The following is a 125,455-nucleotide window of genomic DNA, read 5'->3' as shown; positions in this document are numbered from 1 at the left end:
TAGATGTGAGCTTGGTTGCGTAGATGTCCTCCTTTAGCTTTAATTTGCTTAGTGGTTGGTTTGAAGCGTCAGCGAAGATCATAGACTTTGTTTTGATTTCACTATTTCGAACCACAATTCGACTTCCACATGTTCGACCCAAAATTCGACCTCACTCTTTGTGAAGCTTCAGTGATCAAGTGTGTTGCAGTTAGAGGTGTTTTAAAATGACCCAATAATTCGATATTTACCTAATCTCGTAATGAACTCGATTTGACCTGACATAAAAAATAGATAAACAATTATGTAAAAATTAACATGAATACAAGACTCGAATTGAAATCGATTTGCATGACCCGAATGAATACCTCTGATTGTAGCCTTGTTAGCTTGAAGTATACAAATCTTGGATACTAATCCTCAAGTAGTGGGAGTATTTAGGAATTGAAGGTTTAGGCAAAGAGGACAGTAGTCTTGGAATATTCCAATAAATGATAAGATCTCTTTAGCACATTTTACAAGATAACTTGAAAACAAACAAGCAAGGATTTTGTATTCAAGAATATTATTATTAAAAGCACAGATCTACATAAACATTTTTCTAATTGATGGCATTTTATTTTATTTTTTTATAATAAACAGATGGCACCTATGCTATTGGGTATTAAAAGAAATTTGTTGTGGTGATATTATATTCCATATGTCTTCTCTTTCTACATCTCCAGAGATCTTTTCCTCTTGTTTATCAATTTATACAATGAATCCTGGACCCATTTTTACTGGTCATGATTCTTACTCCTTTTGTCTAAAGTAGAAAAAGAAATGTTTAACGTGAATTATTTTTTGTTAAACTTAGGAAGTATATAAACATGCATCAGAAAATTATTAATTTTTCTAAACTAGAGCTACTTTATTTTTTTATACGCTACCTTCGGAGTTCGGAGTTGTGAATTGTGAGCTTTATCATATTTTATATACTTTGAAACATTTAAAGGGGTATTTGGCAATGAGACTTTAAGATGAAATTTTGAAGATAAAAAAGTCTCATTTTTTGTTTAGCATGTAAGAGATTTGGAAGAAGAAGATAAAAATAAAAGTCTCAACCATAATACCCACCCTCTCCCAAGACATTTTTCTTGGGTACTTTAATCTCTTTTAGTCTCATTCCCTATTTCCCTTCTCTTTAGACAAATAAGGACTTGGACCTTCTTTTGAGAAAAAGTCTCATTCCCTTCCTCAAATCCCACATGCCAAACCCTCTAAGTGTAGTTTCTTGCAACAACAGTCGTAAACTGCATGCTTGAAACTAATACTACGTTTAGATAGCAAATTAGAAAAAAAAGAAAGGAAGGGAAAGCAAAGAGAAGGAAAGAGAAAGGAAGACACGTTAAAGACATTGTATAGGAAGGAAGGAAGGAAAGGAGAAAGAAAGGAGAGATTTAAATGTTAACAAAAATAAAGGGATTAATACTTTCAAATTTCTTCCCACCAAATCTCCTCTCTCTATTTTTGTTATTCAAATAAGGAAATTTCTATCCTTCTAAATCCTTTTCTTTTTTTTTCCCTCTATTTCCCTCAATTTAAACAAAGCCTAAGTGATACAGGACATTTTCACACCACCTTATATCTAAGCTACACATTATCTTTGAATATGATTTCATGAGTTATCCCGCTGTATCATTTAATTTGCCTATTTTTAATTTTAATTTATCTCAATCAGTTTGAATCATTTTACTTTTTATATTTTCTTTTATTTTTGAATACTTCATTATTTTAACCATTATACCCATTACTCAATTTCTTGGTCTCTATATCAAAACCAAATGAGGTTAAATAATTGACATAGAAGAATAAGTATGTTTACAATCACAAAGAAAATATGATTTCTACTTTGTTTATAATTTTTATATATATTGATGAGTCCCTTAAAAGTAATATTCTAGTTTGCTATTTTTTTAAAATATTACATCCTTAAAACATGAGAAATCACTATTAACAAATACTATACTTTTTAACAAAAAGTTTACTTTATGCAAGCCCTTAAATTACATCCTCAAAACAAGAAACTAAACAAAAACTAGAAACTTCTATAAAAAAATAAAAAATAATAAAAAAATAAAAAAAATATCATACAAAATTAAAAAAAAAAAAAAAAAAAAAAAAAAAACTTGAGTAGTCCAATTAATTTAAGGGCTTAAAGTAATTGGCGCCATAAAATATTACATAAGGGGCTCACTTTCTATGTCGTATTGCATAGTGGTGACTCTATAAAGCAACCCCAATACTAGAAGCACTACACCAAATAATTGAAGGTGACTTCACCAAATTATAGAAAAAGGCTCTGTAGTGTGTGTATTGTGTACCCACAGGCTGCAGCTGAATGCAACAGAGAGGAAGATCTTTCAACTGTAGATCAAAATCTTTCTCTCGTTCTCGCCTCGCCATTGAAGGTTGTTAGACCTTCATTTCTACGCTAAGTTTCATACCACTTATCAACTTCTAAATGGGTTCTCAAACCACTTCTGCTGATCTTGAGGTATGCCACTACTTTCCATTTGTTCTATCTGACGTAACATAATTCGTTAACTGATTCGCCTTTTGAATTCATGATTCGCTTAAGTTTGCCCAAAAATAGTCCAAAATCGAACATAATTTGGCAGGGGTGAATCTGAGTTCAACATGTTCGACTGCACATGTCCTGAAACATTATGGGCCTTAATATTAAATTATATAATATATGTTAACTATTTAAAGATACAAATTTAATAAAAAATATTATAATTTTTAAAATTGTATAAGGACTTTACATTACTTTCTTATTGATTTAATGTATCCACTATCGATGTTTACAATTGCAATGCTGCATACTTTAGTATGTGTTTTTAGCATCATCCTGAACTTTAGGGTGTGTCTATCCTATTTTTTATCGAATAAATAATTAACAACTAACAAATAATTTTATTAAATATATTAATAACAATGGACTTAATTAACTACTTTTTAACGGTTAGTAAATTAGTAAGTACTTTAAGATGGTCAAACCAGTCAACAACTATTCATCAAACATTCTTGGCTGATCATTAGCTATTCCATGACCCAGTAACCGGCCTGTTGATGAGAACTTAGCTTGATTAGGCCAAGTTTCGATAGATGATTATACTTGATTATTCTATTCCTATCTAAAAATAAACTCGATCATATTATAATTTGGAATTTGTGTTTATGACGTTGTTAAATACAAAAGCTAGTACGTTTGAAAAAATATAAATAAATTGTGTAAAAAGAAAGATGATGTGAAGTTGAAAGCATAATTGGTTTATGGGAATTTCATAGAAATAATATATAAATAAAATGGAAAAATTCATTGTTTTACTCTTTTGTTGTCTTTAGTTTGTCCACCTTAAAATTTTCTGTTTTAGGAGACAGAAATTTAAACAATATTTTAGAGATGATCAAGATTAAATATATTTATATGAGATTTTATTAGATTTATTTTTTTTTATTATACAATACATATAGTTTTTTATATTTTGTATTTAGAAATATTAATGTTTAAAATTTACTTTAAAAAAGGTGTAAAAAATAAAATGTACTAAGGAAAAAAAACAGTGGAAAAAAAAGTAGGGGTATTAAAGAAAGTATAACTACAATTTTGTCTCTTTCCTAGAGAGAAAATTATATAATAAAACTTGTATTTATCTGTCATATACTCATATGTGTATTCCATCAGTATCAAACTGTTATGTCATTGTATCAACGTGTCCTTCAATATGTATATTTTTTGTTATGGCATTCTTAACTTTTTGTGGTGAGTTCATTCAATAAGCTAAAGGGATCATATATTCATATATTAAGTATTAGAAAGAATATCCAAAAAAAAAAAAAAAGGTTTTGGAAAGATGAAAAATGAATGTAGTTTGACAGTCCAAAATATTCCCTTAAATCTTTGGTCCTGAAACAGAACCTAATTCTTCCTAGCTGATATGAAGCACAATTGTGAAACACTTCTTTTTTAAAAAATTTGACATATTTTCATAATTATGTTATCATGTCTACTATTTCCCCACAACTATAATAAATTTATTATTGAACTTGTACACAACAAGACTCGTAAGAGATGATAGTTAACTGCACACAAACCAATTGGTATTAGGAGTAGTATCCCATCAACTTCTTTAATTTTTCGATGTGGGATCACATGTGCGTTATTTTCCAACATCCCCATCGTTAAATTCAAGTATAGGCATTAAAAACTGTTCCATCATTCATACATTGTAACTTTTTTTCCGATGATAGATCTTTTCTAGAAGAGTATGTGACTACTAATTTTATACGAGGGAGTTAATCGTTTGTCGTGTGGTAAAGTAAAGTTCACCTTAAATATATCTAGTTCTTTGATTTAAATTGAACAAGATTTTAGTTCAAAATTTTATTGTAGCAGCTAAAAGTATCTTAAAGACAACACTATTTGTATACTTCTACATGTTGATCATATGCTGTAATAATCTCAACTATGTTGTTCATGATTCATATTATGTTTGTTTTGCTAACCGAGCAAATATGTTATATGACTTACATCCAATTTTTTGCCTCGGTGTTTTTCAATCGAGTCATATTAATCATGTATATACTCGTCTTGAATATGTTTAGGTCCTTTCTTTGCTTCCATCTTATGAAGGAAAGACGGTACTAGCTATAGGCGAGGGCATTGTTCATCTTACCGGTGAATTAGCCAAGAAGGCTGGCGAGGTTTTAGCTGTCGAATTTACTGGAAGCATAACAAATGAGGTAAAAATTAGTTGAATAGTGATTCAAGCCGTTAAATGTGTATTTGTTAAGCATTCTAATGTCCTTTATGCTGGTTGCAGACCGAAAACAATGTGAAGTTCATTTCGGTTGATGTATCATCTCCCAGTCTAGACATTTCACCGGGAACCATCGATCTGATTTTCGCTAATTCATTGTTTGCGCATCTCTCTGACAATGAGGTAATCTCATTTTTTGTTTTCCTTTTCACATTATGATAAGTGGCGGTGTTTATTTTATCATTGAAAAACGAGTTTCGGAATATATAACTCAATAAGCGGGCTTCATTTAGGTTGAAAAAATGGTTCAAAGCATTGCGAAATGGTTGAAACCAGGGGGCTTCATATGCTTCGTCGAAACTTGTTTGAATAACACCGCAAATCAGGGCCAAAACAACTTGATCCACTGTTGTGATCCTAAGTACTACTCGAAGGTTTGCCTTTCACTTACTACGTTATCTATGTTTCGATATTTTCTATTTTCACCAATTGTTCTAAATCTTATTTTGGTTTCTGCAGGTGTTTAAAGAATGTCGCGTGAAAGATGAATCTGGGAACTCTTATGAGCTCTCCGTAGTTGGTGGCAAATGCCACGAAAACAAGGTCTTGGATGTTTCTTCACGTGTTTTCTTAGCATTCCTATTGTTCTTGTTATATGTTTTTGTTTGATTTTTGCTCTTGATAGCTGACGATCATTTTGTCAATATGATCGTGTAATTATCACCTCTTGCTGACAATTGATCTTGGGTTTTCTCAGATTTGCTGGAAATGGCAGAAAGTTGGTTCCGAGGAAGACAAAGGGTTCCAACAGTTTCTAGATACTGTCCAATACAAAGCTAGAGGCATTCTCCGTTATGAGCGTATCTTTGGGTCTGGTTTTGTGAGCACTGGAGGGATTGGTATGCCTTAGCCCTTAATCTATGTTACTCGGATTCTTTATTTTGCTTCACGTGCCCGTATCTGAACCTTGATACTCGCGCACTGGTATGGCACTTAGACACTTCATTTTAGGCGTAAAATTGAATATTTAGATGTATCCAACACTAGGACACGTACCAGTATTCTATAGTACCGGAGTCCAAGTAACATAGGCCTTAATTACAAGATGATGTTTATCCTATTGATTGCTGTAAACACTAATTTACTCTCATCTCTAATGATTTTGAGCAGAAACAACAAGAGAATTTGTGTCGAAACTTGACCTGAAGCCTGGACAGAAGGTTCTAGATGTGGGTTGTGGCATAGGTGGAGGCAACTTTTACATGGCCGAGAAGTACAATGTTGAGGTTGTGGGAATTGATCTATCCATCAATATGATCTCCATTGCTCTCGAGCGTGCTGTTGGGCTCAATCATGCTGTCGAATTTGCAGTCGCTGACTGTACTACCGTAACTTATCCAGACAACTCTTTCGATGTGATCTACAGCCGTGATACCATTCTCCACATTCAGGTGATTTAAGTTAGTCTTCACTGGATTCTGTTTATTTCTAATGTTCTAGCAGGGGTGAGAATTCAGTCCCAGTATGCCTAGGCTATAGCCTGGATCATTTGATTAAAAAACCCTATTAATATTGAGTTATGTAACATAGAAGAATGATAACCGAGTATGCCTAGGCTATAGCCCGGATCATCATACATGCAGAGATGACTGTTCGGCCCATCCTGTACCGGGTACTTGGATTCGCCATTGACGGCTGGTTTATATTTTGTTTTCGCAGGATAAACCTGCATTATTCAGATCATTTTACAAATGGTTGAAACCAGGAGGCAAAGTTCTAATTACTGATTACTGCAGAAGTGCTGGTACACCCTCCCCTGAATTTGCAGCTTATATTAAGCAGAGGGGATATGATCTTCATGATGTGCAGGCATATGGCCAGGCAAGTTTAAACCAACTTCATATCGTTTTTCGTTTTCAAAATTCGTGTTCTTTATTTCGATAAAGACAAAGATTTATAGTTCTTAGGTTTCAGTTTATAATGCATCATCATCATTATACCCAATATCCCGCTCGAGAGCAAGGTCTGGGTGAGGGAAGGTGACGGACAATCCATACTCGTATTCCCTTCACAAGGAGGACTAGAGGAAAACCGTCAATTTTACCCCAAACAAAAGAAGCCCTGCATAAGAGGATTTCAGATTATAATGCACTACATTAAAATGACTCATTAGTATTTGGTTGCTACCAAGGGTCAATCGAAAACAACCTCTTTGTTATCACTAACAAGGTCAGGTTGCATGCATTCGACCCCAATCTCGGCCAAGGTGGGAGCCACTTAATGACATTGAGCATTGAAAAATTGAAAATAATCTCTCTTTTTTCAGATGCTAAGAGATGCTGGATTTGATGAAGTTATTGCAGAAGATAGGACTGATCAGGTTCATATAGTCACCCATTTTCCTATATTTATTCACTCTTAAATTGTTTTATGTATTCCTTCTAATGGATTTATGTTTATCTGTTTAGTTCCTGAAAGTTCTAGAAAAGGAACTAGCTGCAGTCGAGAAAGAAAAGGAAAGATTCATTGCAGACTTCTCGGAGGTTAGTGTTCATTTTGTTCATTGCTGCAACTCGAATTCTCGATCCTTTTTAATGTTTAAGTTCTGATGTCTTAACCGAGCTTGCGCTAATTCTGTCTCGTGATGGTACATAATATTCAGGAGGACTACAATGACATAGTTGGTGGTTGGAAGTCGAAGTTGGTGAGGAGTTCATCGGGTGAGCAGCGATGGGGCTTGTTCATAGCCGAGAAAGCGACAAAAAACTGATACATCATAGAATGTATGTTTAGTTATGACACTTATCAGTCAGCTTGATAGAGATTGAAGGCTATTGAATTCATTCTCTTGTTTGGTTTTCCTTTCTCATATTAATCAATAAAGTGGAAAATTTTCAAAGAAACTAAAATCTCTCTTGTAGAATGATTGCCTATGTATGCTCTATGTTTGTTACTCTCTATGTCTACTCCAAAAAAAAATGGAGGTTACAACAAGATCAGTATAATGCACCCGACAATGGTCGGACTCAAATTTAAAAACGGATTACCACTTTGACTTGGCTCAACCCACTTATAATTTTGAAGATTCAAGCCCAAAAAAGCTCAGCTTTTTAGGTTTGCAAAAACCCGTATCAATCAATACTAAATTTTTTAAAATAATTTGCTATGTGAAAGAAATAATATATGATTCCTCAAATTTTTTAAAAAGTAATTACTTTATACAAATCATTAAATATTACTTGAACAATTAGACTTGACGACTTGACATTTATCTGACATTGTAACCGAACTCGGTTTTGACCTGACTTCAAAAATGGATTTACAATTATATGAAAACCAGCATGGATACACGACTCGGGTTTGAACTAACTAGTAACACCTGATCCAAGATCGACCCTATCGTGAAATTAAACACATCTAATCTAAATGTGCATAAAGTTCAAAAACTCCTAATCAATCACTGTGATTTGTAAATCACCACAAACAGATAATAATAATAATAATAATAATAATAATAATAATAATAATAAACAAAACAAAAAAAGATAAACTAAAACAAAAAAACTCTCACCCTATCAATCCAATCACATAAGGATGATTTATTAACCTCACAAATAACTATTATTTATTAAGACTTTCTCCATAAAGTTAAGCTCTAAAATTGTAAAGTTACAGAATAGTATCTGTCTGCACAGTTTTTGGGTGACACATACCACTCCATAACTCAGTAAAATCATTCAGTCAATGAAAAACACCAAACAAGCAGACTAAAAGACTGGTAAATTAAGTTGGCCAACTGCTTATAACTCAATAAGATCCAACTACTCCAATTACAAAGCTTTACCTTTGGACACTCAAAACCTATAATCAGATTCTTCCTGATCAATGGCAGCATTTTTCTAGTTTTGAAAACATTTACCTAATTAGTGAAAACTTAAAGAAATGGGCATAATTGTATGCTTGGTAAGAAACAACCCCCCAAACACTATATTATCAACATGCTATAAAAACCCAATTGTCACATATTAACTATAAACATAAAGAACATAAATGGAGTTGTCTTATAAAATGATTTTAGCTCTTTTTTTAGCTTCACGCTTAGTCGAGATGGCGGTTTTGGCCACGACAACAAACGAGAACGAATTAGTGACGTTCGTGTTTGGTGATTCTTTGACTGAAGTTGGCAATAACAATTACTTACAGTATTCACTTGCCAAGTCTAATTATCCTTGGTATGGTATTGATTTTCTGGGAGGGAAATCAACCGGAAGGTTTACTAATGGAAGAACTATCGGCGATATAATATGTAATTTTTCCTTATTTTCGAGTTTTTTTCATTATTTTTCTTCATATTTAGTTGATTAAATCGCGAGTTTTGCTGATTAACAGCTGCGAAACTTGGGATTCAGTCTCCTCCACCGTACCTGTCTTTGTCTCCAAATGATGATAAGTTGCTCGAAGGTGTAAATTATGCATCAGGAGGTGCTGGAATTCTTAATGATACGGGACTTTATTTCGTAAGTCTGGTTTAGTTTGATCGAGATTTTAGTTGCACTCAATAACGATTGTTAATAACGCTGTGAACTTAATGTTTTGTTTAGTTACAACGACTGTCGTTTGACGATCAAATTAATAGTTTTGGGAACACAACACTAGCTATTAAGGCAAAGGTTGGGAAAGAAGCTGCTAATGAGCTTCTAAATAAAGCTGTTTACTTTGTTGGCATAGGTATGTTATGTACTATGAACACTACAATTACTGGTACATACATTTTCATTCGTTTGAAATGAGCATTTGAACCAAAATTGACAATATAAGATTTGTAAATGTTGCAGGAAGTAACGATTATGTTAACAATTACTTGCAGCCCTTTATGGTAGCAGGACAGGAGTATTCGCACGATGAATTCGTGGACGTTTTAACGGTCACGTTAGAGCAACAACTTGTGGTATTAGCTCACTCACTCAACTATACTCGAAAATTTGAATCATTTAAGCAAAAAAAAATATTAAAAAAATCTTACAGTTGAGGTTTAGAGTTATTCGCTGTTACTAACGGCGAACAAAGAACTAAACTTTCTTTTAACTAGTTCTCTTTATTCGCTGTTAAAAACAACAAACAAAAATTTTACCTGATCAAAACAGGGTCAAACCTTTGTTCGTTGTTGATTAACAGCAAACAAAAGTTTGACCTTGTTTGACCAAGTTTCCTTTATTAGCTGTTACTACAGAAACCTGGTTAAAAAAATTTAAATCTTTATTTGCTGTTACTAACAAATATGACTTTTGTTTACTTAGTAACAACAAGCAACCTCTAACCTAAGCTATGGAAAATTCATGGTTATTTTGAAATAAAAGTTTATCCCATACTTATTTTAAGAAATTTTTATTTTATTTTTTGCTTAAATTATTCAAATTTTCACTATCTTCGTCTCTCTAATTACTACTAACGTTTATAATATTGGGTTTCGATCAGAAGCTCCACCAACTGGGCGCACGCAAGGTGATCTTCCATGGTCTTGGTCCTCTAGGTTGCATACCATCTCAAAGAGTGAAATCTAGGAAAGGGATGTGCTTAACCGAAGTAAACAAATGGGCACAACAATTCAACTTTAAAGTCCAAAAATTGGTCCTCAATTTAAACAATCGCCTCACTGATGCAAATTTCGTATTTGCTGATACCTACCAACATGTTCTTGATCTCATCACAAACCCACAATCATTCGGTAAGCATTGCCAACTCTTTTCTTCTCTTTTTATTTGTCCACTTCATTCTCAATAAAATCAAATGTTGTTTCAGGTTTCAAAGTATCCAACACATCGTGCTGTAACGTTGATACATCAATAGGAGGACTATGCTTGCCAAATGCAAAAGTGTGTAAAAACAGAAAGGATTATGTCTTCTGGGATGCTTTTCATCCATCAGATGCAGCTAATGCTGTATTAGCTGAAAAGCTCTTCACCAGTCTATTTCCTAATGCTACTACCAATACAAAAAAGCCTTCTATCAGGAAGGCACTCCGACATCCATGATCATTAGTTATTAGTATTGGGGTAATGTAACATTGAACAATCAAATGATATACCAGTTTTACAGAGACGTGACATTTATTAATCTCTGATATAATCATATTATCGGAGTGTGTCAAACTCAATAAGACAACAAATAACTCATCAAATCCATTAATATCAATTGAAGTAATATCTTTCATCCATCAATATGAATTCACCCATGTTATACACCAAAAAAAATTCTTATGACATAAATAGAAACCTCGGCATTATTATTCACGCTTTTCATTTGATGATTGAATTTTTTTTTCCAAACCTCATCAAATCACACATCAATAAATATGAACATTTTATGTTTTAATTTTAACTTTTGATGTATGGTTGGAGTTCTTATAGAAGAATAGATTTTCTTTCAATGAAATCCAAAGACCAAAATCAATAGGAGTAAATAATATTTAGAAAAAGTTGGTTAACATTGCTCTCAGACTAAGGCCAAAGTTTTTCCACAGATAGCATTTCATCGAAGAACAACAGCCTACTAAAGAAACTTTAAGACGAAGAAATTAACATAAATTTGCTTTCCTCTATGCTCTAACACTGCAAAAGACTTTTAAGAATCTCTTACAAAGTTTAGAGAAAAGAATCATAAAGCAATAGTTATGTGATTTCTAGGGCTCAAATTATCCAGATCGGTTATCATCCATCAAATACTTTGCATCCTACGGTGTGGTTAAAGCAAAAAACAATCATCATCGAGCAAAATATCAATAAAAAACCAAGAATCAAACTGAAAATAGATGAATTGATAAAAGAAAATGTTGAACCTACGAGAAAGTGCAAAAATAAACCCATGGAAATACAAAGGGAATAGCACGTCCAGAGGTACCAAAAACAAAATTAATGTAGCATCTCTTTGTAATTACTCTGTCAATCGAGAAAGAAAACAGAGAAATTCATAGTCGGATGCGATTTAAGCAGATTGTATCGATTGAAGAAAAAAAAATTACAGATCTAAATAAATGGTTTGTGAGTTGTTATTATGGAAGAATGAAGAGGCGCATAATGGAGAAAGAGGGGATGAAATCTGGAATTTATAAGAGAAACCCTAAACCGTTTGGTTGGGTCGCGGAAGGGAGATCCATTCCTCTTATCGCCTATAGGCGGTTAGGCCCATCAAGTAAATTTACAAAATACAAGTACCATTTCTCTTTGAGAAACTTGTATAAAAAAGTATTTTCTTATGAGACGACCTTATAATAAGGAGTTTATATACTTATAATTGTATTTATTGGTGTTAGACTATTCAATTTATGTTTGAAGAGTGTTTCATGGTAAGATCGTCTCACATAACAATTTATATTTTTTTGTCACGTCTCTCAGTAATACAACACCAAATACAAAGAGATTGTATTATAATATTTTATACTAGTTGCCCTGTAAGCGCGTCTCATAGTGAGACCCACATGAAATAGTTTTTATTCTTTTTTTAATTGTTTTAAATTACTTGCTAGATTAAATATGTAATAACTGAGTTTAAAAACATAAATATATGAGATCGAATGAGAAAATGTATTTATAGATGAGATTTAAGATTGTTATAGTAACGATTAGCAGGAAAGAATTATGTTCATAGGACAAACCTAAAAAAATTGAATGCAAATTACTACATGGAAGGAGGAAATATTGTTAATTTGTTAAACACTAGTTTAATGCATCAACATTATGCTTTCATTTTATTAAATTATATTAAATATATTAAATTATTTTCTCATTTGAAATTCTTTATTACTTGCACTTTTTCCTCTTTAGTTATATCCTTTCCCTTTTATAGAGTTTATTTCATTAAAAAAGAGTCGATAATTATTAATGTCAAATTTTTTTATGTTAAAATGAGTAGGATTTAGTAGGAAGAAAAATTAAATTAAAAAATGAGATAAAAAATAAGTAGATGATAAAAATAAGTGATTAAAATGGAAACAAAATATAAGTTTTTCAGTAGATTAGGATTTGTTCTCCAAAAAGAGTAGGACTTATGGGTGTGTTTGGTTTAGTTAATTTTTTATTACTATTATTTTAATTTTTGAATTTTTAGTTAAGCAAATATCTAAAAAATTCATAATTAACTTTAAAGGAAAGACAAAAAGGTTTTTATAAGTAATTTATCATTGATTTTTTTCTTTTAATTTATGAGTTTTTAATATTTTTTTCTTCTAAACAAACACGGCTAACAACTACCTTCTTATAGCGGCTGTTGTCTTAAATAGTCGACTTAAACTATATTTGAGTTATTTATCTCAAAGTAAAGTTTATTAATATTAATATTTTATCATTTTTAATTATGTATAATTAGAAATATTTAAAATTAAATTACTACATACGATATAATGTAAAAACTAAATGAGACAATGAATGTGAATAGGAGAGTGTATATTTTTATTTTTTTAGCAATAATATTCGGTCTACAAATCAAATGAAAAGTGTTGAATTGACTAAATTTTAAATTTTGTTATAAGACTAAATTTTACTTTTCCAGAATAATGAATGCTTAAATTAGGTTTATAATCGTTAGTTAATTGATGAATTAGGATTGATTTTGTAAATTAAGTTTTACTTAAAATATTAGTTAAAAATAAATTTACGATCTTGAATAATTTTTATTGAATATAGTTAATTTTGATTATAAATCAATTTATTTGAGATTATTTTGAGTTTATTAATCTCTTTTTGGTTTGGTTACACTTTTATATAGCACAATCTTTTTGAAATTTGAGGAGTTATTTGATAAGTTTATGTATTAATATTGTGTGCTATTGATTTTAGATGTAATTCACAGTATGCTCCTTTACTCACTTAACTTGATACACCAATTTAATACAACTACCTTGCAACAAATTTTATAAATAATAAATTTTAAATATTAAATATGAAAATTTTAAAGGAGTTGATACAAATGATCATAATTTCATTAATGTTGTATTAATGTTGTAATTTATTCATTTACCACAATAAATCTAAAATTTATTAAGAAATTAAGTTAAATGGAAAATATAAATGAGTTTTAATTTATAGTTTAACCAAATAAATAAATATTTTACTCAATATGTTTGATTAAAATTAACTTTGAGATAGATTCAACATATACTTAATTAATCATCCCATTTCAAAATTTAAAAAACCTTAATTATTATTATTATTAAAAAACAATTTTTAATTTATGAATGATTAGAATGAGTCATTGATCACTCATGCATTAATTATAAAGTAATGGTATATCTATAGTATTAAATTAGAAAGTAGTTGAAGTAAAAAACTAATTTGTATCATGATGTTCAAAGATAATTCTGGTGTATTGATAATTAAATAGTCATATGTTCGACTCCTCTATAGCCCAAGTTTCTTAGAATTTTAATTTTCTAATCGGGTTGCATATCCAATCCCAAGTGCTAAGCTAGGTCCGCTAGTAAAAGAAAAAACGAAAGGAAGTGTTTAAGATAATGTGCATTACTTTAAAAGAACTTTAAAAGGCTTATCCAAGATAGTTTTTGCAAATGACATGGATGTTTATTTATAGACAAGCCCTTTTAGCTCATAACTTTTAAAATTCTTTACATTATTTAGAATCTAAAAAGTCCTATATTATTTAGAACATTATATAATATTCCTGAGCCATCTTTTTCTAAAATGTTCTACAGATTTCTATAATATTACTTTAGTATACACAAGATTTTACTAGTATGTTCTGGAACCTCCTTTAACATTCTAGTTATATCCTGCATTTATATAATATTTCTAGAGTGTTCAAGTCACTACTAGAATATTCTAGACATTTTCACAATTTTCAAGAATGTTTTAGTTTCTTCTAGAACATTCTAGATGTTTCTAGACATTTTCGAAGTATTTTAGTCTCTTCTAGAATATTACGGACTAATCTTCCTGATATTTTGAGTTTAAAAGGTTTACTCGTGACACGCTGCTCTTGAAGGTGTGTCAGTTGGTCCTCTAGTTGACTTGGCTATTCAAATTGATTATAGGTATGTTTTCTGAATAGTTTAATTTTTAGCCGAGTTGCTTTAAAATAGGTTCTATATATGAGTGAGACCATTGCCAAAAGAAAAATGCAAAATCAATAAGAAAAACTAAAATAAAAAGCGGTGAAAAATAAGCGGAGTATTAGACAAATTAAGGTGCATCCTCAACACTTAGTTGCTAGAAATGATCATGAATTACAATCCCGTAGGAAAGAACCAAAATGAACAAAATTCCAAATGTTAAGATTAGGAAATGAACCAATTTATCTACCTATAGTAGGAAAGAACCAAACACAAACCGGTTCTAGTTTATCGAAAGATATAAGGATGTTTAATGTCTACATTAGCAACCTCTCGAGTTTTTAACAAACCGTGTAGTATGGTCGTATGGCGTTAGCGCTTTGAATTGCTATCGGATACATCATCATTTCTTCTACTTGTATCAAACAACACCAAATACGTCTCCATCTTGCTCTTGTTATGTACCCTTTCTTTTCCGTTTTTTATCACCAACAAATGCTCTCACAATTAATAACAAAACACCCAAGAACAAAACAACCCCGAGTAGCGCCACCAAAATCCCGAAGAAGTTGAGTTCGTCTGATTGAGGAGAATTTTGCAGTTCTGAAGAGTCACTGCTTTCATTGGCATTATATTCGTTTCTATGTATCGTTTCTTTGTTTCCTACCTCATCAAGTGTGACCAATATGTTGGGATCGGGACAATTTCTTCGTTTATGATGCAGATAAAGAGCTTCATTCAAAGTTCTTGCACATTCTATGCTTAGCAAATCCCTATTGTATGCGTCCTCATCGGTTCTATCAAGAGTTATAGGATCGGGAGGGTCAGGAAACTTAGCCCAGCAAGTGCGTACCAAGTCAGTATTTTTCCAATTACCCTTGTCGAATCTCCAGTTTCCGACCTTAAAGTCTAGACCATAGTGGAAAACCCTGTAATTTATGCCGAGTTGAGGACCATATCCCGGATACATCATTAATGAGCCATCTATTCTATGCCGTAAATTTAACTGCAAAATAGACAGGACAAGCGCAAAGGGATCAGGCACCAGCATAGTTTTCAAATACATTTGCCTTAAATGATCATAGAAGCAACAACACAACAACATTCTAGTACCCCAATGCCATTAATCCGCTCTCACCTAAGCTGGGTTTGGAGGGTTAGATGTATTACCCATTTACCCTTGTTATTGATAGCAAATAGGTTGTTTCCGATTGACCTTTAGTGGCGAACATCACCCGCAATTACATAAAGAAAAAGTGCACATAATTTAATGAACCCATTTTAATACAATCCATTATAATCTGAAACCAAAGAATTATACAGTCAATATAGAATCATGAAAAAGAAAACAGAAATCGGATAACCAGGAAGGAAAGTGTGACGAGAGTTTTGGGATCGAGAAAGTTCACACTTGTATGCAACAGTCAGCAAACACTACAGATTTGACACTATACCAACTCTTAATGTGCTCAAAAAAAGGCAGGTTCGGCCTAATAAGTCGAGACTTGAGACTACAAAAACAATGTTGCCCAAAAGAGAGATTAATACCTCTGCTGCCCCAAAACTGTAGCCGTACATCTCACTGATCCATCCAGATTGATATATGTCTCCAGTGATTTCGGTAGCATAATGTTCGGTATCAGCTCTTACCTCCTGGGTTTTAAGAAGCCAATAGAGAGACATCTTCCGAAGATCATCTATATGCATGATTATAACACCTCCAACCTTGTCACAAGCTTCGGGATTACGCGTATGGAGCTTTGCAAGTATATTGTCACAGCCAATCAAGTAACTGCAGAACCCAAATCGGAAATCATCTCATTTGCTTACACGAAATAATTTATACCGAAACGTAAAGAACGAAGCTCTAATCTCTTACTTATATGGAGCTGCAACAGGGCGGCCATGGGCAGCTTTGAATTCCCATGGCGTAACTGTGCCCCTCATGATCATATCGGCATCCAAAATTACAATATATTCGGCATCTATATGTGCATGATGAATCCAATGTACTATTCCAGCCGGTTTGTTGATTGCAGGGTACCTAGAAGGTATAAATAGGGTCAATTAAAGACCAACATCTTTGTAAAGAATGAACTAGACAAAGCCAATAGTATATCTATTGTAAGAGACTATAAGCGTTACAAAAAGCCGTTTTTACCTATCACCCGTCAAAGGATGTACGCTCATTGAAGGAACATAATGGGTTGGAGCTAAATCATACCCCTTGTAATGCTTTAGATCTTCTTCCGTACAACTGAGAAGCCGAGTGATATTGCCAGGCTGACCACTTAGACGAAAGCTATGCATAAGGCCAACAGTTTGCCAATCAAAATAAGAGTTGCATTCAGCGGAGAAGACGGTGTGGATTTTTGGGTATGGTTTGCTAATTTCACCAACTATTTCTTGCTTGTTATATACGTCTTTACTTAGCCAGTTAATGTGACCTGGAACTTTTGGTTGAGTAAGCTCTTTAAATGTCTTGCTCTTCAGGAAACTTATATATCTCGAAAGTTTTGGTTTAGGGCACCCTCTTGCAGTATGATGAAGAACCAAAGCTTCGTTTAGCATGTTCATGCACTCTATGCTCAGCATTAGACCTCTTCTAATGCCTGGATGAGTTTCCAATATCATCACCTGCGGTGAATTATGCAGTGTTGATAAAGTGAAAATTCTTGTTTTACTTATCCCAAAATGAATTAGGAGAAAAAAATTTTGTTTTTTAGACTTGAAATACGTTTTCCTATGAACGGGGGGCCACTGAAATTAGCCATGTCTCGGTATAGATATTTACTCGAGTAATAAAAGGTTTGGTCCTAATAGCTCCATCAATGGTTAGAAAAATTGTGAAGGAAAGAGCAAAAAACAATGTTAATAAACTATTGCTATGAAGCAGTGCAAAAATATGGTTTCGGTCAGGTTCACGGTAACAGTCGCAATACGGATGATATCACGGTCAATGCGGCTTATATTTTGGTCGCGACAAACTCAAAAACCTTTACAATACAGTCGGGATATGGTGATGCGGCCTTGTTTTTGCACTATGCTATGAAGTATAGAAGTGGTCTCCCCCTCTTCCTCTTCAACTCGGTGGAAATTTCTAAATTTAAATTCCAAACATTAGAAGGAAAGAAACTTCGATGATGATAAAGGGCCTGGTAAGATATCTTTAATAAAACAAAAGAATCCATACATCTATTGCTATAAATTATCAATAATACCTCTTCTGGATAAGGCGGTTTGGGAAAGAGGCGTCCACAGTCATAAACAATCCCATCTTCACGGTGATTAAATTTGGTGAAAGACCAGTTCCCGACTGTGAATGGCAAGCCATAATGCAAAAGAATGGGTTCAACACCCTCTCTAGGAACATAGCCCGGATAAATCATCAAGTCATCAGAAATTTTATGACGAAGTCCAACCTGAAATAGAAACAGCATAACGTAACCAGAAAAAATTTCAAGCGTTATAAGAACACATAGAAATATTTACGACTTACTTCTGCAGCACCAAACGAATAACCATACATTTCACTGATCCATCCCTTTCCATATACATCACCAGTAATGTTTGTAGCCCAGTGAGCCCTATCTTCACGCACTTCTTCAGTTTTCGAGAGCCAAAAAGGAGCCATGGCTCTGAGATCATCTATATGATAAACCAACAAACCCCCTACCTTGTCACATAGCTCGGGGTGCTTTGTATGCAATTCCGCCAGGATGTTGTCACATCCAATCAAATAACTGATGGAATATATATCATAACATCAGAGAAGTATTAATGTATGTATAAGCAGAAGCAAAAAAGCGTAGTTTAAAGAACAAAAAAAATAAAACTAGGAATATAGTGAGACGAGTTGCACAAGAAAAGGTCACATTTAAAATGGATGAAACAAATTAAAATGCATCAGTTCATGAAGAATATTAACACTGGTTCCATGGAAGCTACCACTCTATTTGATTGTGCTTGAAGTAAAACCTCTTTCAGTTGCCAAGTACGCTCTCATTCTCAAGCCACTATCCTGGTAAAAAAATTAATGTATTTATAATAGTTGATACGAACTATAAATGTTCGAAAATAACCCACATGTGATCCCATATCGGAAAATTAGAGAGGTTGACTAAGATATATACTTGAGCTACTCCTAATACCAATTGCTTTTAGGATGGAACCTCACCTCTTGTGTGGGTCTGGTGTACAAGCCAAATTTATCAAATGGCTTACATCAGTGGAAGTAACTATCCGCATAAACCACTTACCTCTATCCTAAATGAAATGTTAACAGCAAAAAGTGACAAGGCATATAACCAAGAGCAAAGACTCAACATAGAAGTTTGAAAATAACGATTGTCCATACTCGTAATATTGAGCAACAGGCCTGCCTTTCTCAGCACCTAGTTCCCAAGGAATTATTGGACCTCGGATGATCATGTCAGCATCTAAAATCACAACCCAGTCAACATTCTTGGCATCCTCGCTATACTTGAGCCAATGCACAATTCCAGCAGGCTTGTTAATTGCAGGATACCTAAGCGAATTAAATATACTCTCAGTTTAATCATCATGATTCCAATAAGTTACGGAAAAAACAACAAGAAAAACTGACGGAACGTAGCATATAGACAAAAACGGAAAATATTGATTGCATAGAAAAGCTTACATGTGCTTTATAATAAGCTCGTTAAATAAAACATTGAAAGGAAGATTATGCTAGGCAAGCAATCATTTTAAGACGAATAAGGGTAAGCAGTAACAAGCGTTCTTGTAATGTTCACACTTGCATGGTAACTTTTTGCATTAGCCATTAAACCATTTGTTTCCATTCTTGGCCTATGATTTTGCAGACTATGATTAGTATTGATCATAATTCATACCCAATAACCAATGCCAACATCCACACCAAAGCTCTCTACCCTCATCTTGATAGAAACCTTAGCCTTCAAGACAACATAACGAAAACTCAAAAATTCAATAATAATTAGTGACAACACGAGTCAAGCAGGACAAAGTCAAGTGGTAAAGAAAAGTTTTATATCAAGTATCCATCCTTTCTCGAGAATCATCCTCTATAGCAAATTAGAGTGCCGGAAAAACTATTAACACGACAATTGTAGAACTTGTAGCTTCATGAGCATGAGTAATCCTAAGTATGCTTCTATTCGACAACATTTTTCATATAAACATAGCATTTGATAAATTTGTTATCGGGCTTCTACACAACAAACCCAGATTAGAATAGAGTTGACTGCATAGATACCCGATGTTGTTCCATCTTAAAACCAATTGGTATTAGAGGAGTAGCCCATCAAGTATATATGTTAGTCAATCTCTAATTTTCCGATGTGGGATCACATGCGGTTATTTTCAACAACATCAACCAAATTAACAACAGCAACTAATGAAAACTATGAAAGTCAATGATGATTAGAAACAAGAGCTGAGGATGTTTTTTTTACCAGTCACCAGTTCCTGGGTGCCTGCTCATTGAAGGAACCTCCATAGTGGGAGCTAAGTCAAACCCTTTATAATGTTTCTTCTCTTCTTCTGTGCAGCTTAGAAGTCGAGTAATAGGCCCGGAATGGTTCGATTTCCGGTAACTATGCATAATCCCAACAGTTTGCCAATCAAAGTAATTGTTGCATTCTGTTGAGAACAATGTGTGGATTCTCCATGGAGCTTCCCTAACATTATACCCTTTTGCAAACACAAATGCTGAAATTAAACCCAAATATACAATCAAGATCACAATTTTCTCCATTATAGACCTAATACAGGTACTCCCAAATGTATATGATCTCTGTTTATCATGGTCTTCATTTGAAATAGTCAAATTCAATAGACATGCAAGTTAGTTGAGTTTTTTTTTTACAAAATTATTTGCTGGATTATTAATTTAAATTATTGGGTTTTCTGTAACAAGATTGGTAACTAAAATATGAATTATTAAAAAAAAAAATTAAGGGTTGAACAAGAGAGAATCTTTTTGTATATTCTTATTTTTATTTTAATTAATCTCTCAATAATTCTAAAGAAAAGAATCATAATTTATAAAGCAAATGATTCCTAGGCTGAAAAAATTCAATATCAGCTATACCCAACAGATAATATGCAACATTCAGTGAGGTTGAAGCAAGAAATAATCATCATAAAGCAAGAATTTTTTCTAAATATAGTTGCATATATTGGATTGAATGTTCAAAGATAACCCATGGAAATTAGTTCATAAAACAAAAGAAGGTACCTGAAGAGAAGATAAATGGGGCATCTCTTTGTAGAGTAGCTTCAGTGAACTGAGAAAACTCAGAAAAGAAAAGGATAGTAGCATGATTTGTTAATCAGTGATTAATTTTTAGTAGCAAAGTGTTTTATTCAAGAAAATAATTGTAATGGAAAATGGAGTGGTTGCACATATGAGCAAGTGAATCAGTGAAATGAAAAGTGACATGTGATGTTGTGTTTCAATATTTGATCCAAATGACAACTACTATAACATCAAGTCATGTTCAATTAACGGTTATTCGCAAATCATAATTTTCTATTCAATCATCATGCTTTATACACTACCAAAAAAAAAAAATAAAATAAAAATTAATAAAATAAATAAAACAAGAAAAAATGAATTAAAAATCTAAAAGTCTATCCTTATCAAGTTTTTCCACCATGTGAGAATGATTTGCTATAAATATTACAAATTACCGTTATTTACTTAGATTCATGCAAATAGTTGTCGAGTGAAGATGTTAATTTGACTAGTTAAAAGATTAAAACTATTATATTTAATTTGTTAGTTGCTAAATTTGTTGTATAGGCGAAATGATTTGAAAATTTTTGGTAAAAATTAGTAATTTACAAATTTTCAAATGACACGGTTTTTCAATGAAAGCGACTTTATTGAGATGACTTGTAACTTTAAAATAAAGTGATTATTTGTAACTTTAAACTGATCAATTATAATTTATAACCTTAATAAAAGAAGTATATGATAGTGAGGAGCGCCAACTAACTTTCATTTTTATTTTAATTTCTAAAGAAGAACTCATTTCTAAACTTGCAATTTCATTTTTTATTTTTTTTATTTTTCATCCATCATTTCGGATTTTCAAGATTTATTCTTTTTTAGATTTTTGTCGTAAAATTAATTACTATATTTACATTTTTAATTATAAAAGAAATTAAAAGTCAAATAAATCGAATAAAAAGTCAAAGCTAACATGTTGATCATGATAAAAGTCATAAAATATCTTAAAATGTATGTGTATAAAATGTAAAATTATTTTAAAAATAACTGAAATATGAGATATTGAAAATAACTCAAATGTGATATTTCATTTCAGTTTTTTTCTTAAAGCTTTTGTATTATTGATTCATGAATAGATAAGGTATTGTTTTTTGTGTTTATTTTCTTATTACTCCTTAATTCCTATCTAACTTATTAGCATTGTTTTTCCTCAATAATATCAAATTAATTATTAATGTTAAAATAAAAACATTAATAAAGAAAAAGATTTAGACTTATATGTTATGTTAGCCATATTTTATTCACATATTTTTTCCATTATTTGGCTCAATTAGTGTCAAACGACCTTGACAATCAGAAGATTTCACAAATTTACAACTTATTGCGTAGGTCTCAAATGTATATTTATTTATTTTTATTATAACTACAGTAAACATCCCTGTTACAAGCTCTCACGTACCTTTTTCGTCACTAAGGCGTGGTGGAGTAATCTTTTGACCACTTTCCCTACTTATCAATTTTATGAGAGCATATAAATAAGAAGCAAGATGTTCAATCATCCAACCTTCGTTTAGTTTATTTTTCTATTTGCTTAGTTTAGAAGCTTTATTTTACGAGCTCTTCCTTAATTTATTTTGTATATTTAACTCTTACTGCAAATATATATTCAAACACTTATTGCATAGGTAAAGTTTGTGATTTGGCTCATCAAAGATAGATTGGTATTCTTGTATTTTAGGATTAGATCAATACTTTATTAAACTATTTTATTTAACACCTAGACTGCAATTGGAGTTTTTATGAAATTTATCAATGAGATTGAGGGCGAAAATTAATTTTCATTAATAACCAATGCTTAAAAATCATTTTATCTCCATGAGAATAGGTAAATGTATGGGTTGAATTTGTTTAATCTGTACTCCAAGTCATAAAATGTGTTAAGCTGCGTCATAATAGATAATTAAACATGTTTAAGAACGTTATTATTGCTCGAGAGATAACATTAGTATTGATATTCAATCAATGTTTTTTACAAAGAGGGAGTATTTCATATAAATAATTTTTCAAGAAGTAAAAAAAATAAAAATTAAACGATAAAATAAATTAAGTAGGAGGTCCAAAAATACGTAAATGATCCAACTACTAGTACCTCACGAGTCACGGGTCCCTCAATAGTCCAATTCCTCTTCTTTCGCTCTTTCTCATCCATCCATCCATCTATCGGTTTATCCCCATTCTCAAACCCTAGATCCCCTTTTCTTCTCTTCTTGGCCGCCGCCACGAACTCTTTCACCGTCGTTCCTCTTTATCTAAATCAGTTTTTCGATTGATAATTCATTCTTTCTTTTTCGATCTATATAATTTTTTCTTATTCCTTTCGACTTTCCAAAAACTAATTTTCTTATTTTTTTTTTCTTTCTTCGCGCGCTTCCGATCTGGTTGCGGTATGTGTTTTTTCCCCTTTTTTGTGTTCTTTTGTTTTAATCTTCGATCTGTTCGATTCGATTTTCGTTTTAATCTCTTGAATTTTATGTTTGATTTGATTCGATGTCGATTTTGACTGAAATCTTGATTTTTACTGTTCCGATTTGTAACCCTAGGTTTTAGATCTGATTTCCCCTAATATGATTTCGATTTCATTTGTTTGAAAGTTTCGATCTTTGTGATTTTTCGATTGATTGTTTGATTGAAAGTCTTGCGTTTCGATCTGACGTCACATCACATACCCTTCGATAATTTTATTTATTTGTTATTTTTATTTTATAATTATTTTTTAATCATTTATGAGAAAGCATGTCTTTTTATAAAAATAATATGGAAACTTTAAACTTGCGCATTACTGTCACACTTAATTTATTGAGCCCCACTCAGCATAATTGTTTTAGGTAGAAGATTCTCCATTTGCATTTGAGTTTTGTGGTCTCTGGATATGTATGGTACTTCACTTTATGAACCAATACTGTTTAGAATCAAATGTAGACTGACAGCATTAACATTAATGAAATTGTTGTCGAATATAGATGTTGAAATCTATTACTCCTTTAGGATCAAACATCAGAGTCGCACTAACGCATGTTTGCCTGTGTTCGAATGGGACACCAAAATGAGCATTTGTCGGGTAGGCGGGGCAAGAGAAGGGGTAATTCCATTGGGTGATATGTCTTTGATGAATGCATATGAAATGGGAAATGATTATGTGTAGTTTAAAGTAATTGTTGTTTATTGACTTATGTTTTATGCTACAGTTCGTTTTCATTTGAGTTTCATGATCCTGTGTTTTTGATTGATGAGTTGGTCGTTGATTTTAAGTGCTCAAAGCAATGCTGTTCCTGTGACATATTAGGTGCATTCGTAATAAAACCTAAGTGATCGACCCTCTTGACCCTTGTCACAAGATTGTCTGGAGACAAAGTTTTGAGTGATAAGCTTAGCTGATTGCAATTTCAAGTGTCATACGTGTTATGAAAGATTAAGATATAATAAGGTCTTTGCATGAGAGGTGGAGGATATTTTTCTTTGCTTTCATGTGCCATCTATGCTGTAAGCCTTGTTTGATGAATAAGCAGTGCTCTTATCAGATATGGATAGTGTCCAACTTTTTCTCTATAAAATGAAGTTGTTTAAACCTTGGTTATGGATGAATGGAAAAATAACATTTTGTTGTATTTGGAATTTTTCATAATTTGGCATTATTGTTGCTCAAATTTTGTACGGAGCTAGCTTATAATCATAGCTGAACCAGTTAGCGAGTTTCTCTACATATAATGGTGCAATCTTTCATGAACTTTTTCATTCTTTACTTCTCTTGACTTGTGTTCAGCGCATAGCATTTCGTGCTGGCAATCCTTGATCCACATGTTAGCTATATTGTGCATTGAAGATTTTATATGCTTACTATGCTACCATCTGAAATGTATCAATCTGATTATTTTCATGTGTTGGCTGATTTATTTCTTTTTTTTTTCTAGCTGATCATGGCCTACAAACGACCCTTTGATGATGAAGTGGTTGATGATGGTTCCTCCAAGCATCAGAGACAGGATGGACCCATTGATGAAATTAATTTATGTAATGATAGTTTCTCTAGGCAAGGTGCCTCTGGGAAATCTTCTGATATAGGTAGGTGAATAATTGACTAGCTTTTTGCTTTGCAGTGGCAGGGAGTATATTTAAGCGGTGTTGAGTCTTTCCATTGAATCATCTTTACCTTTTTATTCTCTCTTTCTAGTGTGTATATTGTTAGAAATATGTGATGAATTCACCTGTGGCGCTGTCTGTTTGGTGCTCTGTAATCTGTATATATTCTATGTAAAACTCTTGCAATAAACAATCCTGGTTGATTATGATATTTATATCGAGGTCAGTTGCCTAGTTGGTGCTAGTATTAGGGAATAAACAGGCGATACTAATTTGAAAGTTTTAGGGATGTCCCACATTTAGACAATTGTTCCCTATGTGACCCGCCTTTGTAGTTTGCAGGCTTGTGTTTTCATTCTTTAGCTTGGCTTATACATTATTTGCATCAGGTGAGTCTAGCATTGGAAAATATGAACTGGACTCTCGTCAGGATCCTGAAAATAGCTGTTGTCCTGTACTACCAAGAAAGATGGTAGAAGATGTTGAAAGGGGTGTTCCTAGATCTTCTTCTGTATCTCATTGGGCCACCAGTAGTACAAGTGATGAAGATGAACTGCCTGAAGATGTGCGTCAGTTGCCTTATTACTCTGGGTATATCAGTTTTGACCATCTTATGAGGCCTGGAATAAATATTGATGATGTATATAACTTGTTGGATCATCCTCCCCGGAAGCGTGTTCCTGTTGGGCCTGATCACCAAGCGGAAATTCCTAGTTGGGGAACCGAGGTAAATGGAACGACTTTAGATGGCTTGGGATCAACGGAACTCGGTGGTTACTGTATCATGTCTATTTCAAAGACGGAGCCTCTGCCATACAATGGCGAGAAGTTTGGTGATGGCAGGACCGACTGTGATTGTCTAGATCAGGGGTCTGTGAGATGTGTCTGGCAGCACATTGCAGAAGCTAGAGATAAGCTCAGAAGGACCCTTGGCGAGGATATTTTCATGCAGCTGGGCTTTAATGACATGGGAGAAGTGGTGGCAGATAAGTGGAGTGAGGAGGAACAGCAGTTATTCCATGAGGCGGTTTACGCCAATCCAGTTTCATCAGGTACAAATTTTTGGAACGTTCTTTCAGCCGTATTCCCTTCTCGAACCAAGATGGAGATTGTCAGTTACTACTTCAATGTGTTCATGCTCAGAAAGCGAGCTAGACAGAATAGATGTGACTCGATGAACATAGATAGTGACAATGATGAATGGCAAGGAAGTGATGTTGATGGGGGCGATGGAGGGGTGTCAGATGAAGATGAAGATTCAGGTATTGAGTCCCCTATATGCCACGATGGTCTTGTCTTTCATCAAAATGGTTTGCATCTGCATGAAGATGAACATCAACCAGAGGATGATGCAGAACTTTCAGATGAAATCCGAGAATATGATGACAACAATGATGATGGAATTGTGCGAAAACCTGATCCTAATTCTACCTTTGAGCACCCTCGCAAGAAATCTGATGATGATGTCGAAAATGATGTCCAAGACGGATCATGCACATCATCAGATTCAGGAGCTAACGTAGAAGCATCACGTTTAAACCCCGACGGTTGTCAAGAATGGGGTCACTATATCATTGATTCCTCCGATGCTAAAGCCTGGGATGGGTATAATAGCGTGAGCTGCTCTAAACATGTAGATTTCTTGCCAACGTGCATGATTGAAGAGGTCTTTAGAGATGATCATTTTGACTCCGAGGGTAAGAAATGGCGAGGACCGAGGAACCTGTAATAATGATGGTGTTTTATAAGTCCAGCATTTTTATCCTGGCATTTGAGATTCAAGCACTCGAGAGTAATCGTGTGCCTACCGCTTATCTGCAAAAGGCGAGCATCTGTCTTACTTTGTTTGTAGAGCTCTAGAGGATCCAATTTTCCTGATGTAAATTCCCATTTGAGTGGAAGATGAAAGATCCAGCATAAAGTGTAAAAATAGTAACTTTTACTTAATCTTTATAGCGCACCTACATAAGCCGTGCGCATCTTTTTTTTTTTTTTAGCTTCTCTTGTCTTTTACAGCTTGTAAAAGCTTCTGGGTTTTACAACTTAATTTTGACCCCAGTTTTTTAATATGAAATAAACTTGTTCTAGTATGATTTCCTAGTATTTTCTGTCCTTCCAGCATCTTTGTTGTGTATGTCTTATTTTCAGTATTCGTTTAATAGCAATGTTTCAATCAAATAAACATCAATAGAGTATATTTTTTTGAATCTTTTATGATTTTCTTTTCTGGACTCGAATATTGACCCTAGACCCGTCAGACCCTATGAGTTTGGGTCTGAGTTTAAATTTTTCAGACACTATAGAACTAGGTCTGGATCCAATAATAAAATAGGGTTTGGATCTGAATTTGGCTGGACCCGACTCAAATTCGATCCATGCCCATTCTTAACTCTAGCTAGTTTATGAGCTATATTGTTACATTATCGAAAGCAATGTGTAATTTGTTGCTGCTAATGGTTGTGCACACAACCTCATTCTCCTGTCATATTCACACTGATGCATTGTGCAACTATTATGTCAAAACTTCTACGAAATCAAAACAAATTGTATACTAAAGATTGATTTTTAAACAACAAAAAGTTCATTATGACAATGAAAATAAAAGGAAATGCGAGAACTAAATCTTAAGAGCATCAAGCACCCTCTTTCCCTGAGGATAGGTCTCAGAGAATAGTTGTTTGTAAGTTTTCATGTTCACTTTCTTATAAAATTGGGGTTGGTTAGTACTAATCAGTTCTTTAATAGGCCCCACTTCTTTTTCAGGTTCAGCATTACAGAATGCAGCTGCTGAGAATCTCTCCCTTTCTGCATTTGTCACCACCTCGTGTATTACACTCTTGAATACACCATTGCCCATGACCTGCAACATCACATATTCAGATAAGAATCAAAGATCAAACAAGGTAGTTCAGCAAAACATTTAGACATGTTTTGAGTGAAGAGATTGTTGGAAATACTTCACACGTGAGAAAGATTCCACATCATTAAATATTAGATTGTAGACTTCACTCAGCATTTTTCATACAGGAGCCTATTCTTTTAAGCATTGTTTGGAGTCGAAGGACTCTTTGGCCGCATCCTCCTTCAGGAGTATGGGTTGCTGCCTTCGTTCCTTCCCCAGACCCTGATCATAGTTTTCTATGAGCGGGAAACAATGGGTATGATGATGATGATGACGACTTGCATATAATACTTGGTGAGTAATCCTCCTAATACCATATGGTTTTAGAAAAGAGTGAACCTCGTCAAGTGTGTATACAAGTCCACACTCATTACTCTTGGGCCTGTGGGCCTAAGCCAACAGGTGTTCCGTGAGTGTGTCCACACTAGTGGGCCCATGGAGTCATTATGTGACAAATTATCACTTCCTAACAAAGTTATACAATCTTATCCTTATATAACAAAAGGGTAGTGTTCGATTGACCTTTGAAAACAAAGGTCATCAGCATTTAAAAATACACGAGATTCATTTGGAGGTTTTTTTCACCGAGGGTCTTAACAGTCACAACCTTTTTACCTGATAAGGGTACAGTCTATCGTCTTTCAGCCTCCCCAAACCCCAATCTGGTTGTCAATATATTTACACACACAACTCGGGATATCATGCTCAAAACCCACCCGAACACCCTAATGTACACTTTGATCTGTAACTGGCTAAAGGTTCACAATTCAACCAAAATTTCCTCAAAACATATCAACGATTAGTTTACCTCTGCATAATCACCAGCATTAATGAAGAGAGCTCCAGGGATAACAGGAACCTTGAACCATTGATCATCTTTCTGAATATGTAAGCCCTCTGCCACATTTTTATCTGGTAAAAGTATTGTAATAGTTGATCTATCTGAATTTAGATGAACTCCATAAACTTGATCAGGCCGTGCACAACGTGGGTAGATTCCGAATCTTGTGTCTATGGATCCTCGTTCACCATGCTCCTTTATGACGCTATCATCCTTTAAATCCAGACAACGCGCCATGGCTTTCAGCATAACTAATAAGATTACTGTCAAATTCAATGAGAACTCATCCAGAACTTCTCTGCAAGCTCACAAGAACTCGTTTTTCTTAATAAAATCCACTAAATGCATATGAAAAACAATCACTATAAACCCATCAAAAATCAGTTCTAGTTAGCTCATATCAATTGAAATTTGTAATCAACTGATAGATAGATGTATATGCTAGGCCGTGACAATTCGTCACATAATCACCCCATGACCCCACTCATGTGGACCCACCAACATGGCACCCATGGGCTCAAACCCACAAACCCATTGACTTGCATATAAAACATGATGAGTTTCACTCTTTCCCAAAACCATACGGTATTAAGAGGATTACACATCAAGCATTATATACACTTCTATAATTCACTATTTTAGTGATGTGAGATCTTCACATGTGAAATAATTTCAACAGTATACTTTCAAATTTAATTACCTTGATGCCAGGCTTCACTTTGACTTCCGCTTGTGAGGGGTGGGGTTTTGGGTAGGATGTACGCACTACGCAACCTTACACTTGTGAAAATAATAGGTTGTTTACAAAATATTATTTGTATGTTTGCATTACTAAAAATTACACATGATTTGATGAGCCATTTTGCTCATTATGACCTGAAGCAAAGAAATATGGAACATCGGCCTATTAGGAATAACTAGGATGAATATGAATATGAGGCGAACACTAGAAATTGACAAAGATCAATTCAACAATAGAATCAACAACAATGCCAAAGCCTAAATCCCAAAAGATTGAGTCGGCTACATAAACGCCCATGTGAGATTTTTGGTACATGTTCATGGATGTGACTAAATTTTACTGAGCTGGTTGTCACTAACTTACCGCTTACCTACCTCTTTTATTCGGGCTTGGGACCTAGGGGAGGAGTTAGCTCAAACAATAGAATAAAAATCAGAATTCTAAAGGGTTGATAATTGATAATTTACCTAAACTTTTGAGGCCAAAGTTGGAGCTTTCTTTGATCTTCAGGATAAACAGTAAGAAAGAGTCTATCATTCCAATTCAGAGACTTATTCCCTGCAATAGTTGCAGCATTCCCATATCCATTAAAGAAATCTTCAGCTATTGAGCATTTTAGTCTCTACTCTAATGGAAGTCCAAAAAATTGTCTAGTAACCTCAATCAAATCATTCAGAAATGAAATTGTCATCCCATGATTTACAATCTATCAATAATAAGACAAATTACTTAATGATTTGTTTGATCATAAGTGTAATAAACATGTTGGAGTATATAAATATCCTAAGGCCTCAAGCCTACTATCATCGACTTAAGTTTTTGGTTGAGTTGATTTCTTGAAATAATATCAAAAGCCAACATTATAAGAGGTCACCTGTTCAAATCCTACCTCTTATTTAATTTTTTAAGATAAGAAAATATATAATCTCAGATAATTTTTTAAGATAAGAAAATATATAACCTCAGATATGGAGAGAATCTATGTTACATCCATACTTCAAGCTTAAAGAGACTCTCGTGTGAGGGGTATCTTGCGGACTCATGACAAAATAAGTAAAGAATCAAAGAAAAAAATAAAAAAAATAAAAACCTGGAAGCAACCCCAATCTTGTTAAGCAGAGTGAAGTTTGGTGAGTTCAATTTGAGCAGCAGTAGAAGGATCATAAACAGAAAGAGGAGAAAAATCAATGAATAAAGATTGATTCCATAAAGTTGGGGAAGCATCAATGGCAGGAAGTATAACTTAATTTTTAAGGATGTATTTTTCTGGGATTTCTCCTGTACTAATCTTGATGCTATATCTTCTTTCCTTGATTCATCCATTTCAACACTTATAGGGTTCTCAGTTTCTCACTTTCACTTGCTTAATCTTTTAGCTTTCTGTAGATCAAAGCTCTTATCCAATGGTTATACTACTATGTCAAATAATTTAATTATATGCGATTCCGTCGGTGTTCTATTTGCTTTTTGGACACTATTTATCTCTTACTCTTAATTTATATTTTATTATTAATCTATAAATTAAAATTCAGTCAAGTGAGATTTTATTTGATCAATTTAAAGATTATTCATATAAATTTTTCATAATTTTTAATTATGTATAATTAGAGATATTAAGAATTGAATAAGTTTATTGAATAAAGTGCATAAAACAAATGAGATGCTAATAGTAAATTGGAGGGACTAGGGAGTATATATATTTATGTAAATTTATTTCATCGAGACGAATCATATAACAGACGAATCAAACAACATCTCACTTGACTATTTTTTTAATTTATATATTAAAAACTAATCACATATTAAGAGTAACAAATGAATTGTACAATATTTCTAAGTGATTTTGAAACAGAGAAAGTAACAATTTCCACTGTTTTTTGATGACTACATACAATAGACTCTTTTGGCATTAAATATTCTCAAGTATTATAACAAAAAATTATAATAAGTTGATTTTATAAAAATATATATTAGAAAGAATTAAATAAAATTTCAGTTGACTATTTTTTTTATACATTGAAAAAAAATTGTAAAATAAAATTAAGCAATATATAAATTAATTATCGACATCCTTCAAGGGGCAACAACTTGGTAAAAAGAAATGTCCCATTTGCTTTTTGGACATTATTCATCTCTTACTCTTAATTTGTATTTTATTATTAATCTATAAGTTAAAACATAGTCAAGTGGGATCTTGTTTGATTCATCTCAATACAAGGATTATTTATATCAACTTTTCATAATTTTTAATTACGCACAATTAGAAATATTAAGAATTGAATAAGCGCATTGGATAGAGTGTATAAAATAAATAAAACATTAAGGGGTGTTTGGTATGAACTTTTTAATACTGAGTAAGGGATTCAATTACCATTACTCCACATATTTGTTTGGTATGATATTAGGTTAACCCAATCCTTTTCTTGAGGGTAATGGATACCCTTACTGTGTTACTATCCATTTATGTCAAGTAACAAATTTCTTTTCTATGATCAATTAAGTGTTTTTCTTATATTTTCATATCAAACAACATATAACTACAACCCATACCCTTACGCTTACTCCTCTTTATCATTTTCTTTTCCATTACATTTTATATTCCCATACCAAACACCCCCTAATATTGAATTGAAAGAAATATTAAAATATGGATCTACAATCACCAACTTGAAAAACGAAATTTAAAAATAGATAATTAGTGCCCAAAAGTTGCCACTCATCTTTTTGTCTGTTTCAGTAACTTTAACCCATTTTTATTTCAACTAGTCTTTTGAGAGACCGTCTCTTTGAGAGATGTCTATTATGCCCAGCCCATTAAAACTTAATATCTACTTACATTATTCTTAATGCCTACTTATATTATTCTTAATGCCTACTTATTGTATTCTTAATACCTATTCACAGTCTCTTAAATGCCTACTTACATCATTTTTAATGCCTACTTACAATATTTAAAAAATTATATATTGGGCCGACCCGATTAGAGATGGTCTCTCACAAGAATTTGTGTTTTTATTTTTAGTTATGACTAATTTTTTTTATCTCGCATTTTACCACTTTTTCCTATAAAATATTATTTTATTTTATTTTTTTAGTATTTAAATACTATCGCATATTTAGAGGCGTTCAACGGATCGGATCAAAATATTAACGGACCGGGCCATCGGTTTGAACCCGACCCCTTAAGACTTTTTTTAATCTTACGCTTGAAATTAGATATCTATAGCACAAATTTGATAGTAATGACTAATGAGCAGAGTATTTGAAATTAGAAAGCAAAAAACAGTAGCGCGTAAAAGCATTCTACATGTGCCTCCGGAATAACTAACACAAAAGTATTAATTAACGCCATTTTGGTTTAGGCGTTGTTTATGTTTTTATTCTGTCAACTTGTGTACATGATTATATGAGATTGTCTTATTAAAATAAAAAATTAAGAGTATATTTAATGATAATAGAGTATTTTATAATCTCTATTAGTTAAAAGTTAAAACGTGAAAATTAACATTCATTAATTTTGTATTCATGTCTAGTTTCATACTCCATTTAAATTTATTATTTCTATTTTGTTTTATTATCATATTTGGTGAGTAATTTGCCTATATAAAAGTAAAGTCATTGATGCACTAATCGGATACTTAAAGCTGTAACTCTACATAACTAAAAATTATACAAAATAAATATTAATAAATCGTATGTTTTAGACGAATCAATAAAATTCTATTTAACTATATTTTAGCGTATGGATTGAAAATAAAATACACATTAAGGGGTGTTTGGTATGAACTCTTTAATACCAAGTAAAGGATTTAATTATGAATTATCATTACTCCACATTTTTTGTTTGGTATAATATTAGGTTAACCTAATCCCTTTCTTGAGGGTAATGCATACCTTATTTTGTTACCTATAATTTATGTCAAGTAACAAATTCTCATACTATGATCAAGTAAATGTTTCCTTATATTTTTACGCCAAATAACATATAACTACAATCCATACTCTTACCTTTACTCGTCTTTATCATTTCTCTTTCCATTACATTATATATTCCAATATCAAATACCCCTAACGGCCCGTTTGGTTGATGGTGATGAAGTAATGGGAATGAAATGTTGTAATAGCAATAGTAATGAAGGAATGAATATTAGAATAGGTAATGAAGATTCTTTTGTTTGGTGTGCATGACTAAAGAATGGTAATGGAAGATAATATTCCATTGATTGCATTTGGTTGTTATTAATAAAAAATGGTAATGACTCTTAGTTTCATTATTGTATATTTGTATCTAAAAACATTATTGTATCTAAATTAGTCTATCTAATGATTCTTTTTTAATAATAATATTTTTTTGGATAAATACATACATTACCTTTTTTTCTTCATTATTTTTTTTCTTCAACTCGAAACAACATTACCTTATTTTATTACCACAGTAATACTTCATTACCACTACAGCCTAATACCAGGTTGTTTGATGGTAATAAAAATGGCCCTTTTTGGTAATTTCATTACCTTATTTTATTACCATCCATTACCATTGAAGGCATCCAAACAACCAAATTTTTTATTACTTAATTTTATTACCATCACCGCCCTCTAATACCATGTACCAAACGGGCCGTAAGAGTGATTGATGAATAATGTCCAAAAAACAAATAGAACATTTAAAAAGAAACGAAATGAATATATTTTAAATCTAGTATGTGGCAATTGAAATAAGGTAAATTTAATTAGTCTAAGTCCAGTGTGTTTAAACCCTTAGCTACGCGTACAATACATGTGTGTTTGCGATAATACCCAAATGGACGATTTCCTTTAGAGAAACTTATAATCATAACATTTTCATCACATTTAGAAGAAAAAAAAAACACTCCACATCAAAGTACAACATTTAGAAGAAGGGATAGTTTGAGTAAAGAAAGTTGATGATGCAGACAAAAAGTATGAAGAAATTAAGAATACAAATTAAACTAGATTTTGAGAACATCAATGACCCTTTTGCCTGTAGGGTATGTCTCAAAGAAGAGGTTTCTGTATGTTTGAGTGAACACTCTTTTATACAACTGTGGTTCATTGTTGCATATCAGTTCATTGACAGGTCCCACTTCACCATCTGGGTTTGGAAAATAAAATGCTGCCACTGTAAACCTTTCCTTCTTTGAATTTGGAATCACCCTGTGTATTACACTCTTGAATATCCCATTACTCATCAACTGCATTTTAAAGCCATCATTTAAGACTACAATCAGGTTAAGAACTCATCATAGACTAGATATACATATATTATTTACATGGAGTATAGATGTGTATGTGTTTAGACCCAGAGTCGACCCTAATTTGAGGGTCTCACTCTTTTTTTGGATCCTATAAATCTAGGATATGAGTCCTAAATTTTCAACTTCAAAGGATTTGAGTTTGGATTTGGGTCCTACAAAAAATAAGGTGTAAATCTCAGTTTGCTAGACCCTATTCGAAGCCTACTCATACCCCTTCTTACTAATTTTGAGACTTTGATAAATCAGCTTAAGCTTAAGAAAATATCTGAAGCTTTAAATATAATGCTATATAGTCGATCAACTCTAGATAAGGGTGAAAATTGAAAATATGATGAAGAAATTGCTAATATAACAAGTTGATTATCTTTTGTATTAAATTCTCAAATAAATAACCTTATTAGTCCGATGTATTGATTGCTCTATATTTATTTTTAACTATGACTTACGTTTCATTCTTAATTTTTATCTCCACGTACATTTAATTTATCTTTCTGGTCATCCACAAACATTTTCCACTTTCTCATATATATATATATATATATATATATATATATATATATATATATATATATACCGTTTTAATTTATAACACTTTTACACAATTTCTTTGATTTTTACCGAATTTATAATTGAGTTATTTCTTTGAAATAAAGGAATATAATTTCATATGGTTTACTTTATGATTTTTTTTTTCAATTTTGTTGCTCAAATATCCATTAAAAGTTTTGGTAAATCACTCTTAACCCAATGCCAAAAAACAACTTATAACTAACAATATTTTTTAACAAACGTCTTTCATAACAATTAAATTAACAACAGATAAACTTAAAAGTATTCAAAATAGACCTAATAATCCGAAATTTACTAGACCTTATAACCGAACCCGATTTGTAAAATGATTTACCATGATGTGAAAAACAATAGGGACGCAAAAACCGATTTTAACCGACCCGAAATACCTAATCCGAAATCAACCCAATGACCCGATTGAACACCTCACAACTCGGTCAATAACTCAAGTCAAAAATCATTCTTCAATCAGATCGTTGATCTTAAAAAGCATGCATGGTAGGAGTGATGAATGATTTACCTCTCCAAAAAATCATCAAGATTAACAAAAAGTGCACCAGGGATGACAGGAACCTTGAACCATTGATCATCTTTATTCTGTAAGAGATTTGTGAAATAAAATTTTGTAGCGTGAATATATGTAGATGAATTGCAAATGTTAATAGTGGTATATTTATACTCGTTTTTTTAGATTTCTCATTTATTTTTTTGGGTTGCTTTATTGTTGTTTTTATAAGGAATTTTTTTATTTATATTATATATTATATTTTAATTATGCTTATGATTTTTATATATTTTCCTCTAATTTTATTTTAATATTTTAAATTTGGTTATGATTTCCATGTGTTTGACCTAACTTTATTAAAATATGTTTTAATAATTGTCATTTTCTTTTTTTTTTCATTAATTTTATTTTAATATTTTTTAAAGTTCATAAAATTTATTATAAAATAATATATCTATCATCCATCTCATTTAAAAAAAAATATCTATTATCTAAAATTTCAATTTTTCTTAATTTATATTTATTTGTGACATTACAGAATTGAGTCGACAATTGCAATGTCACAAATAAACATATTTAACAAAAACAAACTGGCAAAATGAAGTAGATATTGTTTTTCAAATTAAACAAAATAAATATAGCAAATTCTCAAAAAGTCTAGCTACATATATAAGTATTTATAAGTCTGATTAATATGTATCATTTTACAGCAATAAAATAAAAAACATACTTAAAAGTTAAACTAATTTTTATTTGTATCTTTTATCTCTATTCATCTTTTCACCTTAATTTGTGAGTGTATTTTAATCATTTTGACATTTAATAAGTGTTTCAAAAATGGAAACATTTCTCCTTCCATTGATGCTTCTTCCAAGCTTTGGGATGATAGTAACTGTTCATAGTTGAAACTTGGAATTAGACTTTAAGATGAGATTGGAATTAAAGTTTTAAAAATAAATATATTATGTCTTTGGTTGAAGAATGATAAAAATAGATAAAAATTTAGAAAAAAATTTGATTATATATATAAAGTTGTCCTTAGTATATCTCTTTTACTTTTTAGTTTTTTTAATTTATTAATGGCAAAAATATATTTTTATAAATAAATGAAGTGTCAACTTAAATTACCATTCTCTCTCAATAGTTTGCATTTGATCCATATTATTCCTTTGACCTATATTACTTTCTATGATTACCTTTGGAATTTGTCAGAGGTTTAGAATTGTGGAGGAGAGAAGCAAGAGATGTTTTGTGATTGTAAAGTAAGAATGTCTGGTTGGTGAGAGAAATAAGGAACAAGATTCTTTAACAAGAAAGTAAGAAATTAATTTAGGATTACTAAATGCAGTTTTAACTTTTAAGCATGTTCCTTTTCCTATTACCAGGGTTTAGAGTAGCTGTTATAGCATCTGGTCGTTTCATGTTGTTTTTCACCGTTATTTAGTTAGCACTTACCGGCAGGGTATTTTCCTTTCATCAGTGACCTTTATTTGTAATGTTTTCTTACGCTGCCTTATTTGTATGATGCCTATCATCACCTTTCTGAATAAGAAATAACTTCCAAGCTATTATCTTTAGATATTGCTTTTTTGCGGTGACTGTAGCTTTTATATTTTCTTATGCCTGCTGTGACACTATATTTGCTGTTATTGTACAGGTTCTACTTGGTAGGTCTGATGTTTCTGGGTGGGGAGCTTTTCTTAAGGTGACATTTTTTACAGTTAACTTGAATTCATTTTCTTTTAGGTGGCACATATAAATTTTCTACTTGTTTTTCCAGAATGGTGTTGGAAAACATGAATACCTCGGAGAGTACACTGGGGAGTTAATCTCACATCGGGAAGCTGACAAACATGGCAAGATATATGATCGTGAAAATTCTTCTAATTGATTTGTTGATGTTATTTATTTTTTTTCTAATTGATGAGGTTATAAATCATGGGATGGCGAGCTCATTGTTGGAAAAGTTGCTGAATGCTTCGAAGCAATTTTTTGCACTTCCTCTGAAGAAAGACTAAAATGTTGCCCATCATCAACAAAAGAAATTGAAAACTACTTCAATGGATATGCAAATTACTCTCTTATTGTTGGGGATAACAAGTCTTTGACGTGGAATGATCGACTACTTGTTGCAGGTTATGTCTATTAAAAGGCGATGTGGGATAGCATGTATGAAACATTTCAATTCATGGGTGAATTGCAACACATCCGATCCCACATCCTAAAATGAAAGATGGGAAGCTCCTACTTTCTTATAAATAGTCTCATGTGAATTCCAATGGTTTTGCTTAAGTGTTCCCATTGGCTATCTTCTTACTTTAGAAGGTTGGGCTATATGGGCATAGTATAGAATAGTGTGTAGGCAGGTTTGGGTTTTTAGGGTCGGGTGAGGGGTTAGGATTAGGATAGAAGGCTTTAGAGCCATAAGGGAGGGGGACTAACTTAGGGTAGGATAGGATAGGGTAGGGGCTTAGAATAGAAGGTGTTTAGGTTAGGATAGTGCCTAGGGGAAGGTTAGGGTAGGATAGGATAGAGTCTTAAGGTAGGGTATGATAGGATAGGGGCTTGGAATAGGGTAGGGGTTTAGGGTAGGGTAGGATAGGATAGGGGTTTAGGTTAGGGTAGGATAGAATAGGGGTTTAGGGTAGGGTAGGATAGAATAGGAGTTTAGGGTAGGGTAGGATAGAATAGGGGTTTAAGGTGGGGTAGGATAGGGTAGGGGTTTAGGGTAGGATAAAATAGGGGTTTAGGGTGGGGTAGGATAGGGTAGGTTGTTTAGGGTGAGTAGGATAGGGTAGGGGTAGGATAGGGTAGGGGTTTAGGATGGGGTAGGATAGGGTAGGGGTTTAGGGTAGGATAGGGTAGGGGTTTAGGCTAGGGTAGGATAGAATAGGGGTTTAGGGTAGGGTAGGATAGGATAGGGGTTTAGGGTAGGATAGGATAGGGGTTTAGGGTGGGGTAGGATAGGGGTAATTGTAGGTTAGTGGGGTAGGATAGTAAAAATGTTACACACATGAATTGTGTTGGTCTAAATTGATGGTTTTGAAATTTTCTCGAGTTTTTGTTTCTTATGGTCTTTAATGTGATATTATATTTTATCGATCATTTCACTAAAATTTTTTCGTTATTTTCCCCTTCCTATAACATTAAATTCTTGAAATACTTTATATTTTGGAGTATCAAAACATGAGAAGTTGTGATAATTCTATGGAGTGAGCAAGGCAGAATGTAAACAACATCATAAGCTTGAGTGAGCAATCAAGTCGCTCAGGGGTGCCGAGCAAGCATATAAATCTCAATTCTTTCTAGAGACGTTTAAAACTGAATCCAACTTAACTCGACTTTAAAGTGAATTTAAAATAATATAAAAATCAATGTGAATACAAGAACCGATTTTAAAATAATTCAAATTGATCCAAAGATATATCTTCCTTAATATGTGTGAAAAACTCAAAGTGGAAGATTAAAAAAGAACGGAGAGAGTATCTAACTATTGTCTAACAAAATCAAAATGAGGGATTAATTCTTGTGGTAATTATTGATTAGGTGATAAATCATGGGATGACAAGTTCATTCTTGGATGAATTGCTAAATGTTTCCAAGCAATTTTTTGGGCTTCCTTTAGATGAGAAACTGAAATATTGCCCAATTCCATCGAAGGACATTACCAAATACTTCAATGGGTATGCAAATTCCTCCCTTATTGCAGGAGATGAAAAATCTTTGAACTGGAATGATAGATTATTTCTCATAGCTCATCCTCACAAATATCGTAAACTCCAATTTTGGCCTCAAAAACCACACAACTTCAGGTATATATATGACTTGCATAACTTTCTTGGTGTGTATTGTTGGGTTGTTTTTACAAATTAAAGATGATTTGCATATTTTATAGGTCATTGGAGATTTTTCTCCCACTGTTCTCATATATGGATTTGATATGGTATCTATTTGGCTTATGAAGTGTGAGCATTATCTTGTGTTTTCCGATTATATATGCTGACGTTCAAAATAAGTCAAGTCTAAACTTAAATATAATGTCAAAACTTAAATATAATGTCAGAGCCGAAGTTCGATTAAAAATTACATGATAGCTAGGTCCAAAAAGGATGATATTCTTAACCTAATTATTAATTACTTCCACGTAGGAATTTAACACGGTTTGCATGCGAGGAGGTTTTTATGGTATAAAACCTTATATTTTCTTAATCTACTAATCATTACACCTATATAGTTCCTCCGTTCCTTAAAGTTATCGTTTTTAATTGTTATTTTGCGTTGTTTTTATTATTATTGTTCATATGAGTAATCTATCTAATTATATCGTAAATTTTGGACAAAAATAATTTTACAAAAAATTAATATAAAAATATAATAAGAAATTACGGAAAGATAAAAATCTATCTATTTAATTGTTGACTTAAAATTTACTAGATTGAATTTATTTTTAAAGAATGAGTGAAATTAAAGTTATTATTGTACGTTTTCAAGTACTGAAGGCTAAACATAATTTATTTTTGTAAAGTAATACAATAGAGGTGTATCCAATGTCATTCAATAATGCCAACTGACAATATTTTACTTATATATAAAATGGTATACTTAAAAGATATTACAATATGCATGTGTTGGTTAAAATTTGTTATGTCAAATGCTGACCTAAGCTCAAACCTCTTTAAGTATAATTTTTTAATTATTATGAACATCATTTGATTTTATTTTAGTGTTAGCCCCAAAATATAGAGATTTATACTAATGTAATGTTATTGTCTAAAAATGAAATACTGGTAATCAATTATTGATGCAGAGAATTGGTAAAGGAATATAGTTTGAAGCTAAAAATGATGTTTGATGTTCTCTTAAAAGCGATGGCGAAGTCTATACGATTAGATGAAAATAGCTTCTTAAATCAAATGGATGGAGAAGTTATCGCAAAAGATTTGCAATGTATCCTCGCTGTTCATCTCCTGATCGTGTTTACGACATTCATTCACATACTGATGGATCAACTATTACAGCACTTTTACCTGATCGTGTTTAGGGTAGGTTAGGATAGGGGTTTAGGGTAGGTTAGGATAGGGGTTTAGGGTAGGGTAGGGTAGGATAGCTTCTTAATTGTGAATTGCAATTCTCAGGAAAGTAGAGATTTTACTTCTTTTTTTTACCAGTCATCCTTTATGGCTTAAAGTGCTTAGTCTTCAATGTATGACTGGATGAATGCTTTTTTCTTTATAAGTTTAGCCTATCTACATGACATCAATCGGATAAATGGAAGTTTTATGTTGCTCATCAGCCTTGTGGGAAGATCAGTCCACTATGCTCAGTACATAATCATCCACTAAAGTTTAAGGCCTGTCCTTAATTTAATGTCAAACATGTCTTCATTTTTGGCTTTCCTACATGGAAGTGTGTATTTTTGACTAGTGGAGAGAAAGATCAATATGAATGCTTATTGTGCAGAGAAATTCTTGCTCCATATGGTTGTGGGATGGACAATAGAGAGATTATATCTGTAATTTTTGACTTGTGGGGTTATCTCTCAGTTTAATTACCGAATTCATAAGCGGAGCCAGGGGTGCGGGGGTCGTCCACAGACCCTCTCATATTTTGAATTTCCCTTTTATGATAATGGGTATAAGGAACTTTCAGAATTTTGGCCCCTCGAACAACTATAGTTTAGTCCTTTTGTCCACCCTTACCTTAAGTTTTGGCTTCGCCACTGTTACTGATGCATTCCGCCTTTGTTTTGTATCTAGTCTTCATTTTGTATTCACTGGTATGCCAAAATTAATTGATACTTCCATGTGGTGGCAGGTTATTATGGTTGCTGGTGATCACCGAGTGGGCATATTTGCGAAGGAACGAATAAATGGTGGGGAAGAACTGTTCTACGACTACCGTTATGAGCCTGATCGAGCTCCAGCATGGGCTCGGAAACCTGAGGATGCTGTATCCAAAAAAGATGCCGCAGGACCTTCCAGCGGCCGTGCAAAGAAACTAGCTTAATTCCATCAGTTATGATTTGATTCAAAGAATTCATTTTGTCATTCTTTACAGGTCGAGCATATAATTTATATCGCCAGATAAAATCCTAACTACTGACGACCCTGTGAAGGGGAAAATTTTGAATTCATTTCAAATTCTAACTCAATTGTATTTATGCACATTGCGAAAAGGATGCTGAGTTCGCCTATTTATTTGAATATGTGATTCTTATTGAATCAAGTGAAACATATAGTGATTTACTGTATAGTTATGTATTGTTTGTTATATTATAGTATAAATGCATCTCATTTTTTTCCTGTGTCAATGGCTACTCTGTCAATTTATTGAGTTTTTAATGGCTTTTCTAATTCCACGTGTGAAGCAAGTGTTATTTGTTCTCTTGTTTTTAGGTTACAAAGAAAAATGGCAAATTTTAAAATTTTCATAGATTCGAGAATCTTCAATGGCTCTTTGATAATCTGTAAGAGATTTGTGAAATAAAATTTTGTAGCGTGAATATATGTAGATGAATTGCAAATGTTAATAATGGTATATTTATACTCCTTTTTTTAGATTTCTCATTTATTATTTTGGGTTGCTTTATTGTTGTTTTTATAAGGAATTTTTTTATTTATATTATATATTATATTTTAATTAAATATTTTAAAGGCCATCTGATACCATGACAAATTTAGGGTTTTTCCTAAGTCTTTCATATATTCAGGAAGAGTATACATGAACAATCAATTAATTGGGCCAAACTTAAACAAAGCCCATAATGCAAATTAAATTTAAATAAATGTAAACTGTTCAACATTTAAACTTGTTCTTTAAACCATTTTATTTAAAAGATTTTGGAATTAAATGAAAACTCTAAAAGATGCAGAGTATCATATCAAAGGATGAAGAAAAGGGACGATCACAGTCGTCACGTGAAAGACCTATACGAAATCGTGTAAAAGGCGGCTATCACGTGAAATCAAAAGGTATAATCGGATAATTATCATTAAGATTCAAATTCAAGAATAAAAACAATGATCAGAATTGAGATGATGTTGATCAGGTGAGTCTGATCGCTACTTTGATCTTATAATCAAATATTATAATAAATTGTGGTCTTAGACTTCTACAACACAAGATCCGCATAAAATTATGGAGAGTGACTGCACACCAAATGATTAAGTTTCATTCTAAAACAAATTGTTAATAAGAGGAATAGCTCATCAATATGTTAGTCAACCTCATTTTAATTATTTGATCTAAAATCACATACTCTCCTCATTTCAATAACTTTGTCTTATTTTATTTGGGCATAAAGTTAAAAAAAGTAGTGCTTCATATAAAATTTTACTTATTTTACTAAATTGTTAATAAAGAACAAAGTAAAGAAGGGTAATATTGTAAAAAAGACCTAATAAATAAGAAAATAAAACAAAACAAGTGGGATGGACAAATAAGAAAATGGACAAAGTCAATGAAGTGGACGGAGTTTTGATTTATTTTTCTAACAATTTATGGACATATTTAGTTGCAAAAAAAATCCCTGCTTTAATAAGTCTAGATCATTCATCATTTATTTTGATGTAATTGATAAGATATGCATGCATTTAGCACAAGTAATGCAATGCTAGCTGATCAGTTCTATATATATATATACATGTAATATGATGCAACATTGCAACCTAATTAAGGGAGCATCAATAATATTACTTGTTTCATATTAATAATCAATTTCAATCTTAAATTTTGTTGTAACATATGTATTTTCTTAGTATTTTAAAATTTTAAAATTTATCATAAAATAAATTAAATATTACTCCCTCCGATCTTATGAATTAGTCCCATTTGCTTGGGCACGGATATTAAGGATTGTGTGGGGTCCATTAAAAAGGGTAAATAGTAAAGGGTAAGTAGTGAAGGATAAGTAGTGAAGGGTAGTTGGGTAAGTAAGGTATATGGGGGTATATTCGTAATTACTTGTGTGAACTAAGGGTATTTAAGTAAAAAAGGATTGCAAAAATAGAAATGGGATTAATTCAAAGGTTTTGCCAAATAAGAAAATGAGACTAATTCATAAAAATCGGAGGGAGTATTAATTAAAATTTATTTAAAAAGATAATAAGTAATTTTGACAACCGTTAATACATTACCTTTACACAATTTTATTATAAACCAAATCAAACTCCCTTGTTTCATCATTTCATCATTTCAAATCAAAAAAAAAAAAACAAAAAAAAAAAGACTCCCTTTGTTTCATTAGAAAATTCAAGTGATATCATCTACACAATGTTGCAGGTTATGTCTATTAAAAGGCGATGTGGGATATCATGTTGCAGGATAGGATAGGGGTTTAGGCTAGGGTAGGATAGAATAAGGGTTTAGGGTAGGATAGGATAGGGGTTTAGGGTAGGGTAGGATAGAATAGGGGTTTAGGGTGGGGTAGGATAGGGTAGGGGTTTAGGGTGGGGTAGGATAGGATAGGGGTTTAGGGTAGGATAGGATAGGATAGGGGTTTAGGATAGGGTAGGATAGGGGTAGTTGTAGGTTAGTGGGGTAGGATAGTAAAAATGTTACACACATGAATTGTGTTGGTCTAAATTAATGGTTTTGAAATTTTCTCGAGTTTTTGTGTTAATTCTTATGGTCTTCAATGTGATATTATATTTTATCGATCATTTCACTAAAATTTTTTCGTTATTTTCCCCTTCCCATAAAATTAAATTCTTGAAATACTTTATATTTTGGAGTATCAAAACATGAGAAGTTGTGATAATTCTATGGAGTGAGCAAGGCGTAAACAACATCATAAACTTGAGTGAGCAATCAAGTCGCTCAGGGGTGCCGAGCAAGCATATAAATCTCAATTCTTTCTAGAGATGTTTAAAATTGAATCCAACTTAACTCGACTTTAAAGTGAATTTAAAATAATGTAAAAATCAATGTGAATACAAGAACCGATTTTAAAATAATTCAAATTGATCCAATGATGCAAATAAACACCCTCCTTTCTTCATTTATTTCATTAGTTGAGCTCCCTATCAACAATTTTAACAAATTCTCAAATGTTCCTTCACCTAATTTATTGACATTGTTTGTTTACTTAACCTTGAAAATATCCTTAGTTTAACATTTTTTGATGTATATAGTCCTTATATATTTTTCAATGACTTTATATAAATATAAAATTAGGTATTAAATAAGTTGATAACTTCTTAATGTGGCGGCCGACTCATGAGTCATGACTTTTGTGTTATGGAAAATGATTATCATTCACTCTGTCTATATTGGTGCTTTTGACTATTTATTTAACTTAGATTCGACTCAAACTTTTCTTAAACTTAATTTATGATCCAACCATGTTAAAAAAAAGGTAAAATATAAATGATTAAATACAATCCATCTATAAGTCATTAGGTACACTTTTAAAATCCTAAACCCATTAAAATCGATAGGTTTGAATTCAAATATGAAGTATAAGACTTTGGTTGTGGATTTGAACTTGAGTCTGAGTTTGAGTCACACGGTTTACACCAGACCAGAATTTATTATGGTTTTTCGGTCCGGTCTGGTCTAAAATTTTTAAAACCTAGATCGGATCGGAAACTGTAATTTAAAAAAAACATATTAGGCCATTTAGACCGTAGACTAAACCAAATACTTAGATACTTAAACCAAGGAAGAAGTCTACTGGATCCGCAAACAAGCGAAAGGGGAAATCTACTCAAAGTGAAAGTGCCTCGTCAAATGCTAGAAATGCATCCGATAGTAGTGATTCGGATGAGAAACTTTCTCAAGATAACACCAGCATTGGCCAGAATAAGAGCAAGTCTGGCGGGAAATCGGGTGCTCGGAAAAGTAGGAACAAGCGTGCTGCTGAAAAAATACTTGTTGCTATTCAGAAGAGGCATAAGAAAATGTTGGCTCAAGATGCTGATTCAGCTAGCGCTGGACCTACTTTGTCCAGAGATATCAAACTTCGTTCCCGGACACGGAAAGAAGATGAATTTGCAAGTTCATCTCCACATAAGAAAGGGAATTTGAGTACTAATGAAAGGTCAAAGAAAGGTTCCCTTGCCTTGTGCAGTTCCAAATCCATAAATTGTGGGGGTTCTAGTGATCCTCTAATTATGGCATCAAACAGTCAGTCTACTGGTATTTTGGATTATGTGTCAAGGAAAGAGGAACTTGTAGATGAAAGCCCAGGGAAACGGGAACTAAATAATGATAAATCTTGGAAGGCTCTTGAAAAAGCTCTTTATGAAAAGGGTTTAGAGATATTTGGCAAGAACAGGTAATTCTTATCTTCTGTTTTGTATATTTCTATTTTGGGGTTCTTAAGTATCAACTAGTTATGTGTTCATTGAGTTTTAAACTGCGTTTCAGGCTTTTCATTTTCAGAACTGCTTTAGTTGGGCCTAAATAGAAAAGCCATTGAGTGAATGGTTATGGTTTTCGAACTTCTAAACGTAAACTTTTAATCTGTGTGGAAAAATGAGTTCTTTTTGTAAAAATATTAATGCATGTTTATCGTCCACTAATGGAAGCTGATGCAGATACTAGGACCCAATGAACTTGGCTTTAATTTACGACTGAATACTCTTCAATTTTTAAAATTATAAAAATATATTCTTTTGTTGCCATAATGAAGCTGGGAAGGTCTTCATTTACTGGTTAAAGTCTGCTGTAACAGCAGAGAGGTAGCTTAGTCTTATTTAAGTTTCAGCTGGTAGGTTTTAAGTTTAAAAGATTGTTGTTTATTGGTTGATCTTCATTTGAGACTGCAATGGGAAGATTACCGTTATGAGATCATTGATCTTCAATGCTTATCTCGCTTTTTCCCTCGTGCAGTTGTTTGATCTCTAGAAACCTTTTAAATGGATTGAAAACATGTTCAGAGGTCTACCAGTACATGACTCTTTTGAATACTAAGCTATCCGGTCAAATTGGTGAAGATGGAACTAACCTTGACTGCTCTGAAGCTATGGTTAGTTGATGTTTTCTGTTTTTGTTACAATTGGAAGTATTTCTTGTAATATTTTATATTGTATCATTATTTTGGTGCATACTACAAATTTCAGGGCGATGAAGACAGGGGAAGATCAAGATATGTTCGGAGGAGAGGTAGAGTTCGTCGTTTGAAGTACACTTGGAAGTCTACTGGCTATCATTCAATTAGAAAAAGGATTTCAGAGAGGAAAGATCAGCCTTGTCGTCAATATAATCCTTGTGGGTGTGGGACTGCTTGTGGGAAGCAGTGTCCATGCCTTTTAAATGGCACATGCTGTGAAAAATACTGCGGGTTGGTTTCCAGCGTGCTTCATATTTTTTTTTGAGTTCATAGAAGTTTGAATTAGATCTGGTATAGGAAACTGTTCTTTCTTTCTGCCTTAAGGATACTATATAGAGTTACAAATTACTGAATTTTAAAAAATTGTTTTATATGTTCATATACATGCCAAATTTGACAACAGACCATGGAATAAAAGTGAGGCGGTTACATTACATAACAGCCGCTTTATAATGGATTTTTAGCTTACCGAACCGCAGAACCTTGTTATGTAACCTATCAGTTAAAATCATGGACTGAGGGCCATTATAAGCTTTTATTCTATACATTTGCCATTACTATCTTTTTTTTAAGTGTATTAGGTTCTAAAAGTTTTATTTTAAGCTTTAATTTTAATATATGTTGTAGAAAACTTGTTTTACTACGATAGAAGAGTTTTTTTAAAGTTAATCAGTCACGGTGCATTGTTCGCGAAAAAGTCGTAACACCGCGACGTGCTGCTTCGGCAACATCTTGATTTGTGACCGTTACTGCAATCTTGACAATGTCCACACTTATTTTATGTGCAACAGACTTATAATTCTAAACCTTTGTTTAATAAATGGAACTATTTCCCAAACTTGAATTATCATATTGATGGTTTTTTCATCAACTGTTACTTTGCTCCTTTCATATAGGTGTCCTAAGAGCTGCAAAAACAGATTCCGGGGCTGCCACTGTGCTAAAAGTCAGTGCAGAAGTCGTCAATGTCCTTGCTTTGCTGCCGATAGGGAATGTGATCCAGATGTCTGTCGTAATTGTTGGGTTAGGTAAGCATAATAAATTAAATCTACAGGTCCCTGCTGATAAAGTTGCATTAGATTTATCGTGATGAGTAGGAACAATATTGGAGTATCATGCGCAAAATCTGTGGTTTGTCATAAAATTATCTCAGCAAAATAATTTTGCTTTCTTTCACAAATCACAACTCATGAGATACTTCACTTGAAAATTTTAAAGAATAGTTTGGCTTGTTGTTTCTCAATTTTTTGTGCGATTCTTACATGTCTTGCAAATACTTGTGAATAGATGGTGAATCAACTTTTGGTAACCGATGACTTTGTATGATTTTCCCGTAGATGTTTAGCTATGTGCTAAGAAAGCTGGTTGCCCTTTTGTCTTAGACTTGGATGCCATTTGATGCATGCATTCACCACATAATTTTCTCTCTTCTTTTTTCTTCTTTATTTCTCTTCTAGGTTTTTTTGGGTGTTCTAATCAATTTATTTTATGGATTTTGGTTTCCTGTATACTTAAAGGCTAGCATTTTTTTATGTGCGAAGCAATATATGTTGTTAAGGGTCAACTGAAACAATTTCATATTTGGTCTTCCCGCTTAATTTTCCATATTTTCTTATCTGGTTTTGGGCCGCTGTATATGGCCCAAACCGCTTTCTCTCTCATCTTCCTTCCCTTATATGGTCTACTCATTCTCCTCTTTTTTCTATCTGCTAAGTCCTAACCATGGTCCCTCACTCCCTCTATCCAAATGAGACTATTTAAAAATTGAATGGAAGGAATGTAGCAAACTTGGGACAGAGGAGTAATAGAATTAAGGCCATGTACATTCAATTTCTTTTACTTTGTCTAGTGAGGAGCCATCAAGTAAAAATACTCTCTACTATTTGAATAATATTCTCATAATAATCTGAATTCTGAAGTTTAAATTATCTACTCAAAAAAGTTTTTTTTTGTTAAAAAATACCTTGGATTATTATGAAAATGTTACTCTAATAAATGTCTTGGAATTGTTATATGATTATAGAATCAATTTTATGTTTCACATGTCCTGTAAGTTACAGTGATTTACTCTAATTGTTGTGGTGGAAATGAAATTCTGCAAGTGTTGTTGACTAAAGAAATTGGCGAAGTGTACATACACATATTCTAATTGCAAAGCATGTATTAGCAAAGAATGGGAATTTACATTAACAGCAGCATTAGACCAAAAGGCACCCTAGTGCCAGGGCCTAGGATGCATTAGTTGAGTCCATGCTAACATTTATTGTCATTTTCACTTTAAATTGCAGTTGTGGTGATGGTACACTTGGTATCCCGAATCAAAGAGGTGACAATTATGGTTGTAGAAATATGAAGCTTTTGCTCAAGCAGCAGCAGCGGGTATATGAAACTTCACTTCCTACTCTTTATTAAGGCTTTTCTTTACTCGATTTACATCTTCATTAAGTTCTAATAAGTTTTTGAATTAACTTAACTAAAGCCAAGACTGAGGATAGGGTTTTTGATGGGTGAAATTATTGGAAAAGAGCTGTAAACAGAAAAGAATATATAAATTTAGAAGCAAGTGAATGGTTGAAATATTGAAAAGATGCCAGATTAGATATGGAATATTTGAAGCAAAAGGATATTAAGTTGCTCAATGTATTGTTCTTTAAACTTAGCTGTATTATATTATATGTATATGCCTTGTGATCTTAAAGTGATGGTAAATTATAAACTAAATTATCAGAAGTCATGTTCTAGACTTGTAGGACTAGCTTTTAATTTCTGGTAGCTTGAGCTTGGAGAAGTTACCTTGTCTAATAGTCTGCATTTGATCCATATTATTCCTTTGACCTATATTACTTTCTATGATTACCTTTGGAATTTGTCAGAGGTTTAGAATTGTGGAGGAGAGAAGCAAGAGATGTTTTGTGATTGTAAAGTAAGAATGTCTGGTTGGTGAGAGAAATAGGGAACAAGATTCTTTAACAAGAAAGTAAGAAATTAATTTAGGATTACTAAATGCAAGTGTGCAACAATTGGGGAAGGAAAGCGTCTTCATAATTATTTGTGGATACTGGATATCCATGGTTTCTGCCTGTTTGTAACTTTTAAGCATGTTCCTTTTCCTATTACCAGGGTTTAGAGTAGCTGTTATAGCATCTGGTCGTTTCATGTTGTTTTTCACCGTTATTTAGTTAGCACTTACCGGCAGGGTATTTTCCTTTCATCAGTGACCTTTATTTGTAATGTTTTCTTACGCTGCCTTATTTGTATGATGCCTATCATCACCTTTCTGAATAAGAAATAACTTCCAAGCTATTATCTTCAGATATTGCTTTTTTGCGGTGACTGTAGCTTTTATATTTTCTTATGCCCGCTGTGACACTATGTTTGCTGTTATTGTACAGGTTCTACTTGGTAGGTCTGATGTTTCTGGGTGGGGAGCTTTTCTTAAGGTGACATTTTTTACAGTTAACTTGAATTCATTTTCTTTTGGGTGGCACATATAAATTTTCTACTTGTTTTTCCAGAATGGTGTTGGAAAACATGAATACCTCGGAGAGTACACTGGGGAGTTAATCTCACATCGGGAAGCTGACAAACATGGCAAGATATATGATCGTGAAAATTCTTCTAATTGATTTGTTGATGTTATTTATTTTTTTTCTAATTGATGAGGTTATAAATCATGGGATGGCGAGCTCATTGTTGGAAAAGTTGCTGAATGCTTCGAAGCAATTTTTTGCACTTCCTCTGAAGAAAGACTAAAATGTTGCCCATCATCAACAAAAGAAATTGAAAACTACTTCAATGGATATGCAAATTACTCTCTTATTGCTGGGGATAACAAGTCTTTGACGTGGAATGATCGACTACTTGTTGCAGGTTATGTCTATTAAAAGGCGATGTGGGATAGCATGTATGAAACATTTCAATTCATGGGTGAATTGCAACACATCCGATCCCACATCCTAAAATGAAAGATGGGAAGCTCCTACTTTCTTATAAATAGTCTCATGTGAATTCCAATGGTTTTGCTTAAGTGTTTCCATTGGCTATCTTCTTACTTTAGAAGGTTGGGCTATATGGGCATAGTATAGAATAGTGTGTAGGCAGGTTTGGGTTTTTAGGGTCGGGTCAGGGGTTAGGATTAGGATAGAAGGCTTTAGAGCCATAAGGGAGGGGGACTAACTTAGGGTAGGATAGGATAGGGTAGGGGCTTAGAATAGAAGGTGTTTAGGTTAGGATAGTGCCTAGGGGAAGGTTAGGGTAGGATAGGATAGAGTCTTAAGGTAGGGTATGATAGGATAGGGGCTTGGGATAGGGTAGGGGTTTAGGGTAGGGTAGGATAGGATAGGGGTTTAGGCTAGGGTAGGATAAAATAGGGGTTTAGGGTAGGGTAGGATAGAATAAGAGTTTAGGGTAGGGTAGGATAGAATAGGGGTTTAAGGTGGGGTAGGATAGGGTAGGGGTTTAGGGTGGGATAAAATAGGGGTTTAGGGTAGGGGTTTAGGGTGGGTAGGGGTTTAGGGTGGGGTAGGATAGGGTAGGGATTTAGGGTAGGATAGGGTAGGGGTTTAGGCTAGGGTAGGATAGAATAGGGGTTTAGGGTAGGGTAGGGTAGGATAGGATAGGATAGGATAGGGGTTTAGGGTAGGATAGGATAGGGGTTTAAGGTGGGGTAGGATAGGAGTAATTGTAGGTTGGTGGGGTAGGATAGTAAAAATGTTACACACATGAATTGTGTTGGTCTAAATTGATGGTTTTGAAATTTTCTCGAGTTTTTGTTTCTTATGGTCTTTAATGTGATATTATATTTTATCGATCATTTCACTAAAATTTTTTCGTTATTTTCCCCTTCCTATAACATTAAATTCTTGAAATACTTTATATTTTGGAGTATCAAAACATGAGAAGTTGTGATAATTTTATGGAGTGAGCAAGGCAGAATGTAAAAATATAGCAAACATTATGACAAAAAGGTGGTATATAATGTTTTTAAATTAATTTTAAAAAGTCATGACTCATGAGTCAGCCTCCACATTAAGGTATCAACTTATTTAATACCTAATTTTATATTTAAAAATATATAAGGACTATATACATCAAAAAATGTTAAACTAATGAAATAAATGAAGAAAGGAGGGTGTTTATTTGCATCATTGGATCAATTTGAATTATTTTAAAATCGGTTTTTGTATTCACATTGATTTTTACATTATTTTAAATTCACTTTAAAGTCGAGTTAAGTTGGATTCAGTTTTAAACGACTTTAGAAAGAATTGAGATTTATATGCTTGCTCGGCACCCTAAGCGACTTGATTGCTCTCACTCCATAGAATTATCACAACTTCTCATGTTACTCCAAAATATAAAGTATTTCAAGAATTTAATTTTATAAGGGGAAAATAAAAAAAAATTTTAGTGAAATGATCGATAAAATATAATATAACATTGAAGACCAAAAGAATTAACACAAAAACTCGAGAAAACTTTTCATGTGTGTAACATTTTTACTATCCTACCCCACTAACCTACAATTACCCCTATCCTACCCTACCCTACCCTAAACCCCTATCCTAACCTACCCTAAACACCTACCCTATCCTACCCCACCCTAAACCCCTATCCTATCCTATCCTAAATCCCTATTCTATCCTACCCTACCCTAAACCCCTATCTTATCGTACCCTAAACCCCTATCCTATCCTACCCTAAACTCCTATTTTATCCTACCCTAGCCTAAATCCCTATCCTATCCTACCCTACCCTAAACCCCTATCCTATCCTACCCTACCCTCTACTTATCCTATCATACCCTACCTTAAGCCCCCTATCCTATCCTACCGTAACTCTCCCCTAGGCACTATCCTAACCTAAACATATACCTTCTATCCTAATCCTAACCTTTCACCCGACCCTAGAAACCCAAACCTCCCTACACACTATTCTATACTATGCCCATATAGCCCAACCTTCTAAAGTAAGAAGATAGCCAATGGGAACACTTAAGCAAAACCATTGGAATTCACATGAGACTATTTATAAGAAAGTAGGAGCTTCCCATCATTCATTTTAGGATGTGGGATCGGATGTGTTGCAATTCACCCATGAATTGAAATGTTTCATACATGCTATCCCACATCGCCTTTTAATAGACATAACCTGCAACCAAAGACATAATATATTTATTTTCAAAACTTTAATTGTGCTAGCATATTACATGTATGTATATATATATATATATATATATATATATATATATATATATATATATATATATATATATATATATATATATATATAGAACTGATCAGCTAGCATTGCATTACTTGTGCTAAATGCATGCATATCTTATCAATTACATCAAAATAAATGATGAATGATCTAGACTTATTAAAGCAGGGATTATTTTTGCAACTAAATATGTCCATAAATTGTAAGAAAAATAAATCAAAACTCCGTCCATTTCATTGACTTTGTCCATTTTCTTATTTATCCATCCCACTTGTTTTGTTTTATTTTCTTATTTATTAGGTCTTTTTTACAATATTACCCTTCTTTACTTTGTCCTTTATTAACAATTTAGTAAAATAAGTAAAATTTTATATGAAGCACTGCTTTTTTTAACTTTATGCCCAAATAAAATAAGACAAAGTTATTGAAATGAGGGGAGTATGTGATTTTATATCAAATAATTAAAATGAGGTTGACTAACATATTGATGAGCTATTCCTCTTATTAACAATTTATTTTAGAATGAAATTTCATCGTTTGGTGTGCAGTCACTCTCCATAATTTTATGCGGGGCTTGTGTTGTAGAAGTCTAACACCACAATTTATTATAATATTTGATTATAAGATCAAAGTAGCGATCAGACTCACCTGATCAACATCATCTCAATTCTGATCATTGTTTTTATTCTTGAATTTGAATCTTAATGATAATTATCCGATTATACCTTTTGATTTCACGTGATAGTCGCGCCTTTTACACGATTTCGTATAGGTCTTTCACGTGACGACTGTGATCGTCTCTTTTCTTCATCCTTTGATATGATACTCTGCATCTTTTAGAGTTTTCACTTAATTCCAAAATCTTTTAAATAAAATGGTTTAAAGAACAAGTTTAAAAGTACCAAGTAATACTTTAAAATATTTAATTTTATTTCGCTACTTAAACAATAAATTTGCAATTCCGTGTGTTATTTGATCATTTACAATTATTTCTTAAAAGGACCAAGGCACAAATTTGTCCTTTCCTCTATCTAATACATTAATTAATATATATCAAATTATTTATAATTATTTTTTATTTATACTTACTATATTTGATTTTTTATGCAATTCAATGTGTTATTTGATCATTTATTATTGAATTATGTATATATTATAAAAGTTAATTATAAAAAAATGCGATAATTTAGATAATTTAAAAAGATCCAATATTACTATATATTTTACATTTGAAACACTAATTTGTATTAATTTGTATTTTATAACAAAAGGTTGTATTCATAAACATTCAAAAGTCATTTGAGTGACTTAAACCTTCAACTCTTAAATAATCTTGACAATGAACTATAATTAATGGCAAATGATAATGGTATATTTAACTTAAAATGCTAGGCGAATATGGAAATAACTAACTATAGGCCCTATATATAATAAATATATACCCCCTCATTTTAAGGTGTTTATTATTATCACATTTTGTAATAATAGTATTTTATGTGAATATATAAATTAATCTCATTTGCTTTCCTACTTTGTTTTAGTTGATAGGACATCTAAACACAAATAAACTTGTGTAGTTATGTTCCCCATTTATTAAGTAAAACTAGTTTTTGAAACACTAATTAAATGTCAAAATGATTAAAATACACTCACAAATTAAGGTCAAAAGATGAATAGAAAAAAAAGATACAAATAAAAGTTAGTTTAACTTTTAAGTATGTTTTTTATTTTCTTGCTGTAAAATGATACATATTAATTAGACTTATAAATACTTATATATGTAGCTAGACTTTTTGAGAATTTGCTATATTTATATTGTTTAATGTGAAAAACAATATCTACTTCATTTTGCCAGTTTGTTTTTGTTAAACATGTTTATTTGTGACATTGCAATTGTCGACTCAATTCTGTAATGTCACAAATAAATATAAATTAAGAAAAATTGAAATTTTAGATAATAGATAATTTTTTTTAAATGAGATGGATGATAAATATATTATTTTATAATAAATTTTATGAACTTTAAAAAATATTAAAATAAAATTAGTGAAAAAAATAAGAAAATGACAATTATTAAAACATATTTTAATAAAGTTAGGTCAAACACATGGAAATCATAACCAAATTTAAAATATTAAAATAAAATTAGAGGAAAATATATAAAAATCATAAGCATAATTAAAATATAATATATAATATAAATAAAAAAATTCCTTATAAAAACAACAGCAACCCAAAATAATAAATGAGAAATCTAAAAAAAGGAGTATAAATATACCACTATTAACATTTGCAATTCATCTACATATATTCACGCTACAAAATTTTATTTCACAAATCTCTTACAGATTATCAAAGAGCCATTGAAGATTCTCGAATCTATGAAAATTTTAAAATTTGCCATTTTCCTTTGTAACCTAAAAACAAGAGAACAAATAACACTTGCTTCACACGTGGAATTAGAAAAGCCATTAATAACTCAATAAATTGACAGAGTAGCCATTGACACAGGAAAAAAATGAGATGCATTTATACTATACTATAATATAACAAACAATACATAACTATACAGTAAATCACTATATGTTTCACTTGATTCAATAAGAATCACATATTCAAATAAATAGGCGAACTCAGCATCCTTTTCGCAATGTGCATAAATACAATTGAGTTAGAATTTGAAATGAATTCAAAATTTTCCCCTTCACAGGGTCGTCAGTAGTTAGGATTTTATCTGGCGATATAAATTATATGCTCGACCTGTAAAGAATGACAAAATGAATTCTTTGAATCAAATCATAACTGATGGAATTAAGCTAGTTTCTTTGCACGGCCGCTGGAAGGTCCTGCGGCATCTTTTTTGGATACAGCATCCTCAGGTTTCCGAGCCCATGCTGGAGCTCGATCAGGCTCATAACGGTAGTCGTAGAACAGTTCTTCCCCACCATTTATTCGTTCCTTTGCAAATATGCCCACCCGATGATCACCAGCAACCATAATAACCTGCCACCACATGGAACTATCAATTAATTTTGGCATACCAGTGAATACAAAATGAAGACTAGATACAAAACAAAGGCGGAATGCATCAGTAACAGTGGCGAAGCCAAAACTTAAGGTAAGGGTGGACAAAAGGACTAAACTATAGTTGTTCGAGGGGCCAAAATTCTGAAAGTTCCTTATACCCATTATCATAAAAGGGAAATTCAAAATATGAGGGGGCCCCGCACCCCTGGCTCCGCTTATGAATTCGGTAATTAAACTGAGAGATAACCCCACAAGTCAAAAATTAAAGATATAATCTCTCTATTGTCCATCCCACAACCATATGGAGCAAGAATTTCTCTGCACAATAAGCATTCATATTGATCTTTCTCTCCACTAGTCAAAAATACACACTTCCATGTAGGAAAGCCAAAAATGAAGATCTGTTTGACATTAAATTAAGGACAGGCCTTAAACTTTAGTGGATGATTATGTACTGAACATAGTGGACTGATCATCCCACAAGGCTGATGAGCAACATAAAACTTCCATTTATCCGATTGATGTCATGTAGATAGGCTAAACTTATAAAGAAAAAAGCATTCATCCAGTCATACATTGAAGACTAAGCACTTTAAGCCATAAAGGATGACTGGTAAAAAAAAAAGTAAAATCTCTACTTTCCTGAGAATTGCAATTCACAATTAGCATTCTTCATATACATAAAAAAAAAAGCAAGAGATACCTTTGCATAGCAATTTGGATCAGGGGAGTGGTTGGCAAATTTCAACTTGTCGCCTTTCCGATAAGCATCAAGAACAAACTGCACAGTCAGTAAATAAATGTCAAAACTCATTAAGACAGAATATGCAAAATGAAGTTTCATCTAGAACTAAGAAACTAAATATATGATTAATCATTTCCATGACAAACCTGGTCGTTTAAATTGAAAAGAAATGAAGAATTTTCACGATCATATATCTTGCCACGTTTGTCAGCTTCCCGATGTGAGATTAACTCCCCAGTGTACTCTCCGAGGTATTCATGTTTTCCAACACCATTCTGGAAAAACAAGTAGAAAATTTATATGTGCCACCCAAAAGAAAATGAATTCAAGTTAACTGTAAAAAATGTCACCTTAAGAAAAGCTCCCCACCCAGAAACATCAGACCTACCAAGTAGAACCTGTACAATAACAGCAAACATAGTGTCACAGCGGGCATAAGAAAATATAAAAGCTACAGTCACCGCAAAAAAGCAATATCTGAAGATAATAGCTTGGAAGTTATTTCTTATTCAGAAAAGTGATGATAGGCATCATACAAATAAGGCAGCGTAAGAAAACATTACAAATAAAGGTCACTGATGAAAGGAAAATACCCTGCCGGTAAGTGCTAACTAAATAACGGTGAAAAACTACATGAAACGACCAGATGCTATAACAGCTACTCTAAACCCTGGTAATAGGAAAAGGAACATGCTTAAAAGTTACAAACAGGCAGAAACCATGGATATCCAGTATCCACAAATAATTATGAAGACGCTTTCCTTCCCCAATTGTTGCACACCTGCATTTAGTAATCCTAAATTAATTTCTTACTTTCTTGTTAAAGAATCTTGTTCCCTATTTCTCTCACCAACCAGACATTCTTACTTTACAATCACAAAACATCTCTTGCTTCTCTCCTCCACAATTCTAAACCTCTGACAAATTCCAAAGGTAATCATAGAAAGTAATATAGGTCAAAGGAATAATATGGATCAAATGCAGACTATTAGACAAGGTAACTTCTCCAAGCTCAAGCTACCAGAAATTAAAAGCTAGTCCTACAAGTCTAGAACATGACTTTTGATAATTTAGTTTATAATTTACCATCACTTTAAGATCACAAGGCATATACATATAATATAATACAGCTAAGTTTAAAGAACAATACATTGAGCAACTTAATATCCTTTTGCTTCAAATATTCCATATCTAATCTGGCATCTTTTCAATATTTCAACCATTCACTTGCTTCTAAATTTATATATTCTTTTCTGTTTACAGCTCTTTTCCAATAATTTCACCCATCAAAAACCCTATCCTCAGTCTTGGCCTTAGTTAAGTTAATTCAAAAACTTATTAGAACTTAATGAAGATGTAAATCGAGTAAAGAAAAGCCTTAATAAAGAGTAGGAAGTGAAGTTTCATATACCCGCTGCTGCTGCTTGAGCAAAAGCTTCATATTTCTACAACCATAATTGTCACCTCTTTGATTCGGGATACCAAGTGTACCATCACCACAACTGCAATTTAAAGTGAAAATGACAATAAATGTTAGCATGGACTCAACTAATGCATCCTAGGCCCTGGCACTAGGGTGCCTTTTGGTCTAATGCTGCTGTTAATGTAAATTCCCATTCTTTGCTAATACATGCTTTGCAATTAGAATATGTGTATGTACACTTCGCCAATTTCTTTAGTCAACAACACTTGCAGAATTTCATTTCCACCACAACAATTAGAGTAAATCACTGTAACTTACAGGACATGTGAAACATAAAATTGATTCTATAATCATATAACAATTCCAAGACATTTATTAGAGTAACATTTTCATAATAATCCAAGGTATTTTTTAACAAAAAAAAACTTTTTTGAGTAGATAATTTAAACTTCAGAATTCAGATTATTATGAGAATATTATTCAAATAGTAGAGAGTATTTTTACTTGATGGCTCCTCACTAGACAAAGTAAAAGAAATTGAATGTACATGGCCTTAATTCTATTACTCCTCTGTCCCAAGTTTGCTACATTCCTTCCATTCAATTTTTAAATAGTCTCATTTGGATAGAGGGAGTGAGGGACCATGGTTAGGACTTAGCAGATAGAAAAAAGAGGAGAATGAGTAGACCATATAAGGGAAGGAAGATGAGAGAGAAAGCGGTTTGGGCCATAAGGAAGATGAGATAATTTTATGACAAACCACAGATTTTGCGCATGATACTCCAATATTGTTCCTACTCATCACGATAAATCTAATGCAACTTTATCAGCAGGGACCTGTAGATTTAATTTATTATGCTTACCTAACCCAACAATTACGACAGACATCTGGATCACATTCCCTATCGGCAGCAAAGCAAGGACATTGACGACTTCTGCACTGACTTTTAGCACAGTGGCAGCCCCGGAATCTGTTTTTGCAGCTCTTAGGACACCTATATGAAAGGAGCAAAGTAACAGTTGATGAAAAAACCATCAATATGATAATTCAAGTTTGGGAAATAGTTCCATTTATTAAACAAAGGTTTAGAATTATAAGTCTGTTGCACATAAAATAAGTGTGGACATTGTCAAGATTGCAGTAACGGTCACAAATCAAGATGTTGCCGAAGCAGCACGTCGCGGTGTTACGACTTTTTCGCGAACAATGCACCGTGACTGATTAACTTTAAAAAAACTCTTCTATCGTAGTAAAACAAGTTTTCTACAACATATATTAAAATTAAAGCTTAAAATAAAACTTTTAGAACCTAATACACTTAAAAAAAAGATAGTAATGGCAAATGTATAGAATAAAAGCTTATAATGGCCCTCAGTCCATGATTTTAACTGATAGGTTACATAACAAGGTTCTGCGGTTCGGTAAGCTAAAAATCCATTATAAAGCGGCTGTTATATAATGTAACCGCCTCACTTTTATTCCATGGTCTGTTGTCAAATTTGGCATGTATATGAACATATAAAACAATTTTTTAAAATTCAGTAATTTGTAACTCTATATAGTATCCTTAAGGCAGAAAGAAAGAACAGTTTCCTATACCAGATCTAATTCAAACTTCTATGAACTCAAAAAAAAATATGAAGCACGCTGGAAACCAACCCGCAGTATTTTTCACAGCATGTGCCATTTAAAAGGCATGGACACTGCTTCCCACAAGCAGTCCCACACCCACAAGGATTATATTGACGACAAGGCTGATCTTTCCTCTCTGAAATCCTTTTTCTAATTGAATGATAGCCAGTAGACTTCCAAGTGTACTTCAAACGACGAACTCTACCTCTCCTCCGAACATATCTTGATCTTCCCCTGTCTTCATCGCCCTGAAATTTGTAGTATGCACCAAAATAATGATACAATATAAAATATTACAAGAAATACTTCCAATTGTAACAAAAACAGAAAACATCAACTAACCATAGCTTCAGAGCAGTCAAGGTTAGTTCCATCTTCACCAATTTGACCGGATAGCTTAGTATTCAAAAGAGTCATGTACTGGTAGACCTCTGAACATGTTTTCAATCCATTTAAAAGGTTTCTAGAGATCAAACAACTGCACGAGGGAAAAAGCGAGATAAGCATTGAAGATCAATGATCTCATAACGGTAATCTTCCCATTGCAGTCTCAAATGAAGATCAACCAATAAACAACAATCTTTTAAACTTAAAACCTACCAGCTGAAACTTAAATAAGACTAAGCTACCTCTCTGCTGTTACAGCAGACTTTAACCAGTAAATGAAGACCTTCCCAGCTTCATTATGGCAACAAAAGAATATATTTTTATAATTTTAAAAATTGAAGAGTATCTAGTCGTAAATTAAAGCCAAGTTCATTGGGTCCTAGTATCTGCATCAGCTTCCATTAGTGGACGATAAACATGCATTAATATTTTTACAAAAAGAACTCATTTTTCCACACAGATTAAAAGTTTACGTTTAGAAGTTCGAAAACCATAACCATTCACTCAATGGCTTTTCTATTTAGGCCCAACTAAAGCAGTTCTGAAAATGAAAAGCCTGAAACGCAGTTTAAAACTCAATGAACACATAATTAGTTGATACTTAAGAACCCCAAAATAGAAATATACAAAACAGAAGATAAGAATTACCTGTTCTTGCCAAATATCTCTAAACCCTTTTCATAAAGAGCTTTTTCAAGAGCCTTCCAAGATTTATCATTATTTAGTTCCCGTTTCCCTGGGCTTTCATCTACAAGTTCCTCTTTCCTTGACACATAATCCAAAATACCAGTAGACTGACTGTTTGATGCCATAATTAGAGGATCACTAGAACCCCCACAATTTATGGATTTGGAACTGCACAAGGCAAGGGAACCTTTCTTTGACCTTTCATTAGTACTCAAATTCCCTTTCTTATGTGGAGATGAACTTGCAAATTCATCTTCTTTCCGTGTCCGGGAACGAAGTTTGATATCTCTGGACAAAGTAGGTCCAGCGCTAGCTGAATCAGCATCTTGAGCCAACATTTTCTTATGCCTCTTCTGTATAGCAACAAGTATTTTTTCAGCAGCACGCTTGTTCCTACTTTTCCGAGCACCCGATTTCCCGCCAGACTTGCTCTTATTCTGGCCAATGCTGGTGTTATCTTGAGAAAGTTTCTCATCCGAATCACTACTATCGGATGCATTTCTAGCATTTGACGAGGCACTTTCACTTTGAGTAGATTTCCCCTTTCGCTTGTTTGAGGATCCAGTAGACTTCTTCCTTGGTGAGACCTCAAACGAAGCATCATTTAAAGGGCCAAGATTTGCTTCAGAGCCAACACATTTTTTAGAGTTGGCTGCAGAATTCTCTTCACATTTGGGGACCTGCATGAAAAAATTGTTGTCAAGTACTAAGCATCAGAAACCTATCATTTCAAATCCGAACAGTTTGCTCATATTTCCTACCCAAATAGAAGACATACCAATCGATAGCAGTGTGGCCCACATGGTACATTTGCCTCCTCTGAAGAACTCCATGGATGCAGTTTCTCAGTCTATCATTTAAGAGTAAAGAAAAGACCTGCATAAGCCCATAGGAAAATGAAAAATACATTGAACACCCAACCATACACTAAGATCTTACAGGAAATATGAGATCCTGTGAGCATCCATGCAATCTACAATCAAAAACCTGCAAATACAGGTAACAACAACAAAAGGTTAGGTTAACGAAAGCAGCCTTCACTAGTCTAAAAAATAGAAGGTTAAAGAAAGTAATTACATAACACCGGCGACAGAACAAATTGTCAAAAGAATCCAGAGCTCCTTCCAAATCTTTCTCAATATACGGGTTTAAATTTTCTAAAGTCTCAACAGTATCCCCATCCATTAGACCTGCCTTGGTCTTCTCTTCCTCACAAAGAACTTCATATCTTGCCTGTATAAGATGTTCGATGGTGTTTCATTTCTCTGTAAAGCAAGCACAAAAAGAATGGGAAACAGCTGGACTGAAGTTCACACTCTGACCAGTTTATCAGATGGCATGTAACAGTAACAGCCACAATCATGAATAGCAACTACTTGAAAAGGGCTCCTCTATCTCATTCATACCTTGATATCACTAGGTTTTCTGGAAAAGCACTGCCCGAGCAAATCCAAAACTGCATCTGATAAACCAACTTGCTGCACTGTCATGCTGGCAACAGGCAAACGACAGTGAGACCGAATGATACAGAAAGCTGGAGAGATCTAATCAGCACAATTCTTATAAGTTAACCAAGAAGAAATGTGAATCCGCCAATATATTAATCATTGTGCAAGGCCTCTTAGATATAACATCATGAGAAGTGTATCCAGCATAAATAAAGATCTTTTATTATACACTATGTTGTCAGGTAACCAAATGCCTTAAATTGAAAAATGTATACCAATAATACCATATGAAAGCAACAATAGACAGGTCAGTTTGACTTGGAAAATTTTATGGGAAGAGCACAGACAGGAATAGACAGAACTGGCAAAGATGCAGGGCAGTTTAACAAATGAAACCTCATAAGTTAATACCAATATTCCTTTAAACATTCTCAAATATGCAGATGTAAGAGATTTGTATCAGAAGAAAACATTTTTCAAACTTTGAAATATATGAGTATTTAGTAGTAAATTATAGAAAAGTTCAACGATTCCTAGTATCTACATCAGTTTCCATTTAATTGACAAAAAAATGCATTCAATTATATTTTTATACAAAAAGAACTCATCATTTTGCCTGATGACGCACATTGTAAACTCATTAAAAGATGTGCTAACAATGTAACTATTTACTCATGGTTAATTCCATTTCAGCAAAAAAAATATATATATATATATCAGAAAACTTATCATTTATTGTACATTGCACAAATACATGTATAAGAAACTGGTATGCCTGTTCCCGTCATGAATAATTTTCATAAAGGGACATAGGGAGAAGTAACAGAGACAACGGTCATATTCATCTTCTTTAGGTTAAGCAGAAAGTCTAATGAAAATGTCTCTTCACAATTGGACGTGTAATTTGGACAGCAGGCAATAAAATGGCAGGGGCTGAAGTCTGTCGCAGGAAGGACTGTGATAATACATTGAAACGATGTGCAAAAACATAAGCCTATGGTCCACAATGCCCACATCAAATAAACAACGAAAAAAACCCATTGAATAACAGGCATAATTGAAAAAGATTGCTTATACCAACCGCAGAATGTAATCTTCTGATCGAACAAATTCCTTCTTGTCTTCCTCTTCTTCAATCACTTCTTCCTCACTGTCACTGCAAATCAAAGCTTCCCCGCCAGTTGGATCATAATAAATTCTCCTTCGACCTACCACAGATTGGTCTTCTGTCATCCTTTGGTTTCTGTAAGATAAAAAAGCACAATAAAAAATCCTCAAAGTAGACAATGTTATAGAAAGAAAAGCAACCACAAAGGAATTAGAGCACTCTAGTACGATTCGGTACCCAGAATTTATCAGCTTTGTTTAACTATTTGAATATATTAATTTATTACATTCATTACAGGGCTTTTGGACCATGGAAAAATTCATGATTGCGGACAGTCTCGGTTTTGCGAAAAACAGCTATAAAGAGTAAGAACGCCAAACGCAATGTGAATTTGAGAAAAACAAAATCACAGAAGAGTTGGAATTTTTATATGGTTTTTGGGCCTTAAAAGAATTCCACTTTGTGGTGCAGACTATTAAGAGAAATTTATAAAACTAAGACAGACGATTAAGCACTATATTATGAGTTTGAATGCCTTTCAAGGTCCTTGAGAGTTATGTATAACTTAATCTGGAGAGATCTTTCAAATCATAGTTTAAAGTACTACTCCCTCCTATTCACCCTTATAGTCTTATTTCCTTTTTGGCTAAGTCACCTTCATACCCAATTCCAGCTTGGGTTAGGTACTTTTACTTATTTACCCTATAGCTTATAATTTCGTTTGGTGCCAAATCACCATAAATGTCTCATTTCTCTCTCCTACTCAAGTGGCCTCAACCACTTTCTTAATATCTATTTGGTGAATTGGAGGTCTTTTATGTATTTTATAATTCCATTTCAGATCAATGCTTACCTAACTATAGCACATGACAACATCGTGTAGTTAAAAATCTACTGAAGAGCTTCCCACACTTAACAAAACAAATTGCACTACTGAGCACATGAAAAACATGCAAGATTTTTCTCTCCTATGTTCATAACTTCCTTCAAATGTAATCATTCAGTTCAATTTTGATTCTACCTTCTGTGTCTACCACAAACTACTCCATTGAAATTTAAACCCTTTTAACAATTGATCTTACTGAACTAGGCAAAAAGTCCAAACCCCTGCCCACTTCTATTCACACATAGAAAGAGAACATGAACAATCCACAACCAATTGTGGTATTCTAAACTAACAAATTGTACAAAGGTTTAACTAAACAATAAGTTCTAAAGTTCCAGTTCATCTTCCACAAGAAAAAAAAATGTGATTACTAAGCTATTACATGTGACATGAATTGTTCTTTTGGCTTAAGATATGCTTGAGAATAAGGCAAGTAAATAGGGAATAAGGCAATTAAAAAGATGTGAACTCAATCAATAAAAACTTGTACAAGGTTTATTGAAGTATACTGAACCTAAGAGATTACAATCAATCCAATAGTTAAATCAAATGCTTTTGCTATGTAGTTCAAGCATTATTCATTAAAGTCTTCTATACAACAACAAATATAATATTTTTAAAGTACTTGAACAAAGCCTGTAATCAAAACCAATCAGCAACAGCTAATGTAATAAGCAATGAGCAAGTAATCTAACTTACATTCAGGCTTTTAGTGGACTAAATCACACAAGAAGAAGAGGAAACACAAAGAAAATGTTTACTTCTAATTAAAAAAAAATTACAAGGGTCAGAGTGAAGACCAGCTAGTGAAGATTTAGGCCAAGAATTTAAAGATAGAACTGCTAAATTACAAACTTAAAACATATAAAAGCCCAAATGAAAAATTAGGAAGTACTTAACACATGGAATTCACAACTAAGACTAAGGCTTTCGGCCTAACAATTCTTTACATAAGCTTTGGAATACATTTAACATGGCTACCATTTGTCAATTTGGTTAGAACAAACTCGTCATATTTTTAGAGACTAGTAGAAATTATGTGCGAGAAAATTATTTTCTAGCATCTTTGGATTAAAGCTTTTGGATTTTTGAATGATGTTTCTTTGGGAGATATTTATCGAAGAGACTAGGGGTTATTCTGTAAGTAATTTCATGGACAGAACATCTTGTCCCTTAGGTGTACTTTTATTCTTTATAAAAAAAACAAACTAAGACTGAGGCTAAGATATTGAACAGTGGCATCCATTTATATCCTAATAAAAGATAACAAGTCTCCTTTCTCCACTGCTTTTCAAAACATTCCTAATGTGAGCTTCCATATATTTTGCATAATCATTTATAAGCAACATCATGAAATCTTTGAATCTCTGTTACGTGGACTTGGGAACTCATAACGGTAAGTGTCCGAGTGTCCAACTCAGCTAAATTATGGTTAATAACAATATTTATGGTCCAAAATAAAATGCCCAAGTCTTGTACACATGTCCGAGTGTAGAGGATCCCACAGGGGTACTTAAGTGAAATGAAGAATCCGGGTAAAATAGGTTTGAATAGCTAACCTAATCAAAACAGCTAACAAAACCAAAATGTACTTAACGCAACTTGATATTAAAGTAAAGTAACATCCAAATTATAGGCCAATGAACACACCTGTCCAAAAATATCCATGTTGTATATGGCGGAAGTCTCTTGACTTCAGGAAGTTTAATAGCTCGAACCGTATTTTTAACAGGGACAGAAGCCCCTAAAAGAACAGCTGAATCTTCATGTGAACCATTGCTATCATCATCATCATTTTTATTACCAACTCCAAGACCATTGTGCATTTTAATGGCACCATTTTGCCGTTTAAGTAATAAATTTGCATTCTTTTCCAAGTCAAATGGTACAACGTTTCTTCGTTCCTTCGCTAAAGTCACTCTAGACAACTTCTGCCTATTATCCTCGATTGAATTCTAAAAATAAAACATAACGCTATGAGCACAAATATCATTCAAAGTATGCGGGGTAAAAAGAAAATGCCTCTAATCAACCAAAATACTTTTTCTCAAAAGTTTCACATTTATGTAATTGTTTTACAAGAGCGTATACATTCATACATTCATCATGTAATACTTTCCATAAGTGTCAAATGATATAAATAAACAAGGTTATTGATAAAATTTTTCCAGAATTTCACATCAAATCTCGTTCACAATGCACAAAAAATATAATTTTTCTAATTGCATTAAAAATGCACCTTGATATAAATTTGACGTTGAGCTTCTACTTGTTGCTTCAACGAATCTATAACCTTAATAATCTCTTTCGGCATCACACTAACCGTCGCAGGGTCCGACATCTGAAAATCAACAGAAAAACAGGAAAAAGACAGCAAGTTCATTTAAACTAAATTCCAACAATAATTGATGATAAATCTAATAAAAGAAGAATGAAAAAAAATTACCAGTGCATCCTTGACTGGTTCCGATCTGCTAAAAGAAGCAGAATTCGAGCGCGAAGGTTTGGAAGACATCGCCGATGATTACAGATTACTAGGAATTGGCCTAACCGGCGATGGAGTTAGAATTCGGATGAGATTCATGCAAATGCGAGTATAACGAATGGAAGGTTGAGATAATGGCGGATCTGGTGCGAGATTTCGAAACCCTAATTTGAAAAGAAAGAGAGTCTGGTAAAAAAATTCCGTGAGGGTTTTTTTTGGAGGTTCTGGCGAATGAGAGAGAAAATTTAGGCGGAAAGAAGAAAGGTGTCCTTAGCGTTTTGAATTGGTTTCAACATTTTGGGTTTTGTGACTAAAAATGTTGGTATTACCTTATTAGGATGGAGAGGTAATCAAAACACCATTAAAAAGGGGAGAACATGTTATTGGTTTTCATTTGGTCTTCCAAACGATAAAAATGACAACTTATAATTAAAAGAATAACTTTTTGTCACTACTAAATATGTTAACTGTTATCATTTGGATGTTAATTTTTTTTTAAATAATAATGTGATTTTTATGGCTTGTTGAATTGTGCGTAAATATTTAAAAGGTAAAAAAGTTAAATTAATGAAACTTAAGTAATTAGAGATGCAAATAAAATAAGTAAAATAAGAATACACTAAATAAAATGAATAAAAAAGGAGGAGGTTTTCCTTCATTTGGAGAAAAAGAATTCTTTATCCTCCTTTAAGGTAAATTTATACCCAAAATGAGATAACTAATTAATATTTTATCCATTTTTACTGATCTCAAATTAGAATCTAACTCTCTAACAATCAAATACCTTTAATTATCTATTTAATTAACTTTGTTTTCCTACTTTAATTTTTTATTTACCCCTTAAATATTTACACTCAATTTCAGCGGACTCCTGATAAGAATTTGTATACAACATGTAAGTTCGATATGTTATTCGACACGAGCCTTGAGTCGTGATTTGTGACTCAATATATTTTAGACTATTGTTGTTCCGCATTCAAGATTGACTTGAAATGTGGTTAATCAAACTCCACTTGCATGTTGCATCCTACATGTACGTGGGAAATTCTTTTTTAAACTTGCGGGTATTTGACATAATCTTACGCAAATAACTTGACTAGGTATAAGATTGTCCCACAATTGATTCACCTTAATATTGGCTTGTAATTGTCCCAATTATTATCAAACAAATTAAAATCAAATTATCTCCTGGAAACCCAGTTCACAGTTGGAAATCCAGTAATATTTCAGTTTGTTACAAAAGGGCAAAAGAATTTTGGGGTATTTACAACAAAGGATCGAGCAGAACATTCAACTTTCTTAAAAAAAAAAAATAAATATGCTTCACTATAATTGTACAATTAAATTTTGATGTCAAAACATTTGGGACGAAACGTTTACAACTCCCAGCCAGATTTTTTGGGAATCCAAGGCCTGTCAGAAAATTTGTTATGATCCAGAAGCAGTTGATATCATCTGGAACTGGAAGACGCTAACGAATATGTTCGTCAATGATAAAAGCATGGAACATAATTATTGGCCGTGCCTTGTAAGTTTAATTAAACCTGCAACCAGCACAAGCACTTGTATAATGTTAAAAGAAAGCTAAAGCTTAACTCGAACAAAAACATGTAGCAGTAAGCAGTTGTTCAACAGAGCAAAAACATGAGCAACTAAAAGCGAGTACAAGCCACAGACGTAAGCAAAAAGATATTTCTGGAGATTAGATATGAAGTATGCTGAATTCTCAAAGTTTACCTTGGATGGTAAGAGAGATAGACCTGTACATATGGCTGTTATCAAAGTAATTTGTTATCTGAGTTTAAAAGACCCATTTGTTCTGTAAGCTGATCCATTTTTTGATGTTTGTCCCACCCATTCTCTAAGGGCTGCACTGCTGTTTGCTCTGTTGGATTTTCTATGTTAGGCATATCTGGCTCGTTATCATCACAGGGAATTACGTTACGGTTCAAAAACTGTTCCCAGGAGTCATCATCAAGAAAAACGTCAATATCAGGAGGTGACAACTTTTCAATGTCAATCGGGCTCGTCCCCTCAAAAGGCGCGGATGACAAATCCATAAAACCATCATCTCCGGTCTCATCTAAAATATAATTTCCCCTTGGGATATCAACGGCGTTCTGGTCAAGGTCAGGCAAAGCTGGAATCTCTGGTAAGATATCAGTTGTCTGAGGAAGAGAAACAGAAGGTAAGGTTTCTGGAATTACCAATCCACGTATGTCAGGGAGCTCTGGAATGGACAAATTTTCAGAACTAGTATTCACAGAAGACATTTCTATCTTAGATCCAAAAGCATCGTGACCAACAGCAGCAATATTTGCAGTTGAGGTTGGATAAGCTGGAACAGAAGTTGGAGGGACTTCTTGCAAAGTAACACCGGATACCCGGTTTGCTGGTATTTCACCCTCCATTACACTAGTCGATGATGAATCCCCAAAGTAGAATTTATTTGAGCTGCTATTGAAATTTTCATCTAATTTCCTTAGCTGACGGAGCATTGCATGAGCAGAATCATTCCCTGAGGGTTGGTACTTCACAATTTGTCCATCAGAAGGAGTTGAGTTTTCACCCTCAGAAACACCATCCTGCTTGAGCCTTCGTTTCTTGTTTGCTTCAGACATGCGCCTATTGCTCTCACTTTGCTGATGTACAAATTGAGCCAAGAATCCAGGTCTTCGAACGACTTTTGCTAAAAATGACATCATTTGCTGCTGACGCTGCTCCATTCCCTGCAGGCGCTGTACCATAGTCTGCAACTGATTATCAGTTGTCTGCTGCTGCTGTCTCAATCTAACAAGTTCTAGCATTAGCACATTCTTGTCCCTTTTAAGCCGCTCCACCTCTTCCTCCAGACCAAATTTACCCACCTCAACACAAGCTCCAACAGATGAAGTCTGTGATTGTGCTTGCTGTTGATGCTGGTTGCCATGTCCATGAGCGGGCTTTCGTCGAGTAATACTCTTAAGCAAGTGTTTCTGACCCCTCAAGAATCCCTCATTTGCAAATTCCCAACGGTCTGGATCCACCTTTCTAAATCCCTGAAAACCATACGAAAAAGCAAAAAGATTAATCTCTTTTGAAGTACTCCAAAATAAGAAATTAAGAACCAAGGAAAAAAATTTGATTATGTTGGTACAACAAACACTAGTAAAAGTGTTTTTTTTTTGGTTAACAATCAATGCTTATATTTAAACACTACAGAACTGCTACCACAAATAAACAACTTGAAAAACAGCCTCAGCTCATACTTCACATTCAGAAAAATATCCAATTATATGGCAAATCAGCAATACCAACAAAAACGTGAACATATCCTAATATTGATGAAAAAAGATGTGAGTCACAAAGATTCAAAAAATAAGCCAGAAACCTAGATGAAGCCATTCAGATGAATCTCACCTTCATTACATTCAAATATGGTAATATACTTAGATTGACACTAGTCTGCAATGCATAAATACTCTCTTCCCAAATAAAATTATTATTGGATTTTCGAATCAGAACTTCGATTGTTAGATTTATAGCTATTCCCTAAGCAATGCCAATATAGGGTTGACTTTATGAAGGAATCCAGAGACTAAGATACAAATATTTCTGAGGAAGAACTTTTGGAACAAAATTATTAATACAGTATTTCACATTGTAACTTACGACTACTATGATACAAATATTAATGATCAAAACCCCAAAAATTTCACCAATAAAACATGAGTTATCATTTAAATCATCTTCCTTGAATTCAACCTAAATGCCAAAGTAACTTACCAAGAATGAAATGACACTTTGATGACCTACCATTGCTTAAAATTCACCTATTCTCTATTGACTAAACTAGTAGTCTTCCAATTGGAACAGCATTGATCAGATTGCAGCAATCAATCCACCAGCTAAGATATTAAGATCTTTGATATAGCTCATTATTAATTCCATTTTCTCCTTGGAATAAAATTAGAAAAAAAGATAATGTTAGCGCCAACTAAAAAGGTCATTAGTTTACTTTATTGTTCGTACAGTATCTGTTATCCTTGCAGCACTAAGCAGTTACCAAAGATCGTTATAGAGACAAGAAACTTTACAGGAGAGGTTAATTAAAAAATTGCTCTCCCAAGATGTTAGTTTCCATTAGTTTTCTCTACTATCATTCAAAGTAATAAATAAGGAAATCAGTAAAGTTATCAACAAAAAGAGGAGAACTTCTCTCTTATCACAAGGGCAGAAAGTGAAATCTCCTCAAAAAAGATCATAACCACAAATGCATTAAAAATTATCCAACTACCTGTTATCCGAATGTGTAAAAATTTAAAATATGGAAATGATCACGTATTGGTCATACAATTAAGAGAGCATTTTTGCTAATCACTAAGGCAATACCAAAACTCAAAGTTTGCTCCATCTGCAACCAAGTGTGTTCAATGAACCAGAAAAACTCTTTCTTTCAGTTCTTACAGTTGGTGATGCAAAACCAAATGGCATTTTCGAAAAAGTTACAGCGGTACTCCAAGTTTGTAAAAATTCACAAAAAAAATCCACAGAACCATTTAAGGATATTTTTTTCATGTTGCATTGATAAGTTTAGCTGCTTATGAGATTATGCATTGACTACAACTTCTACCAAAACGCATTGGCTTAAAAATGAAGGTATGTATCCCTTTTCGATGAATCATCAATCATGAGAGTAAACGACCTTTTCTGGTGGCCTTCTAATCCCCATACAACATATCATTTATGTTCCTGTTGCAATTTATAATTCAATATCCCCAATTCATAATTCTTGTATTGTTACAGCTCCACAATGAGGTTAAAAAAACATGATACACTAAACATTATCATGCACATTAACTGAATTGAACAATGTACTTCACAGTAACTACTACTCTGTTCACAGGGCACCCAATAGATCCCAAATACAGATGAAGCCATCACATTAAAAGGATGTCCAAAATTTCAAATGTTCCAATATTACATTCAGTCATTTTATGTCCTAAATCCAACCATACGAAATGTAAAGCAGTTTTTTTAAAGTCACCAGGGTCATGTAACTACAATATTATCAAGACAAAATGATAAGTTCCCCGAGAACCAGCACATTACAAAGTCAGCATATCAACATGTTACATACTAGCATTTCCACACTTCATAAACATTAGGAGAGCAAGGTCAGTAGTTATGATGAGATTGATAAATTCAAATAAATGCTCAAGCAAATTGGCGGTCACATGCATAATGAAACAGAAAAAACTCAAGCTTCTTGTTCAATCCATGAAATTCTCTCTCTAAGTTATACCAAAAAATCAATGTGGTGGGATAAACTCCATGGCTGACATGGAAGTTCAAATAGATTTCCGAATGATGAATCTAGCGAGTAAATAATTAGATTATACAAAAATGATTCAACAAATCCCCCTTCACATTGAGTACTTTTGCATAATGAATACATCTTCATTTAGGGTTTGGCATCCAACATGAGGCCTAAACTTCAATGGCATGGCAGAAAGCAACATACTCAATACGCGCAGTAGAAACGCTTTCCTAGTATGGATGTAAATTAACAAATTGAACGCTATGTATAAGACAACTCACTTTCCTGGTCAACCAATCTGAAGTGGAAATAGGACTTGAACTTGAATGCTCAATTTTGGGCCAAATCTTCACAACTTATTACTTATCATAAAATGACAAGTTGACTCACAGACACACCTGCATTTCATGCTAACCCTAGTAGCACAGTAAAATAAAAAGAAACAGCAGGCAAAGAGTTCAGACAAGTAATACAATTTCTCTCAGTTCCAGCAACAATGTTAACAAACAAAGAATAACCTCTTTAGCTGATATCTACCAGCATCTTCATTCTCCAAATCTATAGGAAAAGGTAAACATTGCAAAAAATTAACACACTTCAATGACAAAGATGTTTAACTTCATCTATGGCTACTTCAATTGCCGGCCACTGATGTTAAATATACATAATAACTGAAGATAAAAACATGCATCATTGCTTATTTTACTCACAACGTCACATCACTTCGTTCTTTTTCCACTCACCCTTTAATAAGTAGCTTATGAATAAGATCATCAAATACATAAGTCGCTTCCATGATCAATATATATACACCAAAACCTAGTCTACAGATATGCCAAACACATCCACATAGCTTATTAGCCATCCCCAGCTATGTCTCTTCTTCGCCCAAGATTCAAAAGAATAAAAAGGAGCATAGATGGTAATTCAGCCTCAAAGCTTCACTCTTATCAGTAATAATCACGTCACTTCAAGCCTTTGATATTGCAGTAGGCACATAAATAAAAATAACTTCTTTATCTTGACACCCAAACAAAGAGAACACAAGGAATCCCTCAGACTGAAGGGTGGTCACTAAACAAGCTCACAGGAGTGACATATGACTTACAGTGCATACAAACTAGAAGTTCTCAAACTAAAGATCAATGAACACTTCCCCTCTGCCAAGAATCAAAATTTAAAGCACTCTATATTCACCAAAGCAGAAAAAACTAGTGCGCTTCAAGAAGCTTCTTTATTTATCCCATTTCATTTCCTCGTCATTTTAAAGTCCATAATACATTAACCAGTACAACTAAAAGGATTACAATATCAAGAGTTCCTAATACTATAACTATAATTGCTGCTGCCCAATCATACAATTTTTTGGAACTGACGTTCAATCGTACTTAAACTGCCGTGTAACCTGAAACTTACCAACATCATTCATTACACTTTATTCTTTAATAACTTATTCTTTATACAAGTAATAAACTCCCCTTTCACACTCCAATCTCCTTTGCGATCCCTTACCAACATCATTCATTACACTATACAAATCCGAAACAGAGAAAACATTATCACCCAAAAGCCACTCAAAAATAAACAAAACAATCAAATAAAAAGAAAATTAGATAGAATAATGAAACATACATAGGTATTAAGCTGACGAACAAAGCTAGAGAAGTTATTATGCTTAAAATACTTAGGCAAAAGATCACGAGCAAACTCCGGAGGTTTCCAAACGATGAAGCTATTATTAGTAGAACTCCATGAAACAACGGAATCAGTAGCAGGATCATCCACCATATCGTATGTTTTGCATAAAAATGGGGGCGGTCCATTCACATTTGACATCGGAGTTGGCGCATTTCCACCGCCATTGCTTGTTTCTCCAATGGTTGGAGAAGACTCCATTGATTAGAAGTTGGAAATTGGGAGGGGAAATTAGGGTTTGTGATGGAAAATGGACATTGAGGAAAGGTGTGGAAATTGGAACCCTAGGAAAGTGTGGAGAGAGAAAGAGAACGTAGTTTGATGTTTAGGGCCAGGGCGTACAGGGAGAAATCAAAAGGTTTTAGTTGGGGGCCGGGAGGAATTACAGCAGGTATTTAAAATCTTTAATTTTAGTTTTCTTCTTTCTTCATCAATATTGTTTACTCACTCGTTTTTTTATCTTTCTCACTTATTTTTTTTTATAATTTTTAAAGTAAATTTTAAACTTTTAATATTTTTAAATACGAATTATAAAAAATTATAAAGAATATATAATAAAAAGGTATACATTAAGAAGAATCTAACAAGATCTCACCAGATATATTTTATCACCTATATATATCTTTAGAAGGTAAAGATTTGCGCATTAGCCATATGAAGACCGAGTATTTGCGCTGTGACTTTAGTGAGACATAACTGGTAGGTGAATCAAAGGTGTCCACAAATGAAACAATTGTTAAGAGTACAACCAAGTACAAGCATTTGGGATCGATCATTCAAAGAGATGGGGAGACTAACGGGGATGTAAATCCTCGTATATAGGCGGGTTGGCTCAAGTGGAGAAAATACCCAGACTTGAATTTGATTAATGATATGCAAATTACGTTTAAGGAGGATTATAGTATACTTGTTTCATACAAAAATGCTGATAGGATAACGCAAGGGTAAAACTCATGTTGTATGGTGATAAATTTAAGCAGTATAATAGAGTTTAAGATGGTAAAACATACAATATCTATGTAGTTAGGTGGAGTTACACTTGCAATAGGAGTTACACATTGTTCATCCACATCTAATACTAATCAAACACAAACATATTATATTCCAATGATATCTCTCTCACATACACACAACTTTTGAAAAACTACTTCAACGTTGTTACAATGCAACTCAATGACATCAAAACTCATATTGTTTCAAAATTTATTTCTAAAAATGTTTTATAATCGTTAAAAAGTTATTTTAAATTACATTTAGTAAAGTAAGGTTGATAAATAAGTTTTTCATTAGCTTTTTAAACTTTTAATTTTTTTTAGTTGATCTAACAAAAAGTATTTAAATTGCTTTTAAATCACCTGAAAAATTATTTTTAGGTAAATAAACTACAAAGAATAACTTTTTAATTTGTTTTTCTCTTTTTACTCAATATTTTCTAATAAAAAAAATTAATAATATAAATTTATTTTTTACTTAATAAACTCAATAACATTTAACATAATTAGTTGACTTATTTTCAACTAGACCGATCGATCAAACCAGCCAATAACTTCGTGAATACCTAGAATACACGGACACTTCTCTAAACTGGCGTGTCCCGTGTCGGACACGGACACGCGAAAATCCGTATCCGACACGCCAAATGAAGTGTCCAATATTTTAATATTTTTTCGGACACGCGGACACGGCATGGACACGGCAAGGGACACGACAAGCAGTCAAGGACACGTTTTTTTGAAAAAAAAAAAATAAAAATAAAAGTTGAAATGTTGTTCTTGATTTTTTGTATATCCTCTTTGAATATTTGTTAATTGCTATTTGTTAAGGTTAAATTGTTAATGTGTTATTTGTTAATCTTAAATTCTTAATCTTAGTGTTTGTAATTTGAATTTTGAAAAGTTGAAATGTTGTTTTTGATTTTTTTGTATATCCTCTTTGAATATTTGTTAATTGTTATTTGTTAATGTTAAATTGTTCATGTGTTTGTAATTTGAATTTTGAAAAGCTGAAATGTTGTTCATGATTTTTTTGTATATCCTCTTTGAATATTTGTTAATTGTTATTTGTTAATGTTAAATTGTTAATGTGTTATTTGTTAATCTTGATTTTAAATCTTAAATTTACCTATTTATTTGGTTTTCTTTGATTTGGTTTGTATGACTATTTTTAAATACTCATGTTGTTTATTTGGTACTTATTTGCATTTTATGTGTGTTTTATGTTTTTAAAGTGTTTATTTACATATATCAAATGAAAGATTGTAAAATTATCTTTAATTTGATATAATTATTATATTACCATTTTCGTGTCCCCGTGTCCACCATTTTTAAGTTGGCGTTTTTCCGTACCCGTGTCGTGTCCGTGTCCGTGTCCGTGTGTGTTTTAGTGCAACCTAGGTGAATACCACCAACCATTTATCAAGAAACTCCATTATACTTTGTATCTCCTCTTGCTTCCAAGTTCGGACACTCCCTAGCAATCCGCTTTTCGCTTTATTATGTATAAAAAGTAATTCAGACTCTCTTTCCTTTTTCTCTCTCTAGATCGTTGTAGTGGCAGTCGTCACTCTACTGGATCGGTTCGCTCTATTTGTTTACCCGCCCGGAAAAGGTAACACATCCATTACTTATCTTCTCTATAATGAAATTAATTTTACTATTTTGGTGAAACCCTAGCTTTATTTTCCTTTGTAATTAGTTTATTGTCATTTGATGGATGCCAAATCTGTTTGCTTTACAATAAGTTTGATCATTTGATTTCGGAATCTGTAGTTAATTTCATAACGATTTTCTTTTATTGATCTGGTTAGCTTATGTATTGTGTTGATGATTCTATCCATTTGTAATTTGTTAGATGCCATAAATTTTCTCCTTGATTGACAATTTGATGAATTAAGTTGCTCTTTTCGTTGTTGCGGAGTATGAAAATTATTAGTGAAAAGAAAAAGTTTTGGTTTAAATTGCTGCAAATTTACGGGTTTAATAGAAGTTAGATTTGTGTTTGATTATCCAGGAATTTTGAGGGTACCTTTACTGGTTAAATCGATATTTTGGGAGATTCATGATTTTGGGATCAATTGGGGTGGGGGAGGAGCTATTTTAGATTGGGAGGCAGATCCTTCAAGTTCCTTATGTTTAAGATCTCTATTCGATGATCTGATGTATACGATTGTGAAATTAGGGGTAGGTGTTTGGTTTTCCTCACGTTAGCTACTTATAAGGGTTATAATCTGAAGATGGGAATTAGAGAAAAAGAACTGAGGATCTTGAGTAGTCGGTATTAGCGTTGAGGGTACGGTTGAGGTTGGATGTAGCCAACGATCCTTACTTTGCCAAGCCGAGAGCCGCTTTATTGGATTGAGATGATATAATGTTCTAAGCAAGCATCATTTTCCCATTCAGTATCAAATGGGAAAATAGGGTTGAGATAAGAATTGTCATGCCTATAAGGATTCGCTACTCTACCCTAAATAATAAAATATTGAAACACCAAAAAACACTAGAATCTAAAAACTTTCGATCTATTGTATGTGATAAAGAATTGTCATGTAAGCTACTATTGATGTGGCAAACATGAGTGGATGGCTCTAAGCAATGATAGCTGTTGTTGAGATAAGATCAGGGAATGGTTTTGGCTGTATAGAATTTTGGGGTGTTGTCACTAGATTGGGTCTAATCAATGAAATGGGTGTCGATGTTATTATCCTTGATGAAAACTTTATAATTTGTGAATGACCTGAAGTATAACAATTTGCTTGTTTGCTTTTTTTTTATGTGAACTTACATAAATGTGCAAACTAAAGACCTTTGGCATGTAATTTTTTTTCCGTCATCATCTACGATCAGGAAGAAGCATATCCGCTGGTGTAACTGGACTATGACCATAATGGTGTGAAACGTAGAATCTAATTTTTGCATCGGAGTACAGTCCGTGGAATTATCATTTTTAAGAATGCCCATGACTCAAAACACCCTATATTGATGTCAAAAGTTGCTCAAACTAGGACTAAGAGTGTACACCTGAATAGTGTTTTATCAGTGCTTTGTCTTCTTTCTGTCATCCAACATCTGACTGAATATTTACCATGCTATGAACCAGCATTTAGCAGTCTGAGAAAAGAGCATTTGTGCTAAAATCATGGGTCTTGATAATGCCTTATCCTCGCCTCATAGACGATCACAAGGTCAGAATGCTTTTGCTTCCTCTTCATCGCGCAGAAAGTTTTCTCAGAATGACATGAGCTGCTCTGCTCTCCTCCAGCGGCACCGCTTCCTTCTAACAGCTCTCGTTCTTCTGGTTGTTCTGTGCACTGTATACCTTTACTTTGCGGTTACACTGGGGTCAGAATCATGTTATGGCTTACTAGGAACAGAAAGAGAGGTGTGCCTCGCGAAGCATGGGAAAGAGAGTTTCGGCAAAGGAAAATTGAAACTGATCTGATACTTGAATTGGTAGTATGTGTGTTAATTGCCAATTATTTTTGTTAGTGTTATTATTTATGCTAATGAGCCTTCGGTTTGTGCTATTTAATTACAAAAATTACATTGTATACATGAATTGCGGATGAATATTCACTTCTAATTAATTCTAACTGTAATCATTCATACTACCCAGAAGGGTGGGCTTATAAGCTTTTATTCTTTGTATTCACAAATTCTTAGTAAACGGCATCGACATTCCTTCGTAATTGTTAGGTATTGTAGGTTGATGAACTTTTAAGTGTTTAAAATAAGCTAAGTAATCTAAATTTCCCTACAATTTTTTAAATTTTTGTGTTATTATTTGCTGAGACAGAGAGATCTCATGCATTATTTATTGAAATCTATGTTATACTCCCTTGTTCCTATTAAAATGCCTTACTATTTATTTTGGTCGGTGCTACTCAATTTTTACGGTTTATTTGGAAATGACTCCACTTATTTGTTTTAATCTCATTCATAAACTTTTTTTCTTTTTCTCTTCATCTTTACAACTATTTTCTTTCATTATCTGTATTTGTTTTATTCTCTAACTACAAATTAATTTTTACACAATAAATACCGACTGCTTTCTCGAGGGTATGTAGACCGTAGAGTTATGGATGACTGAATTTTATAGTCAACAATTATGATCGGAAATGATCACTAGCTACCAAACTTACTAAACCTAAAAATCATAATTGGAAATTCTAATTTATTGAAACAAATATGCTTTGCATCTGCTTAGAGTAGGATTAGTGTTCTTCAAGCTGAGGAACTTTATAGCCTTGCTGTTGTAAGGCTGTATACATATGACATGTCTCAAGAAGTTACAACGAGAAAAGTTATCTTGAAAAATTTTACTCAATTCATACAATTCGATTATTCTACGGAAACCGATCATTACATCCATAAAATATCAAGCCTTTATTATTTCATTATGAAAATTATTGGGTGGTCATAATGAATCTTAGAATTATTTAAAAGAGAAGTACCGTAAAATATCTGTTGATTATAGTTTTAAATGCAGTTGTACTCCGTTTGATATCAATATTAAAACTCAGATATCAACTTGAATTTATCCGGAAAAAAATTCCATTTATTTAGGAGTATTATTTAATTTAAGAGATTAAAAATATTTAAAAACGAAAATGATTAAATAGGTGCAAAAAAATTTAGATCCATTTAAGAACCGGGAAATTGAACCCGACGTGAATCGAACACGCAACCTTCTGATCTGGAGTCAGACGCGCTACCATTGCGCCACGGATCCTGCTGATACATGTTTTTGTAACAGTTAATTCTATTGAATATAATGACAGATGAAACGTAGCTTCTGGTGCTTCCTGGGCAGCTACTTATGGATGTCCAAGACTTTTAAGTGTACTAACAATATGTGCTAGCCCAAATTTTGATGCTTCTAAGTTAATCTGATTATATTACGATAAAATTATATTGAAAGGCTTTTATTACTTTTTTCGTTTTATTATACTTGTTATATTTTTTTTATTACGCAATCTAATATATTGATTTGATTATTTATATTTTGAATTACGCATAACATAAAATTATAAAAATTTAATATTATGAAAATATGCGATTAGTCGATCAAAATAAAATCTTATTTGGCTATATTTTCTCTTACATATTAACCGCAATATAAAAAATAAGTTTGAATAATAAATTGTGCCAAAAATACTTGTGAATAGCAAGTATTTCATAATAGAGGTACTACAATTATTTACATGTGCAAATGCGATCTGGCAACCTATGCAATTATTTAAAGGTTATCTGCATTTTTTAATCACTATCACTTAATAATTTTTGTCATTATTTTGTACATCCTATTTATACAATTTTTTAGGAGTATTTTATTTTTTTTATTTCTACTTCTTATTGCAACTTGTTTGGAGGTCGAAGTCTAAACGAATTGTTTATCTTCCTTACAGGCATTCTGCACACTTGGTTGGAACTGGAAGTCAGTAGTTGTAGCGAATTGATACTCACATGATATTTAAATATTAATATGTATGTATCAAGTGGATTTTGTTAAGGAATGATGATTATCATCAGCAAAAGACAAGTAGTACAACATAATGATACAATAACCCAAAATAATATAATTAATTATAAATTAATTAATGAGCGATTTTCTATGATTATATGAACACATAATTTGTAAAAACCAATTCCATCAAAATTTATCTTCCATAGGAATTTTTGATGGAACTTCTTATTGGAATTTTTGGAATGTTTGGTCTAATATTCATAAAAATTTATCTGCATCATCATCATACCTAATATATTCCGCTCATAATTTACCAGTTCATAACCGTTGGTTTCCCAATGGTAAAATCATTTCACTTCCATTTAAACACCCAAATGAATTCATTGTTAGATATGAATCACCCCCACTTAGAGAAAAAATCTTCCATTTTTCATCTAAATGTATAGCAAATTTAAAGAAAAAAGCAAATTATAATCAGCCCAAGGAGTCTCGTCCAAGGCAGGGTCTGAACGAATCTCATCTTTTCAAGCTTTATGTGCACTTATTTGGAGAGTAATGGTTAGGGCAAATAAATAAGATGTTAATGAAGTTACTTATTGTAGCTTATTAACTAATAATAGACATAGATTAAAACCACCTTTAAATCCTTACTATTTTGGGACATGTATTAGTGCAGTAACTGCAAGTACAAAAGTTGGTGAATTGGTTGAACATGATTTAGGGTGGGTGGCAAATTTGGTTCATGAATCAGTAGTAAACCATACTAATGAATCTGTGCTTGATTTTTATAAGGAATGGATGAAGGATCCATTTGTGTATAAGCATGCTACATTGTATGATGTTAATAGTATTACATTTGAGAATTCTCCAAGATTTGATATGTATGGGAATGTATTTGGAATAGGGAAACCTGTTGCTGTAAGAAATGGGGGAGGTAATAAATCTGTTGGGGTGGTTAATGCATTTCCTGGTTGTGAAGGGAATGGAAGTGTGGATCTTGAGATTTGTTTGCCTTTTCATTCAATGAATGTTTTTGAATCTGATGAGGAACTTATTGCAGCATTATTAATACCCTAGAATTAGGGTGACTGAAAGGAGGAATCTTGGTTTGGGTCTATCTTGAAGTTTATGTTATGCAACGAGTAATTTGAATAAGAGTTTTATTAAATCCGAGTTGCTTCAGCATATATGCAAGATTGAGTGTTTGTCCCATTCTTATTGATATTTTAAATTCATCCGGTGACTGATTGATCTTATAAATAGAGCAAAATATCTTATGCAAAGATTGCAAACACACCATACGGTAATGGTGCGTTGTTGTGAGAAATGACGAATTTAAGGGTGGGTTTCTGTAGACCTTGTTTGGGTCATACTTAAAATCTCTATTAAAATTAAATTGTGTAAAACATAACAGTAAAAAGAATAGTTAAGTTGGTTAATAAATACTATATGTGACAAGGTGAACGTTTTAAAAGCCACTTGTTCATCTCTAAGAACCAACAATTTTTATTGTTATTTTTTTAATTATATCGATCCTCCATATGTTTGTATTTAAAATTATTCACCCCTAGTTGTAAAACGACTTATACTCGCATAATATGTATGTTGTCTCGGTTTTTATGGTTGTAGTGTGGTGATAAGTACGTACAATAAATTTGTTATTTGAAGGCTTTAGAAATGAGCAAATGATGAGTACAAGCGTGCTGTGTACACATCCACCATTAGTTATTATAAATCAGAACCAAGCAATGTGTATCGTGTGATAGTTGCTAGCTTGGATATGTCAATTTCATAGTGCATAGTGATTAATTATCAGCCTATCTTGTATGAAACCGTCTTACAGTAAGATGACTTTAAAATAAGAAGCCAAATGAGCTAAAAATTTTTATTATTAAACTATTTAACTCAAGTATGAAACATGTCTTATAATGAGACCTACAAGAATTTGTGATTAACTAAATACAAAAGGACCAAGTTTAAGATATGGGCTGCAGTAATCTTTGCATATATCAGCTTTGTAAGTATCTAAAGGAAAGGTTCATCTCATCATCTGTATGTTTATATCATCATCATTATCATACTCGGGCCGCATTAGGGACTCGATTAGGAAAAAAGGTGGCAACTCATACTTATAAAAGAGAATGTTGTCAAAGAGTTCCTCGCCTCGAGAAAGATGCACAAAAAAATCCTTAAATTTGTTGAATAATTTAATTATGTGGCGGTGAATTCTTATATCTAAATAAAAATCAAGAGGCAGCATGCATGAAATTTTTGACAAATCAAGATTCAATTCCTTAAGTGGTGATTGAAACTCCTAACCTCTTCTTCTTGGGTGTAGATTAACTCAGATAGTTACATGAAAGAAAAACTAGATAGGGTAGGCCTCAGGTGTCACTTCTCATGACCATTAGTTCATACCTCACGATTAGGGGTTTTCAACGACTAGGCCCATTTTGAGCTCTTATCCTGCTTGTTTTTAGAAGAGTTTTATAAGGGCCGAGTTGAAAATATTTCCGTCTGAAAATGAGCTCTACTACAATCAAAATGAAGTGGACTATAAAAGAGCTTACTAAAGGCCGAAAACGAGCCTTTGTAACTAAAAACGGGCTCTATCATTTGAAACCAATTGATTGATATTAACTTTTACACTCAGTCGATTATATAGCCTGACCCATATTTACTTAAGTTCGACCAATCCGTATCGGCCCATTAAACACCCCTGCTCACCCCTGCTCACTATTAAGAGCAGAATGAGTTGGCGGGCTTCAAGTAGGAATACACAAGAATTCGAGATCCGAACCGTTTTGCACCCTACTCTATTTGGACCATGTTCAAGATAATTTATTTTTGTAGATCCACATTCAAATTCGAGTCTAGTAGAAAATTTAAGGGCTCAGAGTAGGAACTAAGTTTTAGTCCCTTAAATTCCGCGTATAAGTCCAGTTGGATCTAATTTTATACTTTAAAGTTAAGGTTATATAAATTGTTGTGAGAGACGATCTTTCCGAGGGACGCACTATATATGGGCTAAATAGCCTAATTAATACAAATTTAAGAGGAAATAAGAATATGTGCTTCTTGTTTTGAGTCCAATTAATACAAATAAAGGAAAAAATAAGATTAGCGTTCAAATCAAGAGTCGGAACTTTAAAATGCACATTCCTAGCTTCAACCAGACACCAAAAAAGGAATTTTTGAAAAAGCTGAGCGAAAAAAAAAAAGAATTGAATAACCGAAAAATCAAACTATTTTAAAAACTGAGCGTGAAACTCCCAGACCTAAGGTTTGGGGCTGTTCGCAGTTACTAACTGCGAACAGGTCAAAAAAGACAAAATAGCTGTTCGCAGTTACTAACTGCGAACAGCAAAAAGACAAAATAGCTGTTCGCAGTTAGTAACTGCGAACAGCTATTTGACCTAAAAAAAAAAGACAAAATTTTTTTTTTTTTTTTTTTGCTGTTCGCAGTTAGTAACTGCGAACAGCTATTTTGTCTTTTTTGACTTGTTCGCAGTTACTAACTGCAAACAGCCCCAAACCTTAGGTCTGGGAGTTTCACGCTCAGTTTTTGAAATAGTTTGATTTTTCGTTTATTCAATTTATTTATTTTTTTTTCGCTCAGCTTTTTCAAAAATTCCCAAAAAAGACTGAATGGTTCAATTTCGGACCTGAGCATTGTCAATGGTTCAATTTCGTTTAACTTCAATTAACTAATGTTGGGTATGGCCCAACTTCTATAATGGTCATTTAAGGATGGAAATATTTGGCTTTAAGAATGTAGTAGAACATTAGAAAATGTTCCGATAGTTGACTCAATATTTAAGCCAAGTATCTCCTCAACAGTTTGACTTATAGTTAGCTTATTAGCCTGTCAAATCAGTCAATAATTTCAACTAACAACTTTAGTCAATAGTCTTTTATAGCTAATTTAAACAATTGGTTTAGCAGCTGCTTAAATCAGCCAGTGTTCAACCTAACAGCTTCAGCCAACATTTATTTGTCAAACAAGCCTATGAACTTATACTTTTTATACTAGATTCGCAGTCGTTAGTTTCGTTCAACCAATAATCACTTAAGCTACTTCTCAGCCAAACAGAAATAATCTAATTCCTTTTTCTCTAAGTTTAGAAATGAAAAGACCGAAGAAAGAGAAGAAAATTAATTGACTCAATATTCTACCCATAAAAAGAAAAAAATGCAATAGACGTCGAACACGGAGGCCAGCTTCTGGATTATAGTATCTAAATCTGAAGGTGACTAGTTAATTCGCATTTTGTAAATATTTTTAAAATATATTTTACATTTATTATAAAAATGAGTTTTTTTTCAACGGTCTAAAGAATTATACTTATTTGAATTTATTTTAAAAAGAACTTAAAACTATAATAAAATGTAATTTTCCCATTTAAATGAAGTTGTAAATAATATTTGCTATCAAAGTTAAAGTTAATGAAAAACATAATTAAAAAAAGTCTAGCCGTCTTGCAAAGCTAGGTATTACCCCCTTAATTTTTGAATTTTCCTTCTCACTATGTATTTTGGCCCCTCTAATAACTATAGTTGGACTGACATTTCGGCCTCTCTCACTTAAAGTTTGTTTTCACACCGATCAAAATTACTCTAACTTCTACAAAAAGGGTTTATAATAGGCTCCACTGTTTAAATTTTAAACCTTGTATTCAATCTCCCTACGATTCTAAAACTCCTCCAAAAATGAGTTAAAAAACAGTGCATAACATCTCAGAATGCTTCATCAAACCAAAGTATGAAGTAAAAGAAGCCAAACAACCTTACTACTTATCTATAACAGATCTAGCCATGCTTTCTGGGCATTACATTCAAAAGGGTCTTCTCTTCACCAAACCATCATACTTAAAACAATCAAGAATTTTCCATTGACAAACTCCTCCAAACTCTAAAACACTCCTTTTCAATCACCCTAGTGCACTTCTACCCACTAGCAGGTCAACTCGTCACTCGGGTAAATCAAACCTGGCATGAAAGTCTCATCTTTGTCGACTGCAACAAAGGCCCTGGTGCGCGTTTCATCCATGCTGCACTACCCATGACAGTATCCGACATACTTTCACCCCTCGATGTTCCTGTCGTAGTCCAATCGTTGTTTGATCACGACAGAGCTGTGAACCATGACAGTCACACCAGCCCTTTGTTGACAGTTCAAGTAACAGAACTCCTAGATGGAGTTTTCATCGGATGCTCGATGAACCATTCCATAGGAGAAGGAACCTCGTACTGGGAGTTCTGGAACATGTGGTCCGAAATCCATAGAGCAAAACACGAGGAATTAGTCCCTTTGTCGCGTATGCCAAATCATAATCGATGATTCCCTAACGAACACCCACCACCAATTCTTCTCCCGTTCACTTCCCCAGATGAATTTGTTAGCCGGTTTGAAGCCCCAACACTCTGAGAAAGGTTATTTCATTTCACTTCTGAGTCTATAGCAAGACTTAAAGCACAAGCAAACGAAGAAAGCAGATTAGCAGATTAGCACTCTGTTGGCGAGCCATAATTCGTGCACTCTGCAAACCACCGAATCAGGTCACAGAATGCAGATTAGCAGTCAATAATAGGCACAGATTAGACCCACCTTTGCCTCGAGAATACTTTGGGAATTGTGTAAGTGCATTAGAAACACGTATGACAGTTGGTGAATTACTCGAACACAACTTAGGATGGTCTGCGACAATGTTGCACCAGTCTGTTAAATCAAAACGACAAATTACTGCGCAGACTCGTTAACTTGTGGATGCAACATCCTTTCGTTACCACACTTGATCAGCTGTCTGAGTCGAACAGTGTGCTGATGGGAAGCTCACCGAGATTTGATATGTATGGGAATGAATTTGGACTAGGGAAAGCAGTAGCTGTACGAAGTGGGTATGCAAATAAGTCTGTAGGGAAGGTGACTTCATATCCTGCGTATGAGGGGAATGGTAGTTTAGACTTGGAAATATGTTTAAGTCCTGAGGCAATGAGATGTCTTGAATCAGATGGGGAGTTTATGAATGTTGTTTCATCACCGATGATTGTGTCGCAATAATAATGACAGAGTCTTAATCCTAAAAGATTAGAGTCGACTATATCAACTAGTACACTGATAATAATGATTTTTATGATTAGATTATGTTTACTTTTTTTAGTATTTTGATGTAATGATGATTTTTGTGAATTTTATAGATTTGGGAGTAGATTTTGATACTTTTCATCTATTTTCACATCATTATGAGCTATAAAAGCTGAATTATTTCAATATTAAGTTTAGAAATTTCTAATCAATAATCGTTATCTGTAGATTACCATAAAAAGATAAAAAAATACCAATAAAGTAAATAAACAAAAAAAGACAAATTAAAATCTTAAAAGCTACACCCGTTGAAATTGTTACACATGAGGATGATTTGTCAATATTACAAATCACCGTTATTTATTTAAACTATCTCTATTAAGCTACTTTTCCTCGAGTAAATTTTGAATCTGTTTTCATATTTCAATGGATTGAAAAAACTTAAAAAATAAAAAATACTTTTTGTAACATACTTTCAACGTTTCATAATAATTTACTATTTACTATTTACATTTGACATTTTAGACACACTTTTACACACCGGTATATTTAATTATGAATTATAAACCTTAATGGTTATCTTGATTGCCTTATCCTGTTCTTTTTCATGGGTTGTCTTGCTTTGCTTTCTTTGCAGGTTATTCTTAAGCCGAGAGACTCTTTAACTTACAAAGTCTTGTACTTGCTAGTGTAGAAACAATAGATAGATTGGAAAAATACGTTATCAATCAAGAACAGCTAAAACAATACGTTATCAGCAGACTTCTTCGAAATTAAGAAAGTAATGTATTTGGCACACGTAGGATGTATTCTATTATTCTAATATCATTAACTGGCTTTTACTTGAGTAAGATTTAAACAGATCAGATTTATGCTATTTTCAACTAGAGGTGTTCAATGCGACGGGTCAGATCAAGTCGATTTCATAGCTGATCAGATCGGGTCGGTGGATCAAAAATCCATTTAATCTGCCGGCCCAATTATTTGTTTTAAATATTTATTTTATCTTTAAGCTTTACATCAATCACAAGTTCATACATGCCCTATTATATTCAAATTTAATTATGAATCAATGGAGGTTTTCACAAGGGAATTGCAAACCACTTGACTTAAAATGAAATAAACGAGAGTAGGAAACAAACAGTATAGAATAGCACGTTACAGTATTAATGTATGAAATAAAACAGCTGTTTTGAAGTTCGTTTATAACACAAAAGGGTCAAGCTCGTTAAAAACAAATCAGGCCACAGACTTTTAACGGGACCCGCCGCAATGAACATCACTAATTAAACGCACATAGAAATTTGTAACGAATAATAGTACGCTTTCAACTTGCATCTTCATATCTTTCACATACGCAGACAATTGACATTTTCATCCAACATATACGTGTTAATAGTACATTATTCAATTCTAGATTGCTCTATAAATTGTTTCAACTAACACAATGTCTATTCATAAATGATGGCTTTTGCAATTTGTGACTAAAAATAATATTTCAAAGGCGTGCTAGCTTTGCTAATTTCTACCCATGAAGGCTTAAAATCATCTATAAAAACAAGTACGACTCACCAACCATTAAACCCCGAGACACCGAAAAAATCACAAACTTTTAAAGATCAGATGAGTTCGATGGTTGAAGTCGTATCGGAATGCTTTATCAAGCCAAAGTATGAGGTGCAGGAAGCCAAGCAACCATACTACTTGGGTCCGATAGACCTAGCCATGCTCTACGCGCATTACATCCAGCACGGTCTTATCTTCAAAAAACCTTCAATTCCCGATCATCAAAATTTCGTCATTCAAAACCTCCTTCAGAGTCTCAAGGAGTCTCTTTCTCTCGCCCTAGTCCATTTCTACCCATTAGCAGGACAACTCGCCACACAGGTAGACGAAAGTGGAGAAAAATGTGTGATCTTTGTCGATTGTAACAAGGGTCCCGGTGCTAAGTTTATTAATGCGATGTTAGATATGAGTGTTTCTGACATACTTTTACCAACTGATGTTCCTGACGTTGTCCAATCGTTTTTTGACCATAACACAGCTGTTAACCATGATGGCCATCACATCCCTTTGTTAAGTGTTCAAGTCACTGAGCTCATAGACGGAGTTTTCATTGGTTGCTCCATGAATCATACAGTTGGAGATGGAACCTCGTACTGGCATTTTTGGAACGTGTGGTCGGAAATCCATAGATCAGGTAGCGAGGATTTAGTTCCTTTATCGCTTATACCAATCCATAAACGCTGGTTTCCTGACGGTTATGGTCCGGCTATTTTCCTCCCATTTAGCCAAACGGAAACTACTCATAGCACGTACAAAGAATCCGATCAATTCAGAGTGAGGATCTTCCATTTCTTGTCTGAGTCAATAGCAAGATTAAAATCCAAAGCAAACGAGGAAAACAATAATAATAATAATATTCCAACCAGTAAAATCTCTTCGTTTCAGGCCTTGTCAGCACTGTATTGGCGAGCAATCATTAGGGCACTCCGTCTACCTAACGATCAAGTTACTAACTGCAGGTTAACCAGCAATGATAGAAACCGATTACAACCACCTTTGCCTACAGAGTATTTCGGTAACTGTATAAGCCCACTGAAAACAACTACATCAGTTGGTGAACTACTTGAACACGACTTAGGGTGGGTAGCCTCGTTATTACACCAATCAGTCGTAAATCACAACGACAAAGTAGTGCGCAGTTTTGTCACCCGGTGGCTGCAGTCTCCCATCGCCTTTAATATCGAAAAGTTAACAGATTCTTTTAGCGTGATGATGGGAAGCTCTCCGAGATTTGACATATACGGAAATGAGTTCAGAACACTAGGAAAACCCATAGGTATACGTAGGGCTTATGAAGCAAAATTTGTCGGAAAGGTGACTGCTTACCCGGGATATGAAGGGGGAGGAAGTGTGGATTTGGAAATATGTTTAACTCCTGAATCTATGAGAGCTCTTGAAACAGATGAAGAGTTCATGGATGCTGTTTCAGTGCCATATCAATTGTAGGAAAGGTTACAGAATCGATCTTTTCATGAGAGTTGTGTTTTTTGTGCATTTATTTGAGTGATCTTTTTTTTTCCTTCTCTTTATTTCAATGTTTTTGTATATTAAACTTCAATTTTCATGTGTTTCAATAATCAAATTTTGGATCCTTTTTGTATTCTCATGCATCTAAGCTAGCAGCCTAGCACCGATTTATTCGAATATTTAGAGTATTAGAAAAGTTCTTAATGACCAAAACAAGTTAAAAGGATCACGAAAAGTGATGGAAAAAGAGTCGTGTTCGACCAAGTACGAGGGCTCTAATGAACCAAGCAAGAACTCATACGACCTCGTTGGTAAAATTTTGTTTTATAATCCGGCCTACATCGTTGAACCAATAATGGATAGGACGGAGATAAGGTGGTAAAAAATAGTTTTTTCGGTAGCGTAGTGGTGGTGTTGTGATAAATAATGGATACAGCATTTATGAAGAATTCCAAATTGAAAGCCTCAAAAGATAAATATTCATCATGATTCATACCATAACATATTGACATTATTATCATCTATCTTTCATATATCCAAGAAATCTGAAGTCAAACAAGATGGGGTCGGTTACATAAACCAAATCATAAAAGGCTAAAGTTTGCCGATAACAAGATTATACTTAATTTGACCCTATATTTTATTAATCCATAACGTTAAGAATCGATTCCAATGATTATCCACGTATGGACTTTGTATGAGTGAATTTCCCAACAGCAATAATATCTAAAGTGGTTGAATAATGCTTCCTGAGATATTATGTTCCAACTACTTCCTAATGAGTTGTATCCTTTAAGTAGAGATGATGCGAATTGAATCTAACAAAATTTCGCTCAAAAAGTCCCTTGAAGAGAGGAGAATGTCGAAAACGCTCACCAAGATTGAATTGCATTCTCTACCTAAAGGAGAAAGTCTGACCTGATTTCGAGACATTTGCAAATGGAGACACGACAAGAAAATCGCTTGTTATCTGTCTCCATAATCTATTCTCCTATCCAACGGTATGTTGCTTACAGCCATTCGGACTGTAATGTAACTTGCTACGTCGCACGACCTGTCTGCAGAGGTAGCAGTAATGGGTTTGACATGCCCAGCAGAACATGTGATTATTGTTTCCAACCTGTCAAAAAAACATCGTAAGCATTCAAGTTTTCTAAAACTATTCCATATTTCCATCTTTAATTTTGTTCCTCAACTCTTTTGGAACGGAGAGGTTTTGTTTCTCTTAGTAAAGCAAACACGAAGACATAGTCAATAGAAGGAGTAATAACTAGAATTTTGACAAGAATCGTGTATTGTCTCAGTTGGACAGAAAATACCACTTTTCAGGAAGGTCCTAGATTCGATTTTCACCTAGCTCATCCCTTCCCTCAACCAACCATGTTATCAAAAAAGCCTAAAATTTGACTTGTGCAACACACAAATTCCATGTCAATTTTATTCTTATTTTAAGCTGGTTATGGTGAGAAATGAGGAAAGTCGTTGTAAAGAACATTACTAATAATGGTGTTGGTAGTGATGAAAAATATGTCATTATGTATCAACTAGAAACTCGAAAAAGTTCACTTCGGCTCTCTATATTATTTTTTCAATTGAAAGAAAAATCGAGACGGTGAGAACCTACACGAGTGTGTTTATAAATATTAACATATAATTGTAAGAAATCACACTTTGGAAATCTAATATGAACGTAACGACTATCTACAACTTAATCTTTAAGATAATGATTGATACTCTAAGATATATATATATATATATACATTATCATACTCCTTCATACGAGATCTCTTTAGATTAGAAGTGTGGATGGAGCACAAGCCCTCCTCACATCTGACACTATGTATGTCACTTGAAATAAGTGATTGATGAAATTCAAACCTATGACCTTTTGTTACATTGATTTCTTGTGCTATGTCAAGACTCAAGAAATAAGCTCAACCTTTAAGCTTTTGGTTTGATGCTCCAAGATGTTGTACACTCTATCAAGAACACATTATTGATGAAAAAGAAATTCATATGGTAAGCTAAGCTCTACTTTAATGAGTTCATTCTTGTTGGGTAATACTCCCTTCGTCCCTCTCCTTTTACATCATTTCCATATTGGGTTATTTCATCAATTCTATTTTTGGACAATGGCCCACCACTTTCTTTTAATCTCATTCATACATTCTAAATTTCTTTTAATTTCATCCACACGATTCCTTCTCTCTTTTTATTCATTACTAAATATCTACATTTTCCTAAAAAAACAACTCATTATCTCTTTGCTACTATCCTATACGATTGAGGAGTATATGTTTGATATCATTGATTTCTACAAGTTTGTTGAAGTAAAACACGTGCAATATTCATCAAATCCAAACATCTGCATTGTTCTCGAGTGAAAAAAAGACTCACCTTAGCATTCATCTGCCTACAGTTGGGACAAGGTTGCGCGTTTCCAGCAAAGACTTGAGCAACATTCTGACCCAACACTCGAGGATCAATAATTTGTGCTTCCCATCGAATAATGGCTTCTTCTGGAAAGAGTTGACAGGCTCCATCTCCTCTAAAATGTTCATATCCACTAATAGCTTTGCTGCAAAGATAGCAGAAGTACTGCCCACACTGGCCGCACACCATCTTGTTGCAACCTTCAGTTCTAGAAATAGCCATTTTACAGGATGGGCACTGCTTCGAGTTGCTTAGTATTTCCTTCACACTACGAATTTCATTAATCATATCAAGTTCCTTTTGTCTTTGTTTACCCCTGAGAAGGGATGAATTTTGCCGCTCCTGCATTTGAAAATTTTGTGATGTTAAAAGCGGCGACACGCATGTGATCTAAGCCCATACTAAAGCATCTCCATAAAATTCCTCTTAACACCTACCCAAACATGGCATTTCACCTTCCTCATAAGCAATGTGAGACAACAAAGAAAAAACGTTTGGAGTCGTAAGTCTTTCACTTCCAACAATTTGTCGTTCATTAAGACTTAAAATCATAGAGCATGTAAATATAACAGTACATACCTCCAAAAATTTCAATTTCAGTTCTGGTGTCATGCATGCTACACCCACATGGCGCCGCTCTCTGCAAAAAGTGCAGAAGCTAAAAAAGCACTTAGTGCATATAGCATGTTGACTTTCATCTTCCAAACAAGCAGTTTCACATCTAGGACAATAAGCGATATCAGCCATTGATTCAAGGGTCTTTTGTAACATCAATGACTCCCAGCGTTCAAATTCTTCTTCGCCTAGCAGTCGCTTCAATAAACCAGGCGGGAACATGCCACCACATTTAGTAGTGGGACATTGCAGCTTGTTTACTGTGCCTTCTGTCACATGCATATCAGCATAGGTTTTCATGCACTTCACACAAAAGAAGTGATGACATGGCAATGTCAAAAACTCTGTTCCTGGAAAAAGAATAAAATGAATAGTTAGCAAGAACTATAAAAGCCTGGAAATATTATGCACAAGATTAAATATTTAGGAAACATAAACATTTTTGAATTTTGAACGGGCCTCCTCCCTCGCTCATTCTATGTCGAAAAACAACAAAGCCCATTAGAAATGTTCTCAGTTCTCACAACGACCTGAACAGAAGTGTCAAAATCCTGCAGTTATCTAAAGGACCATCCACCTGTGACAAATGCTCTAAATAGACATCAAACGCCATTTAACACAGAAGAATGGCTCTGAGCTACCCTTTTTTTAATGATTTAGTGTAGAATGGCTCTTAAATCATGCTTGCTTTGTATTTATGTGAAGTTGTAGATGATGTTTACAACGAAGGGTGAGGTTGTGTAAATCCGACCCTTCAAAAGCCGCCTAGGCAGGAGCTAATTAGTGAAATTGGGGTAATTGAATGTTGTAGAACTGCTTTGGGGGTTGCCAGTTATTTTCACAATGTAAATCTTATGAAAAATTCGTACTGACCTCTATATTCCCATTCTTCCATCAATTCAAGATATCACTGATTCATGGTCAAAATTCATTGTGGACAAAATCCTTCTTGTTCATTTAAGTTATTCAATGCAGATGGGCCATTGAAAACCATTCTAGCCTATTTATCTTAGCATCACACATCCCTCATTCACTGGGCTTCAATAGATTTCTACCTTTACGAACGGCTTATAAATTATCCCCCATCAAATATAATAAGAATGCAAGCTACGTTATGAATGGACAAGAGAGCCAACAGGACATCACACTAAAAAAACAGATCATAGATTCTGAGTATGCCAAAAAAACATCTTCTGCCTGAATAAATTGCTACCGAGAACAAGGACTTTAAAGATATCTTCCTGCTAGGCGTTATATAAAGCACATGCTAGCTTCTACTTTACTCCTTTTGCCCTTTCAACTTCACTATCGGTATTCGTTATGTTTGGATAGGACATGGGAGAACTTGAAGGGAAGGGAAGGAATCGAGGAAATGGAGGGATAATATTTTCTCCATTTGGAAAGAAAAATGGGAGCGGAGAGAAATGAAGGGAAGGAATTTGGGTCATATTTCGTATAAAACAAAAATTTGGAAGAAAACTTATCATTCTTCCCTCCCTTCCCTTTCACTCCCTTTCTCTTCCTTTCCGTCCCTTCTTTCACATCCTTAATTATTATCTTAGCATACTCCAAAAGTTTACAAGTTATTTAGTATAGAGTAGCTTCTAAGTTAACAGAAACAGTTGCACCAAATTTCTACAGTCAGAAAAATGTCATCTTTTTGAAATAAGAAGAGAAACTTCTTCATAAATGATTTGATGTGAAGTTATCAAAGCAAATCCCACTACTTAAAGCTCTTATCAAACCATTACATTTAAAATACAATATATGATCCTCAACGCTCAAAGAGCAAAATAAATCGTGCTTGAATTCCCTCCTCTTACCCACTGTCACATGATTCACTAATCTCCTTACGAATTGTGGTTTTGGGCTATTTAAGAGTCATTTTAAGTGAATCGCGAATTCAAAAAGAGAAGTAACCAGCAAATATGTTACATAAATCAGACCGTCAGAACATGATCATGACAGAAAGTGTGAACAAATGTTAACAAACTAAAAGAAATTTCCTTAAGAACATAATCAACTAGGCCTGTTTTACCAAACATTTGGATATTCAAATCACTAAAACTTTAAATAGTGTACCTGCATACTCGCTGAAACAAATGCAACATTCATGAGAATTGCTGACGAAGTGCTCACGTTGCGTTGCTTCATTGTAACTCTTCATAGAAGGTATATCAACGTCCGGAGAAACAATTCCGGAGAGAACACGTCTATCTAAAGAACTTTTCACATCATACGGTCCAAGCATAAGTTTTTCACCAAAACCAAGGTGAGAAAGGGACGAATTGTGTAACCAATCTACCCACTGAAACAAGATTTCTTGTCCTGGTTGCTCATTCCACATTGAGTCTAGAACAGAGCAAAGCTCGGAAATTTTAGATTTATGCAACCACCGAGCTGAAATTGTGAAAGAGGGTGGACTATGACTTGGGTATGATCTAGGCAACAAACAGCTCAAAATAATAGGGGACAGATACTGGACTTTGAAAGTATATAAGAAATCCTCTGAATTTTCCGATTTGAAGTCAGTATTAGATTGTCCATCTAATTTTGCTGATACAGGATATTCACTAGGAAGTTCAATGTGTATGTAAATCTGCAACAGAACAAAAGGACATCAGCTTGAATTCAGCAATTAGTGCATAATCTTAGGGGGTGTTTGGCAAAATTGCTTATTGAGCAATTTTAACTTATTTTGATACATACAGACAGGGGCGGTTCTAAAGCCATCCGAGGTAGCTAACCGCCTAGAGCCCCAAAAATAAGAGGCCTCAAATATTAAAAGGTACTATTCAGGCTCGGTTTTGAGCAACACTTTTTAAGTGATTTGTTTGTAAACCTTTTTTATATTGAAGTAATAAAATGTTACAATACATTTTGTCTTAAATTATTTTTATTGAAGTGAAAACAATTTTATCTTTTAATATAATGAAAGACCTCATTTTGAAAGACATCGACAAAAATAAATAGGGCTTCCAAAATATATGCTCCGTCCCTGCATATAGAGGGTTGGGTGGTATAACCATCCAATGCTAGTGTTTGGTATATTAGCGGGTTGAAACAACTTATTGCTATGAATAAGTTGTTTTTGAACAAGCTGCTCATATCAGTGGGTTCAAAATCAACTGATCAAACTAGTCAATAAAATCAACAACTACCAACTACCAGCTGTTTGTCAAACACTCCTAACCTTTTTGAAGAAACCTAACCTGGAACGATCGCATGCCTCGTTGTTTCTCGAGGAAATAGACATTGTCCTCATATATGGACTCCATAGCAAGCAACTGATTGAAATTAAAAAACAGTATGTAAGAAACTATCCAACAACGGAATAGATAAGACATGAATTTCCTAACAATTGTGAAATTGAGTACAACTTTGTACAATTTCTGTATACTCTATGCAGGCATTTGTGAAATGCAACATTGCAAAATCCTAGGTCCAGGGGAGGTTCAGAGCATGTTCAATATGTTCGACTGCATAGGGACCCAAAACATTGGAGGCCTTACTATTAAATTACGTAGTATATGTTAATGTTAAGTATTATCATCATCTTTGAAATTACACAGGACCTTCAAAGAGTTTGTCCTCCGCCTCTGCCTAGGTCTTATTGATTGTAAAGCAAGTCAAATTATTTCTTTCTAGGAGTATTTGATGGACAATGACTCGTCAAATCATGTACACGAGTTGTGACGACGATTACTAGCAAGAATCAATCGAAAATAACTTCTATATATAACAACGGTAAAATTGCGTATATCTGACCCCAAACCACCCCTTAAGTTGTATAATGACAATCTACTTGATATGCCTGAAAGTTCTCATTCTTGCAAACATGATTTCATCATACTACACCCAAAATTCCTCCTATCTGCATACAATTCACATCATTCTCCAACCAAAATTCCTCTTACTTGCATTGCATACTAGATTTCTAAAATTTCAACAAACATAAATTATACCATATCATTCCACCATCTAAATTAAGCTTAAAATTTTTTACAAAAAACTATTCCATAACCAAATAAATATACCACCAATAATAATGATAAAATAAATAAGTTAAGACATAAGTACAACTCAAATGAATCAAACATACCTCATCCTCTTGACACTGATCATTAATCTCAATCTGTTCTTTAGACAATTCAATCTCATTTACCCCAAAATGTAATTCTTCCAATCTTCTAATAACATCATCAACACTACCAGCACCTTCACCTTCAATCTTCTTCCCACCCACAACCAATTTCACCTCATCTCTACAACTTCTCTCTCCTCTTTCACTTTCTCTCTCATTCACTTCATACCCACCTTCTTTTTCACTATAACTGGACCCACCCATGTCAAATTTCACACCAAGATCAGATTTTTCCACATGGGTGCTTCGATTTTTAGACACCCATTTCAAATTTCCTTCATTTAAGGTCTTCAAACTTGAAATTGAAGATGTTGGACTTCGTTCAATACCATTTTCATGATTACCAAATTTTGGTAATTGTTTTCCATGGCTTTCTTCATTCAAAGGTTTTACAATATAATTTCCCTCATCTTGGCGGCGTTGAGCAAATTTTTGCTTGTTTTGCCTGCTCCTCCTCATTGAAAAACTTGGAATTTCACAAATAAAACAGTAGAGAAGCGAAGAACAATCTAGAAATATGTGAATTTGTATAATCGGTGATTGTAATTATACTTGTACTCTAATTTTCTCGTTATTGGCGGCGTTAGCTAATTCCTGGATCATAGAAAGAATTGATATTGTGGATATACGGCATTTAATGTGATTAATTGGTGGAATTCTTAAAAAAGTGTGTGTGAAAAGTTGACTATTCTGTTTCTCGGAAACCGACTTTTATTAGAAGTTGATTATTCTTTGGGATGAGACAAGTCTATTGTTCTTAATGGAACACATGTGGAATAAGTATATATCTCATTTTATTAATTTATACCCTAATCAAATTTGACTAAGATTAAAATCATTCTCCCACCTTTCACAAAAAAAAAAAAAAAAAAAAAAAAAAAAAAAAAAAAACTCGTCTTATATGAGACTGTCTCACCATGTGACGGGCTCATATAATTAGTCTATTTGTTTAATTAATTACATTAAGATCACTTTTAAGACAAAAAGTATATATTGGACTAGCTCAATAAAGAAGTCTCACCGTGAAATCGTCTCATTTAAAAGTTAGTGAAAAAAAAAAAAATCATTCTTCCAAGACACCTAACAAATAAACTGTAATAATAACAATTAGATGTCCTATAGTCATTGGATCATACAACCTAATTCAAGTGCAATTATAACAAACAATGTTATAATTTTTTATTGGAAAAAAAAATATAAAAGTTGTTCATTGTCTGCGTTTTGTTCGCACGTAAGTAATAATGAACAAATTCGTAATGAAGTTTTTTTTTAACTATTAATATATTATTCTCTTATTTGTTGTTACTAACAGTCAAAAACTTAGACCTTAAACTCGAACACCAAGACGCTTATTTTGAAAATTAAAAATTTTTAAATCTTATTTTGAGAATTATTTTTTTTTTAATAAAAACTCAATTTATTCAAATTTTCAATTAGATACAAAGTGGCTCGCTTTTTGTGAACTTAAAGAATAAGCTTCTGAAGGGCTTATATAAGACAAGACGACAAATTATTAATCACTACAACTTAATTAGGGTAAATGAGATTTTTGTTGACTTATTTGAGATGCTTTATAAAAATTGATTTAATCCAATCCAATAAGGCAATAACTAATAGAGTAGAGTAGATGAGTAATGAGTTATGACTACTTATGCATTTACTTAAGTTGTGTGAGGTTGCAACGTGCATGTCAACATTACGCATATTAATGTGAAAGCTTCTGAAAATAAATGTTTAATCTCAATGACACAAATTGTCTAAGTGCAATAGCAATAACTAATAAGGGTTTAATTAGAGATATGATTAAGCGTGGCTGCGTGGCTTGAAATCTTTCCAAAGAGGAAGCAACAAAGAAGGAAAAGAATGAGACAAAGAAATTATGACAAGCAATAAATGTTTTCAAAATGCACAATTAAGCAAACTAAAAACATTACAACACAGAACTGCCACGGTCTACAGAAAATCTGACCCAGCTAGTATGTCAATTAGTCAAAGTCATTACAGCTGAACACAAACATGAGCTAAGCACCATCTGGCTGGACGAAAGGGTTAGCAATCTCGTCAGTGCCATCAGTTGGGGAAACAAGCATTACCGCCGTTCCTCTACAAACCTGCAATTGATGGTGCACATTTTCACATCAATCCATGATTAGACTACAGTTTAAGTTGATATACACCTTCAAGGTTAGGGGCAAAGGCAATGCATTATGTAAGCTAGTTGTGGCCTACGAAGAGATCTTAATCGAGAAACTTAGTATGGGACAAGAAGTGGTTAAATGAATCAATGGAATATATGTGTATAGAAAATGAAACAAGTAATGAAAGAAAGATGCAACAAAAACAAGTAGCGGAAAAACAGTGGTATTTAGTATGTTTATCAAAGTTGCCTCTTCTAAGAGGCTGTTGCTGAATCACTTATTTTCTTCATTTTAACAACCTTCAAAACCAAGGGTTATCAGTTTCAGCCTTTAAACAGAACTCAGGTCTGTAAATCCTTGTGTGCCATTTAATTCCTTAGTACTCCAAAGCATATTAGATTTGTTTCCAGAACCAGAGAAAGAAGTCTCAACATGAAAGTATAAAATTCAAAAATTTGACACTAGGAAGCAAAGGTTGAATATGAAACATACAATCAAGCCTAAGCGTCTGGTCTGGTCTGTAGTCTTCAAAGGGTCATCAGTATCTGCAGGCACAATATTATCCAAGTTATATACATTTACATCCTCATAAAGCTAATGAAAGCAAATATAAAAGACAATAGAGTATAACATTTAATTGCTGCCACTGCCAACCAGATAACAGTGTCTCAAGATCAAAGGTAAGCAGCCCAAAGTCTAGGAAGATTAAACCCTTCAAGCTTCAATTAATCTAATAACTCCAAAGGTCACCGCAAATCACCGCAAATCTTTATACAAAGGTCCTTTTGTCTAAGCTTTATTAACTGCCACTTTACAAGTCACCGCAAATCTATTTTTCCGATGTGGCAAAATCAACTGAGAATTCTATATAGCATTATAGGAAGCCTGGCACGGTTACACATGTCCACTTAGCAAAGAATTAGTCATCACAAGTAGAACAAACACCAGTCCACCACCCATACTAATCTTACCTTGAGCAAAGTTTGGAAAAATTTGCAGCAAATTCCCGTGGTAATTTTGAGAAACGGTCAAAGATGATGGTACTCATTAATTAAACTGTAAATAATATAACTAGTAGAATCCTATCAAGCATTTAGGAGGCTTGAATCTTTCTCATAAGACCGGAAATAAGCCAACTAGCCAAGTAATCAACAATTCGTCTCTCTTGCATTCCTTTCTCTGCTTACACCATTGTGCAAAATCTTGGATGTTACGTTGCGGTTGCACTGTTGCAGTTAAGGTGACAGTCGCAAAAACAAATTGGTGGTCAATGAAGATCATTCAGCTGTTATCGTGGCCTATATTATGGTCACAATAACGTAAGGAATCTCTACAATCCGGTCGCAATGCGGTTATGCGGTACTCTTGCATTAGGGCAGCTCTCCTCTTTATAACTACTTTTTTGTTCCCTGTTCTTTTTTGGCCTCCTATTGGATTCCACAACGCTGCTTCTAGCTTCTAACAGAATTATAATGCACTATTCAAAATACCACTCCCACTAGTGACTAGAACGATTCACACACCACTCCCACTAGTGATTAGAACGATTCACACCAAAGTTCATATTTCAGTAGAGGCTCTGGTCTAGTCTATATTAGCCAAGTCAAACATGAATATAGATGTAACATAATAGTCAAAATAACATCTATTTGAAACTAAGAAAGCGATACTTCTTTACCTGCATTCAAGAACAACTCGCAAAAAACAACATTCAAAAACATTTCAGCAAGTCCACTACCAACAACGACCTGACTATCAGCAAATGCTTTACAACAAGACAAAAAGTTCTAAAAATTCAGCAAAGTCTATACCTCTCAGAAATTCAACTGCTTCATCCAGCACGAGGTTCAGCAACTGGTCATATCCCTTCAGTGTTCCACTCACTATAAAAGGACACATTCAAATTGAAAGAAATTAACGGCCAATAGTCAGGCCAGGTGTACATAATAAAACGAATGACCCCAGACCTGTTCTGGTCGACTCATTAAAAAATGTTTTAAGCAAAATTAGTTAACTAAAAACAAGTTCAGAAAATTCAGCTAAGTTCAACGGAAAGAAGCTAAGTTCAACAGAGGAAGTTGTGAAAATCAACTTCAACAAAAATAATTTAACTACCTCCTCTCAAAATTTCAAACGTAACTGATTACAAATCTGAACCTTACTTAGTTACTCGCGATAATGATGTTGAAGCATATATAAGTCAAAATCATTCATAAGATTACACCAATAATGTTGATAGGAATTAACCATCAATAGTAGATGCACAATAAGTCAAGTCTTTGAAGAGATGGTGCAATCGGAAAAGAAAGGAGGAAGCATATATAATGATTACACACAACGCATACGAAGCAGTCAATTTTCTCTTTTTACTTTTTCTTATGTTAAGACTTTTTGCTGGAGAATTCAAGTTACTGGATAAATCGTTAAAAGTTTATAAGCTTAAATTACATATTCAAAATCCATATTTGTCTATCCAAGTTGTAGATTCATCTCCTTCGGGTTATTGATCACTAACATGATAGTTATAGCACAATGGTAAATGAACAAGTAAATAAATTATATCTTACTAGACATAACAACAATATAGATAAGATAATAATAATAAAACAGCAAGAAGAAAAGTCTCAACAATTGGATGTTTGAAGAAATATAATTAGGATAGACTACCAAGACATGCATACGAAAATACAGGGGGGAAAGAAAACCTTGTCTTCCACCAGTAAGCTTGACTTGGACGCCCTTGTCAACAAACTTGGCAAGATCTAAAACTGTTTCTTTTCTACTAGACTGGAATGCAGAGCAACAAACTCGTGTCATCCAAAATAATCAAAAGTACTAAAAGTTAACAACCACATATACACGTAAGTAAAGCAAGCTGTCCGCAAGCAATGAGAAAAACCTAACTACTAGTGGAAGCAGTAGTATAATGACAAAAGAATCATCCAATGAGACCTTACCATTATTATTCTCCTCGATTTTTTGTTTCCTAGTGAAAATCCAGTGGTCGTTATGAAGGTCAAAGTCAGACCTGAGTCCTGAAACTGTAAGGTTTTGAATTAGCTATATGCAAAGAAAAGAATTTTGATGCATGATGTCCCTTCCCCTTGGTCTGGAAAAGGTCTTTTGCTGATAACAGACATTTAGTGAAAATTGAATTACACATTAGATATTCCTACGTACTGTTCAATGGAGCTTAAAAGTTATATAGGAAATATCCATGGCACAATCATTGCTCAGACACATGAATATGCCATATTGCCATACATATCACTCATCATAAAATGGATATATCTTACATAGTTTCAACTTTCATATGTACAAACAGGGGGAAATATGAAAATATCGCATATTCAAAGTGAAGTGCAAAGACGTTAAGTCTTCAAAATTTGTATGAATGGACAAAAAATCAAAAGTACAACTTCCCAGCTTCCTAGAAATCTCTAGATCTCACAAATCGATGGAAGTTGCTAGAATAAGAGCCCCTCAGTAACCAAACAATTTACCCTCTCGGAATATTTTAAATTCATGGGAAGTTAAATTTCGCATGTGCAATCAAACGATCACCAAACGTTTGGCATATTAGGCAAAAATTGGGTTTAGAAAGGCAAAACTATAGGTGATCAAAGTATTATATAGGTACTGAAAAAGAAAGAACATTAAAATTTCCTTTTCATGTAAACAAAAGGAAAGCAAATGGGTTTGCATTTGGTTCAATATTTAACCTATGATAGTAATCTCATGAGCTCAATTGTGTGCTCTTATCTCATAAACACAAAACTAAACACTTCAACTGTTCCACCTAGTTGGTCAGGATTAGATTGAATGCTCTTACTGTAAGCAGCCTCTTGCAAATGCAGGGTACGGTTTACCTCCACTATACCCTGTGGTGGGACCCTTTCAGCTTTGTGCACCGAGCTGTTTTTTTTTCAATCAATTAAGTATAGCAACAGAAAACAAAGAAAATTTTGTGTTTTTAAAAGAAACACAAAGGGTACTCAAAAATTACAAACTAAAAGAGTACTTAATATATTTGCTTAAAAACTCTATGCTTTATAATGCTTATGCTTTGGCAGTATGGCCTAGTTGCTGTATAATTAGCCTAGCATTTGCATGGGTATCTGTATGACTATGTCTAACTTCCAGCTTAAAACCTGAAAAAGTTTGCAAAATACATTTTTCCACCCAAATTTTCCATTCTGATGATCTTGTCAAACTACAAAACTAAAAATGTAAAAAAAGTTTTCCATTAAAATGTTTTCCCCAAATCAAATGGCGATAAGGATCACTACTAATTGGCTAATTTCTCAATTTTTCAGTATACATAGTCCAAAGAAACGAAGTCCATCAAAAAAAATCACCAAGAAAGCAAAAAAGAAGGCAAAAGACAATCAAAGGGACAAATAAAAAAGTAATTCAAAATTGAATTGAAGGATGAATAATTGATCTAAAGCATAAACATAGTACAACTAGTGAAAATGACTACTGACAAATTTCAAAAAGTTGTATAAAAAACTTACATGAAAATTACGGGCAGCGAACTGTTGTTAATTTAAGAAGTAAAAGAGAAGAAGAGAGAGAGAGAGACTAACCCTAGAAATAATGATTCGCCGATTCCGCCGTCGTCGCCGCCTTACAAATATTGTCGGTCGACGAGGAGTTAAAATGTAAAAACGTTTTTGTGAAAATTTGTGGGAAATAGAGTTTCGCAGAATTCATCGGGACGGGCCACATACTGAAGCTGCGTATTCTTGCGTTATTCGGGCTGATCCATTTTTTTCAAAAACCCAATCAAGTCCATCATTTGGATTTTAGGGCTTTTTTTTAGTCGGTCTACAGTCTCACCATAAGACGAATACATATAAAAAGATAATTAGATGTCCACAAATTCTTGTACAGCAAGTCTTTTGAGAGACCGTCTCTTTAAAAGGCGTGTCTCAAGCTCAGCCCATTAAAGAGTAATGTTTACTTACCGTATTCTTAATATCTACTTACATTATCTTTAATGCTTATATATCGTATCCTTAATGTCTATTTTCACGATCTTAAATGTTTATTTACGTCATTCTTAATACCTTATAATATTTTAAAAAATATATAATTGGCCTGCTCAATTAGAGATGGTTTCTCAAAAAGACCGTTTCTCACTAGAATTTGTGATTCTTGTATGAGACGGTCTCACCGTGAGACACATCTCATACTTGGGTTAAATAGCCGAATAATAGACACTTTAAACTTATGGATTTCTTGCTTTGAGATCGTCTCACAGTGAAACTGCCTCATACGAGACGGGTTGTTAAATGTTCACTTATATAGAAAGAGTTTCTTTAAAAAAATAGTTTGGGCCGAGCCAATTAAAGTCGTTTCACCGTGGGACAGCCAATAGAGAATCAGACAATTAGTATTTTTTTAAGCTAGTATTGTATGTGAATTGAGATCGTCTCATCATGAGACGAATCTATAATATCAACTTATTTATCTAATTGATAACTTTAAAATTAAAAACGTTATCACTTAAGACTATAAAAGTGACCACTTTAAGATTATAAGTTATCGCTTTAAGATTATAAGTGAAGATCACTTTAAGGCTTTTTATAATCACTTTAAGATTATAAAGTTAAATTGAATCCAAACTTCTCATTTATACATTTAACTCATTCACATATTTCTCCTACTACCCTTCATGATTTATTTTTATTTCTTTTTTCTTAATTTTCTCATTAAAATTTTTCTAAACATAAATTTAACCGGACATTATCTAATTCATGAAAAATTAATTGAAATGTTGGATCGAGTATAATCAATATTTCAAATGGTGTCAAAAATTTATCTTATCTACCACTAGATGTAGGTGATACACTTATTCACCTAGGTTAAAAGTAATATATATATATATATATATATATATATATATATATATATATATATATATATATATATATATATATATATATATATATATATATATATATATATATATATATTAGTGTATATAACATTTTATGAGCTATGTGTTGCAATCACAGATATATTATATATAGTCTTATAAATTTTTCGGAACTAGTACTATCAGTTTTTAGTTGCACTCAAAAATATTATTTTTTATGCAGTCTAGCCAATGAGTTTGTGGGATTAATTATATTTAGAACTATACACATTAAAATTATAAATTTTGATGTATAAAAAATATGCGACGAGACAAGCAAAATAAAATATTACATAAATGTATTTTTTGTTATATAATAGTTGTAATGTAATGTGTAAAATACTTAATGATGAATGGTGCAACTTTGTGTCATTTAAAAACACAAAAAGTACTTATTTTTGAGTTGACTAGAAAAAAGAATCCTCCTCTAATTAATTAATTTCGAATGAATAGAATTTTATGTTTGTAAATGTATCAATCATGTGGCAAAGCCAAATTAAAAGTAGAAGTGGTTGGACTAATGAATGATGATCGAGATTTTTTTTTTTTTTTTTTTTTTTATAATTAATGGTAATTTGATGGTGACTTGGTACTTGTCATTTCCTTGCATTTCAAGTTAAAAATAAATTTCCCCTCTCCTTTAAGATTAATGTCTTTGTATGATTTTTTAGCTGTAAGGAGTATTAATTTTAGTAGTAAGAAGTATAAAATTATCAATCAAAAATAGCAAACAGAAGATTAAGATGAATAAAAAGAATATATTTGTAGATTAAATTAAAAGAGAAGGAGCAATATCGTTAATAAATATTACAAAATAAGTAAAATAAATTTAAATATATACAAATAAGTTTAATTTTATAGAGATGTTATTTAATTTATAAGAGTAACAAGGTATATGCACCAATTACAATTAGGCAAATTCCCCTCATTTTCATCTTATAAACAAAATAATGGTTGAAAATTAGTGTTCGTACCTAGTGACCTTTTCGTCTCTTTGTTGGCCGTAAGAGACAATTCTTATTAACAAAATAGGAGTGCTACAACATCAGTTTGTCCTTTTAATAATTATTATGTTTAGAGAATTTTCAATAATTTTTTATTGTTTTTAATAATAAAGTCATTAGTTGATAATGGTTAATGTATACATCATTATCTAAGTGTCCAGTCTATTTCATTAGAAAATCTCTTAAAATTCTATAAAGGACATAACATAATACATGAGTTACAGTGTAACTGAACTGTACAACTACAATATCATGAGCTAAGAGAAAAGGTGAAGAATGAATGTTCAAAATAAGAGTTTTCATCAAGATCAAGATGAATTTTTCTAGTATTACAATTTCCATCATCCTAGATGACAAGCTACTAAATATATATAGACACCTGAATTAACAAAGTACTGTACATTTTATACTTTTATCTCTTAATTAGAATACGACTATTTACTCTCAATCATCATTTGAAAATCTTTAGCATTTACTTCTACTTGCAATTTTCCACATAAGATCATCATTTGAAAATCTTTCATGTGAATTAGTGCACATGTACATCATCCACGATCAAGGGTGAAGTTGTGAATATTGATGCATTAGCGAAAGAAGTGATCATTGCTATTGTGATTATGGTGGTAGATATGTGGGCCTCTTTATGATTTTACAAAATTAGATTTGCTGATTTTTTGAAGTATGTTCCCAAACTCCAATTAATTAATTATTTAGTTTTTGATCCAATTGTCTGACAAATAATTGAACCAATAAATAAGGATTAAACACCCCAAGTATATCTTCTTGGAAATGTTCCCACAATTACTTAATTGACTATGACTTATTGAAAAAGAATTAAGCTGAATCCATATTAGATTCGTACCAATTAATTAGCAGTTCACTTCAAATACAAAAAATAAAAGGATTTTTACTCAATTTATAGATTTAAGCTCCCTCCTTCCGAAAGTTTGAATTCTCATAGAAAATAAAAGGCGATAATATATAGAGACAGGAGTTGTTTATCGTAAAACTTAGAAACAGTATGGAGAAAAGATGGCGATGGGAATCCTATCGCCAAACTTGGCGACAAACCTCTCATGTCTCCATCCTATCGCCAAGCTTAGCAACAGTTTATCTCTATATGAGTTCATTTTTGTAGTGATAGTATAATTAATTTTTCCAACTCTCTAAATTTACATTATATAACTTAAATATATAAATGCTTTTTAAGTATTACAATTCAAACTTAAAAAAATAAAAAAAGTATTTATTTTCGATAATAGAAAAATTGACATTAATAATTTAACTTTTTGCTCGTCCAACACGTTTGTTGTGAAGAATCCCTCCTTTAGATTATTTTTTTATAATTCAATATTTGTCCTTAGTTTATTGTGAATAATCCAATTTTCGTCTTAGCTAGTTTTCTGGCAGCAATCCTTATTATTACCTATTATTAATAATTTAATATGTTGAGGGAAAATATATGAAAATGTTATTCACAACAAATAAATAGAAATTTGAATTATTAATATCAATTTTTTCCCATAAAAATGAAATATGATCTAAACAAGTCAACTCTACCCAGCAAATAATACTCCGAATAATTATTAATTGAGTTTCTTTAGCTTACTAATATTTTTCCATTTCCACGCACTTGAGGCTCAGTATCTCAATTTAAAGGTCATGAATTTTAATCCTGTTAACTATGCTCCCTCCAATAATCATAATATTGTTTTTCCTTTTATAAACAAAAAGTGAGATCTAACATTATCCTTAAAAGACAAAATACTTCACAAAATCCTAATTTATTCCTAACTATAATAATGTTAAAAAAGCTATATATATATATATATATATATATATATATATATATATATATATATATATATATATATATATATATATATATATATATATATATATATATATGCAAATTAAAACAACCATATGTTTACATATAACATTATGATAAAATCAAATTTGTTACTTCCTTCGTTCCATAACATTTACCAGTATAAAAAAATGTCACTATTAATAACAAGTATATATGGCTATTTACTATTTCTTTCATTTGGTGCCTAAAAAACCTAACTACTCTACCCTCTAGTAAGTAATACTCCTAGAAGCTGCATGTGAAAAGTAAAGTTTAACTTTCAAACATAATGGCACATGCAAAAAGTTGAAGGGTCGATTATCAAATGTAGAACAATTACTATGATTTAGAAGACGTGGATAGTAAAGTTAATTCATTGATCAACTTAAAATAAATTTATTTATTATTTATTTTTATTTGTTTGATTTATAAAAAATGCTTGAGCAAACAATAAGGAATAAAAAATATGTGAGTTTAATTTTAGTAATTACATCCAATATGTGTGTTTTTTTTTTTAAAAAAATCATTAGACAAATTTATTTACAACGAATTGAGAATAGATTAAGTTATATAACAAATTTGCCCATTACTTATAAAATTCAAGGATGCACACAAATACAATATGTAGGATAGGATAGTTAGGAGTTACAATGGAGCATCTGATTAGGAAAGAGATATATTAAGGAGAAATAAAGCAAGAGAGGTAGCTTGAGACTTTATTATTTTGAATAAATAAGAGTAATTATTGATTGGAATAAGTAATTAAATAAATTTAACTAATATATATTTATTATTTGAATACTACTTTCTTCAATTTTTTTTGTTCTTTCCTTTATAGAATATAGGAATGAACCAATGATAGTAATAATGAGGAATAAGATTAGAATAATACTAATTATTGATTAAAATAAGTAATAAAAAAGGTAAAAATATATAAAATATATTAGTCAAATAAGATTATTTTGTCCAATAATGTCTTTCATAATAGAAAGATATATATATTGAAAAGATTTTTGTGAAAATTACTAATAGATATTATCAAAAAATAAAATTTAATTTATCAATAATAAATATATTTTATGTGTCTATTAATTAGAGATAAACTATCCATTGAATCAACTATTTTGGAAACATATTTATGATGTTGAATTGTTGATCTATGGTGCTGTAAAGTTTATTAAAGTGTGGCTTGGGCTGACTAATGACTATTAATAATTAATAATTAAGTCTATTAAGTTTCAAATATTATTCTATGCTTTGAAAACATTTTTTACATTATATTTTATTTAATTTTAATTGGTAAGGCTAAACTAGGTCCCCAAAAGCCAACTGAGATAATGATAAGGGGGTATTATTACTGGTAGTCTGGTATGACTGTACGAGGACTTCAACTATACTCGTATTATTCTATCTTAGGGTTGTTTTGGATTACCAATAACAAATCTAGTCTGAATTATATCAAATTAATACATTAATAATAAACTTAAATAAATGAATAATAACATCATCAACAAGAACGATAACAAGTATGAATGATGATAATTATAAAGACATGATATTAACTTGGTACTGCATAGATTCAAATTGTCCGAATAATTTTATTTATTGACGATCCGCTGTGAATAATCCGTACTATCAATTATTTATGAATAATCCCACCTTTTCACTATTTTTGCTCATGACAACTCTCGGAAAAAAGTGACCCCCTGGAAAAATAAAGTAAAAAGCATAATAATTCAACCTATATATCAACATTAATAATTTAATTTAGAAAACAACCATCCAAAAAATCATGATTATCTGATTTATAAATAATTAATTTAAATATATGAGTATTGATAAACGTTGATCTCTATCTAGTATCTACATAGCACATACACTAAACTTTGAGCATATTTCAATCATCTCATTAAATTTATTTTATGATTCTTGTAAAGACAACAGGTAAAAGGAACTCAGTCAATAAAGATAAGCTCTAAGAATAATTACTATTTTAATTATTTTTTTATGTGCGATGTAAAAACAGTCCACGACAAGTTAAATTCAAATTTAAATAGCCACAGTGACATTTTTCTGGCCAAATCTTATGAAGAATCAATATTTTATTTTTTTTATTTTGCTCTATCATTATTAAAATAAATTATTTTGTAACTCAAATATATAAGAGCTTTTTAAATTAAATTGATAATTTATGATTGACATAGAGGGTATAAACTTGTTAAAAGAGTTTGTAAGCAGCTTTTAGGTTAAATCCAATACATTAAGCACATGAATGCTCCATCACATATGTACTGAGGACAAGCTTTGTTTTTTACGTACAAACGCAAGCAACAATGGACAAGCTACATACTTTATTAATATTTTATTAATATATTCTCTTCTCTCAGATTTCAAGTATAACCATTGTTTAAGATTAGATTATTATATCTAATCTCAAAAAAGATTAGATTATTATATCATGAAATGATGTAATCAACTTTGGGTATGGGTTTTAATTATTTAATTAGATGCACTTATTTTGGTAAATTCATTTGGTTTTCTATTTGGAAATATTTTATATTTACCATCTTAATTACATAATTAAAAAGATGTTTGGTTTTGATTATTGATTTATGGAGAATTTCTATGATTTTGACTTAATAATAAAGGGTGGAAATATATATAGCTCATGTCTACCATTATCTTTATTCTTAAATGGTTAATCAAATTTTAGTTTGAAAAAAGTATTTTACAATACTAGAAATATTAATTATAAGTAAGAAATATTGATGAATAAAATTGTGCATTGATGTGCACTTTAAATAGGCCTTGTTTGGTAAAGTGACTTTTTAGTCAATTTATTAATTGATTTTAGACAATTAACTTTTTGGTTGGTAAATAATTAAAAACACTTATTTTATAACTGACTTTTAAAATAGATGAAAAATTGACTTTTAAAGTAAAATAAAACAACTATTAAAGAAATATATAACTTTTTTTAATTTTTTTTGGCCTCACTTTTTTCTAAGAAATACCAAATAACTAGTAGCCTTTACCAAATATATTTAATTCTCTATTAAGAATTTGACTTAAACACCTTTACTAGTTGGTTTTTGATTGATTATTGACTATTGATTTCAAGTCAGCTAAAAAGACTACTTTGGCTCTTTTCAATGGTTTTTCCTGATTAACTCACTTTTTCTCTAATAATAGCCTACAACAAATAGCTAATTTTACCAAACAACCTCTTAAATATACGAATTATCCAACTAGCTTAAAAGCCAACAAAATTAGACAACACGTTAAATTGAACAAAGTAAATAAAAAAGCAATAGCCAATTACCGACAACCATTTAACAAGACAACTAGTCTCTTGAGAGACCGTCTCTTTGAGAGATATATCTTAAGTCCAATCCATTAAAGATTAATGTCTACTTATCGTATTCTTAATGCCTACTTATATTATCCTTAATGCTTATTTATCGTATCCTTGATATCTACTTTTAATATCTTAAATGTCTACTTATATTATTCTTAATGCCTACTTATAATATTTAAAAAATATATAATAAATCGGTCAAATTAAAAATAGTCTTTCAAAAAGACCGTCTCTGTTACAACAATTTATGTTAACAAAAAATAACATTAGAATTTAGATGGAGGAATAATAAAAGTTATAAAAATTAACATGATCAAAACTTCTTAATTTACCTCAAAACAAAAAACAAAAAGTTAACCATGGTTAAACAGTACTAGATTAGTGCAGGGATGGTAGGGAACTGTCCTAACCCAGTCTTCACTCACTCACACTCACACTCACACCACCCAACCTTTTAGAGAATCAAATACTTTGGCAACAAATAGGGAATCCCAATGATCTTCTGTCTTTCAAATCTTAAATTTAATGGATACCCTTTAAAAACCAACCATTATTCAAACAACCTTCCCATTTACTTTTATACTACTTGTCTTAAACTCTTAAGAGCAAAATCAATTTTAAGAATTTCTTTTTAAACACAATCTATAAAAGTGGAAGGAATCTCAAATTTTCATCTAAGGTTAATCACATTTTTTGCTTTTTTTTTTTTTTTTTTTTTGTTTTTGAGATACTATTTTCAATTTATGATCCAAGTCCTTTAATGGGTTTTTTAGAGTTTCTGTTGCATTTGTTGCCTTTTTTATGCCACTTCTTTTGCACCCCCACTAATCCACCTGTCTGTCACTCACTTGTCATTTCTTGCTCACACTTCATTTCTTTCATATTGTACTTGGAATTTTGATAAAGTTTTGATCTTTTTATTCCTGGGTTTATTTTGCAGTTCTTGTTTGTTTCTCCTCCTGTTTTTCTGGGGAAAAGTTCATGATTCATCAAGTTTTTTGAAGAAAAGGTGGGATTTTGCATTGCTTTGTGATTTCTACTTTTGCTGGTGAATTCAAGAAAGGTATTTTGAATTTTTTATTGCTTATGGGTTTGATCTTGCTATGAACTTCTTGGTTAGAATATGCATATTTCAATTGCCAGCCCATTATAATCTTTTTTTTACACTTGAATAAATGGATTTTTTTTTATTGTTTTTTTTTTTTCCTATTTGATTTAAACATATTCTACTCTTCTTTTAGTGCTGAAGTAGATTTTTGATCTATTTTTCATGTCCCCAAAGCTGGGTTCTTCCCCTTTTTCTGACGAGCTACTCTTACCAGAGAGCGTTTCCGCTTGACACGACCTCTAAATAAGAAGTCTTTTATGTTAATAATTTGTACTAATTGAATTATTAAATTCATGAGATATGTCTGACCGTGAGATCGTCTCATATAAGAATTTGTGTTTTCTGATGTGGGAAATAAGAATGAAGTTGTGCTGGTTGAGGGTTGAGCATGGGCTGTATTGTGTTTATGTATCATAAATAAGAGAAAAATCCTTTCTTTAAGGGTTAGTACTTGGTAGTAGTAAAGTAGGAGTAGTTAATTTAGAAGTTCAAAGTAACTTTTTCCTTTGGTCATAGCTTTTTTTAAAGGTTGTTATCAAGCATTTGAAATTGTTTGTTCTGGGTTTAATAAAAGAGAATTAAAACAACCTTGTTTTTACTTTTTAAGTGTGGTAGCTTCATAGGATAATTAAACATCAGGAATATTATGAATTTATTGCTGAATTGTAAATTTATGTTAGGGTGCACAATTTATTGGATTGCAGAAAAACATTAAAAATGAAATGCTTTGGTATATCATTATTGCCTCTTTCAGTAAAAGTTCCAAAGTGAATTTGATAGGTTCCCCCCCCCCTTTTTTTTTGGGGTTACGATTTTGCTTTTTCTTGCACACAGTCACATGATTCACTAATCTCTTTACGAATCACGAATCAAAATAAGCGAATTATGGTCGGTTTTGGGTTATTTTAGGGTCATTTTGAGCGAATGACGAATTAAAAAGTGAATTAACTGGTGAATTATGTTACACTGCTCTTGCATCTTGATTGCAATTTTACTTGGGAGTTTTGCAGTGTTTGGGTGAAAACAATATAAAGCCATTGTAAGGAAGAAGAAGCTAACTGAATTGATTTTTCCAGATAAAAATTGTCCATCATGGTATCAAGGTCTTATTCTAACTTACTCGATCTGGCTTCTGGCCAGTTTCCGACTTTCTGCCGGGGAGATAAGAGGTTTCCTAGGGTAAAAACTGTAGCTGGAGTATTGTCTGAGCTTGATGATGAAGCTAGCAATAGTGTAAGTTCGGATGCTCCTTCTTCGGCTGTCCAAGAGCGAGTGATTATAGTGGGTAACCAGCTTCCACTTAGGGTACACCATAAATCTGACTGTGAAAACGGAGTGCGGTATTTTAGTTGGGATGAAGATTCCCTTCTTTTGCAGCTTAAAGACGGTCTTGCAGAGGACGTTGAAGTTGTCTATATAGGATGCCTTAGAGAACAAATTGACCCGAGTGAGCAGGACAGTGTTGCACATACTTTATTCGAGACCTTCAAATGTATCCCGACCTTTCTTCCTCCTGAACTCTTCTCCAAGTTCTATCATGGCTTCTGCAAGCAGCATTTATGGCCTTTGTTTCATTACATGCTGCCTTTATCTCCCGATCTTGGTGGTCGCTTTGATCGGTCTCTTTGGCAGGCATACGTCTCGGTTAACAAGATTTTTGCTGATAAGGTTATGGAAGTAATCAGCCCTGATGATGATTATGTGTGGGTCCATGACTATCATTTGATGGTACTTCCAACGTTTTTGAGGAAGCGTTGTAATCGAGTGAAACTTGGTTTTTTTCTCCATAGCCCTTTCCCCTCTTCCGAGATTTATAGGACTCTTCCTGTAAGAGATGAAATTCTGAGAGCACTACTGAATTCCGATCTTGTTGGTTTTCATACTTTCGATTATGCTAGACATTTCCTCTCATGTTGCAGTAGAATGCTAGGACTTTCTTACCAATCTAAGCGAGGTTACATCGGTTTGGAATATTACGGTCGTACAGTAAGCATTAAAATTCTTCCCGTTGGAATTCACATGGGGCAGTTATCGTCTGTGATGAATCTTCCCGAGACAGAAGTTCGAGTTGCAGAACTAAGAGAACAGTTTAAAGGTCAAACAGTCATGCTCGGGGTTGATGACATGGACATCTTTAAAGGCATCAGCTTGAAGCTTCTGGCTATGGAACAATTACTCCTTCAACATCCTGATAAGAGGGGTAAAGTCGTTTTGGTCCAAATCGCGAACCCAGCTAGAGGACGTGGTAAAGACGTGCAGGAAGTTCAATGTGAAACCAATGCAACGGTTAAGAGAATTAACGAAACATTTGGTAAAGTGGGTTACAAACCCGTAATACTGATTGATACTCCACTTCAATTCTACGAACGTATTGCTTATTATGTAATTGCTGAATGTTGCTTGGTCACAGCAGTTAGGGACGGAATGAATCTTATACCGTATGAGTATGTAATAAGTAGACAAGGTAATGAAAAGCTAGACCGAGCGTTGGGATTGGCGCCAACATTACCAAAAAGGAGCATGTTGGTTGTTTCCGAATTTATCGGTTGTTCACCTTCACTTAGCGGGGCTGTAAGGGTTAACCCTTGGAATATTGATTGTGTAGCTGAAGCAATGGAATCTGCCTTATCTATTCCAGATTCCGAGAAGCAATTGCGACATGAGAAGCACCATAGATTTGTGAGCACGCACGATGTTGCATTTTGGGCTAGAAGTTTTTTGCAGGATCTTGAAAGAGCGTGCCGGGAACATGTTAGAAGGAGGTGTTGGGGTATTGGGTTTGGATTAGGCTTTCGAGTCGTTGCTCTAGATTCAAGTTTTAGGAAGCTTTCTACTGAGCACATTGTTTCAGCTTTCAAGAGGACAAAGAACCGGGCTATTCTTTTGGATTGTGATGGTACAATGATGATGCAGAGTTCGGTGAGTACAAATCCTGATTCGGAGGCGGTTAAAGTCTTGAACAGCCTGTGCCGAGATCCCAAAAATGTGGTTTTCTTGGCTAGTGGAAAGGACCGAAGAAAGCTGACTGAATGGTTTTCTTCTTGTGAAAACCTTGGAATTGCAGCGGAACATGGATACTTTGTCAGGTAACTTAGCCTTTTGTTATATTTTCTTTCAATCATTTGATTTCTCAATCATAACACCATTGTTGCCCAATTCTTTTAAAGCGACTCCTATTTAGGTAGGTAAAGAAGGAATTCATACAAGCCGTCATGAAGGTAAAGGACATATGCTAGCCGTCATACTCTTGTTACAATATAGAAGGTTTTTCCTTTTGGACCCACAATAATTGAATATTCAAGGTTTTGAACTAAAAACTTATTGGCAATTTTTAGACGATTAGACCCCATTTACAAAAAAAAAGACAACTTTGCAGTTGGGTTAAATCAATTATGTTGATGAATGTATAAAATGAAAAGATTTTGTTGTGTGTTGCTACTTGCTAGGTTGGTGTGGTAATACCTGATAAAACAGTTATACTAACAAAGGTGTTCAAACCACACCTGACGACCTGATATTTATTCGACCTTGTAATCGAACCTAAGTTGACCTGACTTCAAAATGAATTTAAAATTATGTAAAAATTAATATGGGCACAAAACTCGATTTTAAATTGATTCGGAACATGTGACCCGAAATAGACCAGATTACCCGAATGAACACCTCTATATACTAACATATGAAACCGTGGAAGTAATTCTACGTTGCATTTTTTTCATGTCACAGATATAACAATGATTCCGAGTGGGAGATTAGCAAACCTCTATTGAATTTTGACTGGAAACATGTGGCAGAACCAGTGATGCAGCTATACGCCGAGACAACTGATGGTTCCTTCATTGAGACAAAAGAGAGTGCACTTGTCTGGAACTACCGACATGCTGATCGGGATTTTGGGTCATGCCAGGCGAAGGAGCTGCTAGATCATCTCGAAAGTGTGCTTGCTAATGATCCTGTTTCTGTCAAGAGTGGCCAGTACATTGTTGAGGTTAAACCACAGGTTTGTGATCCTATGCTTTATTATTTCCAATTAATGACCTTTTGTCTTGAGCTATGTTAAAACCTAATTAGGGCCAAAACATATACAAATTGTTCATCAACTTAGCACCTTGACTTTCATCAACTTGATCAACTTTAAGTCAAAATCTCAAAAACTCGCTTGAAGATGATATCGATAATTACTTCCTAGTTGCTTCTTTCATGTTGTTACGATTTCTGTACTTAATGAATTCCCGAGCTGTTTTTAGATAAATTGCTTGTATAAATGATACTTCAAATGCGTAACCTTGTACATCCACAACCATATGCCGTCAGTACCTATACTATGTGCTCAAAGTCTTCTAGTTCTTATTATTGTTACTTGGTGCGCTTTGCTATCATTTCTCCCGCAATGCCACTGAGAATCCGTATGAGACTTGAAAGAAAAAACCCGTTCTGTTGATGGTCTTAACTTCTACGATATCTTTGATATGTCTAGTAATGATTATTGTATATCCATTGAAGAGTCCATTTGATATGCACAAAACTGGAATCTCCTACACTGTATAGAGTGGTAGCCACTTTAAGGAAACATTAGTATAAAGTTGATATGTCCCTTATCAAACTTTTTACATCAGAAATGGCTTTTTGCACATTTGCTTACTGCAAAGATGAAAAGCTCCATCAATTCATAGAATAAGATAGTGCCATTTTGTTCCATAAAAGCATAAAAAGATGCCCAATATCGATTTGTGACCCCGTGTTTCTGAATATCACTGCACTTCCACTCGGATTGAGCCCGCCATATGGTATAAGACAAATGACTCTTGTTGTGCTTTTCTTCTAGCCTTAGATTTCATTTTTGCTTCTCTAAATATACGACGAATTACCGGTTTTTAGCTGGAAAACTAGTAAATACATATGCGGAAATCGCTTGAAAGGTAGCAATCAATTATTTAAAGTGTAATTTGCGAATTACAACCTTAAAGTTTAGCAATTTTGCGAATTACAACCTCAATGTTTATTTTTTGCGAATTATAACCACCTAAGTATCAAAGTTTTCAAATTCAGGTCAAAAATAAGAATTCCGACCACTTAACCTAAAATTCCGACCACCAAAATGGTCAGAATTCTGTGTTTTGGCCTGAACCTGTAAACTTTGATACTTTGGTGGTTATAATTCGCAAAAAATAAACATTGAGGCTGTAATTCGCAAAAGTGCTAAACTTTAGGACAATAATTCTCAAATTATTCTTATCAAAAACTCAGTTTCCATCAACACCTCCGTAGCCTTACTTTCAAAAGATTGGGGTTGACATTGAACCAACATATCATTTTCAGTGCTTGTTTTCATGAATGATTTTTGGTTTATGATAATGGGATGTGACTAGGTTTTACTAAGCTGGTTGACCAATAAGCGACAAGCACTCACCGAGTTACAAGTGTAGTTTGAATGAGCATAACTAATACTAGTTCCTTGATCTACTACTTCATCTCTTTACAGGGCATAAACAAGGGTCTAGTAGCTGAACGTCTCTTAGCAACAATGCAACAGAAAGGAATGCTCCCTGACTTCGTACTTTGCATCGGGGATGATAGATCAGACGAAGACATGTTCGAGGTGATCGCAAGTGCAAGAACAACTCCTTCACTCTCGCCCGTTGCTGAAATATTTGCTTGCACAGTTGGGCAGAAGCCAAGCAAAGCTAAGTACTATGTCGAAGATACAGGCGAGATACTAAGGATGTTGGAAGGGCTTGCTGAAGCCTCAGAGATGGCGGTAAGGAACGATTACCAGGCTCCTAAACAAGACATTATTGATTATGATAACTAATTAATTATGGATCTATTCTGTTTGTACAGTGCTGCATCATTTTCCCAGTTAGGTCTAGTTCTTGAGGATCATATTTTATCAGGTTATATTTCATAGTAGTACACATTTGAGGGGTGATTGTGAGTTCCTAATATTATTAGAAATGGGTATGATTATATTGTTAGTAGATTGTTTTACAATATGGTATTTAATTAGATCATAATTTGTGAGTTTTATTATTATAAGGGGTTAATTTAGGTTCTACATTTTACAAATTAATTAAGAGTTTTGGTAATTGGTTTGGGAGTGCTCCTCAAGTACTCAAGGAGTACTAGTAGGAAATATACTCATTCGACCAATAAAATTATTTCTTAAGATAGAAAACAAAAATATATTAATCGGGTCATCACAAATTGATGTATGAGACTGTATTGTGATTAGAGTTTGGAGGGAACGTGTACATACATCACTTTTACTTATTAATAGAATCAGATCTTGTTTTAGTTGGAGAGTAAATATTACTTTTCAGGATAGATCTTGAATTCGATTTCTACCTGACTCTTCCCCCTTCCTAAGCCAACCATATAATTGAAAAAAGGTATTGGCCGGTAAGACTTCCCACAGAATATTGTTTCATTAAATCTTCTTTTTGAAAATGTTCAAATTTCTTCATTAAATTCATAATAACTTCATGTGAAAGACAAATTTAGAATACATAATGTGTTTACTTGAATAACCATACGATAAAAAAGATTTAGGGGGTGTTTAGTATAAAAAGTGGAAAGGGTATGGGAAGAGAATTTTTGAAGAGGGGTAAGGGAAATGATAAGGGAAAATTGGCTGAAATTAATTTCAAATATCACCCGTTGGTCAAAATTAATCCCCACTATTGATTATTTTTTAATAATCTCAACTATTATCTTAATTTGTTCAAAACATCTCCCATTCCAGCAAATCGGCAGCAACAGATAAAACAGGTGGGATTTTTTTTTCCTTTTTTTTATTTTTTTACTTCAAAAATAACCCATCTCCTTCATCTATTAATCCCCTCCTCCTTCTTCTTCCCCATTAATCCCTATTAATCACCTCCTCCATTGATGAACTTTAACTTTTCAAAAAATTCCCATTAATCTTCAAATTCCTGCAACATATGATATTGATCCCCCAAAACTAATGAATTCAGCTTGTTCTTCTATGTTTCAAAAAATTCCCATTAATCTTCAAATTCCATGAACAAGTATATATGAATCCATGAACATGATGACAGTGATGGATATGTGCACTGAAGATGATGACACAGAGTTGGTCTGCACTGATGAAAACGTGCACTGATTTGCTGTGCTGCTATGCACAGAGTTGTTGTGCTGAGTTGTAAGGGTAGCTGTGCTGTGCTGTGCTGATTTGGTCTGCACTAATATGTGTTGTTGCTGATTTGTAAGGGTAGCTGTGCTGATTTGTAATCAAAGCTGTGCTTTTGTTGTAAATTCAGTACTAATACAGTACTAATACCAGGTTCTGTACTGATATGTTGTAAATTCAGTACTAATACAAGCTGCACTACTTTGTTCATTATCATTCAGTACTAATTTGTTCATAATCATTGTTTATACTAGTTGCAAGTACAAATTAGTCATTAGTTCTTAATACTAGTTGCAATTTAGTACATTGCCTCCAATTACATTGAATAATGAATGTTAGTACATTGTTAAGTAAGAAGAAATACAATCACAAAATATATGAACCATGAGAACACAAGCATAAGGCCTTCATTGTGCCATTGAGCTTTGCCTTTTCAACTTTAAGTGATGTAACAACCTCTTCCATAATCCTCTTCTTATGCTTTAATTTCTGAATTTTGTCAATTAAAGCTCCAATTTCAACATCTAATTGTTCATGCTTGTTGAACTCGTTAGTGGATTTGTCAACATCATCTTCCCACTTAAAAAACTTATAATTGGTATCCTATTACAGCCATACAAAGATTAAATTAGACATGTTTTATTTTGGGTGAAAAAATGAAATTAAAATTTTTTTCAGAAATTGGAGCACTTACAGGCCAATTAGCACAACCATAGAATTTGTTTTCCGGTCTATTACCTCGTTTGGCAACCCTCAATTGCGCAGGAACACTATGGTAGCATGTCTAGCTTCTTCCATAAAGTGCACCCCTAGATTTGGGATTAGGGTTTGAAAATATAGAAGAACAAGCTGAATTCATTAGTTTTGGGGGATGAATATCATATGTTGCAGGAATTTGAAAAATAAATGTGAAAAATACAACAAATAAATAATACTTATTAATTGCTTATCTGAATTTAATAATTTTTATAAAAAATAAAAATATTTCCAACTATACAAATTATGATTTAATAACACAATAACTGACTACTAAAAATTCAAAATATTAGTAGGCTAGAGAAATACTGCCATGGATTAATTATATGACAAGTAACGTGTATTTCTTTATTAGAGAAAAGTAATACTAATATTATTCAACAAATAAAGAAAATAAATATAGTCTTCTCAAAATCGAGGACATTAGCCATTGCTCACAAGTCATAATGCAAATGTGAAAGGGCTAATTCCAAGTCCCCAAAGACATGTGTTGTGCCTAACAATTTTCATTGACATATATATTTTGAATGATCCATCAATAAGTTAATGTATGATCATATTTATATTCCTACCTTCATTTCTATCACACACATTTCTTTAGTTCAAACTATTCGTTCTTGCACCACCCTAAATTAGAAACTAATTCAACCTTAAACTCACCTCATATTTTACCAAATTTTTTTGACAAATAATAATAATAAAAGCTTGTCTTGTATTGTTGTATAAGACCATCTCATCATGAGACGAGAGCTCATTTTTTTAATTGATCACTTTAAAATTGTAAGTGATTACTTTAATATATTGAATGTACATAGATCAGCCTAGTAGAGATCACTAATTCTTGTATAAGACGGTCTCACCGTGAAATATGTTTTATATTTGAGTTAAATAGCCCAATAATAGAAACTTTTAGCTTATGGACTTCTTATTTTAAGGTCATCTCATCGGAGGTCATCTCATCGTGAGACGATCTCATATAAGTGGGGCTGAGTAGAGATAGTCTCATCATATGCCCGTCTCATATAAGAGGGGTTGAGTAGAGATAATCTCATCATATGCCCGTCTCATATATGAGGGGATGAGTAGAGATAGTCTCATCATATGCCCGTCTCATTTAAGAATTTGTGTAATAATTATCATAATAATTGATAGATATTTTTGGGTAAATGATTGGAGGTTAAATATTGTAGAGTAACATATGGACCAAATAGGGTCGGGTGTGGCCTACCTTGATACAGATTTCTCAGAACCGTTGGGCGCGAGTTTAATAATAAATGTATAGGCCCAATAACATAATTTCAAGTCATTTCTCGTCTACTTAGCAATTTGTATTTAACAACAATAATTTTACAACTGCCTGTCTACCATGGCTGCTTAGTTAGCTACTAGACTTACTACTCAGTATTACAAACTTAAAAGTTATAGCTGGATTAGTACCCGTATGATACACAGTAGATAATCATTTCTTTTTCAAGTATATAAATTGATTGATGTAATAATTGTTATTTGTTTTAAATAATCATTCAACAACTCATTTAAAATAGTAATTATACGATATTTAATAATAATGCAAAATATGAGAATAATAATGATAATGAAAAAATAACGTATAAATATTTTAAAAGATGATAATATCAATGTCTTTGTTTGAGTCATATTTTGAATAAAATATGAAAAAGAATGGCTCGAACCCCAACAATGGTAGAACTATGGTAAGAGGATGAGTAGAAAAACAAAGTATAATCAAGAGACACAATAACAAGCAACAACAATGTGTTTATGAGGTATCTATGGATATCTCCCCCTTAAAAGATGATTTCTTTCATTAATATATTCAACAATACACTAATGACAACCCAAACACACTTGAGAACAAGCTCTCAAGATAGTGATTCCATTCAACAATGGAGATCACCCATAAACTAACACAATGGAGAAGAAAACTCTTATGGTTTCTAACCCTAGCTTTCTCTCTGGTGTAGCCTCACTCTCCTTACTTTTAGTGATGTTCTAAGCCCTCTTATATAGCCTAGCACATGTTAGAAGCCTTAGGACCAATGGCTTAAAGCCCAAACATTTCCGCAACAAAAACAGATTGTCGACAATTTTGGGTGTTGAACGCCGCTCGACCGAGCAAGGTCGCTCGACCTGTCGAGCGGCTCTTCATTTGCCTTCTGCTTGCTGCTCGTGTGCTGCCTCGAACGAGCCATGCTCTCCTTGGTCCCTTGCCTTGATCAAGCACCTATCAAGGCCTCTTTGGTGCACCTTCTTGCATTGATCAAGTCTTCTCTTGTCTTGCCCAACGCATCCCAATTGCACCACACTCATGTTCTTTGTTTCACTCTCATCATGGCACTTCAAAGATCCTCCACACAAGGATGATTTGGTGCTTACTCTAACAAAATATTTTGCAAATTACAGCCTTAAAATTTAGGCTTTTTGCTAATTACAACATCAATATTTTTTTTTTGAATTATAGCCACTAAAGTATCAAATTTTACAGCCTTCAAGCTAATTTAACAAATTTTCAACCACTTAACCTAAAATTCAGATAATTAAAGATAGTGATCGGTATCAGGTGAATTAGTTAAACGCTGTAGACAATTATATTTTGATGGTTGTAATTCGAAAAATAAACAATAAAATAGTAATTAACCAATGATGCCTAAACTTTAAAGTAATTGAAAAATTATTCATTTATTTATTATTTATAGATAGATATAATTATAGATAGATATTGGTTGGAATATGTTTCAGCCTGCATAGTTAGTTATATTACTTATAAAGAGTGGCTGCCTGCTGGATTGTGATCTCAGAAGTCATAACGTACATCCTCTCTTGTCCATTCTTTAATAGTTTAATTTGGCGATAGATACCCTACTTTTCCTATTTAGAACTCCATCTATCCCAAAAAAAAAAAAAATAGTGTCATTTTTTTATAGCGCATTTATTATTGAATTATTGAATTTGTCTGATTTTTATTTTTATTTTTTTTAATTTTCATTCATTTATGTAATGATATAAAATAATATTATAAATATGCAAGACAAATATCTAATCTTTTTTATTTAACTTATATTTTTATCTCATTTATACATTTTCACTTTTTATAAAATATATACTTTAAACCTATTTTTTTAAGGATAAGGGATACTACTATTTTCTTAATGTTTCATATTATATATGAATTAAATTTTCAGCAAATTGGAATTATTAAGTGTTTGTAAGAACTTCAATTTGGTGATAAAGAAACCAATTCAAAGATGACTGGATCAACGAGAAAGGGGTTTAAACCATAAATTCAACCTGACTCTTGAGTCCAAATTTCAAAAGGTTAAGGATCGAAAATTAGACCGAAATATTTTAGAAATATTTGATTTTAGTAGTGTGCTTTATGCAATTTTGGATCAAGAAAATAATAAATTTACTTTAATACTTTGATGTGAAAACAATATAATTGTATAAATTAATAAAATACATACTTTTGAGTTTGTTTTGACTAACTTTTATGATTTTTTTGGTTAAATAAGATGAATTTTAATACCGTGTTTGGATAAAGAGAAATAAATAAAAAAGAAGGGAAAAGATTTAAAAGGATGGAGAATTCCTTATTTGGATAACAAAAATAGACATATCTCTTAAAAAGAAAAGATTATTTAGGGAAAATAATTTTTCTTTGTTTTCCTTTTTCCTTGCCTCTAAATAAATAAAATGTATTCTTCATTCTTACTTTCCCTTTCTTTTTCTTTCCTTTCTCTTTTTTCCTTAACTCACAAGACTTTTTTTTTTCCCTAAATTATTATCCAAATATAATGTTAGATGCACATGACTAATACCTATTTTTTTCATGTAAAGTCCTACCATCATTGATAATATGAATGAGGCATCATGACATGTTATTCTTCTTCTATTCCCAAAACCCTTCAATGAGAATTTTCATAGGTTGAATATTCAAAAAAAATTATTATATGATTTATGATAATTAACTGATCTTTTTGGGTTGTATTAAAGAGGAAGTGAGTAAGTTTTAAAAAAGTGGTAATAAATTAAGAGAGAGAATGAATTGTGTGGATGAAATTAAAAGAGAGTTAAAATATATGATGAGATTAAATGAAAGTGGTGGGTCATTTTCCAATAATAGAATTGATGCAAATTAAGTGGGATGAATCAAAATTGAAAATAATGCAAATTCAATAGGACGAAGGGAGTATTAAGAAAAAACACTATATTTAAATAACAATTTTATATAGAAAAGAAATAAATCAAAAGGAAGGGGAGAACGAAAAGGAAGGGACGAGAAATGGAAATAAAATTGCTCTTATTTGTCTAGGAGAAAAGGAAATTAAAAGAAAAGAAAGGAAAATGAGAGTTCGACCCAATTAAGACCCGAGTAACAAGACCTATTTAAAACCCGCATATTTAAATAGTAGTTTCAAATGTATCTTCCAATTCAACAATAGTAGTTTTAGAATAACATGCGATAATCTAGGGGGAGAAATTTGCCGATAGTGAAAAGTAGTCACTTAGAGTTAATTGGTTTGATGGACAAATTACCAGAAAAAAGTGACCTATGTAGCTCATTTGGCCACGAAACTTAAGTGTCAACCTCTTTAGCAATTGTCTCAAAAAAGTATGACGAACAAAAATAAGGAGAGAAAGATGAAGGGATTGTTTCTTGTAAGTGACCATATACGTATCTATAAATCCACATGTATCCATGGATGCACATCAAAGCATTCATGCTTGAAAAAGACATGATAATCCCTAATATGAGAAACTTGCCCATTTGCTTTAACTCAAGACATAGGCATGTCCATGTTGTCCTAGCTTGGACCTAACTATCTATTACCTCATTTATTGATGGGTCCTTTATGTATATCAATGAGGAAAAAAAAACGCATCCCTTAAAATTGAGTACTTATCTGATTGCATGTAAAAATAAAGTAGCATTTTTATCAAGAAATCAACAATTTTCTTTTCAAATATAACAAGAAAATGAGAATTTTCTTTTCAAATATAACAAGAAAATGAGAAGTGTATGTATGTATTTTGTCTCTTTATTTTAAATTTGATATTGAAACTAGTATATCATCTTACACAACTCAATGTAAAAATTATATTTCTGAAAATATGTTATATATATATGTAAATGAAGTGAAATATTATAGACATGCGTGGTATCAATTATCAACTGGTCTCCTGAGAGACGTCTTTCAGGCCCAATCCATTAAACTTTAA

The 125,455-nt window shown here is 32.9% G+C and overlaps 13 protein-coding genes, 1 long non-coding RNA gene, 1 other non-coding gene and 1 pseudogene across 21 annotated transcripts; 8 read left to right on the top strand and 8 right to left on the bottom strand.

Moving 5' to 3' along the window:
- Positions 1–2,204: 2,204 nt before the first annotated feature.
- LOC130801590 (phosphomethylethanolamine N-methyltransferase-like) lies at positions 2,205–7,830 on the top strand. The gene is made up of 11 exons (XM_057665468.1): positions 2,205–2,515; positions 4,630–4,767; positions 4,848–4,967; positions 5,078–5,218; positions 5,304–5,387; positions 5,542–5,683; positions 5,955–6,235; positions 6,504–6,665; positions 7,111–7,164; positions 7,253–7,327; positions 7,447–7,830. Exons 1-11 carry the CDS (start codon positions 2,483–2,485, stop codon positions 7,552–7,554), a joined length of 1,338 nt encoding a protein of 445 aa, XP_057521451.1. The 5' UTR covers positions 2,205–2,482; the 3' UTR covers positions 7,555–7,830.
- Positions 7,831–8,817: 987 nt separating this feature from the next.
- LOC130801713 (GDSL esterase/lipase At5g37690) lies at positions 8,818–11,434 on the top strand. Its single transcript, XM_057665599.1, has 6 exons — positions 8,818–9,090; positions 9,174–9,301; positions 9,386–9,512; positions 9,620–9,732; positions 10,260–10,509; positions 10,584–11,434. The coding sequence occupies exons 1-6, from the start codon at positions 8,835–8,837 to the stop codon at positions 10,814–10,816; spliced, it is 1,107 nt and encodes a 368-aa protein (XP_057521582.1). The 5' UTR covers positions 8,818–8,834; the 3' UTR covers positions 10,817–11,434.
- Positions 11,435–14,788: 3,354 nt separating this feature from the next.
- LOC130801493 (peptidyl serine alpha-galactosyltransferase-like) lies at positions 14,789–21,346 on the bottom strand. Of its 4 annotated transcripts, none has more exons than XM_057665356.1 (9): positions 21,086–21,346; positions 20,301–20,556; positions 19,202–19,372; positions 18,344–18,587; positions 18,066–18,266; positions 17,006–17,481; positions 16,724–16,888; positions 16,393–16,636; positions 14,790–15,850 (listed from the first exon to the last, which is right to left on the bottom strand). In XM_057665356.1, the coding sequence occupies exons 2-9, from the start codon at positions 20,447–20,449 to the stop codon at positions 15,302–15,304; spliced, it is 2,199 nt and encodes a 732-aa protein (XP_057521339.1). In that variant the 5' UTR covers positions 20,450–20,556; positions 21,086–21,346; the 3' UTR covers positions 14,790–15,301. The 4 variants fall into 4 exon arrangements, with proteins under 4 accessions (XP_057521338.1, XP_057521339.1, XP_057521340.1 ...); XM_057665357.1 differs by having other exon boundaries at positions 20,301–20,538; XM_057665355.1 differs by lacking the exon at positions 21,086–21,346 and having other exon boundaries at positions 14,789–15,850; positions 20,301–21,077.
- Positions 21,347–23,223: 1,877 nt separating this feature from the next.
- LOC130801305 (uncharacterized) lies at positions 23,224–27,331 on the top strand. Its single transcript, XM_057665124.1, has 3 exons — positions 23,224–23,526; positions 25,051–25,201; positions 25,609–27,331. Exons 2-3 carry the CDS (start codon positions 25,057–25,059, stop codon positions 26,946–26,948), a joined length of 1,485 nt encoding a protein of 494 aa, XP_057521107.1. The 5' UTR covers positions 23,224–23,526; positions 25,051–25,056; the 3' UTR covers positions 26,949–27,331.
- Positions 27,332–27,676: 345 nt separating this feature from the next.
- On the bottom strand, positions 27,677–30,828 carry LOC130801306 (jasmonate-induced oxygenase 4-like). The gene is made up of 4 exons (XM_057665125.1): positions 30,795–30,828; positions 30,172–30,262; positions 28,930–29,260; positions 27,677–28,079 (listed from the first exon to the last, which is right to left on the bottom strand). Exons 3-4 carry the CDS (start codon positions 29,209–29,211, stop codon positions 27,837–27,839), a joined length of 525 nt encoding a protein of 174 aa, XP_057521108.1. The 5' UTR covers positions 29,212–29,260; positions 30,172–30,262; positions 30,795–30,828; the 3' UTR covers positions 27,677–27,836.
- A 3,849-nt stretch (positions 30,829–34,677) lies between these two features.
- On the bottom strand, positions 34,678–37,593 carry LOC130800954 (jasmonate-induced oxygenase 4-like). The gene is made up of 3 exons (XM_057664699.1): positions 37,514–37,593; positions 36,074–36,150; positions 34,678–34,946 (listed from the first exon to the last, which is right to left on the bottom strand). Exons 1-3 carry the CDS (start codon positions 37,591–37,593, stop codon positions 34,678–34,680), a joined length of 426 nt encoding a protein of 141 aa, XP_057520682.1.
- Positions 37,594–42,923: 5,330 nt separating this feature from the next.
- Positions 42,924–50,737, top strand: LOC130800953 (histone-lysine N-methyltransferase CLF-like). The gene is made up of 9 exons (XM_057664697.1): positions 42,924–43,029; positions 45,496–45,593; positions 45,706–46,334; positions 46,892–47,027; positions 47,122–47,342; positions 48,008–48,139; positions 49,400–49,490; positions 50,504–50,551; positions 50,627–50,737. The coding sequence occupies exons 1-9, from the start codon at positions 42,924–42,926 to the stop codon at positions 50,735–50,737; spliced, it is 1,572 nt and encodes a 523-aa protein (XP_057520680.1).
- Positions 50,738–55,835: 5,098 nt separating this feature from the next.
- On the bottom strand, positions 55,836–67,549 carry LOC130801259 (histone-lysine N-methyltransferase CLF). The gene is made up of 17 exons (XM_057665065.1): positions 67,124–67,549; positions 66,917–67,018; positions 66,328–66,632; positions 63,765–63,926; positions 62,642–62,726; positions 62,313–62,468; positions 62,175–62,222; positions 62,014–62,085; positions 61,197–61,915; positions 60,504–60,639; positions 60,189–60,409; positions 59,392–59,523; positions 58,517–58,607; positions 57,456–57,503; positions 57,252–57,380; positions 57,064–57,141; positions 55,836–56,336 (listed from the first exon to the last, which is right to left on the bottom strand). Exons 1-17 carry the CDS (start codon positions 67,190–67,192, stop codon positions 56,145–56,147), a joined length of 2,745 nt encoding a protein of 914 aa, XP_057521048.1. The 5' UTR covers positions 67,193–67,549; the 3' UTR covers positions 55,836–56,144.
- Positions 67,550–68,332: 783 nt separating this feature from the next.
- Positions 68,333–74,522, bottom strand: LOC130801411 (heat shock factor protein HSF8-like). Of its 2 annotated transcripts, none has more exons than XM_057665260.1 (3): positions 70,928–74,522; positions 68,900–70,200; positions 68,333–68,706 (listed from the first exon to the last, which is right to left on the bottom strand). In XM_057665260.1, exons 1-2 carry the CDS (start codon positions 70,958–70,960, stop codon positions 68,941–68,943), a joined length of 1,293 nt encoding a protein of 430 aa, XP_057521243.1. In that variant the 5' UTR covers positions 70,961–74,522; the 3' UTR covers positions 68,333–68,706; positions 68,900–68,940. The 2 variants fall into 2 exon arrangements, with proteins under 2 accessions (XP_057521243.1, XP_057521242.1); XM_057665259.1 differs by having other exon boundaries at positions 74,094–74,522.
- Positions 74,523–76,584: 2,062 nt separating this feature from the next.
- On the top strand, positions 76,585–78,744 carry LOC130801666 (uncharacterized). The gene is made up of 2 exons (XR_009039656.1): positions 76,585–76,763; positions 78,252–78,744. It is a non-coding gene; the product is annotated as an uncharacterized LOC130801666 (long non-coding RNA).
- Positions 78,745–79,811: 1,067 nt separating this feature from the next.
- On the bottom strand, positions 79,812–79,883 carry TRNAW-CCA (transfer RNA tryptophan (anticodon CCA)). Its single transcript has one exon. It is a non-coding gene; the product is annotated as a tRNA-Trp (tRNA).
- Positions 79,884–79,925: 42 nt separating this feature from the next.
- Positions 79,926–81,695, top strand: LOC130800952 (uncharacterized acetyltransferase At3g50280-like). Its single transcript, XM_057664696.1, has 4 exons — positions 79,926–79,939; positions 80,560–80,588; positions 80,825–81,170; positions 81,290–81,695. The coding sequence occupies exons 1-4, from the start codon at positions 79,926–79,928 to the stop codon at positions 81,693–81,695; spliced, it is 795 nt and encodes a 264-aa protein (XP_057520679.1).
- Positions 81,696–85,328: 3,633 nt separating this feature from the next.
- On the top strand, positions 85,329–89,715 carry LOC130800951 (uncharacterized; annotated as a pseudogene).
- A 498-nt stretch (positions 89,716–90,213) lies between these two features.
- LOC130800772 (uncharacterized) lies at positions 90,214–97,663 on the bottom strand. Its single transcript, XM_057664422.1, has 6 exons — positions 96,887–97,663; positions 95,997–96,071; positions 94,867–95,383; positions 92,749–93,134; positions 92,134–92,511; positions 90,214–90,856 (listed from the first exon to the last, which is right to left on the bottom strand). The coding sequence occupies exons 1-6, from the start codon at positions 97,385–97,387 to the stop codon at positions 90,728–90,730; spliced, it is 1,986 nt and encodes a 661-aa protein (XP_057520405.1). The 5' UTR covers positions 97,388–97,663; the 3' UTR covers positions 90,214–90,727.
- A 1,136-nt stretch (positions 97,664–98,799) lies between these two features.
- LOC130801606 (sm-like protein LSM7) lies at positions 98,800–103,804 on the bottom strand. Of its 2 annotated transcripts, none has more exons than XM_057665483.1 (6): positions 103,656–103,804; positions 102,024–102,107; positions 101,772–101,853; positions 100,878–100,949; positions 99,559–99,611; positions 98,800–99,039 (listed from the first exon to the last, which is right to left on the bottom strand). In XM_057665483.1, exons 2-6 carry the CDS (start codon positions 102,024–102,026, stop codon positions 98,950–98,952), a joined length of 300 nt encoding a protein of 99 aa, XP_057521466.1. In that variant the 5' UTR covers positions 102,027–102,107; positions 103,656–103,804; the 3' UTR covers positions 98,800–98,949. The 2 variants fall into 2 exon arrangements, with proteins under 2 accessions (XP_057521466.1, XP_057521467.1); XM_057665484.1 differs by having other exon boundaries at positions 103,584–103,766.
- A 7,820-nt stretch (positions 103,805–111,624) lies between these two features.
- On the top strand, positions 111,625–119,680 carry LOC130801322 (alpha,alpha-trehalose-phosphate synthase [UDP-forming] 5-like). 2 transcript variants are annotated; one of them, XM_057665148.1, is made up of 5 exons: positions 111,625–111,882; positions 112,144–112,266; positions 113,388–115,397; positions 116,038–116,311; positions 117,794–119,680. In XM_057665148.1, the coding sequence occupies exons 3-5, from the start codon at positions 113,404–113,406 to the stop codon at positions 118,121–118,123; spliced, it is 2,598 nt and encodes an 865-aa protein (XP_057521131.1). In that variant the 5' UTR covers positions 111,625–111,882; positions 112,144–112,266; positions 113,388–113,403; the 3' UTR covers positions 118,124–119,680. The 2 variants fall into 2 exon arrangements, with proteins under 2 accessions (XP_057521131.1, XP_057521132.1); XM_057665149.1 differs by having other exon boundaries at positions 113,322–115,397.
- The last annotated feature ends 5,775 nt before the right edge of the window (positions 119,681–125,455 follow it).

The sequence above is a fragment of the Amaranthus tricolor genome, chromosome 15 (assembly GCF_026212465.1).
Source record: "Amaranthus tricolor cultivar Red isolate AtriRed21 chromosome 15, ASM2621246v1, whole genome shotgun sequence".
NCBI lineage: Eukaryota > Viridiplantae > Streptophyta > Magnoliopsida > Caryophyllales > Amaranthaceae > Amaranthus > Amaranthus tricolor.
This window is presented reverse-complemented; position numbering and strand designations above follow the sequence as displayed.

What these genes read in the sequence shown, in the direction of transcription:
- LOC130801590 (XM_057665468.1), top strand. Translation starts at nt 2,483, where the DNA reads ATGGGTTCTCAAACCACTTCTGCTGATCTTGAG. An exon ending in CGCATCTCTCTGACAATGAG is followed by an intron (nt 4,968 to 5,077) that starts GTAATCTCATTT and finishes GGCTTCATTTAG; the next exon opens with GTTGAAAAAATGGTTCAAAG. An exon ending in ATGTGCAGGCATATGGCCAG is followed by an intron (nt 6,666 to 7,110) that starts GCAAGTTTAAAC and finishes CTCTTTTTTCAG; the next exon opens with ATGCTAAGAGATGCTGGATT.
- LOC130801713 (XM_057665599.1), top strand. Translation starts at nt 8,835, where the DNA reads ATGGAGTTGTCTTATAAAATGATTTTAGCTCTTTTTTTAGCTTCACGC. An exon ending in AACTATCGGCGATATAATAT is followed by an intron (nt 9,091 to 9,173) that starts GTAATTTTTCCT and finishes GCTGATTAACAG; the next exon opens with CTGCGAAACTTGGGATTCAG. An exon ending in TGTTTACTTTGTTGGCATAG is followed by an intron (nt 9,513 to 9,619) that starts GTATGTTATGTA and finishes TAAATGTTGCAG; the next exon opens with GAAGTAACGATTATGTTAAC.
- LOC130801493 (XM_057665355.1), bottom strand. Translation starts at nt 20,602, where the DNA reads ATGGAGAAAATTGTGATCTTGATTGTATATTTGGGTTTAATTTCAGCA. An exon ending in CATCCTTTGACGGGTGATAG is followed by an intron (nt 16,889 to 17,005) that starts GTAAAAACGGCT and finishes TATACCTTCTAG; the next exon opens with GTACCCTGCAATCAACAAAC. An exon ending in ACAGTTTTGGGGCAGCAGAG is followed by an intron (nt 15,851 to 16,392) that starts GTATTAATCTCT and finishes TCTATTTTGCAG; the next exon opens with TTAAATTTACGGCATAGAAT.
- LOC130801305 (XM_057665124.1), top strand. Translation starts at nt 25,057, where the DNA reads ATGGCCTACAAACGACCCTTTGATGATGAAGTGGTTGATGATGGTTCC. An exon ending in TGGGAAATCTTCTGATATAG is followed by an intron (nt 25,202 to 25,608) that starts GTAGGTGAATAA and finishes TATTTGCATCAG; the next exon opens with GTGAGTCTAGCATTGGAAAA.
- LOC130801306 (XM_057665125.1), bottom strand. Translation starts at nt 29,211, where the DNA reads ATGCTGAAAGCCATGGCGCGTTGTCTGGATTTAAAGGATGATAGCGTC. An exon ending in ATGCTGGTGATTATGCAGAG is followed by an intron (nt 28,080 to 28,929) that starts GTAAACTAATCG and finishes GTGATGTTGCAG; the next exon opens with GTCATGGGCAATGGTGTATT.
- LOC130800954 (XM_057664699.1), bottom strand. Translation starts at nt 37,593, where the DNA reads ATGATAGGCATCATACAAATAAGGCAGCGTAAGAAAACATTACAAATA. An exon ending in GAAAGGAAAATACCCTGCCG is followed by an intron (nt 36,151 to 37,513) that starts GTAAGTGCTAAC and finishes AATCTCTTACAG; the next exon opens with AATAAAGATGATCAATGGTT. An exon ending in CTTGATGATTTTTTGGAGAG is followed by an intron (nt 34,947 to 36,073) that starts GTAAATCATTCA and finishes ACCTGATTGTAG; the next exon opens with TCTTAAATGATGGCTTTAAA.
- LOC130800953 (XM_057664697.1), top strand. Translation starts at nt 42,924, where the DNA reads ATGCAGAGTATCATATCAAAGGATGAAGAAAAGGGACGATCACAGTCG. An exon ending in CCAGACCAGAATTTATTATG is followed by an intron (nt 45,594 to 45,705) that starts GTTTTTCGGTCC and finishes CCAAATACTTAG; the next exon opens with ATACTTAAACCAAGGAAGAA. An exon ending in TGCTGTGAAAAATACTGCGG is followed by an intron (nt 47,343 to 48,007) that starts GTTGGTTTCCAG and finishes CCTTTCATATAG; the next exon opens with GTGTCCTAAGAGCTGCAAAA.
- LOC130801259 (XM_057665065.1), bottom strand. Translation starts at nt 67,192, where the DNA reads ATGTCTTCCAAACCTTCGCGCTCGAATTCTGCTTCTTTTAGCAGATCG. An exon ending in TGTCGTAATTGTTGGGTTAG is followed by an intron (nt 58,608 to 59,391) that starts GTAAGCATAATA and finishes TTTAAATTGCAG; the next exon opens with TTGTGGTGATGGTACACTTG. An exon ending in ATCCAAATTGCTATGCAAAG is followed by an intron (nt 56,337 to 57,063) that starts GTATCTCTTGCT and finishes ATGTGGTGGCAG; the next exon opens with GTTATTATGGTTGCTGGTGA.
- LOC130801411 (XM_057665259.1), bottom strand. Translation starts at nt 74,357, where the DNA reads ATGGAGTCTTCTCCAACCATTGGAGAAACAAGCAATGGCGGTGGAAAT. An exon ending in TTCGTCAGCTTAATACCTAT is followed by an intron (nt 70,201 to 74,093) that starts GTATGTTTCATT and finishes TATGGTTTTCAG; the next exon opens with GGATTTAGAAAGGTGGATCC.
- LOC130800952 (XM_057664696.1), top strand. An exon ending in ACACTTGGTTGGAACTGGAA is followed by an intron (nt 80,589 to 80,824) that starts GTCAGTAGTTGT and finishes TATCTTCCATAG; the next exon opens with GAATTTTTGATGGAACTTCT. An exon ending in TATGTGCACTTATTTGGAGA is followed by an intron (nt 81,171 to 81,289) that starts GTAATGGTTAGG and finishes GACATGTATTAG; the next exon opens with TGCAGTAACTGCAAGTACAA.
- LOC130800772 (XM_057664422.1), bottom strand. Translation starts at nt 97,387, where the DNA reads ATGAGGAGGAGCAGGCAAAACAAGCAAAAATTTGCTCAACGCCGCCAA. An exon ending in ATCAGTGTCAAGAGGATGAG is followed by an intron (nt 96,072 to 96,886) that starts GTATGTTTGATT and finishes AATTTCAATCAG; the next exon opens with TTGCTTGCTATGGAGTCCAT. An exon ending in TGAAATTGAAATTTTTGGAG is followed by an intron (nt 92,512 to 92,748) that starts GTATGTACTGTT and finishes TTTCAAATGCAG; the next exon opens with GAGCGGCAAAATTCATCCCT.
- LOC130801606 (XM_057665483.1), bottom strand. An exon ending in GCTTACTGGTGGAAGACAAG is followed by an intron (nt 100,950 to 101,771) that starts GTTTTCTTTCCC and finishes GTCCTTTTATAG; the next exon opens with TGAGTGGAACACTGAAGGGA. An exon ending in CCAGACGCTTAGGCTTGATT is followed by an intron (nt 99,040 to 99,558) that starts GTATGTTTCATA and finishes CATCAATTGCAG; the next exon opens with GTTTGTAGAGGAACGGCGGT.
- LOC130801322 (XM_057665148.1), top strand. Translation starts at nt 113,404, where the DNA reads ATGGTATCAAGGTCTTATTCTAACTTACTCGATCTGGCTTCTGGCCAG. An exon ending in GAACATGGATACTTTGTCAG is followed by an intron (nt 115,398 to 116,037) that starts GTAACTTAGCCT and finishes TTCATGTCACAG; the next exon opens with ATATAACAATGATTCCGAGT. An exon ending in TTGTTGAGGTTAAACCACAG is followed by an intron (nt 116,312 to 117,793) that starts GTTTGTGATCCT and finishes ATCTCTTTACAG; the next exon opens with GGCATAAACAAGGGTCTAGT.